This window comes from Telopea speciosissima, chromosome 8 (genome assembly GCF_018873765.1).
Source record: "Telopea speciosissima isolate NSW1024214 ecotype Mountain lineage chromosome 8, Tspe_v1, whole genome shotgun sequence".
NCBI classification, from domain to species: domain Eukaryota; kingdom Viridiplantae; phylum Streptophyta; class Magnoliopsida; order Proteales; family Proteaceae; genus Telopea; species Telopea speciosissima.
In genome coordinates this window covers 7,713,234-7,854,532 of record NC_057923.1, presented here as the reverse complement: position 1 = coordinate 7,854,532, position 141,299 = coordinate 7,713,234, and the positions used below count along the sequence as shown (strand labels likewise).

The 141,299-nt window shown below is 39.2% G+C and overlaps 11 protein-coding genes and 2 long non-coding RNA genes across 17 annotated transcripts; 8 read left to right on the top strand and 5 right to left on the bottom strand.

The window, feature by feature from the left end:
* Positions 1-9,024: 9,024 nt before the first annotated feature.
* Positions 9,025-13,600, top strand: LOC122638286 (hypersensitive-induced response protein 1-like). The gene is made up of 6 exons (XM_043831173.1): positions 9,025-9,048; positions 10,614-10,818; positions 12,204-12,324; positions 12,440-12,531; positions 12,699-12,795; positions 13,190-13,600. The coding sequence occupies exons 2-6, from the start codon at positions 10,630-10,632 to the stop codon at positions 13,549-13,551; spliced, it is 861 nt and encodes a 286-aa protein (XP_043687108.1). The 5' UTR covers positions 9,025-9,048; positions 10,614-10,629; the 3' UTR covers positions 13,552-13,600.
* A 19,248-nt stretch (positions 13,601-32,848) lies between these two features.
* Positions 32,849-35,795, top strand: LOC122670875 (hypersensitive-induced response protein-like protein 1). The gene is made up of 6 exons (XM_043867893.1): positions 32,849-32,955; positions 33,613-33,804; positions 34,202-34,322; positions 34,410-34,501; positions 34,707-34,803; positions 35,167-35,795. Exons 2-6 carry the CDS (start codon positions 33,616-33,618, stop codon positions 35,526-35,528), a joined length of 861 nt encoding a protein of 286 aa, XP_043723828.1. The 5' UTR covers positions 32,849-32,955; positions 33,613-33,615; the 3' UTR covers positions 35,529-35,795.
* LOC122670877 (hypersensitive-induced response protein-like protein 1) lies at positions 32,913-47,083 on the top strand. Of its 3 annotated transcripts, none has more exons than XM_043867895.1 (6): positions 32,913-32,955; positions 45,373-45,564; positions 45,905-46,025; positions 46,112-46,203; positions 46,355-46,451; positions 46,698-47,083. In XM_043867895.1, exons 2-6 carry the CDS (start codon positions 45,376-45,378, stop codon positions 47,057-47,059), a joined length of 861 nt encoding a protein of 286 aa, XP_043723830.1. In that variant the 5' UTR covers positions 32,913-32,955; positions 45,373-45,375; the 3' UTR covers positions 47,060-47,083. The 3 variants fall into 3 exon arrangements, with proteins under 3 accessions (XP_043723830.1, XP_043723832.1, XP_043723831.1); XM_043867897.1 differs by having other exon boundaries at positions 32,945-32,961; positions 45,376-45,564; XM_043867896.1 differs by lacking the exon at positions 32,913-32,955 and adding an exon at positions 33,802-33,808.
* LOC122670876 (hypersensitive-induced response protein-like protein 1) lies at positions 45,562-65,659 on the top strand. Its single transcript, XM_043867894.1, has 7 exons — positions 45,562-45,568; positions 54,446-54,637; positions 54,999-55,119; positions 55,212-55,303; positions 55,457-55,553; positions 55,968-56,355; positions 65,649-65,659. Exons 2-6 carry the CDS (start codon positions 54,449-54,451, stop codon positions 56,327-56,329), a joined length of 861 nt encoding a protein of 286 aa, XP_043723829.1. The 5' UTR covers positions 45,562-45,568; positions 54,446-54,448; the 3' UTR covers positions 56,330-56,355; positions 65,649-65,659.
* Positions 46,921-56,496, bottom strand: LOC122670879. Its single transcript, XR_006334273.1, has 2 exons — positions 56,382-56,496; positions 46,921-47,111 (listed from the first exon to the last, which is right to left on the bottom strand). It is a non-coding gene; the product is annotated as an uncharacterized LOC122670879 (long non-coding RNA).
* LOC122670878 (mitochondrial outer membrane protein porin of 36 kDa-like) lies at positions 59,418-67,904 on the bottom strand. Its single transcript, XM_043867898.1, has 6 exons — positions 67,754-67,904; positions 67,576-67,643; positions 66,490-66,600; positions 62,808-62,894; positions 61,223-61,431; positions 59,418-59,829 (listed from the first exon to the last, which is right to left on the bottom strand). The coding sequence occupies exons 1-6, from the start codon at positions 67,800-67,802 to the stop codon at positions 59,523-59,525; spliced, it is 831 nt and encodes a 276-aa protein (XP_043723833.1). The 5' UTR covers positions 67,803-67,904; the 3' UTR covers positions 59,418-59,522.
* A 6,639-nt stretch (positions 67,905-74,543) lies between these two features.
* On the top strand, positions 74,544-82,611 carry LOC122670489. 2 transcript variants are annotated; one of them, XM_043867384.1, is made up of 3 exons: positions 74,544-74,723; positions 79,772-79,899; positions 82,508-82,611. In XM_043867384.1, exons 1-3 carry the CDS (start codon positions 74,545-74,547, stop codon positions 82,594-82,596), a joined length of 396 nt encoding a protein of 131 aa, XP_043723319.1. In that variant the 5' UTR covers position 74,544; the 3' UTR covers positions 82,597-82,611. The 2 variants fall into 2 exon arrangements, with proteins under 2 accessions (XP_043723319.1, XP_043723320.1); XM_043867385.1 differs by lacking the exon at positions 82,508-82,611 and adding an exon at positions 80,244-80,337.
* LOC122670488 (probable auxin efflux carrier component 8) lies at positions 80,733-83,247 on the bottom strand. The gene is made up of 6 exons (XM_043867383.1): positions 82,549-83,247; positions 81,741-81,915; positions 81,577-81,662; positions 81,313-81,470; positions 81,134-81,210; positions 80,733-81,046 (listed from the first exon to the last, which is right to left on the bottom strand). Exons 1-6 carry the CDS (start codon positions 83,054-83,056, stop codon positions 80,980-80,982), a joined length of 1,071 nt encoding a protein of 356 aa, XP_043723318.1. The 5' UTR covers positions 83,057-83,247; the 3' UTR covers positions 80,733-80,979.
* Positions 83,248-93,221: 9,974 nt separating this feature from the next.
* Positions 93,222-93,929, top strand: LOC122671250. Its single transcript, XM_043868376.1, has 2 exons — positions 93,222-93,749; positions 93,858-93,929. The coding sequence occupies exons 1-2, from the start codon at positions 93,312-93,314 to the stop codon at positions 93,927-93,929; spliced, it is 510 nt and encodes a 169-aa protein (XP_043724311.1). The 5' UTR covers positions 93,222-93,311.
* Positions 93,930-95,854: 1,925 nt separating this feature from the next.
* On the top strand, positions 95,855-125,624 carry LOC122671581 (alpha-amylase 3, chloroplastic-like). 2 transcript variants are annotated; one of them, XM_043868883.1, is made up of 13 exons: positions 95,855-96,159; positions 96,278-96,408; positions 96,645-96,699; positions 96,792-96,914; positions 97,013-97,133; positions 97,961-98,316; positions 101,788-102,479; positions 106,670-106,859; positions 107,418-107,524; positions 115,889-116,138; positions 122,410-122,532; positions 124,418-124,585; positions 125,085-125,624. In XM_043868883.1, exons 1-13 carry the CDS (start codon positions 95,905-95,907, stop codon positions 125,241-125,243), a joined length of 2,730 nt encoding a protein of 909 aa, XP_043724818.1. In that variant the 5' UTR covers positions 95,855-95,904; the 3' UTR covers positions 125,244-125,624. The 2 variants fall into 2 exon arrangements, with proteins under 2 accessions (XP_043724818.1, XP_043724817.1); XM_043868882.1 differs by having other exon boundaries at positions 96,642-96,699.
* Positions 116,727-117,207, bottom strand: LOC122671582. Its single transcript, XR_006334366.1, has 2 exons — positions 117,097-117,207; positions 116,727-116,998 (listed from the first exon to the last, which is right to left on the bottom strand). It is a non-coding gene; the product is annotated as an uncharacterized LOC122671582 (long non-coding RNA).
* A 708-nt stretch (positions 125,625-126,332) lies between the features above and the next one.
* On the bottom strand, positions 126,333-127,268 carry LOC122671249 (inactive protein RESTRICTED TEV MOVEMENT 2-like). The gene is made up of 2 exons (XM_043868375.1): positions 127,139-127,268; positions 126,333-127,048 (listed from the first exon to the last, which is right to left on the bottom strand). The coding sequence occupies exons 1-2, from the start codon at positions 127,266-127,268 to the stop codon at positions 126,333-126,335; spliced, it is 846 nt and encodes a 281-aa protein (XP_043724310.1).
* Positions 127,269-136,063: 8,795 nt separating this feature from the next.
* Positions 136,064-137,465, top strand: LOC122671248 (pectate lyase-like). Its single transcript, XM_043868374.1, has 2 exons — positions 136,064-136,248; positions 136,329-137,465. The coding sequence occupies exons 1-2, from the start codon at positions 136,064-136,066 to the stop codon at positions 137,461-137,463; spliced, it is 1,320 nt and encodes a 439-aa protein (XP_043724309.1). The 3' UTR covers positions 137,464-137,465.
* Positions 137,466-141,299: the final 3,834 nt, after the last annotated feature.

Below are 141,299 nucleotides of genomic sequence, written 5' to 3'. Positions count from 1 at the left end.
TAAGTTACTAAGATCAGCTATCTATCATGTTTAATTGCATTAATAGAGTTAAAACATTTAATAAAAGTATGTATATCTATTTTTTTTTTTTTTTTTGTTGAAAAAAGTATGTATATCTAGCAACAAAGAAAATAGTTCTCAAGGCCAAAGATGGACCTTGCATTACTCAAACCAGTCTACTAAATCCGGACAATTATTCTAAATGTTGACGGTTATATGTCTCAATAACTTTTTTCTTTTAAATCCTTATTGCAATCCCCTTGCTTCTGCCTCCTGTTGACATCCCATAGAAAAACTTCAAAGCATACAATTTGGTATAATCAATTGGATAGAGAAAGACTAAGGAACACAATAAAGAACAAAAGGCAAAAAGAGAAATGAGAAAAGCCCCAAGATCAGCCACCCTTGTAGATGTGTTATCAGGGGTTCTTTTCCTCTTTTTACCCTCAGTGGTCAGTGCCCTTCTCAGAATTAGGAAACAAGCCTTCTTTCTGTAATGTGAGGGAAGTTAATTAAACTGGGGGTGGGGTTGGCCTCGTGGTAAGGGTGTCAATCAATACGGTACCGAAGTCAAACACGTCATACCAATATCGTACCGTACCACACACGGTACCATTTTCTCATATCGATACTATATTGTATGGCATCGGTATGATATACAGTTTTATTCGGTATATATATGAAACGGTATACGGTATTTGTTATATGGTTTGTTATATTATATATACACAAATTAATATGTATAGTATGAAATATATTATATTTAGTATATTATATTCTTATATATATTTAATACATATATATTTATATGTATTATTCATTATATATAAATTAGTATATATTATTATAATACGGTACAATATCAATATTCGATAATTTGGTACGTAATTGATATGTACTGACGGTATCAGCCTCCATACCGATACCGTACCATATGGATACCGATACCATATCGAATATGTTTGGTATGGTGCGGTACTGGTAATACGGTACAGTTCCGATTTCGGTATACGGTATCGGTTTAGAATTGACACCCTTACCGGCTCATGGAGTGGGTCGACTATACCACATGGAGTGTTCATGCCTTGGATTTGGGGACCCATCCATAACCCAGAAGCCATGTTTGGGAGGATGGAGGTCTGGATAGTTGTTTCCCTCAAACCTCCTTTAAATCCAATTACCACTGTAATTTGAACTGAGAAGAAGCCAAACTTTGAGTTTTTTATTTTTTTGAACAAACATTAGCATCATTACTCGTTATAAAACTGGTGTATCAACCAACATGTTTACCTTAGCTAGCTCCAGGATGGACTGAAATTTTGAAACTGTAAGCCATCAACAAACACCATAGCTGAAGAAACTGAAAGGGGCATTTCATCAAACAGTTGCTGATTGATGCCCTAATCAAAACCAATATTTGAAGAAACCTTGGTAAGACATTTGAGAGGATATTAATATTAACCAAACAAGGCAGAAGACCCAAGTGATCCCAATTTAAGAGTACTTGATGGAGGTGGCCAATATAATAGCCACATTAAAAATGGTTGTCATAGTGAAGTAGATTTCTGGGATCTCATGCAATTGATCCATAGAGAGACCTCTTCAAGCTCACTAGAGCCATGATACTGAACCTCAGGCAAGACAAAACTGTTCCACCAATATAAGATCGGTCAGGTATCGGGATCACCTTGTGCCGATACCGATCTGGATCGCCTGATATGGGCAAATCGATACCAATACCTTAAACTATGGGCAAGGAATTTTTATCACCTCCAATTCACTGCCCGCTCCAATTCCCTCCAATTCCTCACATAGGAGTAGAAATGACCACCCTACCCCACCTTGGGCAGTGTGTTCGGGCAGGGTGTAGGGTGGTCATTCCCATTCCCACTCCTATGTGAGGAATTGGAGGGAATTGGAGGTGATAACGATTTCTGGAGCTTGAGTCTCCATCAAGGTTAGAAAGAAGACAAAAAGCATATAAAAAGGATGAATGAGAATCTATCCACCGTGGTCCGTGGAGCTTCAGATGCATGCGGGAGGGTATCTTAGGGAATATACTAAAACCCTTTAGTGGTTTGTGAACCCTAGAATAATGTATTTTAAAAAATATAGCCTGCGCCCAGGAAAATATTTCCAGGCCCACTTCAGTCAAACTATCTTGGGTTGGGCTTCTTAGACATACAGTTTTATGTTAGGCCACGGTGGGGAATAAGATTAGGGGAAGGGATTCATGCACGGGAGATTCCTTTCATCGATAAATGCCCTTCAGATCCCAATCTAACTCATGCAATGATTGATATTACTTGCCCACGTTCTTTTGGATTCACTGATTATTTTTATCTCAACTCAGTCTAAGTGAACATATTATTTGCATCATCATCTAATCATGAGTTAAATCTCACCTTGACTACACTTTCACAACTTCAATTTGAAAAGGACTAACAAACAACATAGAAAAGCCCCAAATGTGGTGAGTAATAGATTAACTATTGACATGGGCCAATGTGATTCCCATCTATCTAATGACTAAGGCTGTGTTTGGTATGCGTTCTTGGAACGCATTATAGGCCGATTTTGTATTCACAGACGATAAAAACAACTATGTTTATCATTCAAGAATGCATTCTAAGAATGCACACCAAAGACAACCTAAATCATCCTTCCGACGTAACAAAATAACTATTCTTTTATATATAACACCCCCCCCCCCATATTGTGACGTTTTTGCCTTGCCTTGCGTATAGACACAGTATCAAGTTAGTGATTAGAACCAATATGAATAAGTGTCATTAATTAAAACTTTGACTAAACATATTGGATAAGGATTTGTATGACATTTGTGTAAGTAAAAGTGATTAAGGATTTAAGCAAGATCTATGTATTTTATTTGGGATGTCAGCATCAATTTTAAGTCACTTGTCATAATATTAAAAAAAAAATTACACTTGCCGTGTTTTTGGTGTTGTGTCACGGAAATTAGTCTCACATCGACTATGCCTAAATCATATAATGTCCATATAAGTGGTGGCCAAACTTCACATAAAATGACGGGTTCTGAATCTAAAAATGAAACTCGTGAACAAAATCAAATGGACTAAAATGTGACTACACCGGATAATATCGTGGTTGCGTATTCTAATATACTTATAACCCATGGAATGTGGCACTTTATTTGGTTTGTAGTGTCTTGATGTAAAAAAATCCTTTGGTGTGGTCCAATTTCTACAACTTGAGGTTCTTTCCCTTACAAGCTGCTACTGGACAGACAAGTTTATTTAGTCTCACTCATTGCAAGTGGTAGTCCCCATGTAGCAATGCGTGCAAGGTAGTATTATCATTAATAGGGGCCCACAATGATGACAAAAATGTGAGAGAAAATAAATTGAAAAAAATGCTTAAGGGAGTATGTTATATGGATACAATGAAGATTTTTTTTCCTTAAAACTCCACTTGGCTGTGAAGGAAGTTGAAGGATAGAGAAGTGAAATTTTCATACTTAATAAGGAAACTTGTGTACCACTTACTCAAATAACCTTTTCCCCTAAATAAAGGAAAATATTTTAGAGATCTTTCATTCTCTAGTTTTGCAGAACTAGAAAACTTTTGCTTTAAAAAACGATCACTTGAATTTAATAAAGGAAAAAAAAATATTGTCTGGTCATATAGCCCCTGCGCCTAGACACATGAATACACAAAATTACCATCCCACCTCTTGTGAAATAAAAAATACTATTCATGTATATACCCTTGAACGCACTCTCATTGGCTCCCGCGCTAGTGCAAGGGCTACACGACTAGGCAACGATTTCTTGCCTTTTAAGAAATTCTCAAAAATCTGTTTTTCGTATAAGTTTTCAACATATATAATGTCATATTCATTGGATTATGACATAATTGAAGGAGAGTTTTGTCTTTACGTTTTTAGAATTTTAGGATGACAGTGATTTAGAAAGAATCAAATTTTTATTGGTCGACCCCGTGATGAAAGTGATTTATAAAGCCATATTCATTGGATTATCACATTTTACATTCTAAGCTTACAACGATATGTTTTCATCATTGGGTAGAGTCAATTTCTTTTTTGTCAAAATTTTCTGTTATACTCAAATTCACCCATTGTTCTATCTATTAAATGCCAAACTAAAATGACATAAAAGCCCCTGCACCCCCTATTTGATGAAGTTGATGGGAGAATCTCCCGTGTACGAAATACCTTCTCCTTATTTATATGGTAGACTTGAACTAATTAATCGTACTTTTATACTAAAAAAAAAGTTTTTGTCTATTATGGTTAAATAGATTAAAGTAGAGTAAGCATTTCATTTCATGAAATTTTTATTATTAGGCATTTCGGGGTATGGGATTTTAGCCTTCCACTTGCAAGATCACCCGAACACGTGTCATGACATACCGCAACCTACCGGTTACGGTCTTCCTTCATTTGGGAAGGTAGATGCCATTCCCCAAGCTCCAAATAAATGGAGGTGAAATCAAATGAAAACTTTTATAGCCATTACCAATCATGATTGTGTAACTTCAAAATATTTTTAATCCTTTTTCTTTAATGACAAAATAAAATATATTAAATAATTACTTAGATAGAATGTATAGTGGATGTAGCTAGGTTAGTAGCTACTGCTATCAAAAAAGGATCCCCCTTAAAAGTATAGTAAATATCATGTCCTATATTGTTTATGTACAATAAGTCTTTTAATAGAGATCAAGGCCAAGGTTTAGAAGTTAGAGATGGAAGAAGATCAACGATCCGATGATTTGAGCACCGCACTTCTTTAATCTTCAACCCTAAATTCCTTGATAGGTCAACCCTTGAAATATTTCTAATCTTGTTATTAAATCATAGGACAGAGGATTGCCACTCTATTTGCGTGGAATGGAATCTCCCATGCCAAGTGAATAAGAGCACCGGAGAGGGCACCACACATTTTGTACATAAAGGGCCCACTCCCGTCCATCGTGGCCATCATTTTTCCTTAAATTTTACTTTATTTTGCAGCCAAATTCCATTAATTAAGGATTCCATTTGAAAAGTATGATGATTTCATATAAGAAGAATTTAAGATAAGGGAAGCAGTTTTCTGTCCGGGAGTGTGGCCTACACCAGCACTCCCATGTGTCTATCTCTCTCTTCTTTAAAATAAGGGGGCAGAGGTGTCTTTTCACATGGGAAGGAGAGAGATAGACTCATGGGAGTGCTGGCGTAGGCCACACTCCCGGACAGAGATCTTTTTCCCTTAAGATAATTACAGAATTATGTTACACAAAATTTCATTTGCTAGAGGGCTGACTCCAAAGAAATGGTCCCAAACTTTCCTTTTCCCATCAAGAAAATGGTCCCAAACTTTCCAAGATCCTTTCACTTTCCAATATCCATATGGGCAGGGAAAAGTCCAAGTTTACAGTGATAAGTCTCCCAAGGGGCTTTGGAGTTGGAATGTTCACCCTGTCCCCACGGGCCAATGTAAACCCACTATCTAGTATCCACATAGGGGCTAAGGACGAATAAGGCATGACAACCCACACAATACAAATATCAATTATTGCTACCGAGGAGGTGAATTAATTCATTGTAATCTTACTTTTTTGCCCTTAATTTCATTCTTAAAAGTTATTTAATGTAAAGTTAATCATGTCATTTCACATGGACAATGATAATGTTTGAAAATGACATAATGATAAGCCACTTTCAATCTATTTTGAAAAACCTTTTCTATCCATTATTAAAATAGCTTTTGAATATAAAACAAGGGGCAAAAACAATAAAATTATAACATGATTTTTCTCTTCTAGTATAACACAATAATTGCAAGATTTTTTTTTTTTTAAAAAAGAATGAAAACTGTAAGTCACTTTCATATTATTTTTGAAAACTCTTTTACCGAAAGGTTTTGTGCATGGCCTTGCATGGTGAATGGTCGCACCTTCAACCATTGGATAAGCATGATCGTGTACAATCCACGGCCCTCATCCCATCTAATGGTTGAAGGCATGATCGACATGTAGGCTGTGCACAACCTCTTCCCAACTTTTTTTTTTTTTTAACATCTAATTTACTTAACTTTTGGAAATAAGGTGAGCTATCGAAAGAAGGTCACATCATTTTTTTAATGAGAAATAAAAATATACTAAGACTAAGCAAAAAGAACTGAATTTAGATCCCCCATCATGCTTTCTCTATGCTACAGAATCTAAATTCCTAATTTCCTGGGCTATCTTCTTTACTCTTACTTTCATTTTTCATTTCTCACTTTTCATATCTCATTGTTTCATTTTTTCTCTTCATTCCTCTTACTTTCGTGTTCCTATGTAGATGTATTATCAGGGGTTCTTTTCCTCTTTGTACCCTCATTGCCCTTCTCAGAATTAGGAAATAAGCCTTCTTTCTCTAATATGAGAGGGGTTAATTAAACTAGGGGTAGGGTTGGCCATGCCTTGGATTTGGGGACCCATCCATAACCCAGAAGCCATGTTTGGGAAGATTGAGGGCAGGATAGTTGTTCCCCTCAAACCTCCTTCAAATCCAATTGCCACTGTAATTTGAGCTGAGAAGAAGCTAAACTTTGAGTTTTTTATTTTTTTGAACAAACATTAGCATCATTTACTTGTTATAAAACTGGTGTATCAACCAACATGTTTGCCTTAGCTAGCTCCAGGTTGGACTGAAAATTTTAAACTATAAGCCATTAACAAACACCATAGCTGAAGAAACTGAAAGGGGCATTTCATCAAACAGTTGCTGATTGATGCCCTAATAAAGACCAATATTTAAAGAAACCTTGGTAAGACATTTAAGAGGATATTAATATTAACCAAATAAGGCAAAAGACCCTAGTGATCCCAATTTAAGAGTACTTGATGGAGGTGGCCAATATAATAGCCACATTAAAAATAGTTGTCAGAGTGAAGTAGATTTCTGGGATCTCATGCAATTGATCCATAGAGAGACCTCTTCAAGCTCACTAGAGCCATGATACTGAAGCTCAGGCAAGACAAAACTGTTCCATCGATATAAGATCGGTCAGGTATCGGGATCACCTTATGCCGATACCGATCTGGATCGCCTGATATGGGCAAATTGATATCGATACCTTAAACCATGGGCAAGTGATGGTTCTGGAGCTTGAGTCTCCATCAAGGTTAGAAAGAAGACAAAAAGCATATAAAAAGGATGAATGAGCATCTCTATCCACCGTGGTCCGTGGAGCTTCAGATGCATGCGGGAGGGTATTTTAAGGAATATATTAAAACCCTTTAGTGGTTTGTGAACCCTGGAATAATGTATTTTCTTTCACCACGTGGTGAAAAAACACCTTTCTCCAAAAAGTTTGGGATTAAAGGGTTAAATGAGAGGAGAAATGCCAAGTGACTAAGGTGGGGATGGGAAGAGGAAAGCGGGAAAAAAGGAAATGTGAAAGAACCTTGTGAGCAAGTGCCTAACTCACTTGATAGTATGTTTGACCTCAAATTAGAAAAACCAAAGGGAGATCAATTGCAGCAAATTAATATTTGCCCATAAAGAAACAAAGCAGATAATGAAAATAAACAATGATAGTGAGAGCCATTTCAAAACCCTCGCACTCCTCGGCTAAAAATAGAGGTAGGAGAGACAGAAAACAAGCTATGATGGTGAGAGCCATAGGAGGGCAGACTTAAAAAATGGACATTCACCACTTTGGTGGTTACAACTCCATTCAACACTCCACTTTGAATTTAACTCGTCTCCAGGGAGCCCAGCATGCCCAGGGTGCTACCAACCGTTGTGATGTGTCGCACACATCCCTAGGCATGCATCGAGATGTATGCGGTACAACTCAACCACTGGATGCCCCTGGCAGTACCCTAGGCGCTGGGCTCCTTGGTTAAGACAATGGGCATTCTTGGCTTTTTTTTTTTTTTTTTTTTTTTTTTTTCCAGTTTTAAACAATTTAAATTGCAAACTAAACTGATTATTCGATTTCACTTTTAAAATATAATTTTTTATTAAAGTGTTAAACAGTTCGATTTAGCAGTAAATTTCGGTTCTAAATTCACATCTAATTTAGCAATAATTCCTTTTTCTTTTTGAAAAATTTCTTAAATCCACTTAAATAAGAATGAAAATTACACAATTGGTTACTACTCATGCCACGCAAGATTAAAATAAAAGCAAACTTTCAAATTGCTCCAGTCTCATTTAATTATTTCGAAAAGGGAGGTAGTTTTCTGTCCGGGAGTGTGGCCTACGCCAGCACTCCTATGTGTCTATCTCTCTCCTCCTCAAAACAAGGGGGCAGCGGTGTCTTTTCACATATGGAGGAGAGAGATAGACTCATGGGAGTGTTGGCGTAAGCCACACTCCCGAACAAAGCACACTCCTAGACAGAGTTCTTTTTTTCTTTCAAATTATGAAATCTGATGAAAGTACATTTTACGTGGTTGATGTTTCATCCAATGGTGCGAATTCAAGTAGAAAGAGAAATAAACTAAAAAAACCAACGGTGTTTCCTCGAACTTGCACAATTGGATAATTTTGAAAGTTTGTTTTTATTTTATTCTTGCATGACAATACTTACCAAACGGTTTTTAGGATGATTTTTCAATTTCTCAAAACAGGAAAACATCAAAAATTGTTTCTCAAAAGGTTATCAGGCGAGCCCTAATTTTCTTGTAATTTCCGTTCTTATCTAAGTAAATCTAAATTGTCACTCTTTTTATTATAGGTTTTTTTTTTTTTTTTTTAATATTCTACTTAAAGGTTGGATTTGATTTCATTAAATAAAAAGTTTGAAATTCACATTCAATGTAGCAGTATTTTTTCCCCTTTTTTTCACTCTGATTTCGGCGAATCAGATCACTCAAAAGTTGGGTTTTCCTTTCGTGTACTTTCTTCCTCTGCGTTGAAAGTCGGCTATGATTATAAAAACCACATCTTTTGCTTCGACTCTAGGTTTTCATTGAGTTTTGTTCTTGTTTCCCACATTTTTTTGGGTTCTATTGGATTGGATCCTTCAGCTTTTCCATAAGTTTCTCGCACTCAGACCTGCTCAAGTTAGTTTTTCTCCTCTACTTCTTGTTTCTGTGGCTTAATTTTCTTCTACTTGTAATTATTTTTGGTACTGCAATCGGAAATTGAAGCTGGATATGCGAGAGAATTCTTTATTTAATTTCATCGGATAATTTCCTTTTAGTTTTTGCTGTTGTTCACTTGTTCTTTTTGTTTTATTTCTGTTTAAAATTTAGAAAATTTTTTTTCCGATCTTTCTGACCTTCTTCTCTCGAATCTCAGAGAGACAACTTGTTCCTGTATTTAATGGGCTGATGGGGATTCGTTTGTGTGTCCACAATTTTTGAGTTTTGTGCTTATAGTTGATTTTTGAACTGAAGCATTTGGCAATGTTATCGTTGAGTTAATTTCGTAATGAAATTTATAATTTTCAGCTTCGATTCTGTTGCTTATGTTCATGTTTTTTAGCTGATTTATCAAAACCTCAGGGTCTATGGTAATGGTCGTTGACCCTGCCGGTTTGGGAAAAAAAAATTCTGCCATTTTCCATGGTTGTATCCCTCTTATCTTATCATAATTCAAAATAAAAAAGAAATCCATGTGGTTGGTGGTAACACCTTTAAATATTCTTCTTTCTTTAGTTACTTATTATATTCCCCCTCCCCCCTCCTCTCTTCTTCCTATTATTATTTCTGACCTTCTTATTGGCTTGTTTTGTTGGTGAACCTCATTTTCAAGTACGTGCAAAGATGCTTATTATGGTTTGATTCTGTGTAGAAATTTCATTCGGTCCTTATTGATTCCATCTCTTTGTTCAATTTTTTTTCTGAATATTTCATTCAATCTTTTAAATGTAGCCGACCCCAGGTAGTCAGGTTGAGGCTTAGTTGGGTTGAATTTAATTGATTGTTGTGCTACTCTGTCCATGTCGTTTAGATTGAAGCAGTTGGTATCCATAACTCTTCCCCCACATAGATCAAGTCCCTAGTCATGATTGATGATATTGATTATTTATACATATGGGTTACTGGTTCAAAAAGAACTCCTCTTTCCTGTCTCATGATCTTCAAGGTTGGTGCTATTGTAGTATTTGACCTGAATTTGTTATGACTTCATCCTAAAGCTCCACTCATTCTGCTGCTAGATGACATTTAGGGTGTTTAATTATAAGTATATAATTTAAAAAAAAAAAATTCTCTTTGAGGTTGGAGTTCAGCAGTGTTTGCCTGGAACTTCACATGGAGATGATCAGAGTTCCCTGTCTTTCTACTTTCTTATAATTTTTTTTGGGAAGGAGGGGGGGGGGGGTTTCAAATGCAATTTGAATTCATTCCCACTTATGTTGCTGATTAAGCATTGGTAATGCATCCTTGGTTCTTTCTCCTCTGTTTTGTTCTCAATTGATCTTTTTGGTCTTTCTCAGCTGGTAAGAGTCAAATATGGGACAAGCACTTTGCTGTACAATTTTTTTTGGGAAGGGGAGGGGGGGGGGGGTTTCGAATGCAATTTGAATTCATTCTCACTTATGTTTCTGATTAAGCACTGGTAATGCATCCTTGGTTCTTTCTCCTCTGTTTTGTTCTCAATTGATCTCTTTGGTCTTTCTCAGCTGGTAAGAGTCAAATATGGGACAAGCACTTTGCTGTATTCAAGTAGATCAGTCAAACGTGGCCATCAAAGAGACTTTTGGAAAGTTTGATGATGTGCTTGAGCCTGGCTGTCATTTCTTGCCTTGGTGTCTGGGGAGTCAGATAGCTGGGCACCTTTCATTGCGGGTGCAGCAACTTGATGTTCGATGTGAAACAAAGACTAAGGTTTCCCTCCACTTTCCTAAAATTTCCAGATTAAACATTGTGGTAGTTATATTATTATATTATACTTTCTTGTTTCCTCTCCCCCCCCCCCCACCTCTCTCATAAGGTTATTTCTTGTTAATATTCCAAACTGGATACATTTTAGTAGATTTAAAAAGGAAAAGTAAATTTTTTGGATAAATTATAAATAAAAGTTACTATTCTCTTCTATTTCATTTTAATGTTGTAACATTTCATGCTAAGTGTAGCACTGCATCGAGAAGGATTTGAAATTAAATCCAGGATTAAAAGCTTACGTACAGTCTGTTCTTTTCCTTAAATTAAACCTAGTATTCTCTTCCAGTCCATCTTTATGTTGTAACATTCTCCTAGTTTGCATGTATGGGGACAAGGTAGTCAGGATTTTAAGGTGTATCACAGGGAGTTTGATTTAGTAGGTTGCAGCTTGAAAATTAGTATTCATCTAATAATTTGGATATGTGTTAAACACTGGGATGTCATGAATTGTATTCATTGAAGTTTTCTATGGGAGAAAATAGAATTCACAGCCTATGGTGTTGACTTATGCCAAACAAACAAAAACAAAGAAGAAAAGGAAATCTAGAAGCATCACCCATGAATACGTAGAGTGAATCTAGAAGCATAACCTATGAATCCATAGAGTCTCACTATATGGACAGGAATATGGCCACATTGTCTGGTTAGAAGATCCATGTTATACTGCATTCAACTTGAAACCACGGAACTGCTGGAATTGACTTTGTAAAAATTGTTTTATTTGTGCATGATTCTACCTGGAAGAATCTTTCATAAAAAATCTATAATGAATTATGAGAAACCTGTTTAACAGAAAGATGAATATTCCTTGCTCATTGTCAGATAATCACTTTTTCACCAACCTTGTGTGGGGCTAACAGATTTCATTTCCCATCTCATGGAAAACCAGTTTTGCTCTGCTTAGCCCTGTCCCCCTCACTAGATCCGGCTTGGTTGTTGATAGAGTGAATAGTTCTGCCATTTCTTGAAATCTATCTTCTGATTCTAAATCATGGTGTAGCATATATCCCCCCCCCCCTTTCCGGTCATGGACTCCGCTCTCCATGTTAACAGGGAAGATTGATTCTCCACTTTCAGATGGGTGTATCGATCCTTGGTCCTCGATTTCATCCTCCAATTGGCATAACAGCTTCTTTCTCCCAGTCCACTGCTATGGATTGAATTCATATTTTGTAATTAATTGGACATATCATATATTTTTCTGTCCTTGGTGCTTATAGAATTGCATGTATTTATTAGTTCTAACTCAATTATTCATTTTCTTTATGTTTCAAGATTTAACACTCTCAAGCTGTAGACTCTGGTCAGCATTATATATGTCTTTTCAGGATAATGTCTTTGTCACTGTGGTTGCATCTGTTCAATACCGCCCTTTGGCAGAGAAAGCATCTGATGCTTTCTATAAGCTCAGCAACACCAGGGCGCAGATCCAAGCATATGTTTTCGATGGTCTGAATGTGAAATTCTTAAATTTTCCTGAACTTTTTGAACAAAAAGTATTGTTGGTGCTTGAGAAACAACTAATACGCCTGAAAGTTAACAGAATTATCCCACTGTTTTTCAGTTATCAGGGCAAGCGTGCCAAAGTTGGAGTTGGATTCTGCCTTCGAGCAAAAGAATGAGATAGCAAAAGCTGTTGAAGATGAGCTTGAAAAGGTTATCTTTTGACTTTTATACTCTTTTTTTTTTTTGGGGGGGGGGGGGAGGTTGGAGGGGAAGGCCAGAGGGGTTTAAATAACCAGTATATTTGTTACGTTCTGTATGTTCTTTTGGAACCTACTAGATTTCTCAAACAAATTGTCATTTTATTTTGGATTGTACAGGCTATGTCAGCATATGGTTATGAGATTGTCCAGACACTTATTGTGGATATTGAACCAGACGAGCGTGTAAAGAGAGCAATGAATGAAATAAATGCAGGTAATTGTTTGAGGATTAAGGGCTGGCATGGTTTTCAAAGTTATATGCACCTATGCAGGATGAAAGACTAGGACCACCCTCATCTCTACTCCTGATTTCCTTCTTTATTCATAAAATCAAATGTGGGAATGGACCCAATAAAATAATCTCGATGTCTGACTGTTCCATCCATCGTATATCTCTGTGGCCAGTGATTATTTTACCAGCTAGCTTACCGATCAAATCAAATGGTGGGAAAAGGTATCCAGGGGTATTTATTTAAATACACTGGATGTCTCAGTGTAATTACACAAAGACACACTGATATTTTTTCTTATTCATACAATTGATCGGGTAAATCATCTGTATGATGCACTGATAGTCCTATATTATTAAATTTTGAATGCCAAAACAGCTGCTAGAATGAGGGTGGCAGCAAATGAGAAGGCTGAAGCAGAGAAGATATTGCAGATCAAGCGAGCTGAGGGAGATGCAGAGTCCAAGTATCTGTCAGGGCTTGGTGTAGCTCGCCAGCGCCAGGCCATTGTGGATGGATTGAGGGACAGTGTACTGGCCTTCTCTGTGAATGTGCCAGGGACAACAGCAAAGGATGTAATGGACATGGTACTTGTGACCCAATACTTTGATACAATGAAGGAGATTGGAGCATCATCAAAGTCTTCTGCTGTTTTCATACCTCATGGGCCCGGAGCTGTGAAGGACGTTGCTTCGCAGATTAGGGAAGGTCTTCTTCAGGGTAATGCCATTTCGGAGTAAAGGACATTACTTGGTGGTCTATGTTTCTGTTATAGTTAGCGGCTAAATCTCTATTAATTTCATCTTTGTTTCTGTTAAAACCTCTGTTAATTACATCCTTGTTGGTGTCAAAATGAATATTATTGGGGAACAATGAATTATCATGTAAATACAGATATACGATGACATATAGATCAGTACATATTGTATTGGGATTTTCTTACATGGTTATTGTTTTGGGTTGAGATGATATAAATATCTAGATTCAAAATTTCCAAATAAAAAGCTAAAAATTGTTGGAGTTTGTCTTCTGATGTTGGACCAGGGGTGACTAGCCAGCCTGGCCCGTATTGCACACTTAGTTGTGCTTTCTAAGCATTGGTGTTTAGTCTTGGATTTTCAATACTTTATTTTGCCGTTTGGTTAACTTCTCTGGGTTGTGAACCTCGACCTATGAATAAGGGATCTTGGGGTCTATCTATTCACAAAATTTCAACCCTTATCCGACATGCTATATGACACAACTAGCTATGTGGTTCATAGATTCCATGGTGAGCTAGCCTACAAAAACCACTCTCAATGAGTTGTATCATGTAAGTATTAGTTGATGAGACTCCTACCACTGCGGAGTCTAGGGAAGGCTACAATGTATGCAGCTTTATCTCTGTTTTGTGGAGAGATTATTTCCTGACTTGAACCTTTGACCACTTGATCACAATGGAGCAATTTTACCGTTGCATGAAGGTCCATCCTCTAGTCGCAGAATATGTAGCATAAGGTATGATCAAATTGGGCCCCAAATTTAACATATTTGATCAATATATGATGTCCTCTTCCCATTCAAAGGTTTGGATTTATACGATTAACATGCCATTTGTCAAAATTAGGGTTCAAGAATTGCTCTCCCCATCTACTTTGTTAGCTTGGACTTTATCACATCATATTGGCTGTATTCAAGTTTCAGACCCAAATCCTCTTGATATCTTGATAGTCTTAGATTTTTCAATGCTTTGTTTCTCCATTTCATCAATTTAGAGTGAGTGAAACTTCAAATGTGGGAAGGGCCTTGGGGGGATCTTTATCATCTCCATTTATCTGCCCCTCCATTTCCTCCATTTCATCTCCTAGGGGGGCAGAAATGACCATCCAACCCCTGTCAGAACACACTGCCCAGGCGGGGTCCACTTCCCTTTATTAGATGTGTTGCGTCAAGAAATCGTCGAGCGGTCCTGCGAGTGCCGTCACCTGCAAGTGGACCAAAGGGGTCAATCAGAGAGAACCGGTGTGGTCCCGGCCTAGGGCTCTCCGATGCCAAAGTTAGATCTCCTGGCGCAAATAGATGAATAGTGATTATTCAGTATGAGTTTAGATGTCCCCTATGGGGTTGTGTACCTTTGCCTTTTATAGTAGCATATGGCGGTGTGGAGAGTCCCCGTTTGATTGACGATTGTGCCGTTGAGTGGATAGAGGCCCTGGGTAACGGGGCTCTATCCTGATTGGCCATCTCCCCGCGGGAGGGAGTGTCCTGGTGGCATCAGGATCCTTGGTGGATAGATATCCGCGTGTGGTGATAACGTCCTTGGTGCTTGAATCCGTCTGGATGACGTGACCTCTAAGGGTCTAGAGTCCTAGTAGTGACATGAGTCTCAACGATACGATCGGGGTCGTAGATGGGTGGCCCCCACCTCAGGTGCCCATGATGCTGCGCCTGGGTGAGGCCGCGCCCTGGTGAGGAGGCCGCGCCTGGGTGAGGCCGCGCCTGGTGAGGCTGTGAGGAGGCCGCGCCTGGGTGAGGCCGCGCCCCTGGTGAGGAGGCCGCGCCTGGGTGAGGCCGCGCCTAGGTGAGGCCGTGAGGAGGCCGCGCCTGGGTGAGGCTGGGTGAGGCTGTGAGGAGGCCGCGCCCTGGTGAGGAGGCCGCGCCTGGGTGAGGCCGCGCCTAGGTGAGGCCGTGAGGAGGCCGCGCCTGGGTGAGGCCGCGCCTGGGTGAGGCTGTGAGGAGGCCGCGCCTGAGTAGTGGCCGCCCCCGAATGGTGCTGGGACTCCGGTTCGTTCCCCTTGGCTATGGGGAGGGTCGTCTATGACACGTGGCGGTCGTTGATTGGGCCTGTGAATATTGGATGTATCATTTGCCCCCCACTCTCTTGGGATAGGATGTCCAAGAGAGTAGGTGTCTTTGCATAGTGAGGGGTCCGCTGCGAATAGACTTTCTTGTGGGGTTTGCCTGTAAATCCACTAATGAGGTAGGAGAGGTTGGGGGTTCAAACCTTACCTCCTACACTTTTTCTTTTTGTTTTTTATAGGTATATGTTCCTTCCTCTCCCTTCTTCTTTCACTTCTCATTTCTCTTTCTTACTTCTTGTCTCCCCTTTTGCTCTCCTTTAATTCCCCCTTTTTGTCTTTGGTCTTCTCTTTGGTGCCCACCATGTGCTTGTTTTTGGGTCACCTCCACTAGTATCCATTTTGCTTGATTTTGGGTCCTTGTGTTGGGGTTGTGTTATCTTGGTGCCTTGGTTTGCTTGGAAAGCTTGAGTGGTGCTTGGCTTGAGTGCCTTCCCTCTTGTGATCTCTGTTACTTGATCGTGCCCCAGTGGTGTGGCCGCGTCGTCGTGTGCCTGCCTCCCAGTGCGATCGCCTTCCCCTTGAGGTAAGTTCGGACCCCTTCTCTTTCTTTTTTCTTTTTTTTTCTTTATGCAGGGCTGCGCCTAGGTGAGGCCGCGCCTGTGGGAGCTAGGCCGCGCCTGTGGGGCGTGAGGCCACGCTTGTGGGGCTTGAGGCCGCGCCTGGGGTGGCCGCACCTGTGGGCGTGAGGCCGCTGGGTCGCCGCGCCTGCGTGAGGCGGCCCTGGTGGCCGCCGCTGCGGGTGTGAGGTGCGCCGGGATGGCTGTGCTGTGGGTGTGAGGCCGCGCCTATGGTGGCCACGGCGTGGGTGTGATGGACCCTCATGCTTGTCCACTCCCCTTCTTCTTGTCTGTGATGGATCTGCTGTTTATACTTTGCGGGTGTTCTTCATTTCATTTTTTCTTGCGGCTTCTTGTGCGGGAGATCGTTGCTCGAGCAAGTAGCTAGTCCGCTTCATTATTTTATCCATGTCATCACCTAATGACTCGATCCGATCATGCGGTCGTGGTTGGATCCCTTGAGGAGTCTTCTTCCCCGCGGATACTTTTTCTTCTTTGCCTTCCCTGTTGGTAGTGAAGGGGAGGAGGAGGTTTCTGGAGATTCCACCCCTAGTAGGGGTCGTAGGGCCTCCAGAGCTTCTATTTATGTTGGTGACCTTAGGAGTAAGTTGGCTTTCATTCCTAGCGTCTTGACTTCTTCGGACTTGGCGGTTCGCATCCTGGAGAAGACCAGTGATTATGACTTCTCAAGGTTCCCTGAGGTCACTACGCTGCTACCTGAGACTGCTATAGTGGCTCGTGTCTCTCCTGAGGATGATGTTGTGGTGACAGAGGAGGGTGCGGTCTTACCAGAGGAGAGTGTTGCTTGTCCTCTGAGGCTGATATGATGTCTCCTTCGGATCGGAGGCGCTCCTCCATTAGATGCCCCCGATTTTATAGATGTTCTTTCTGGATGTTGACTTTTTTGATGATAACTTTTGGATTGTGATGCTTGCTTTTGTATGTACTTGACTCTTTCTTTAGATGTTGATATGGTTTGATCCTTGTCGCTTTGATATTGATTGCATTGTCTCCTGGTGATCGTTTGCGCGTTGATGCTTTCTGACCCTTGATAGTCATAGGATTTTGGTAGTGGCGTCGTGCCTTGGTGATCCTTGGACCTTGGTGGGTTAACGCCTTAGGCGTAGAGCCTCAGTGTTGGTATGACGCCTTAGGCATACAGCCTCAGTGGTGGCACGTCGCCTTAGGCATGAAGCCTTGGTGTTGGCATGTCGCCTTAGGCATGAAGCCTCAGTGTTGGCATGTTGCCTTAGGCATAAAGCCTCAATGTTGGCATGTCGCCTTAGGCATGAAGCCTCAGTGTTGGCATATCGCCTTAGGCACGAAGCCTCAGTGTTGGCATGTCGCCTTAGGCATAAAGCCTCAGTGTTGGCATGTTGCCTTAGGCATAAAGCCTCAGTGTTGGCATATCGCCTTAGGCACGAAGCCTCAGTGTTGGCATATCGCCTTAGGCACGAAGCCTCAGTGTTGGCATGTCGCCTTAGGCATGAAGCCTCAGTGTTGGCATATCGCCTTAGGCACGAAGCCTCCGTGTTGGCATGTCGCCTTAGGCATAAAGCCTCAGTGTTGGCATGTTGCCTTAGGCATAAAGCCTCAGTGTTGGCATGTTGCCTTAGGCATAAAGCCTCAGTGTTGGCATATCGCCTTAGGCACGAAGCCTCAATGTTGGCATATCGCCTTAGGCACGAAGCCTCAGTGGTGGCATGACGCCTCAGGCCTGAAGCCTCAGTTGAGTAGTAGAAGAAGCCGAGTATTCCCGAATTTTTTTTCAATTCATCTTTGAAACTCGTAATGCCATCTACCTCATTGGTGGTGCCAAACTCATTGTTGTTACTTCTGCGATAGTACTTCTTCAAGTATAGTGAGTTCCAGGTACGGTCTACCTTCTTGCCCCCTGGAGTCTTCAAGCGGTAGGTCCCTGGGCGTATCTGCTTGGAGACTATGTAGGGTCCTTCCCAGTTGGGTGACAGCTTCCCTGCCTTTTGTGGCTGTGAAGCACTTGCCCTCCGTAGTACTAACTCTCCCTGGTGGAATAGCCTTTCCTTGACCCTGGCATTATAGTACCTGGCAGTACGTTGCTGGTGGGCGACGTTCCTTAGTAGTGCTCTTTCGCGGACCTCATCTATAAAGTCTAGGTTCGCCCGCAGTCCGTCGACATAGGTGCGTTCATTGAAGTGCAGAACCCTATGGGACATAGCGCAGACCTCTGCCGGCGCCAATGCTTCAGTGCCATATGCTAGGCGGAATGGGCTCTCTCCTGTGGGCGTTCGTACTGTAGTTCGGTATGCCCACAGGGACGCTTGGTAGCTCTTCTACCCACTTGCCTTTGGCTCCTTCTAGCCTTTTCTTGACTCCTTCCAGAGCGTTACATTGGTGACCTCCACCGACCATTGGCACGTGGGTATGCTACCGACACGGCCGATAGTCGATGTTGTAGCCGTGATGAAATGCTTGGAATTTAGGGTTGTTGAATTGTTTTCCATTGTCTGAGACGAGGATCCGTGGCACCCCGAACCTGTAGATGACGTCGTCGCGGACGAACTTCTCCATCTCTGTCTCTGTTATCTTGGCCAAGGGTTTAGCTTCAACCCACTTGGTGAAGTAGTCGATCGCGACGACCAGGTACCTTCTGTTTCCTGGTGCTTTGCGGTGAAGTTGCCTAAGATGTCTAGTCCCCACATGGCAAAAGGTATGGGGTTGAGGATTGATGTCGGCTTGGTGGCGGGTAGATGGGAGTCTTGGGCGAACAAGCGACATTGCTCGCACTTCTTGGCATATTGGATGGCCTCCTCTTGCATTCGTGGCCAGTATAGTCCCTGGCAGAGGATTTTGTAGGCTAGGGCTCGTCCCCCCATGTAGCTTCCATATATCCCCTCATGGACTTCGGCTAGGGCGTACTCTGCCCCCTTGGGTCCTAGGCACCGGAGTAGTGGTGCTGTTGCCCCCCGCTTGTACAGTACCCCGTCTAGGACGGTGTACTTTGCAGCTCTCATCCTGACCTTCCTTGCCTCGGCCTTGTCTTCTGGTAAGACGTCGTCCTGTAGGTAGTTGAGTATAGGGTCCATCTAGCTAGGCCCCTCCTCAATCTCATTAACTTGCTTCTCCCGGCATGTTAGCTCATGTAATATTTCCACGTACACTGCATTGGCCAGGTTTCTGAGTTCATCATTGGCTAGCCTGGACAGTGCATCAACAGTTGCATTCTCGATCCTTAGAACTCGAACCATCTCGAACTTCCTGACCTCGGACCTCGAACCTCGAACCTTGAACTTCTACCATGGTTTGTCGATTGTGGTCCTTGGCCATGGCCAAAGACCCCCTTTTTATTTTTCTTTCTTCTCTCTTTTCTTCTTTGCTTTTGGGCAGCGGCCTTTGACGGATGGCACCCAAAAATTTTTATTTTTTTTTTTTTTTTTTTTTCTTTTCCTCTTGATAGGTGACGACCATAGCCCTTTGGCCGTGGCCTCTTGGTCGTGGTCTTTTGGCCATGGCCTCTTGGCTGTAGCCACTTGGCCTCTCTCTCTTCCCTTTTTTTTTTTTTTTTTTTCCTGGCTCTGTCTCTGGTAAGGTGCATTCAACGACGAAGTCTGCCAAGGCTTGGCCTTTGATGGTAGTCCTGGGTTGGAACCTGATGTCATGCTCACTTAACTCCACCACCCATGCTATCAATCTCCCGGAGCGTCCGGCTTGTGCGATATCTTCTTCGGGGTAGGTGCAGTGAGGACTATGATGGTATGGGCTTGGAAGTATGGTCGTAGCTTCCTGGCTGCCATTACCAATGCATAGGCTACCTTCTCGATCCTAGTGTACCTGGTCTCTGCATCGATCAGGACATGGCTGACGTAGTAGATGGGCCTCTGGACTTTGTCCTCTTCCTTTAGCAGTACTGCGCTGACCGCGACAGGGGTGGCGGCCAGGTAGAGCTGCAACTCTTCGTTAGGTTCCGGTCGCCCAAGCAGGGGTGGGCTCTCTAGGTACTCCTTCAATTCTCCGAACGCCTTTTGGCACTCTTCCGTCCATGTGAAGTCCTTAGGGCTTCGGAGGTTCTTCAATGTTTTGAAGAATGGTAAGCACTTATCACCTGATCGTGACACGAACCTAGAAAGGGCGGCAACCCTTCCATTCAACCTCTGCTACTTCCGACCGTTCGAGGAGGTGCCATCTCTTGGATGGCCTTGATCTTGGATGGGTTGGCTTCTATTCCACGGTGAGACCATGAACCCCGGAATTTTCTGACGTTACACCAAGGCGCACTTTGCGGGGTTTAGCTTCATCCGGTTCCTCCTCGATCGTGAATGCTTCCTCTAGGTCGGTCAGTGTTGGTTGGTGTCGACGCTTTTCACAAGCATGTCATCCACATATACCTCCATGTTGCGCTAGATCTGCTCCTCGAACATCTTGTTGACCATTCTCTGGTAGGTGGCCCCTGCATTCTTTAACCCGAACGGCATGACGTTGTAGCAGTAGTTCTCTTTGTCCGTCTGGAATGCGGTGTAAGACTCATCATCCTCATACATGAGGATCTGGTTGTATCCGGAGTAGGTGTCCATGAAACTCAGCATCTCATGGCCGGTGGTGGCGTCGATCAGTAGGTCGATTCGGGGCAGTGGGTACTCATCTTTTGGGCATGCCTTGTTCAGGTCGGTGTAGTCGACACACATCCTCCACTTCCCACTTGGCTTTGGTACCATGACCACGTTGGCGAGCCAGGTTGGGAACTTCTCCTTTCTGATGAACCCTGATCGGCTTAACTTCTCGACCTCCTCCTTGATTGCTGCCTTGTCGGTCGAGGGCGAGTTACGCCGCTCATTGAACGGGCTTCTGGTTGGGTCGACATGTAGTCGGTGTTCCGCTATGGAACGTGGTATTCCTAGCATGTCGGAGGTCGACCATGCGAAGACATCCATGTTCGCTTGGAGGAGGTGTCCAAGACCTTCTTTCTGTTCCTTGCTTAGCAGAGCCGACCTGAACGACCTTGGAGGGGTCATCTTGGGCTGAGGGCCATGGGATGAGGTCTTCCACTGGCCTTCCCCTTCTCTCTGTCAGTTCATCTCTCTAGTCACTGATCATGCTCTCTAGGTAGAGTGCCATCCCACGGGTGTTGTCATTATTCTTTTTCATGAAGGTGGCGTAGCACTCCCTTACTTTCTTCTGATCTCCTCGGACTTCGCCTACCCCATTCTCGGTGGGGAACTTCATCTTCAGGTGAAGTAGTGATATGACTCCTCTAAGGGCTGTCAGTGATGGTCGCCCTAAGAGGCCGTTGAAGGACACCACGGACTTGACTACCATGAAATTTACCATGATGGTTACTTGTTGAGGGTGTATCCCGAAGGTGACGGGTAGCTCTATGGTACCTCTGATGGAGGCGGTGGCACCTGAGAATCCATGGAGATAAGTGGGCTCTGGTTTGAGCTGGTCGTCCCCGAACCCGAATTGTCGATAGGCGTCCAAGGAGAGTACGTCAACGGACGCCCCTGTGTCTATCAGTACCCTGTGTACAGGTCGATTGGCTACCTCCACCTGTACTACCAGGGCATCTTCATGCGGGAAGTTTAGTCCTTCCAGGTCTTCATCCGAGAAGGAGATCACCGCCTCAGTCTTGGCTATCTTGCTGGGCTTCTCTGCCACTCCCACGAACCTGGCATGGGCTTTAGCTTTTCTGGTGGACTCTTGCCCTGGTCCTCCAAGTATGGTGAGGATAGGAGGTCCCTTGGTGCCACTAGGTTCTGTGGCATCTCTCCGCTCTTCTGGGCGGTCTCTCTCTCGATCTGTTCTTCTTTCTTCTCGTCTCGGCTCCACTCTGTCTCCGTCGCGACCTCTATCTCCTTGGCCTGAGCGGTTGTCACGTCTCCCCTTCACATACTTGTTCAAGCTTCCTGCTTTTACCAGTTGTTCTATCTCTCTCTTCAATTGATAGCACTCCTCTGTGTCGTGCCCATTCTCTTTGTGGAAGAGACAATATTTGTTAGGGTTTCGCTTCTCTGGCGCTGCTAGCATGGGTCGTGGCCAATGGAGTAGGTCACGGTCCTGGATCTGCATGAGTGTCCGGGACCTGGTGGTGTTCGTGGTGTGAACTCAGGGTGCTTGCCCTCTCGCTTCTCTCTGGGCGGTCTGTCCTCCTAGATGGGCGGTCGCTCTTCTCTTGTCGGCGCTCTGTCCTCGACCTCTTACTCTCGTTGCGGTCATCAGGTGCTGACCTCTTGTTGTCCTGTGGCTTGGCCTCGATTATTTTTGTTCTAGCTTGTAGTACCTCGGCCATATTTGCAAACTCGTTGCACCGCTCCAGGAGTTCTTTCATAGTCCTGGTCTCGTGACGTGCCAGGTCCTTGATCAAGTCCAGGTCCCTAATACCTCCTGCTAGGGCTGCATGCTGTGTCTGGTCATCCAAGTCTCGAACCTCCAGGGACTCCTTGGTGAACCTGGTAACGTATTCCCTGAGAGATTCCCCAGGGTTCTGTACCACGTTTAGTAGATTGACGGTGGTCTTCTTCTGCTTGACGCTGCTTTGGAAACGGGTGACGAACTGTTCGCATAGCTCTGCGAACGAGCATATAGATCTCGGTCGTAGCCTGGAGAACCATGATGTGGCTGCTCCCTTGAGGGACGCAGGGAATGCTCGACAGGATACCACGTCCGACCCCCCATACAGCGTCATCATGCCATTAAAGTAGTTGATGTGGTCATTAGGGTCAGTGGTACCACTGTAGAGTTCAAAGGTGGGTAGGCGATACCTGGAAGGTAGTGTGGCTGACATGATCTCTGCCGAGAAGGGGTGTTGTCCAGGTATGGAATGTGTCTCTCCTTTGGTCTGCTTTTCAACCCTTCCAGCTTCTCATCCAGGTCTCGGAGTCTTTGATCGAGCTCCTCGTCCCGTTCGCTGTGACCCCGTTCACGCTCTCTCCTGGATGTCCCCTCCCGCCTTGAGTGTTGGCGGGATGGTGAATGGTCATGCTGTGATGAACCCTGTCGTGAAGGTGAGGGGCTTTCTTCTCTGCAGGTCCGACTTCGTCGTGGTACGTGACCTTCTTCTAGTCGTCCGTCGAACACAGACCTCCGGACTGATCTCTGCGGGCTAGACACCCTCGCCCTGGGTGTTGGCGTCCTCCCACGTTCTGACCGTGGCGAGAGGTCTCTTGTTCTCCTGGGATGCTGGGAAGGCTCCCCCCACTGCGGAGTGGGGGTTGCCTGTCGCGCAAGTCTCTCTGATCTCGCGCCCCTGGGAGATGATCTCCTAGGGTTTGGCTCTTGTTGAGGTATGGACTCCACCCTTGCTGATGGTGAAGTCCTCCGACGGTGAGATGTCGCACGCTGCGTCAGGTATTCTCGAAAGAGTCGTTGTTCATCGAGGATCTGTCGTTGCAGGTCGTTGATCTGACCCACAGTGGCTGGAGCATTCGGGTCAGGTGTCACCTCCACCACCACATCGTCGGCCTCGTCATTATTGGGCTCGGCGATCATGAACTGGTCATAAAGGGGGATCTCCTCCTCCAGAGGGACATGGTCCTGGTTGTTGGCTCTGCGGCGAGAGCACTCTGGGGGTGGTGATCCATTCCTTGATCCGTTGTTGGTGGTGGTAGTCTTCCTTCGTGCCATTGAATGAGTATGGAAGCGAGCTAGTAGCTATAATGGCTAGCGTCGTTCCCACAGACGGCGCCAATCTGTTGCGTCAAGAAATCGTCGAGCGGTCCTGCGAGTGCCGTCACCTGCAAGTGGACCAAAGGGGTCAATCAAAGAGAACCGGTGTGGTCCCGGCCTAGGGCTCTCCGATGCCAAAGTTAGATCTCCTGGCGCAAACAAATGAATAGTGATTATTCAGTATGAGTTTAGATGTCCCCTATGGGGTTGTGTACCTTTGCCTTTTATAGTAGCATATGGCGGTGTGGAGAGTCCCCGTTTGATTGACGATTGTGCCGTTGAGTGGATAGAGGCCCTAGGTAACGGGGCTCTATCCTGATTGGCCATCTCCCCGCGGGAGGGAGTGTCCTGGTGGCATCAGGATCCTTGGTGGATAGATATCCGCGTGTGGTGATAACGTCCTTGGTGCTTGAATCCGTCTGGATGACGTGACCTCTAAGGGTCTAGAGTCCTGGTAGTGACATGAGTCTTAGCGATACGATCGGGGTCGTAGATGGGTGGCCCCCACCTCAGGTGCCCATGATGCTGCGCCTGTGAGGAGGCCGCGCCTGGGTGAGGCTGTGAGGAGGCCGCGCCTGGGTGAGGCTGTGAGGAGGCCGCGCCCTGGTGAGGAAGCCGCGCCTGGGTGAGGCCGCGCCTAGGTGAGGGTGAGGCCGGGAGGCCGCGCTGGTGAGGCTGAGGAGGCCGCGCCTGGGTGAGGAGGCGCGCTGGGTGAGGCCGCGCCTGGTGAGGGTGAGGAGGCCGCGCTGGGTGAGGCGCTGGTGAGGTGTGAGGAGGCCGCGCCCGGTGAGGAGGCCGCGCTGAGTAGTGGCCGCCCCCGAATGGTGCTGGGACTCCGGTTCGTTCCCCTTGGCTATGGGGCGGGTCGTCTATGACACGTGGCGGTCGTTGATTGGCCCTGTGAATATTGGATGTATCAAGATGAAATGGAGGAAATGGAGGGGCAGATAAATGGAGACAATAATTTTCCACCTTGGGGTTTATAAATTTACAAAATTTAGATCTTATTCAACATGCCATGTGATAAATATGCTAGGGCCAACAAAGATAAACTTCACTTGATGACCTAATTAGGAAAGATTTTCTAGTTTCATCATACTGGTCCACAATTGAACTTGGTCAAGAATCATTACCGATACTCTTTGGGTTAGAACTGAGGCATCTACTTGGATGAGTGCAAAGGAGAGTGAAGGGAATTTTGGACTTCCAATATGTAGGGATGGAGAGAGTAATGATAACTTTAGATTCGTCAGATAGCCTTTCATCGTAGGCAACTTTTTCAAATTTTTTTGTCTAATCGCAACTTCATTTCTCTTCTATTAACTCAACCTTGATGAAGGGCATGTGATTAGTCTATAGTTTATGCTTGGTCTTCGTTAGATTGTCACAGGATGACCCTATGGCGTGATCCACAACCAATTCTTACTCTCCATTTAGTAGTCTACATGTTAAATTTTATGGTCTATCTTGCTTAAATTTTGTCATACATTTTAAATTGTCAAATCAATACGTGAGCATACTTATAAATTGCAAGTTAGTGCACCCTGACTTTCGAGCCTCTGCTTGCCCGATAATGGTGTAATGCATGTAGAGAGAATAGATCGAATGTCACGAGGAGTAGTTGAGCTTCATAATTCAAGAATCCCATACAGATGGATGTCTGACTTGAAAATTCTATCCATGGGATAGGCAACATGTTGAATTATTTCCTACGAGTCTAATTCTTGATCAGTGACACGTGGTGTGATATGTTAGGTTGAAATTATCTGCATAGTAGATTTTTAGGGCAATTATTTGATTGTGTGGGAAAAATGCCCACTTTTTATTTGTATAAAATTAGAGTACAAGGCAACTAGGCAACTTGCCCTACAATATCTACATCCATAGCCGTTGCTATTTCATAAGAAAGAACAAGAATTAACAATGACTGAAAGGAACCTGCAAGTAATATCTTTTCAACTGAAAAATGGAGACTGCATCTTATGTGGGTAGAGAGGAGTATTGTGCCAGTGATATAATTGGTATGGAGGTCTTTTGATCTTTGTTTTTAATTTTTGGAGTTCTTTGAGGATCTAAGAGGAGTTGATTCGGTGGGTTTAGGTTATGTCCCTTAGTCTGGGAACCATCGAGTCTAGGGGGTTTAGCCAATTTGGCTCTCCTCCAGTTGTGGCGGGAGCTAGAGGATCCAACCTAGCAAAACAAAGGGTGTTTGGGTAATTTCATAGGGGTTTTACAGGTGGATCCCCCTATTTTTTGTTGGGATGGATCCTCTAGCTCCCGCCACGGTTGGAGGAATCCCGAGTCCGAGTTTAGCCCCAAGGCTAGAAGGGTTGCCCTTGTCTTGTATATTTTTTTTCCTCCTTTACAATAAGATGATCTACTTATAAATTAAAAATGACTAGATTTACCCCTGTTTTCTTCAAAAAAAAAATTGTATTTTCTATATTTTTACCCTTGGTCCATACCTCGATATGGGATTGAGCCAATCCGATAGGGATTCCTCAAACCATGGTTTAGGTTGTGTCGAGAACTCGAGATTACCTCAACCTAACCTAATCTTTTTTTTAATTGTGTGTCTCAATTTATCACTATACTTTGTTTATTAATGGGTCGGGTTCACGTCAAGGTGCAGCAACAAGTTATATGAGATGTTATTCTGTCTAGGAATGTGGCCTAGGCCAGCGTTCCCTGATGTATCTCTCTCCTATCTCTTAATCCGAGCTCCTCACCAGGGAGCCCAGCACATCTAGAGAGCATCCAGCCACTGGGCTATGTTGCACACATCCCTAGACATGCACCGAGATATGTGCGGTACAGCCCAATCCTTGGATGCCCCCTGGGCACTCCCTGTGCATTGAGCTCCCTGGAGAGGAGCCGGATCCCCTAATGGGGTTAGAGATGTCAATTTATATGAGAAGAGAGAGATAGCCACCAGGGTTGTCGACGACTAATGTAGGTCATGCTTTTGGATAGAAAGCATTATCCCTATATATATGAAATATTATTGTAATTTTACGAAAAAATATATATACATATTATTGTAATAAAAGTGGGTAAAATAAAAATTAACTTAGCTCTTGTGCCTAGGAGAATCACGTGAAAGTACCGCGTTACTCCCATGCAAAGGTGGAAATCCTGTCTAGGGCGATGCTTGTGCACGCGCTCCTATTGGCTACGTGTGTATAGGCTCTAGAGGTTCAGGCAACGTTCTCTCGCCATATATAAATAGGGCAAAAGTTGTGTACAAACGTCAGCTCAAATGAAATTGCACATCCCCTCATATATCACTTTCATGTGAGGAAGTGATATGTCATAGATGTCCCTCCCCTAGTGTCAGATTCCAATGGAGGCCCTCTCGTTCGCCTAAAACTGCACTCGGCCGGCAGTGTAGGGATACCTATATATCATTGTAACTAAAGTTGATAAAATAGTTTTCTTAAACATACTAACTAATATATCAGTTGAAGAGAGAATAAATAAATAGATATTTTAAAAGAAAATAACAAAAAACCACGTAGTGTTGGGAAGAGAGAGAGGATAGAGGAAGGTTTTTAATGAATAATTATATTTCCTAAACACTTTCCTAATTTAATCCAATAACTCAATGGGCAAGTGCTAATCTACCAATTATAGCATCTCTCTCTCTCCCGCAAACTCACATTAGTAGAAGATTGATACATTAACATCCTCTCTCTCTCTCTAAAAGGTCAGTGGCCCCTCTTGCTTAAAGCCAATAGTCTAGTGCGATTGAATTTGCAAAAACTGTGTTCCATTATATTCTATTGATGATAGTATCTATAATTCGGGATGTAAATGGATCGGATTCTACTCGGATAGTGCTATATCCGCATCCAATAAGTTTTCGAATGGGTTTGGATAATACTAAAAGGATACAGATCAAATATTTTATCCTTTTACATGTAAATATAGCTTTTCAGATAGCTATAGTCTATCCATATCCGCATCCATTTAACTTTCGGATGGATTCGGATAGTGCTAAATAGATACAGACACAGATTTCAGCTATTCATTTACACCCCTGTCTATAACCCTCTCATATGAGTTTTTTTTATTGTTTTCTCTTTCCTACCTTAACCATGTGGACCTTATATGGATTCGAATTATATCATATTTTCTTTGCCGTTGAGCTTGGGTTTTTTTTTTTGGGAGACAGGAGGGGTATCCGACTTTAGGCCGACTAAATCCCCCGCTGGGCTCGTACATGACCCCTGCACCACGCACGAACCAGGAGCTTCTGGATCCTAATGAGCCTCTGGCGAGTGGCCCTAAGAAATTATGCAACGGCGAAGGTTTGATCACCAGACCTCGCTTCCTGAGCTTGGATATTTTAGTTTGGCAAAAGTAATCATACCCAATTTTGTGCTGACAACCCATTCCTTCTCGGATTATCTGATTCAGTTGACAATATGCAATACGCGTTATAGATTTTACTTTATTTTTATTAAATGGGTTGAAACTCAATATTTTAGTTTTCATTCTCCTTTGGTTCACAAGGAAGAAGGGTCAACTTAATCAATCTTTGTTAATCTATGCGTAATTATGTTGTATTGTGTAGTTGATAACCAATGAGCTAGATCGGCCTCAAGATTGATGGAATTTGTGATTTTTTTTTTTTTAATTTTATTGTTTTAAGTTGAAATATTTATATAATATGTAAATAATGGTCCATTCCTTTTGGGATTAACTCATTCAATTGAAATTATGCAATATCTTATACGATGACATTTAGAATTTAATAGTTATATTTTTAAGAAAAGAATTTTTAGACGGCAAACCTTGATGCAATGGTAAGGTTGCTCCATTACAACCTAATGGTCGTAGGTTCAAGTATAACCCTTCCTAGATCACGCAATGGTAAGATCTTTGTGTTTTGGGTATTTATTTATCGAAAAAGATTTTTTGGTCTAACAAACCACATAACCAAGTCTTCGTAGAATTCCTATTTTTGTTACGTGGTAGATTGGATTGAGCAAAAATTTATGCACACGTATACCTCAAATTCCATGCTCAAATAAATTTTTTTTTTTAAGATTATCTAATTAAGTTGACATCATGCAATACATATATACAATCAAGTTTAAAATTTAATAATTAAATATGAATAGATTTTCTTTTCTTCTTTCTTGAAGTAGGTAGAACCTGGATATTTTTTTCTTTTTAGTTTTTTGGTTATTCTTGAAGTAGTCAAATTAATCAATCTATGTCTATTTTTACCTAATTCCTCATTGTATTCTGAAGATGATGACCATGAACCCCTCTGGATATTTACAAAAAACAACCTCCTTTGGATTGATGGAATTTATGCTATTTTAAATTTTATTATTTTAAGTTTAATACTTATATAATTAGATACAATTGACATTTTTTTATAAGATGCAATTGACATTATTGACTACACCTATACAATCAAATCACCCGCAAATCGAAAGGTCCAAGGGTGTACCAGTCATTTCACGTGCGGCTCATTGTTTCTCCTCTGCCACTCTATGTCTCTCCCTTTATTATTAATGCATACATATAAAACATATAAAGAATCGTAGACGTATTAAGGGGATAAATCGTTTTTGAATATCTGACTGTATAATAAGAGGGTCTATCGGTATTAATGATGAGAAGTGAGAGAAAAGGTCTGACAGGCCATACACATTTTCTTTTCTTTTAATAATGCTACCATTCCAGCCTCCCGGGAAAGACATTATGAACTACATGTCCAACTTGAAAACCCAATTTGTATTTGTAGCAACTAGGGGTGTCAATTGGTCGGGTTCGGTCGGTCTCGGTCGGGGCTAGCCGGGCCTCACCAATTTTACAGGCTGCACCGTGTCCGACCGTTTAGACATTTGGGCTTCCCTTAGGTGGGCATGGTACGGTTTCATTTCGGCCGATCGGTATTCGGTCTTTAATCGGGGCGGCCTTATTCGGGCTAAATGAGTCTAAATCGGGTCCAAAATAGGCTAATGAGCCGTTTAACTCTAAACGGTTTCTAAACGGTGTGGGTTTACTAATTGACATGCAATCAGAATTTTAAGTTCAAACCGTCACACCGTTGGGCGGTCACGATACACCTCAACTCAAAGTCAAATAAAACTTATCCCAACTAAAATAGCAGTACAACACCGAATAGAAACACATCTAACAAAGTAAGTAGAAAAAAAAAAAAATTTGCAGCATAACAACAAATAGAAGCACATCTAACAAAGTAAGATCTAAAAACTATAAATTAAGCCTAATTTCACCTACGTTAGTGTATCTAACCAATAAATGTCAAAGACCAACAAAGAAACAAACAAAAACAGGAAATTTGGAGGAAAGGGTTGGGGAAGTTTATTAGTTAAAGGGTCGGGCTGAGTCAGGTTATAACCGATCGATCTAGGTCGGGCTTGAAATCAATCGGTCCGATCCGATGCCCGACGGGTTAGTACCTCGCACCGGAACCGCCGGACACGTTTAGTAGCAGGGCTGGGCTTTAACCGGGCGGGCTCGATCGGGCCTACCGGGCCGGGCCTGGAATGGAATTGACACCCGTGGTAGCAACTTCTTGAAACTTATTATATTACTTTTGCTCCTATAAATAACTTTAGAGTAAATTACTCCCCCCTCCCCTCGATTATTCTCTAATGACAAACCCCTCCCCTGGGTTTTGAGTAATGACTCTCACCTCCCCTGCATTCCCAAGATTCTATCAACCGTACCCATTTCGTTAAAAAGGGCTGTTAAGTGATAGGAAAAGACTATATTACCCTTTTACAGTTTATCTAAAACCCCTAGAAAAGACTATATTACCCTTTTACAGTTTATCTAAAACCCCTATTCTAACTTCTCTCTCCTTGCTCTATCGTCTCCCACCTATGGAAACGAGAAAGTGAAGATGGAGAGTGCATCTTCCACCTGCTGAAACAGCCATTGCCGCAACAACCTGCAACTGCTTGGACGTGCATCTTCCATCTCCGCTTGGACCTGCAACCAACTCCCATCTCGGTTATTCTCTCACAGCTTGGACCAAAAAAGATGAGTGGAAAGTGGAAATTTATTGGTGAAAATGGCACTCCACAACATCCACCTGCTCAAATACAGATAAAAGATACGTTTATGACTATTTTGAGTGCGTCTCTTTCTCACCATCACTATCAAAAACGTTTCTTTTAGAAGCCCAGACCCAGAAAATCAACAAATTAATGCCAGACGATTAGAGATTCCATTCCATGCATGTACTGGAGGTAAGAAATTTACAGTAAACTCTTCATTTTTTTAGGAGAATGAATTTAAAGCCATGGCCACCATTTCTATTGTTTGAGTACAGTAAATGGATCAAAATCCGATTCAGATAACCTCTTAGATTCGTCGTTTATTGAAGATTCAGAAAAAAACACTTGAGAAGTTAGTTGGGAGCCAAATTGGCGGATTTCCTTTAAATCAGATTTCTGACTTTTTATTTGCATCTTTGATTGGTCTCTATCCAACTTTAGGAGATCTGGTTTGAAGTTCTGAACTGCTCTCATATCTATTTGCCCCATTTGTGATGAATTTTTCAAAAACCTCTTACTTCTCCACACACAGTTTTGATTCTATGAATGATCACAAGTGGGTTTTTTGGGGAAGAAGATTTTATCATTTCTGTCCAAACAGAGTAGCAAACGATAACTATGATGCTCAGGACTCCAGTAGTTCAATTCCTCTGTTCTTTGGAGTTATCCTAATTGGAAATCCATAATCTTTTCACAAACTCAGAATGAAGATTGATATGATCCAGCTTCTCTGATTAATGAATAATAACTCATCGTTCTCTCTCTTTCAAATAAAACAAAACTGTATTAAGAAAGCGATTCGTCATTCTGGCTCATACCCGTTACCCATTAGCCAGCCACTCGTTTCTGTGCACATGGCACATGGCACAGGGCACAGTGTCTCCACAATCTTCTGTGGGACACACTTTAATTGCACCTCTACTGTTGCTGAAATGAAAGACAAGGGAAGCTCATTGTGCTAAATCTCTTCAATCTGAAGAAAGTGCAGACTGTATCCCTGATAGGTTACAAGAAGTTTTGATGAATTAAATTTTCTTAAGGTCGTATGGTTTACCATTAATAGTTTACAGTTCAATTGGGGATTAGAACTTATGGATATAATTGTAGAAAATAATTCACCTTCTTTAAAAAATGAATTTTGTGTTTATTGTCTGAGAACAATTCAATTTTAATGGTGGCAAAGCATCCTCAATTGTTTATTTCACTGGCAACTGTTGTTGTTCTTACCATAGTTAACCTCCCCTTGAATTTCCATTTGTTTGTATTTTTTTTCTTCAGAGAAATTTTCAAACCTTTATCCTTTTACACATGGTCAATTCCAATCGGGTTCAAACTTAACCCACCTATAGCGGGTGATTGCACCAGAGCTGCCAACTTTGTTTGAACTTCTTCTTCTTATGGACTGGATATGATGATGAAACACCTTACCTTCAACAACTTGGTGGTAGAAGAATAGCGCCGGAGTGTTCGACTGAAACGAAGAAGAAGCTCTCCGGTTCTCACGAGTGTTCAACGAGAGGAAAAAGAGGAGAACTGAACTTCTTGAAGTTCTCTGGTTCTCACGAGTGTTTGAACGAAAGAAATAAGATTCGTAATCTCTGATATCGCTGGAGTGGTTGAACGAAATGAAGAATATCTTCGCTGGTTCTGCCGGAGTATTCGAACGAGAGGGAAACTTTCGCTGGAATGTTCGAACGAAATGGAGAAGAAGAAGAGATTTTGTCTATTTTTATTAAGGGGTATTATTGGTATATCAGAATAATAAGGGCATTTTGGGGTTTAAATGAAAATATTTTGGGTGATGTCATCACTTAACAGCCCTTTTTAACGGAATGGGTACGGTTGTTAGAATCTTGGGAATGCAAGGGAGGGGAGAGTCATTACTCAAAACCCAGGGGAGGGGTTTGTCATTCAGGCATAATCGAGGGGAGGGGGGAGTAATTTACTCATAACTTTATTTTGTGTTGGGAAAAATATCCCTCCCATATTCCATTATTCAGTTCCTCTTCTTCTCTGCGTTGGTCTGATACTTCCGGTTGTTTGATAAGACAGAGAGAGCTTAAGTAAGTTCCTCTCCTTCTCCTATCTGTTATGTAAATTGAAATTTCATTGCTGGGTGATTGTTGTTTTAAATTCATTATGGGTTTCTTGTTAAACCTTCAATGTGATAGATATCAAATTCGAAATCATGTGTTTTCAAAAGAATCTGCTCAATGGGATTGGATTCATTTCCAGGGATTGCAAGGTTACAGCTGCTGGAATTTGTGGGGAACCACTGAAATCTTTTTTTTCTTTCTAATCTCTTCCTAAACCCATTTTGCTTTTCGATGTGGTGAAACGATTCTCTTACTATGTTGTTGTTAGAGAGCTTTGGTGATTCTTTTCATGAAAGATGCCAGAATTTTTTCCATCTATTTTCCTGAGTGTGGATGGGAAGTTTTCAAACTATCTTAGCTTGGGGGCATGTCTAAAATCTGTATTAAAATGGGTTTGCTCGTTTGCTCCTTGATTCTCTGAAAAAATTGTATTTCCTATTTGTCTCTGCTTTTTCTTAAATTTGATTTCCTGGGTACAGAAACACAAGTTCTTGTTCTTTGATTGGACTTTTCTCATGTCTCCTCTATGTATTTTGGGACATACTCTTACTTGGAATTAACAGAAAAGTTAAATTGCTAATGTGAACAATTTTTTTTATTTTTTGGAATGGTATGAAAATAGAGAAAATGGGCAACCTTTTTTGCTGTGTTCAAGTCGATCAATCCCAAGTAGCTATCGAGGAGAGATTTGGGAAGTTTGAGAATGTTCTTGAGCCAGGATGCCATTGTGTGCCTTGGATCGTTGGGAACCAGGTAGCTGGGCATCTCTCCCTTAGGTTGCAGCAGCTGGACGTGCGTTGTGAGACCAAGACAAAGGTTTGTCAGTTCTCTAATTCATTCTATTATTTTCCTACAATTTTTTGTTCAACTCCAATTCAAATCCATTTTCACCCTGAAGCTTTATTTGTTAAGTGGGGAGAGAAGCTTGTGACATGTTTCTGTAATCTTTCACTTCTGTTATCTTTTATGACTCTAAAAACATGAAAAAATAGGAAAACCTTTATGTGGTTCCTAAGATAATTCTTGGTCCAAGTGAGCTGTCTCTATATACCTTGACCATCACACCACAAAACATGGCTATGGAGCTGCCTTCTAAAATTATTCACCTAGTGATGACTTCTGTGTTGCCAGACAGAGTATGACTGCACTGAGTTGATTTTTTTATTTTCATTCATCACTGAATTGATATTTGTTCTTGTGAATCATTTTGCAGGATAATGTATTTGTCAATGTTGTTGCATCTATCCAATACCGAGCCTTGGCTGATAGTGCGAGTGATGCTTTCTATAAACTAAGCAATACAAAATCCCAAATCCAGGCCTATGTTTTTTATGGTATGGATTATAAACTAAAAAAATTATTACATGCAAAAGTCTGAAGTTGATCACCATGGACTAATGTTTTCTTTTTCAAATTTTTAGTGATCCGAGCAAGCGTTCCTAAGCTCGATCTAGATGATGTTTTCGTGCAGAAGACTGGAATTGCTAAAGCTGTAGAAGAGGAGCTTGAAAAGGTAAGCTACTAATTAGTGAACGAAGTGAAACTATGAGAATGTGAATGACATTTATTGGGGGAAGTAACCCCCATAAGTCAATTCTGTATTCTAGAAATGAGTTTGAGCTTTTATTGAGTTAACAAACATATAAGCTCATACCCTTTATTAATTAATTACACAATAAATACCATAGAAGCTGAACACGTTCCTCTCTGATCCCCAGGCTATGTCTGCCTATGGTTTCGAGATCGTTCAGACTTTAATTGTTGATATAGAGCCTGATGAGCACGTGAAGCGAGCAATGAATGAAATCAATGCTGGTAAGTACTTTTTTTTCCTAGCTAATCTGATCAGGTATAAAATCTTAGTTCGTCCCTGTTTCATTTGATTCTGCTCTTAGATGTTGAGAGAGAGTGGTGAAACAGCAGTGCTACAACTCTGGGGAAAGGTTTTTCTTGGTTTTCTTTGCTAGGTAACCATTCATAGTGCCAGCCACATTGAGGGATCAAGTAGCCAACCTATGTTATTCCCTGAATAGGGGATCCTCTAGATTAGCCATGTCTCTAGTCTTCTACTGCTTCTATAACTCCTTTCAATGTAGAGGACACTACCTTTTGATATCAACCATCAAATTATTAAAGCTTTTTTCCTCTGTTTTCTGACAATTATCAAAATTTCTTCAGCTTCAAGACTGAGGGCAGCAGCAACTGATAAGGCAGAGGCTGAGAAGATTGTTCAAATTAAACGTGCGGAGGGGGAAGCTGAAGCAAAATATTTGTCGGGGTTGGGTATTGCTCGTCAACGCCAAGCAATTGTAGATGGGTTGAGAGACAGTGTATTAAGCTTCTCAGTGAATGTTCCAGGGACAACTGCAAAAGATGTTATGGACATGGTTCTTGTCACTCAATATTTTGACACCATGAAGGAGATTGGTGCTTCCTCTAAATCATCTGCTGTGTTTATCCCTCATGGACCTGGTGCTGTTCGTGATGTTGCAACCCAAATTCGTGATGGACTTCTTCAAGGATCACAGATCGCCCAGTAATTAGGATCTCATTACAATATTTACTTGGTCTACTTTTTAATAGAGGTGAATACTGTCATGTCCACCATGTTGTGTCTTTTTTTGTGGTGGTTGTTTTTAGTTCAAATGGGGGCAGCAATAGCCAACCCTTACTAGTTTTTGTTCTTCTTATACAAGCATTTGATCAAGTACATATATTAGTAGTGTCAATTGTGACTTTGAACAGCTTTCTGTTTTTGTTCTTGCTCCAAATCAAATGAATAAAATCGACATATAATTTTTAAGATCTCTATATTTTGACATTTGATGAACAAGAAAGCAAACTTAGGGTCATTTTGTCCGATATGTACGCAGCCTTACCCTGTTTCGGTGAGAGGTTGTTTCTTGATTCAAACTCGCAAGCACCAGTTTGCAATGGAGCCACCTTACCGTTGCACCGAGGCCCACCCTCTATGATGTGGTGAATAAAGTTATTAGCTTCAATACTTACCCTTGCATATGGAGGAAGGGAAACAAAATCAATGGGTCGCTTTGACTGAACATCCCAAGAACTATCTCAAAAGAAGTATGACTTATTGTCCACTTCACTATAATGTCTAGGTGAACTCTGCGAATAACAAGTATGAATTGCCAAATATGCTCATGATCACAAATAAAACACCACAACAAATCAGAACCCAAACTGAAGAAGTCCTAGAGCTGATAAGAAAACTCGAATAATTATCCCCTCCAATTCCTCTAATAGGGGGGAGTGGGCCCCATCTTGGGCAGTGTTTTTGGGCAGGGGATAGGGTGGTCATTTCCGCCCCCATGTAAGGAATTGGAGGGGGCAGCAAATTGGAGGGGATAACGATTCAGAAGAAAGACCACTGGACCAGGTTTTCAAGAAATCAAAACTGCCCTTGTTTAGTTATAAATTTTCTCTTGTAGTTCTCTTATACCGTATTTTCTAGTTTTATCCTTAAATATTCAGAGGGTGGACGCACTGTTAGCAAAAACGCGTTTAAAACTCCGTTTTTTACCGTTTTAAATACGTTTTGCCATATGCTTCCCAAACATACGGTAAAAAACGGCAAACGGCAAGCATTCCCATTTTAAACGCGTTTAAAACACGTTCCCTTTTTTTTGGCGTTTTTTAAGACCTTTGACTTAACTGACCATATCTCTCTCTCCCGAACTCTGATCGGCTTGATTCTTTCACCGACGTAAAGATGACTCGAAGGGCTACATTTTTCATGATATCACCTTCAACTCAAAGTCAGTGCATGGATACCGGAAATAGAAGCATGGATTTCAAATAAAAATTCCTCAATTTATATGAGAATAGTGACGTTTTGTTGGTTCCCTTTTTTTGAAATATAAACGTTTAAAATCCGTACCGTCCGTTTTTCGTTTTTTACCATTCTCTATTTTTTTGACCGTTTTATTTGACCGTCCGTTTGCAATTTTTTACCGTTTAAAACCCGTACCGTAAAACTCCGTTTTATTACCGTTCCCCTTTTTGCTAACTATGGGTGGACGTTGGTGCAATAATAACGTTGCTCAATTGAACCCACAACCACTTGGTCTCAATGGAGCAATTTTACCATTGCATCGAGGTCTGTTCTCTAGTCGAAGAATTTATAGCATAAGGTATGATCAAATTAGGCCCAAATTTGATATTTGATCAATGTATGTTGTCCTCTTCCTAGTCAAAGGTTTTGATTTATCAAATTAACAAGCCATTTGTATAAAATTGGGTTCAAGAATTGCACTCTCTCATGCGTGGGGCTCCTCTGTAGCGCACATCCAATGGCCTATAGCGTCCGGGCACGCAGCCCAACACCCCACCTGTGTGTTGGACTGCATGCCCGAGCATTGCGGGCCGTCGGATGTGTGCTACAAGCCCTGTCGCGCTACAAAGGACCCAAATCCCTCTCCCATTTATCTACTTTGTCAGCTTGAACTTTATTTTTTATTGTTTTTTGTTTTTTTTGTTGAAAAGTAATAATATTAAAAAGAAATTAAGCATCAAAGTTACAACCATGCAGGCTGAAAGTTTCGAAGTCCTAGCTGAGTTTATCCATTAAACATTTTATATCATAGAGGCAAACAAAGAGAGTCCAAGGCCACTCTACTGTGTTTTGGGAGGATAACCACAAAGCCAAGTTCAAAAAGTCTGTCCATTTTCTAGATGCTCGAAGCCCTTCGAAATCGCATCCTTGACACCTTGTTCAATAGCTTTTGCTTTGGCTTCAACGGCTGAACCTAATTTTATTGTTATCTTTGTATCCATATCATACAGAAATTTATCCTCTCAAGTGCGGTGCACTGCCCAGTGCACCACACTTAAGAATCCAACCATCCACCGAACCCTTGAAAGGATAAAAGAACGTAACTGCCCATATTTTTACGGTTGGATTCTTATGTATGTTGCACTGGACAGTGCACCGTACTTGAGAGGATGAAAGTTCATTGGGTGCATTCAAGTTTCAGAGGCTTGTTTCCCATATATATCTATGCAGACATGGATCCCGTAAGTAACCCCACGGATCCTCTTGATAGTCTTAGGCTGCATTTGGTATGCATTCTTGGGATGTATTCCAGGTTGATTTTGCATTCTCGGACAATAAAAACAACTATGTTTATCACCCAAGAATGCAAAATTGACCTGAAATGCATTCCAAGAATGCATACCAACCAGAGACTTAGATTATTTCAATGCTTTGTTTTGCCATTTCATCAACTTATAGTGATTGAAACTTATACTGTGGAAAGGGGCCCTGGGGTCTATAAATTTACAAAAATTAGGATAAAACTTTCCGGTTTCATAATACTGGTCCACAATTGAACTTGGTCAAGAACCATTTTCTACATTGTTTGGGTTAGAAGTGAAGCATCTACTTGGATGAGTGTAAAGGAGAATGAAGGGCATTTTGGACCTCCGATGTGTAGGGAAGAAGAGAGTAATGATGACCTTAGATTCCTGGGTTAACCTTTCGTCGTAAGCAACTTTTTCATTTTTTTTTTTTGTTTCTAATCGCAAATTCATGAGCCACAACCAATTCTTACTCCTTATTTAGTAGTTTACACTTTACATGTTAAATGTTATGGTCTATCTTGATTATATTTTCTATCAGAACAATACAAGAGCGTATTTATAAGTTGCACGCTAGTCTACTCCAGCTAAGGGTGTCAATGAGTAACCAGTAACCAAGTACCGAATCTGGATCTGGACCGAATACCCGGTTCCTATCTAGATCGAATTTAATATGGTTAAGTCCTGAAACTGAAAATGTCTTTATAATTCGGTTCGGATTGGATCCGAATCTACCCACCTATCCGGCGGATCTATCCGGATCCGGACTGAATACCCGCCTTAAAATTAACATAAAACCCTAATATTTTATTAGGTTTAAAAGACTCTCACTGACGTTTACGTGGTTAACTTAACCCTTCAATTCTCACTTCTTTCTCTTTAGTCTTTACTGCTTCTTCTTCCCTGGGGTAAATAAGCAAACTGCAAATGAAGGATCTGTCGTAGACTATGGATGTCAATTGAGTGGATAACCGAATTTAAATTGGATATGGTAATCGGATGTAATAACCAGATAAGAACTTAATACAAGAATCAGATTGTAACCAGATTTGAACCGGAACCGTCTAAGAACGGATTTAAATTGGATATAGTAATCAGATGTAATAACCAGATAAGAACTGAATACAAGAACCAGATTGTAACCAGATCTGAACCGGAACCGTCTAAGAACGGAATGAGTATTCAATTCTAGAACCATTCTGGGACTTGGTCCGGATCTGGATCCCACTGACTACTTGGAACCGAACTATCCAGTTCCGTACCCAATTGACACCCTTAACTCTATCTTTCAAGCCTCCACTTGCTAGGTAATGCATGGTAAAGAGCATAGATCGGATGTCACGAGGACCAATTGAGTTTTATAGTCCAAGAATCCCATAGTGACGTGGAAACTCTATCCATTGGATGATAGATATAGAGGATCACATGAAATGGTCATCAATAATAAAATATTAAGGTAAATTAATCATTTGGCCCACAACATGTCAAATTGTTGAATTTTTTCCTACTAATCTAAAATAGAACAGTGACATGTGTGATACATACATTAGGCTGAAACTTTACTATTTGGTAGACAATTCAGATCCTCTACGACACGGCTGCCCCAATGACCTATGCTGCCCAAATACAAGGCGGTGCATAATGACCGTCTTATTCCTACCCTAGCGCCTTACCCGAATGGAGGTAAAGCGATTATTATGCACCGCCTTGTGTCTACACAGCATAGGACGTTGGAGCAACCGCACTGTAGAAGATCTAGATCTGTAGACTTTTAGGGCAATTATTAGATTGTGTGAGAAAAATGCCCACTTTTTATTTGTATAAAATTAGAGTACAAGGCAACTTGCCCTGAAATATCCGCATCCATAGCCGCAGCTATTTCATAAGAAAGGCAAACAACTGCTAGCTCAGTTGGTTGGTGGCATTGCAAGTTGGTGCATGCCCCCCCCAGGAGATCAAGGGATCGATTCTCCTGGATTGCGTATTGTGCCAAAAAAAAAAAAAAAAAGCACCTTTCTCCCCCTCCCTCCTCCCCCCCTAGTTGTAGATTGTGGGCTTGTCTTAGCCTTCCCCTTAGGCCTATGGGCCCTTGAGTAGGATAGTCCCAAGAAAAAGAAAAAAAAAATTCATAAGAAAGAACAACAATTAATAATGATTGAAACGAACCAGATGCACCTACGATCTTAACACAAAAATAAACAAATAAAGACACCTAGAGACATGGATTGAGGCATTCGTATTGGTATTGGTATCGGATCAATTGGATCGTATTGTTATCAGTCGAGGCCAGTATCGATATCTGGCCAATTTTGGATTGGGTACCAGTATCGGATCATAGATAAAATTGTAAAAAAAAAAAACTTTCGATTTTTAATGAAAAATAAGGGTAAAATTGACCAATCCAGATACCAATACCAATATCTCAATCCCTGCCTAAGGGTGGCAATGGATCATGTTTAGGTTAGGGTTTTAGTAATCGGTATCAGACAGACTTACCCGTTTTCTTTAAAAAAAAAAAATTTTGAATTTTCTATAGTTTTAACCTTGATCCATACCGATCCATTGATATGGGATTGGGCCGATTCGATAGCGATTCTTCAAACTATGGTTTAGATTGTGTCAAGATTGCCTCAACCTAACCCCGTCTATTTTTTAATTGTATCAAAATATCTCAATTTATCACTACTTTGTTTATTAATGGATCGTGTTCACGTGAATGTGCAGCAACAAGTTATATGAGAAGATGTTTTCTGTCTAGGAATGTGGCCTAGGCCAGCATTCCCTAGTCAATTATCGTCTCTTGTTCCCTGCCCGGTACAGTGGTCCAGTTCCTCTCATAGGAGGTGTGAAATGATGACCTAACCCCCTGCCCGAACACACTGCTCGAGGGATGTTAAAACGTCATTTCCACCTTCCTATGAGAGGAACTAGACCACTGTACCGGGCATGGAATAGGATAGGAAAAAAATTCATCTCTCTCTTCTCTCCTCTCTCCCAATGGGGATAGAGATGCCAATTCACATTGGCGATTGACGTAGGTCACGCTTTTATCTCTTCTGACATTGTCGAGTGTGGTTTCAGACAAATAAGGGAACCCCCTTTGGAATCTGATAAAAGGGAGAGGGACATTTATGAAATATTACCCCCTTAAAATAACACCAAATATAGCATCTCTCTCTCCCGCAAACTCACAGTAGGAAAAAATCGATATATTAACATCCTCAACATCCTCCATAGACTCTCTATTTATAGGTCTCTATCACCGTCTCTCTCTCTCTCTCTCTCATCTTTGCCAAGCAGTTTAGAGAGCTTTACAAGATCAGTGGCCTCTTGCTTAGCCAACATTCTAGTGGGATTGAATTTGTTAACACTGTGTTCCATTATATTCTATATTGATTATAATGTCTATATTACCCTCTCATCTGAGTTTTTTTTTATTGTTTTCTCTTTCCTACCTTAACCATGTGGACTTTATATGGATTATATCATATTTTCTGTGTTGTAGAGGTTGGATATTTTAGTTTGGCAAAAGTATTCATACACTTCGTCATTAGAAGCATCAAAGTATCTCATTTTGATACCTCAAAGATGAAATTTTGTGCATGAATACACTCCAAAAGTCTCCTACTCACATGTCAAGTTTCAACCCAATTATGTAATGACAACCCATTCCTTCAGAGATTATCTAATTCAGTTGACATTATGTAATACACGTTATAGATTTTCTTGTTCTTTTTGGTTTTTTTTAATGGGTTGAAACTAGGATATTTTAGTTTTCATTCTCTTTTGGTTCATAGGGAAGAATGGATTACCTCATTCAATTGATATAATGCAATATCTTATACAGTGAAGTTCAGAATTTAATAGTTATATTTATGAGAAAAGGTTTTTTAGACGGCAGGCAACGACACAATGGTAAGGTGCTCCATTGTGACCTAATAGTCGTAGGTTAAAGTCGAGAAACAGCATGTCCATCAAGTGGGTTGTGTAAGGCTACATACATTATGACCCTCCCCAGATCAAGCAATGGCGGGATCCTTATGTTTTGGGTATTACTTTTATTTATGGGAAAAGGTTTTTTGGTCTAACAATCCACATAACCAAGTCTTGGTGGAATTCCTACTTTTGTCACATGGTAGATTAGATTGAGCAAAAATTTGTGCACAAGTATACCTAAAATTTCATGTTCAAATAATTTTTATTTAGATTATCTGATTCAATTGACATCATGCAATACGCATATATAATCAAATTTAAAATTTAATGGAAAAAAGATCTCTACTTGGTGGTGTTTCCTACACCCTCCAATGGGTGAGCACCCGTGGGTATTAGGGGGCAGAGGCGTCATCTCACGGTGCCCTGTGAGAGGGCATAGGAAACAGCACCAAGTAGAGATCTCTTGCCCTTAATTTAATATGAATAGGTTTTCTCTTCTTTTTTTTTGTAAGTAGGTAGAACCTGGATATTTTTCTTTTTACTTTTTTTGTTCATCTTGAAGCAGTCAAATTAGTCAATCTATGTCTATCTGTATCATTCCTCATTGTATTTTGAGGATGATGACGATGAACCCTTCTGGTTTGATGGAATTTGCTCTATTTTAAACTGTATTATTTTAAGTTGAATACTCATTTTTTTACAATTGATATTATTGAATACACATTTACAAGCAAATGACCTGCGCACCCCCTGGAAAGGTAGAAAGGACCATGGGTGCGTCGGTCATTTTGCCTGCGACTGTGCCTAGGTGCTACACACTAAGGCACAGCACCGGTTAGCGTTCTTTTTTCCATGTATATATGGGGAAATATTTTTGTTTAGGAATGAAGGGTGTGCTAGCCCATGTGGCCTGCGGTTGTAATGTGGTGATAATAACTATATGGGAGAATGTTCTCTGTGCCACAGCGCAGGCTGTGCCCAAGCACATGAGCCTGCCATTCAGGGGGCAGGGTGGCCATTGTGCCACCCCCATGTGCCTAGACGCAGCCTACACTGCGACACAGAGAATAGCGCCCCTAACTACAAGAGGATCCACACGTATTAATGATGAGAAAAGAGAGAGGTTGATGATGTGACTGGGTTGGAAAGCTAGGGTTTCGAGTTATTTTGCCGCTGTTAAACCAATTCCGCCGCAGTGCGTGCCAATCTCCGCCTCTGTGCATCTACCTATCTCCGCCTAGTGCGTGTTCTCCTCACCAACTCCTCAACAGTTTCTCCACCATGCTCACCGGACTTGCCACCGAAGAAGATTCCGACGATGATGATGATGACACACCGGCCTTGGGATCGCTCGCCCCATCACCTAGCCCCTCGTCCCTCTTGTAGTCTCCTCTGTTTCGCTTCCCACATTTGGTGGTTTTGGTTTGAGGCCGTGGGGTTGCCGCTGCTGTTGCCTGAGCACATGGTGCTTAAGGCACAAACCAGAGGCCTACTTATGGTGAATAGACAAATGACCCACCTTCATTTCATCTCCCTTCAATTTCACTTCATCTCCCTCCATCTTCCCTTGCATCCACATCATTGCCGTCCTCTTCCCACTTTGGCCACCTTCTCCCTCCATCTACACTTAAAGCTCTTCATCTCCGTTTTGAGGTTTATTGGGGTTTCTTGCTGTTGTTGGAAAACAACCTCCTCTTTGCGATGGGGAAGGCTCAATCCTGCAAGGCTAAGTTTAAAGAAGGAAATGGACTGCTCGATCTGGTCTCTTATGGGGTGTTGATGATCTATGAGATCTCAAAGTCTCAAACCCGCAAGCAGAAGGAGAAGGCAATTGAACAACAGGGGCTCATGCCCACTACCGCTGCCAGCAACTATACCCTTACCCCTTTGAAGCCCCCTGTTTCTGTGTGGATTGTTGGGTTTCTTTGCCATTACCGACATTCAACCTCTTTTGTTGTGTTCCAAATACAAGTTTCGATCTTTGTTTTCTATTTTGCAGGTTACGCCAATTCTGGCGTTGGTGTCGCCATGGAAATGGTCGGCTCTGCTACCCCTCTTGCCGTTCAGATCTTGTGGCCCTGTCATCGTTCACCGAAGCTCCTCTTGGCGCGGCAGCGTGCCAGCTCACATGGGCATGATGGCGCTGATCTTTTCGGCACTTATGGGATCTTTTCTATTGGCACGAAAGTGCATGCCCGTATTAGCTGCTGTGTTGATAGCACTTTAACTGGGGCAATGGCTTTCACCCATCCCCTTCTCTGGATGACTCAGTCTATGGCATGCGAGATCGGGTCGCTTTTCGCTCCGTCGATCTGGGTTCTATATACCCAAACCTTCTGTTGGTCATGCTACTTATCTTTTTCCAGTATCATTATATGTATTCTGTTTTTCTGTTGGCGTTGGGCGCACATGAATGAATAGCCTGTTATCTACCAAAAAAAAAAAAAAGATGAGAAAAGAGAGAGAACTTGAGAGGCATTCGAAGAAAGACATATGAATTACATGTATAACTTAAAAACCACTTTATATTCTTCTGCACGACAAGTAATTCTCAATCTCCGTTGACCCATAATTTCTATTCATAGGTAGTAACTTCTTGGAACTTATTATACTTGTGCCTCTATAAATATCTTTATTGTGTGTTGGGGAAAATATCTCAAATCTTCCATTATCCAGTTTCTCTTCGTCTCTACGCTGGTCAAACACTTCTAGTTCTTTCATAAGACAGAGAGAGCTTTCAGTAAGTTCCTCTTCCTCTCATATTTGTTATGTAAATTGAAATTTCATTGCTGGGTGATTCTCGTTTTAAATTCATTATGGGTTTCTTGTTAAACCTTCAATTTGATAGGTATCAGATTTCAAATCATATGTTTTCAAAAGAATCTGCTCAACAGGATTAGATTCATTTAAATTCCAGGGATTGCAAGGTTACAGCTGCTGGAATTTATGGGGAACCACTGAAATTTTCGTTTCTTTCGAATTTTTTCTTAAACCTATTGCTTTTCGATTTGGTGAAAGGAGTCTTTTATGTTCTTGGAGATTTTTGGTGATTCTTTTCATGAAAGATGCCCAGAATTTTCTCCACCAATTTTCCTGAGTGTGGGTGGGAAGTTTTCAAACTATCTTAGCTTGGGGGCATTTCTAAAAACTGTTGTATTTCCTATTTATTTGTGTTTTTTCTTAAATTTGATTTCCTGGGTACAGAAACACAATTTCTTGTTCTTTGATTGGACTTTTCGCATGTCTTCTCTGTGTATTTTGGGACATACTCTTACTTGGAATTAACAGAAAAGTTCAATTGCTAATGTGCACATTTTTATTTTTATTTTTTTGAATGGTATGAAAATAGAGAAAATGGGCAACCTTTTCTGCTGTGTTCAAGTTGATCAATCCCAAGTAGCTATCGAGGAGAGATTTGGGAAGTTTGAGAATGTTCTTGAGCCAGGATGCCATTGTGTGCCTTGGATCTTTGGGAGCCAGGTAGCTGGGCATCTCTCCCTTAGGTTGCAGCAGCTGGACGTGCGCTGTGAGACCAAGACAAAGGTTTGTCGGTTCTCTAATTCATTCTATTATTTTCCTCCAATTCAAATCCATTTTCACCCTGAAACTTTATTTGTTAAGTGGGGAGAGAAGCTTGTGACATGTTTCTGTAATCTTTCACTTCTGTTATTTTTTATGACTCTAAAAAACATGAAAAAATAGGAAAAACTTTATGTGGTTCTTAGGATAATTCTTGGTCCAAGTGAGCTTGCTCTCCACATCTTGACCACAAAACATGGTGTATGTGTCTCTTAGAGAAGACTGCTCGACATTTTGGCGCGATGGAGCTGCCTTCTAAAATCATTCACTGAATTGATATTTGTTCTTGTGACTCATTTTGCAGGATAATGTATTTGTCAATGTTGTTGCATCTATCCAATACCGAGCCTTGGCAGATAGTGCGAGTGATGCTTTCTATAAACTAAGCAATACAAAATCCCAAATCCAGGCCTATGTTTTTGATGGTATGTAGTATAAACTAGAAAAATTATTACATACAAAGTCTGGAGTTGATCACCATGGACTAATGTTTTCCTTTACAAATTTTTAGTGATCAGAGCAAGCGTTCCTAAGCTCGATCTAGATGAAGTTTTCGTGCAGAAAACTGGAATTGCTAAAGCTGTAGAAGAGGAGCTAGAAAAGGTAAGTATGTCAATGACATATGAGCTTTAGGGAAGTAACCCCTATAAGTCAATGGTGTATTGTTTTGAGTTTACATATAAGCTCATACCCTTTATTAAATAATTTCACAATAATACCCTGGAAGTTGAATTTGTTCCTCTATTATCCCCAGGCTATGTCTGCCTATGGTTTCGAGATCGTTCAGACTTTAATTGTTGATATAGAGCCTGATGAGCACGTGAAGCGAGCAATGAATGAAATTAATGCTGGTAAGTACCTTTTTTCATAGCTAATCTGAAGGTGACCATTCATAGTGCAGCCACATTGAGGGATCAAGAACCAACCTATGTTATTCATTGAATAGGGGATCCTCTAGATTAGCCATGTCTCTGGTCTTCTACTGCTTCTATAACTCCCTTCAATGTAGAGGACACAACCTTTTGATATCAACCATCAAATTATTAAAGCTTGTTTTTTTTTCCCCTGTTTTCTGAAAATCATTAAAATTTCTTCAGCTTCAAGATTGAGGGCAGCAGCAACTGATAAGGCAGAGGCTGAGAAGATTGTTCAAATTAAACGAGCAGAGGGAGAAGCTGAAGCAAAATATTTGTCAGGGTTGGGTATTGCTCGTCAGCGCCAGGCAATTGTGGATGGTCTGAGAGACAGTGTACTAGGCTTCTCAGTAAATGTTCCAGGGACAACTGCAAAAGATGTTATGGACATGGTCCTTGTCACTCAATATTTTGACACCATGAAGGAGATTGGTGCTTCCTCTAAATCATCTGCTGTTTTTATCCCTCATGGACCTGGTGCTGTTCGTGATGTTGCAACCCAAATTCGTGATGGACTTCTTCAGGGATCACAGATCACCCAGTAATTAGGATCTCATTACAATATTTACTTGGTCTACTTTTAAATAGTTGTGAATACTGTCATTTCCACCATGTTCTGTCTTCTTTTGTGGTTGTTTTTAGTTCAAATGGGGGCAGCAATAGCCATGTACAAGCATTTGATCAAGTACATCTATTAGTAGTTAAAGTTGTGACTTTGAACAGCTTTCTGTTTTTGTTCCTGCTCCAAATCAAATGAAAAAAATCGACATATAATTTTTAAGATCTTTATATTATGACATTTGATGAACAAGAATGCAAACTTAGGGTCATTTTGTCCGATATGTATGCAGCCTTACCCTGTTTCGGTGAGAGGTTGTTTCTTGATTCAAACTAGCAAGCACCAGTTTGCAATGGAGCCACCTTACTGTTGCGCCGAGGCCCACCCTCTATGATGTGGTGAATAAAGTTGCTAGCTTCAATACTGATCCAAATATGGAGGAAGGGAAACAAAATCAATGGTCGCTTTGACTGAACATCCCAAGAACTATCGCAAAAGAAGTTTGACTTATTGTCCACTTCACTATAAGGTCTAGGTGAACTCTGCGAATAACAAGTATGGATTGCCAAATATGCTCATGATCACAAATAAAACACCATAACAAATCAGAACCCAAACTGAAGAAGACGTAGAGCTGATAAGAAAACTGGAATAATTATCCCCTCCAATTTGCGGGCACTTCCAATTCCTCTAATAGGGGTAAGTGGACCCCACCTTGGGCAGTGTTTTCGAGTGGGGGGGTAGGGTGGTCATTTTTGCCCTCATGTGAGGAATTGGAGGAATTGAAAAGGGCAGCAAATTGGAGGGGATAACGATTCGAAACTCGACCCCCATTTCCTGTTTCTGCCATATTGTACCTGGTAATAGTCCTCATCAGAAAGACCACTGGACCAGGTTTTCAGGAAATCAAAACTGCCCTTGTTTAGCGATAAATTTTCTCTTGTAGTTCTCTTATACCGTATTTTTTAGTTCTATCCTTTAATATCCAAAGGGTGGACCTCGGTGCAATGATGAGGTTGCTCAATTGAACCCACGACCACTTGGTCGTAATGGAGCATTTTTACCATTGCACCGAGGTCCGTCCTCTAGTTGAAGAATTCACAGCATAAGGTATGATCAAATTAGGCCCCAAATTTGATATTTGATTAATACATGTTGTCCTCTTCCCATTCAAAGGTTTTGATTTATCTGATTAACAAGCCATTTGTATAAAATAGGGTTCAAGAATTGCACTCTCCCATGCGTGGGGCTCCTTTGTAGCGCACATCCAACGGCCTACAACGATTGGGCACGCAGCCCAACACCCCACCTATGTGTTGGGCTGCATGCCCGAGCATTGCAGGCCGTCGGATGTGTGTTACAAGCCCTGTCGCGCTACAAAGGACCCAAATCCCTCTCCCATTTATCTACTTTGTTAGCTTGAACTTTATTTTTTGTTGTTTTTTTTATTTTTTGGTTGAAAAGTAATAATATTAAAAAGAAATTAAACATCAAAGTTACAACCATGCAGGCTGAAAGTTTTGAAATCCTAGCTGAGTTTATCCATTAAACATTTTATATCATAGAGGCAAACAAAAAGGAGTCCAAGGCCACTCTGCTGTGTTTTGGGAGGATAACCACAAAGCCAAGTTCAAAAAGTCTGTCCATACTTCTAGATACTCGAAGCCCTTCGAAATCGCATCCTTGACACCTTGTTCAATAGCTTTTGCTTCGGCTTCAACGGCTGAACCTAATTTTATTGTTATCTTTGTATCCATATCATACAGAAATTTATCCTCTTGAGTGTGGCACATTTAAGAATCCAACCAGCCACCCAACCCTTGAAAGGATAAAAGAACGCAACTGCCCATATTTTTACAGTTGGATTCTTAAGTATGGTGCACTAGGCAGTGCACCGCACTTGAGAGGATGAAAGTTCATTGGGTGCATTCAAGTTTCAGAGGCTTGTTTCCCATATATATCTATGCAGACATGGATCCTATAAGTAACCCCACCAACCCTCTTGATAGTCTTAGGCTGCGTTTGATATGCATTTTTGGGATGTATTCCAGGTTGATTTCGCATTCTCGAACAATAAAAACAACTATTTTTATCACCCTAGAATGCAAAATTGACTTGGAATGCATTCCAAGAATGCATACCAACCACAGACTTAGATTTTTTCAATGCTTTGTTTTGCCATATCATCAACTTATAGTGATTGAAACTTATAACGTGGAAAGGGCCCTGGGGTCTATAAATTTACAAAAATTAGGATAAAACTTTCCGGTTTCATAATACTAGTCCACAATTGAACTTGGCCAAGAACCATTATCTACATTGTTTGGGTTAGAAGTGAAGCATCTACTTGGATGACTGTAAAGGAGAGTGAAGGGCATTTTGGACCTCCAATGTGTAGGAAAGGAGAAAGTAATGATGACCTTAGATTCCTGGGTTAACCTTTCGTCGTAAGCAACGTTTTCATTTTTTTTTTCCTTCTCTAATCGCAATTTTGTAAGCCACAACCAATTCTTACTCCCTATTTAATAGTTTACATGTTAAAATTTATGGTCTATCTTGATTATATTTTCTATCAGATCAATACAAGAGTGTATTTATAAGTTGCATGCTAGTCTACTCCAGCTTTCGAGCCTCTGCTTGCTAAGTAATGCATGACAAAGAGCATAAATCGGGTGTCACGAGGAGCAGTTGAGTTTTTTAGTCCAAGAATCCCATACTGACGTGGAAACTCTATCCATATGATAGATACAAAGGATCACATGAAATGGTCATCAATAATAAAATATTAAGGTAAATTAATCATTTGGCCCACAACATGTCAACATGTTTAATTTTTTACTACTAGTCTAAAATAGACCAGTGACACGTGGTGTGATACGTTAGGCTGAAACTTTACAATTGGGAGACTTTTCAATCCAGATCCTCTTCGGCGTGGGTGCCCCAACGGCCTGTGCTGCACAGATACAAGGCGGTCCGTAATGATCGTCTTACCCCTGCCCGAACGTCTTGCCTGAATAAGGGTAAAATAGTTATTGTGCACCGCCTTGTGCCTGCACAGCATAGAACGTTGGGGCAGCCGCACAGTAGAAGATCTAGATCCGTAGACTTTTAGGGCAATTATTAGACTGTATGGAAAAAATGCTCACTTTTTATTTGTATAAAATTAGAGTACAAGGCAACTAGGCAACTTGCACTGAAATATCCACATCCATAGCCGCTGCTATTTCATAAGAAAGAACAACAATTGATAATGACTGAAAGGAACCAGATGCACCTACGATCTTAACACAAAAATAAATAAATACACCTAGGGACATGGATTGAGGTATTCGTATTGGTATTGGTATCGATCGAGGCCAGTATCGATACCTGGCCGATCTTGGATCGGGCACCAGTATTGGATCATAGGTAAAATTGTAAAAAAAAAAAACTTGATTTTTGATGAAAAGTAAGGGTAAAATTGACCGATCCAGATACCAATACCAATATCTCAATCCCTACCTAAGGGTGGCAATGGATCGTGTTTCCTTACTAAAAAAAGGCAATGGATCATGTTTAGGTTAGGGTGTTAGTAATCGGTATCTGGCTCGGCCCGTATCGATCTAGATCAGACAGATTTACCCGTTTTCTTTAAAAGAAAAAAATTTGTATTTTCTATGTTTTTAACCTTGGTCCATACCGATCCATTGATATGGGATTGGGCCGATCCGATAGAGATTCTTCAAACCATGGTTTAGGTTGTATCGAGATTGCCCCAATCTATTTTTTAATTGTGTCAAAATATATCAATTTTATCACTACTTTGTTTATTAATGGGTCGTGTTTACGTCAATGTGCAGCAACAAGTTATATGAGAAGATGTTTTCTGTCTAAGAATGTGGCCTAGGCCAGCGTTCCCTAGTCTATTATCGTCTCTTGTTCCCTGCTCGGTACAATGGTCTGGTTCCTCTCATAGGGGGCGTGAAATGATGACCTAACCCCCTATCCCAACACATTGCCCAAGGGAGATTAAAACGTCATTTCCTCTTTCTTATGAGAAGAACTAAACCATTGTACCGGGCATGGAACAAGATAGGAAAAAAATTCATCTCTCTCCTCTCTCCCAATGAGGATAGAGATGTCAATTCACGTTGGCGATGGACATAGGTCACGCTTTTATCTCTTCTTACACTGTCGAGTGTGGTTTTAGACAAATAAGGGAACCCCCTTGGGAATCTGATAAAAGGGAGAGGGACATTTATGACATATTACCCCCTTAAAATAACACCAAATATAGCATCTCTGTCTCCCGGAAACTCACAATAGGAAAAAATCGATACATTAACATCCTCAACATCCCCCATAGACTCTCTATTTAGAGGTCTCTTTCACCATCTCAATCTCTTTCTCTCTTTGCCAAGTAGTTTGGAGAGCTTTACAAGGTCAGTGGCCTCTTGCTTAGCCACCATTCTAGTGGGATTGAATTTGTTAACACTGTGTTCCATTATATTCTATATTGATTATAGTCTCTATTACCCTCTCATATGAGTTTTTTTTATTGTTTTCTCTTTCCTACCTTAACCATGTGGACCTTATATGGATTATATCATATTTTCTATGTTGTAGAGGTTGGATATTTTAGTTTGGCAAAAGTATTCATACACTTCATCATTTGAAGCATCAAAGTATCGGATTTTGATACCTCGGAGATGAAATTTTGTGCATGAATACACTCCAAAAGGCTCCTACTCACATGCCAAGTTTCAACCCAATTTTTTACTGACAACCCATTCCTTCTAAGATTATCTAATTTAGTTGACATTATGTAATATATGTTATAGATTTTCTGTTTTTTTTTTTTTAAATGAGTTGAAACTAGGATATTTTAGTTTTCTTTCTCTTTTGGTTCATAGGGAAGAAGGGTCAGCTTAATCAGTCTTTGTTAATCTATGCATGATTATATATGTTGTGTTGTGTAGTTGATAACCAATGAGATAATGATCTATTCTTTTTGGATTACCTCTTTCAATTGATATTATACAATATCTTTTACACTGAAGTTTAGAATTTAATAGTTATATTTATGGGAAAAGGACGGCAGACAATGATGCAATGGTAAGGTGCTCCATTGTGACCTAATGGTGGCAGGTTCAAGTTGAAAAACAGCATGTCCACCAAGTGGGGTGTGTAAGGCTACATATATTATGACCCTCCCCAGATCAAACATTGGCGGGATCCTTATGTTTTGGGTACTACTTTTATTTATGGGAAAAGGTTTTTTGGTCTAACAATCTACATAACCAAGTCTTGGTGGAATTCCTACTTTTGTCACATGGTAGAAGATTGAGCAAAATTTTGTGCACAAAGTATACCTAAAATTCCATGCTCAAATAAGTTTTATTTAGATTATCTGATTCAATTGGCATCATACAATACGCATATACAATCAAGTTTAAAATGTAATAGGAAAAGATCTCTACTTGGTGGTGTTTCCTACACCCTCCAATGGGTGAGCACCCTTGGTATCTACCCAGGGGACAAAGGCATCATCTCACGTTGCCCTGTGAGAGGGTATAGGAAACAACACCAAGTAGAGATCTCTTGCCCTTAATTTAATATGAATAGATTTTCTCTTTTGTTTTTGTAGGTAGGTAGAACCTGGATATTTTTCTGTTTACTTTTTTGGTTCATCTTGAAGTAGTCAAATTAGTCAATCTATGTCTATCTGTATCATTCCTCGTTGTATTTTGAGGATGATGACCATGAACCCTTCTGGTTTGATGGAATTTGCTCTATTCTAAACTGTATTATTTTAAGTTGAATACTTATTTTTTACTATTGATATTATTGAATACGCATTTACAATCAAATGACCCACGCACCCCTGGAAAGGCGGAAAGGATCATGGGTGTGTCGGTCATTTTGCCTGCGACTGTGCCTGAGTGCAGGTACATGCTGAAGCACAACACCGGTTAGCATTCTTTTTTCCTTTTATATATGGGGAAATATTTTTGTTTAGGAATGAATGGTGTGCTAGTTGGAAAATTATCACCTCAATTTGCCTGCCCGTCAATTTCCTCAATTCCCTTTAATAGAGGGAGGTGGATCCCACTCGGGCAGTGTGTTCGGGCAGGGGGGTAAGGTGGTCATTTTTGCCCCCTATATTTGATGGAATTGAGGAAATTAAGGGGCAGGCAAATTGAGGGGACAAAGATCCTGTGCTAGCCCATGTCGCCTGGGGTTGTAATGTGGTGATAATAACTATATAGGAGAATGTTCTTTGTGCTGCAGCGCAGGCTGTGCCCAGGCACATGGGCCTGCCATTCAGGGGGCAGGGTGGTCATTGTACCACCCCCATGTACCTAGATGCAGCCTAAACTGTGGCACAAAGCACAGCGTCCTAACTATAAGAGGATCCACACGTATTAATGATGAGAAAAGAGAGTGACACTGAGAGGCATTCGAGGAAAGACATTATGATCTACATGTCCAACTTCAAAACCACTTTATATTCTTCTGCACGACAAGCAATTCTCAATTTCCGCTGACCCATAATTTTTATTCATAGGTAGTAACTCCTTGGAACTTATTTATACTTATTTATACTTGTGCCTCTATAATTATCTTTATTGTGTGTTGGGGAAAATATCTCAAATCTTCCATTATTCAGTTTCTCTTCTTCTATTCGCTGGTCTGACACTTCCAGTTCTTTGATAAGACAGAGAGAGCTTTCAGTAAGTTCCTCTCCCTCTCATATTTGTCATGTAAATTGAAATTTCATTGCTGGGTGATTCTCGTTTTAAATTCATCATGGGTTTCTTGTTAAACCTACAATTTTAGGTATCAGATTTCAAATCATATGTTTTCAAAAGATTCTGCTCAACAGGATTAGATTCATTTAAATTCCTGGGATTGCAAGGTTACAGCTGCTGGAATTTATGGGGAACCACTGAAATTTTTGTTTCTTTCGAATTTTTTCTTAAACCTATTGCTTTTCGATTTGGTGAAAGAAGTCTCTTATGTTCTTGGAGATTTTTGGTGATTCTTTTCATGAAAGATGCCCAGAATTTTCTCCACCTATTTTCCTGAGTGTGGGTGGGAAGTTTTCAAACTATCTTAGGTTGTGGACATGTCTAAAAAGTAAAAACTGTATTAAAATGGGTTTGCTCGTTTGCTCCTGGATTCTCTGAAAAAATTTGTATTTCTTATTTGTCTGTGCTTTTCTTAAATTTGATTTCCTGGGTACAGAAACACAATTTCTTGTTCTTTGATTGGACTTTTCTCATGTCTTCTCTATGTATTTTGGGACATACTCTTACTTGGAATGAACAGAAACGTTCAATTGCTAATGTGCACATTTTTATTTTTTTTTTTGAATGGTATGAAAATAGAGAAAATGGGCAACCTTTGCTGCTGTGTTCAAGTCGATCAATCCCAAGTAGCCATCGAGGAGAGATTTGGGAAGTTTGAGAATGTTCTTGAGCCAGGATGCCATTGTGTGCCTTGGATCTTTGGGAGCCAGGTAGCTGGGCATCTCTCCCTTAGGTTGCAGCAGCTGGACGTGCGTTGTGAGACCAAGACAAAGGTTTGTCAGTTCTCTAATTCATTCTATTATTTTCCTCCAATTTTTTGTTCTTCTTCCAATTCAAATCCATTTTCACCCTGAAGCTTTATTTGTTAAGTGGGGAGAGAAGCTTGTGACATATTTCTGTAATCTTTCACTTCTGTTATTTTTTATGACTCTAAAAAACATGACAAATAGGAAAAACTTTATGTGGTTCTTAGGATAATTCTTGGTCCAAGTGAGCTTGCTCTCCACATCTTGACCACAAAACACGGCGATGGAGCTGCCATCTAAAATCATTCACTTAGTATGACTGCAGTGAATTGATTTTTATTTATTTTCATCACTAAATTGATATTTGTTCTTGTGAATCATTTTGTAGGATAATGTATTTGTCAATGTTGTTGCATCTATCCAATACCGAGCCTTGGCTGATAGTGCGAGCGATGCTTTCTATAAACTAAGCAATACAAAATCCCAAATCCAGGCCTATGTTTTTGATGGTATGAACCATGAAGTATAAACTAGAAAATTATTACATACAAAGTCTGAAGTTGATCACCATGGACTAATGTTTTCCTTTACAAATTTATAGTGATCAGAGCAAGCGTTCCTAAGCTCGATCTAGATGAAGTTTTCGTGCAGAAAACTGGAATTGCTAAAGCTGTAGAAGAGGAGCTTGAAAAGGTAAGTATGTCAATGACATATGAGCTTTTGGGAAGTAACCCCCTATAAGTCAATGCTGTATTGGTTTGAGTTTACATATAAGCTCATACCCTTTGTTAAATAATTACACAATAAATACCATAGAAGCTGAACACGTTCCTCTCTGATCCCCAGGCTATGTCTGCGTATGGTTTCGAGATCGTTCAGACTTTAATTGTTGATATAGAGCCTGATGAGCATGTGAAGCGAGCAATGAATGAAATTAATGCTGGTAAGTACCCTTTTTCATGGCTAATATGATTAGGTATAAAATCATAGTTCGTCCCTGTTCCATTTGATCCTGCACTTGCATGTTGAGAGAGAGTGGTGAAACAGCAATTCTACAACTCTGGGAAAAGGTTTTTGTGGTTTTCTTTGCTAGGTGACCATTCACAGTGCCATCCATATTGAGGGATCAAATTGCCAACCTATGTTATTCACTGAATAGGGGATCCTGTAGATTAGAATGTCTTGTCTTGTACTGCTTCTATAACACCCTTCAATGTAGCGGACACAACCTTTTGATATCAACCATCAAATTATTAATGCTTTTTTATTTGAAATATATCCAATGAAGAGGGTTTTGCTCTACTATGCTCTTGTTTTTTCTTTTCCTGTTTTCTGAAAATCTTTAAAATTTCTTCAGCTTCAAGACTGAGGGCAGCAGCAACTGATAAGGCAGAGGCTGAGAAGATTGTTCAAATAAAACGAGCAGAGGGAGAAGCTGAAGCAAAATATTTGTCAGGCTTGGGTATTGCTCGTCAGCGCCAGGCAATTGTGGATGGTCTGAGAGACAGTGTACTAGGCTTCTCAGTAAATGTTCCAGGGACAACTGCAAAAGATGTTATGGACATGGTCCTTGTCACTCAATATTTTGACACCATGAAGGAGATTGGTGCTTCCTCTAAATCGTCTGCTGTTTTTATCCCTCATGGACCTGGTGCTGTTCGTGATGTTGCAACCCAAATTCGTGATGGACTTCTTCAGGGATCACAGATCACTCAGTAATTAGGATCTCATTACAATATTACTTGGTCTACTTTTAAATCGATGTGAATACTGTCATGTCCACCATGTTCTGTCTTTTTTTTGTGGATGTTGTTTTTAGTTCAAGTGGGGGCAGCAATAGCCAACCCTTACTAGTTTTTGTTCTTCTTATACAAGCATTTGATCAAGTACTTTGTGTCAGTTGTGATTTTGAACAGCTTTCTGTTTTTGTTCTTGCTCCAAAGCAAATGAATAAAGTCCTTGTATAATTTTTAAGATCTCTATATTTTGACATTTGATGAACAAGAAAGATAACTTATAGGGTTATTTTGAAACGAAAAATTCTTCTGGTAATCCATTCTATCTTCTAGTAACCTCTTTGTCTTCGAACAATGGACTAAATAAGGGTTCATTGATTGGAACCATTAGCTAATTGTCTGATATTGTACGCAGCCTTGATCCGCTTCGGGGAGAGGCTGTTTCCTGATTCAAACCTGCAGGCACCATTTCGCAATGGAGCAACCTTAACGTTGTGCCGAGGCCCAAGCTCTATGATGTGGTGAATAAAGTTATTAGCTTCAATACTGACCCCTGCATATGGAGGAAGGGAAGCAAAATTAATGGGTCACTTTGACTGAACATCCTAAAAACTATCTCAAAAGAAGTCTACTTCACTATAATGTCATAGGTGAACTCTGCTAATATCAAGTATAGATTGCCAACATATATGCTCATGATCACAAACAAAACACCATAACAAATCAGAACCCAAACTGAAGAAAGTCCTAGAGCTGATAAGACCTCATCAAAAAGACCACTCGACCCCCCCCCTTCCTGTTTCTCCCATATTTTACCTGCTAATAGTCCTCATCAGAAAGACCACTGGACCAGGATTACAGGAAATCAAAACTGCCCTTGTTTAGTTATTAATTTTCTCTTGTACTTCTCTTATACTTCGAATTTTCTAGTTCTATCCTTCAATATTCTATCCTCTGTTGTTTGGAAATTCATCTTGCAGAACAGACCCCTCAAAACTATAAAGGCAACCTAGGAATCCACCCAAGTCTATTACAAATACTCACAGCACCCAGTTGAAAAAACTGAAAATATTAATTTGAAGAATTGGGTTTAGGCAATGGGCCTTACATCTATCTATAATCTATACCAAATACAACTTGAATAGGATTTTTTTGGGTGGGGAAGGGTGGCATAATTGCCTTTTAATTAATCAAAATGGTACAAAAGTGTACTGAACAACCGTTTTTGGTCCTCTCCAAATCTTTTATTTTCTCTGATTTGGTTTTACATTTCAATCAGGTTCATACGGTAAGTAAAATGGGTTGGGGATTCATGAAAATAGTGCAAATCATTTTCATCCACATGATCAGTTTGTATCTCGCACTGTGAAGGTAGCACTGCACCGCACTGCCAGATTAAGAATTGAAGAGGATTTTTATCCCTAGAGAAGAAGGTAGAATCTTCCAAATCCAAAATTGATTTAAAATCCTTCGAAATAAACATTAGATGTGGTCCAGATGTGAACAATGAACTATCATGAAGTTGGTTCTTCTACCAGTATTTGCGAGTCTATTTGCGTGGTGTCCAGATTATGTATGCAAATCTAATTTTCAAATTTTTATCCGCTGCTGTAACTGCAGCGCTGCTGTGCGCATTGTGCGGAGCAGCAACAAACATGTGCACAACAGGCCCCACTATGCACACATGGTCGCTGCTGCACCGCACGATGAGCACAACAATGCCTCCAGTACTGGAGCGGATAAAGGTCCCTAATTTTCACCCTTAACATGGTTCATAACCTCAATCCAAGATTTCCTTCCAAACCTTAAAGTCGATATCGTACTAAGTGGTGATCATATTTCGCACATTTTGGTAGTTTCAACCAATTTTGACAGACCAATTCATATTCGACCAGTTTCAATACTTTTGACGAGTTTCAAATTCGATCAATTTCAATAGTTTCAACCAGACAAGTGAGAAACAAAAAAAAATGGACAATTTCCAATCGTAAAAATGCAAAATTTCTAACAAACGCAGTTTCGTCCATTTTTTGATAATTTTGAACAGTATTGACTCAAAAATACCATTCAATCAGTTTTAACATGTTTTGACCTACACAGTTTCTACCACCAAAAACATACCAAATTTCAGTCAGCTTTAACATGTTTTGATCTACACAGTTTCTACCACCAAAAAATACCAAATTTCAGACAATTTTGACATATTTAGACCTGCGAAAAATACCAAGTTTCAACCAATTTTGGTTCGACCAGTTTTGATCAAACCATATGTCAAGTTTTGACCCAAAAAATATCAAATTTAACAAGATTTCAGTAGTAACCTGAGAAATTTCAGTTTCTGCCAGCCGGGTCAAATCCGAGATTTAGAACCTTGCCCTCTAATCCTACCTCAGATTAAGCACAAATTAAAACTAATAGTTTAAATCAAAATTAGAATTAGAACAGGCTTATACAGTTACCATATAACAGCATAAATAGAAAGTGCTAGGATTAAACCAATAGGATTATAAAGATAAGGGGGAGAGTTTATTCACCCGAGGTAAAATGCAGCGATCGGAAACGTACACTCCAGGCTAATTTAAATTGTGACATAGAAAGCAAAAGGACTTTTGATACTAGGCCATCGATCTACGAAGGGCTCCTGGACTTACCTTCTCATTATGCCACCATATGTACACAACCCATTTCAAGTTCCACTTTTAGAATATGGTGAATGAGATGTCTTCCCACCTCACTCCTTCCCAAACAAAAAATTATAAAGCCTTCAGCAGTGGATATTAGATACACAACACAAGAAACACAGAAATTTTAAACCTTGCTTCAGGCAAGAGACTCGTGCAAATGCACGACCATTTTACAATTCTATAAATTCCAACAAAATTTTGCAGAAGCACAAACCAGCATTAAAAAATTGAAGCAAAGTTCTGAAGTAAAAACACCGCTCTAGCTAGACCAAGTGTGTCATCAAAACTACAGGGCGATGATGAAAAATGTAATGGGGAAACGAAGCTGATCCCTGACACATCAGCAACAAAATTATTTTTTCCGACCCACATTTCAAAACAAAGACTAACATCAGTAATTGCTTTCACACACCAGAATGAAAGCATTTCTTTCCCACCCCTACACCCTCATCTCTACTTCCCCACCCTTAAGAACAAATGTCCACCCCTCATTTAGGGTTTAAGAGCCAAAGCCAGCCCAACCTTAGCACTCTTCTCAATGGCCCTGGTGTCCACTTCTCCTGAAATGGTAAAGAGAGACTTGGGGCGCCACTCGTGCTGGATAAGAGCACTAGCCTTTCCATAGTTATTGACCCGAGCCTTCAACGTAGTCAATGGATCCAATGCCTTCTGGGTTCCAATTGTCAAGGTGTTTTCATTTGTTGAGAAGCTATGAGTCAGCTCAGCACCAACAGCCGTGTTGGTTAAGGGGCTCACCAAGTGGTAGTATGAACCAGTCAAGGAGTCACCTTTATCATTCCTGTATAACAAAACAACAGAGTGAACCAGCAAAGTCAAAATATGATCATTGACCTAACTCTTCAAATAAATCTTTGGCTTAAGCTTGTTTTATCATTTGTCGAAGACTGAGACATGGAAAACCTTTAACATAAATCCATTGCACACTCCTAGCTGAGCACACAAGGCAATATCTGAGCCCTGGGATTACTGGAATTCAAAGGAGTGTTGACACACCAAGAATAGGGCAAAAAGTACATCGTGCACAACTCTGCTTACACAGAATTGTCAATCAAATCAAGAGCACAGGATGTGTGTCAAAAGAAAACAGAGCGAGATTTCAAGAGAAGCAAGAAAACGGTGAGTAAAGAATGACCTGGTGATACAGATCAATGTAGATGATGGGCCAATCTCCAAGATTCTAATCCAAGGGCCGATATTGCCTAGGTCTACCAAACAGACCTGATTATTACTCAGATTTAATCTCACATCTAACAATCATAATTGATGGAAGGTAGTAACAGAGATTGTTAACAATATTTTCCAGATTTGAAAAAAAAAAAGAAGAAATAAACTAAATAAATAGAGATCGTTGGGCATTGTGGAGAAGACAAAATAGGAAAGTTCGATCCTAAGATTAGGATATGGAACTATCATTTGATGGCAGGAAAGGGTAAGAAAAAGAAAGCTGTCTCTATGGGTATTGATGAGAGAATATTTGGAGAGAGAGAGAGAGAGAGAGAGAGGGATTTTTATCCCCTTCAGTTCCCCAGTGCCTCTAATAAGGGGGGCACAATGACCACCCTACCCCTGCAAGGGTGGGATTCTCCCCCCCCCCTATTAGAGGCACTGGGGGAACTGGAGGTGATAATTTTCAGAGAGAGAGAACAGAAAGAAGGGAGAGGGAATCCTCTTACCAAATCGTGAGAACTGAGAAGAGAGAAAATCTAGCATGGACTATGAACTTTCTTGGCCCTCGATAAGAAACCAAAAGAAACCAAATTTTCTTAAACTTAAACCATCAATCAATTTTTTTAGGCAGCGGGGGATTAAATATGTAAAGAAATAAAGAGAACCAAATTGTTATTCAAGAGGGATTTCAGACATCTAACCAACTCCGAATAACGAAGGACTCTACTTTCCTAATAACAAACAACCCAAAACTAATGAGATTTGATATTTTTAACTTTAAGAACTCCAAATTGATAGCTAAACAAGACACCTGCGACCTGCCTAAAACTCTAATTTAAAAATTACACATTACATAATTGGCCCTAAACTTCAATTAACCCTGCAAAAGACATACAAGATCTGAACCTACACTAATCAAAACTAACACAAGCCAGATGATATGGATTGTAGATTGCTTCTGCAATACCTCTTTATTTAGGAAAGAAGAAAATAAGAACACTCACAAGGACAAGGAAGCAATGAGATCATCATTAGTGAAATTCAAGCCAACATTGTATTTGATGAAGTTTCCAGAAGCAGTGTCAAAAGCAACATCAGTTCCGAGGGCAACAGTATTGCTTCCAACTACACCCGAAAAGTTAACAATGGGGTTTGCAGTCAACCCAATGCTTGTGCTGATCCCTGTATAGTCATGCAAATACTGGAGTTCCACCTGTTATAACCACCACAAATATTCAACAGAATTTAGCATAAACTCAGGATTAATATGCATTAAATGGGCACAATCTAAATAAACACATGTATAAATACCACCATATCATATAAATAAAATAACATTTTAAAGAAAATAGGCAGAGAATTTCCATAAGCTGGTTTCCATAAAACACTTCGACACAAATTCTTGAAGAACATACCATTAAGATTCTGCAGTTTGGGTTGCTCTAGTTCAACCTTGAACCAGCTTTCTGGTTCAGAACCTGACCCATGGTTCAACAGCTGGTTCAGTTCTGGTTCTTATAAACACCACAAACGGCAGGCTACTTTTCAGGAGTTTGTTTCTTTATTCAGCAGTCATGTTGCACCAGGAAACTCCAATCATTTACTTTTCAGGAGATAAGGTTCAGTTTTTTAGTTGGTTTGGGACTCCTCCAAAGCACCTACGAATTGAGGGGATTTTTTGTTTCAGTTAAGAAGTCTTTATCCTTATTATATTATTAAGTTAGAGACTGCCAACTCAGCTAACGGATTTGCAAGTTTACAGTCCTATTTTGTTTAGTTTATAGCAATTTTTATACATGGATGTATAGGCTAATAACCGTCCATAATTTGATGAATAAAGTTTGGCTTTTTCCTTCAAAGCTCTGTAGGCTTCAGAGCAAATGTTGTGAGATGCAGGACACCCTGATGGGATACGAACTACGCTGGTGGTATTCCAGTCCTGGGACCGGGTGGGATGCTTGGATTATATCATTCCTTCCTTCTATAGAAACAGGTCAGATCTCAAACCTGAACCCTGCGCATGTTTTAGTTCCTTAATTGTTAACCCTGGAGTTCTTGTTATGCTATTGTTCTTGTTTTCAAAATCCAATCTTCTCATTGCTTTCTAACAATCCTTCCCAAAGTAGGATTTCCTGAATTTCTGAGTTTTGGATCCAAATTCATCAATCTGGTTTCATAAAGCAGTTCTGAATTTGCTATTAATTATTCTCTAATATTGCTATTCTGATATGTTATTTGTATCAATTCTGGTTGCATACTTTCCTGTGATCCTAGAATTTCCAAGGCTTTGTAAAATCTATCCCCTTAGGTGATTAGAATAACCCCATCATTCCGCAAATATATATATTTTTCTTCTTTATAAATAATAACCAATTCAAAAAATAACTAACATCACAGCGCCACGTGCATAAAAAATATTATCTAAATGAATAATATTTTCTAATGAGAATGCAGTTAATGTAAGAAATGAACCATTTTAATTACTTACAACTAAATCACAATTTGTCCCCAGCTATGGAAAAAGTTTGAAAGTGATCTTAGCAACACAAGTACAACTTAGTGGTAATGGAAATACGATTAACTACTCACCTTCCCAGACCTCTGATCGGGAACAATGAAGCTAAAGATTGTCTTCAGCCCAGGTGCAGGTTCATCCACAGTAATAGTTGTTACGAGCTGGGAAAAACATACATTAAAAAAAACAATCAATTGAATATTAAAACAAGAAAAGAAGAAAAAAGCAAACAATTAAATTAGATTTATAGAAGATCTTCTGTACAACCAAAAACTAATAGCTAAACAAGGATACAGATAATTCAACTTGTATCAATAGATAAAGCTTGCCATGCATTACCTCATCACTACAAAGCCACATGATACAGAATTAGGTATGATTACTCCAGGAGAATAAAAGTCATCTCCGCCAATTTGCAAAAGAAACTTATATGGAAAAACTTAATATATTCATGTTGCTACCTGGTTCCATGTTAGGATTACAGCATATTACCTTACAACAACAACTCAGTCTTATCCCAACAAAATTGCTACAGAATGCAACCTTTGCTAAGGATTACAGCATATTACCATGCTTCCAGAAAAGGAAATCGCTACAGAGAATGCATCCTAAATGCAGAATCTAAATTAAATTTACTAACTTGTACATAGACACATGACAAAAACATCAGTGTAATCTGAAACCTCCTCATTAACCACCCATCAACCCCCCCTAATAAATAAGCCTCTAACCAAACCGTCTAAAGGAACAGTGCAGACAGAATATATGATTCAGACACACGAGTCTCATTCACAAAACAAGCCTACTACCGGCATTCCATCCTAACCCTATCCCCATCCACTATTTAATAGAAGAGAATTGAATTTGCATTGCCAGATAGTAAGCAGGTGCTATTGAGTGCCAAATCAGTCAGATAGGCACTTATAAGGAGGGTTTTTAAGCACTGGTAAGTATCAATAGTCATCAGTAAGTATCAGTCGTATCGTATCTTCAGGGTACCAATACAATACTTAATAATTTAAAACAAAAAATCGCTCCATACAACCTGATACTGGTCGATACTAATCAATACTTACCTTAAAACCTGAAGAAAAAAAGGACCACTGCAGAGAAGAAAGCCAAAACTCAATGAAAACTATCCCCCTTTTTGCTTAGATTTGAGTTGGGAATTACATTCCTACATACAATACTTTCTAACCCAACAAATTACATCTTGTTTCGACCATTAAACCTCTACAGTCTGAACTCTATTTTTTTCTCTATGAATCAATAAATTAAGGGAAAATGACATGATTCATTGCATCAACTTTGTTTATTTGCATAAATCAAGGTTCAATTTGTGCTCTTTTCCCCATAACTGACTATAGATCTAAAAGGATTTTTTTTCCCTGTAAAAATGGGTGATACTGAGTTGGAAAAAAATCTATAAATCACATAGATGAGATCATATATCATTACAGTAATTTTTATTTTTTTTCTGTATTTTTTTTTTTTTTGCCTACTTTCAGGAAATTAAAAATTATGGACAAAAATGATAAACTTATACATTGATGCAAATGAATCGTATGTTGTTTGAAGCCATGTAATGGACTTTGATTGCTGTATTTTTTAATTTTTCTGCATTTTAACTTTTTTCAATTTACTAAAAATTAAAAAATTATGCAAAATTAAAAACTTAGGGATAGATTGAAGCAAATGCCTTCAATGTTGTTTGAAAATTATATGTACTGTATGAAATTCATTATAAATACATTGCTTTATTTTTCTTATTTTTTTGTATTGGGCATATCACGTATGTTCAGTCTGTGCACATCATCACCTTAGTTGCGCCTTTATTTGAGACCACTTCCAACTCTAAGTTTGAACCAGCCCGCAGCTCGCTATGATATTAGACTATTAGTACATATAAGAAACCTCATCCTTCATACATCATCAATTGAATAGAATTGTCTCATCGTACTTTGCTCTTTTTATACATGATGTAGTTTACAAATTGCTTATTTATAGTGCTTCACGATTTGAAACTGTATTTTGCATGTATCCTTTCCAGTTTCATGCATTTCTCAACTAATTCTATGTGTATCTTGCATCTCCTAATACGATACAATACATCTCTTAAAATCACCATTCCAATACAATACCCAAGACTGATACTTATATCCTTTCTTATAGGGCCTTTAGTTATGGGTCTGACCTGAGTTCCATTCTATCCAGTTAAGATCTCAACAGCACCATGCCTATGATTTTTCCAAAACATTACCCTACAAAATTAGTGATTAAAATAAAAACATGCATAGCATAGTCCCATCAATGTAATAACCTCTTTTTTACAAGTAACGGTAAATATACATTCTTTTTACGGTTACAAAATTATGTAAGGATGCAAAACAAGGCATACACTGCATAAGCTTTTTACCAAAAGCACTACTAGGGATACCTCTATGATACAAGATTTCGTAATCTTATCAACCCAATGGGTCTTCCTTGTTGCCTCTAGACAAGTGTTCATAATACAAACTTCATCATACTAGGTGACACCTAATATAATTATTTAGATTCTATTTAGATGACCAAAAGAAGAAAAGCAATAGCCAGCAGAAATGTTATAGTTATTAGATAAATCAAATCAAGTGGATTGATGATGTGAAGTTCTTACAAATGGAAATTACTAAAAGATCTTTATTTCCAAAGAAACAAATCTTACTGGGATAAAGAGAGAGAGAGAGAGAGAGAGAGAGAGAGAATACAAAAACAAGGGCATAGCCCTGAACCCTTTGTCCCTCTCCTCTACAACGAGAAGAAAAGCATAAGATACAACAACAAAGGAAACAGCCACCAAACTAAATAAAACGTCAGAATAATAAAGCAAAACGAAAAAAGAAAATAGAAAGCAAATTCTTCAATGGGTTTGGTAGGAAGTAAATATGATGTAGTTGTACTGATAAAATGCCTACAAGAAAGAGAAACTATGGTTGGAAAATATCTCTGGTGAATTTCTGCAGAAAAAGAAAATGGTGATTTTAGGTAATATCACCCAACAAGAATAAACTTGTAGGACCCAAAAACTTGCATTTCATCCACATACATGGAAAGTACTTTTGACATTTTTCACTCAATTCACTTCATCTAACCTAACGAAGTCTAAATGTTAAGTTTCAAGGAAGAGCATGCACCAATTACCCAATACAGACTGGCTACAACCATAAATGATATCATGGGGCAAAGTTGTCATGGCGTTTGGTAATCCTAGGTGTTGGGAGGGGGAAAAAATCAAGGCCACACCAACAAGGAGCATAGGGAGTACATGGATGCTTAGACAACTATGCCACAGGGACTAACATTACCCTTTAACACATCATAAAAGAATAACAGGGAGGGTATCTGGTGTATATGATAGGAGGCTTCCATAACAAAAAGTTTTAGGTATAAATTAATCCCAAGAATAATTATAATGAAGTTCTTAAGAAACCTGGAGAATCCAACACCTCTACATCAAAGGAGCAAATTTGATATAGTCAAAAATCACATGCCAAATAGTTTGTACATAGTATATATAATCCATAGATCAGTTAAGACATAAGATTCATAACCAAACCAATTAGGTATCATATCCAATATATAAAAATTAAAAATAAAAAATAAATACATATCCAAGTTCAGCCAGGATAGTTCACAGTAAATGCATATACACATGAAATAGTGAATTCAACAAATTGAAACATTAAAAGTATTGAACAAGATATGTCAATGAATTACATTAGAGTTTGTGTCCACTTTGATGTCAGTTGTGACGTTCTTGTTCTTAAGCTGTGTAGTGATATCAGCCAAAAACCGGTCGCCCTTCTTGACTCCTGTTGAAGTAAGAGCCTGCAATGATGTCAAATTAGAACCAACATAAATAAATTCAAAAAGGTCAACTGCCTGAAAGAACAAATTTAGCAGATCAATGATGATCAATTTACCACAATGCAAATTGAACTTCGAAGAGAGGTGCATGCAGATAGGGCACTCATTGATGACTATAAATTGGATCTCTCTATTAGCATCACTTAGAATTACTTATTATGACAGCCCAATCTAAAACTACATCATATCACAACCACATCACTGGTTGCATTCTAAAAAGTGCAGAAACTATTTCAGTTTTTCAAACTCAAAAATACAAATTAGCATCATATTCATTTTGTGTCACTAATTCCCATAGTTAATTCATAGTCATCAAGGCGTCACCTAGGTGTCCAGGCACCCCTTGCTGGACGCCTTCTTGGGTAACCTAGGCATCCAGACCCCCTCCAACACATTGGGTCGCCTAGTCACCTTGAAAACTTTGATTTGATTTATTTATGACCCAAATGCATTCTTAAAGAATATTACAGTTCAAGAAACAAAAAAACAAGCAGTACAGACAAATAAAAACAAGTGATTAAACTGTTGCAGAAAGTGTATACATCGTAACAGCCAATTATCGAAAGAGCATCTCCTGATAGTCAAAATCAGAGAAGCTTTACCTAGAGAACATAGATTCTGCTAGACAGTGACACATTACAGAAAAAACAAGGGGGGAAAAAATAAATAAATAAAATCAGAATCAGCGTGAGTTAATAAAAAAGCAATTTATACAGCAACATCTGCAAACCAAAACAAAGGTAGACGGAAATGCTTCTCATTATAAGATACAAAATCTCCAAAGCGATTTTTGAAGGAAAAAATCGCTTACGTTAAGAAAATACCAGTCAACCATTCATGGCATAGTAATATTAACAAATAAAATAGTGAAACCCTATCTGACCGGTGGTTAATTTAGAACTTCACTAAATGAATAGTAACAGCGGAGAAACTCACGACGCCATTCGATGTGTACGTTGTAATGGTGAACTTGTGGTCGCTCTGGTAATCTTTGTAGAGAAGATCTAAAAGAGAACAGACGGAGACAATAAAAGCAGATAAATTAAGACAAATTTCAAGAAAAACGAGACGGAAAGACAAACTCAGATGAGAGCAGCGAAAAACAGATTATCACCTCTGGTCTTCTTGCCAATATCAGTGTAAAGTCCTGGACCCTTTCCCATCTTGTCTCCAACGAAAATGGAGATCGATGATTGAGCGGTGGAAGAGCAGTGAGAGCGAAACCAGAGAAAGCTGAACAGAAATGTGTGTGGGGGAAATTAAATAAAACCCTAATGTTGATCGGTCTTCGGCTGAAGAGGAAGTGGGTATGCCAGTATCTGTTTCTCAGGAAAATCTGGACTGTCCAGATGAAGAAAGTGAAAGAGGTGCCCTATTTCAGCCGTCGATTTATATTCTAGAGCGTACGGACCTGGGCAGATAAATAGGAGAGAGAAATAAAGAAACACGTTCAGCAATGGTGTCCGCTACTTCATAGTTTCGGGAGAAATTCAATTTATCGAAACACTTTTCTCGGAATACCGTTGGGAGCCGGAAAAAAAAAAGATACTTTACTAAGGGGTCGTTTCCACCATTAAATTGGTATCTGTTAACTTAGGGTCCACGTGTAAAGCATCAACTTTTTGGCAAATTCCACGTCTGGTCGTATGAGAACGATATGAGAAAATGAGGTATCGTGGTTTAAAACCGTGGGAAAAATATCTCGTGGATCTTCTCGTCTTACTGGCGTGGTGGCACCTGGCACCTAGAAAGGGTTTATTCGCTCCAAGTGTAGCTTCTCGGACACCTCACGTTCTTTTTCTCATCAATAAAATATAGGTAAAATTACATGATTAGCAACTTTTGGGTTTTCATTTACAAAACTATCTACCCTATCTTTGAGTTAAAAAAATTAAATAAAACAAGTTTAGTTTTACAAAACAGTGACTCTCCTTCCTTCCTCGGCAGTCCCCTCTTAAAAAATCTCTTTTTTTTCTCTCTGTTACTTGGGATAGCAAAGAATGGCGATAGTTGGGACAAGGGTTGGATTGCAAGAAACGGAGGATGCTTGGGCGAGAAGGCAATGATAGGGGTAAAAATGTCTAAAAAAGTAAGTGTGGGAGGGAGAGACACTATTTTGTCCAATTTTGTAAACCTTAACTTGTTTTTGTTTATTTTTGTTAATTCAAACATAGAGTGGACAGTGTTGTAAAAGAAAACCCAAAAGTAGCTAATCATGTAATTTTCCCTAAAATATATCAATTGGTTTGAACTTTGAAGAGGGTAGATGAGCCATACGATTTACGAGAGGCCAAGGGTGTCAATCGGTTGGTTTGGTTCGGGTTCGGTCCGATTTTGTTCGATCTCGGTGTGGCTTTTAGGGAAACCAAAATCATATCAATAAGGGCTTTTCAGTGTCGATTTGGTTTGATTTTGTGTCGGTTTCAATCCATGATAACGGGTTGGTAGCGATTTGGATTCGATTCGATACCGGGTTTTTTTAAACAAGTTGAATTCTGTTTGTACCTATTTTCTTCCCTTTCTCTTTTCAACTACCTAAAATATTTCATTAGCCCCACACTTAAAAAGGAGATCAATGGAACAAGCATTGTTACAAATCAATTTCCCCTTCCCTATTTTCATAATCTCATACTCATTGATTTATAACAATTTCCCTTATATCCATAAATTTGCTCACTAATATTGAAATCGATTCAATTATTCATAACCTTATACTCATTATTTTTTTATCCGTTTCATTCGGTTTGATTTTTGGTTTGTTATCAATTGGTCTGATGCGGTCTAGTTTTCAGCCGGTCCCGTCATATTCCAGTCCAAAACCAATCCAATGATGATCAGTTTAATTTGGTCTCGGGTTTTTTTATCGGTCTTAACGGTTAGGGCTAGGATTTGACACCCTTAAGAGGGAGTCAGGGAGAGAAAGGGCGAACCAGGTTAGACCACCTACTTCGAGCCTTTAAATTCACCCGGACTCTGGTTGCTTATAGGCATGAACCATCTTTAAACCACATTAGACTCTAACGACTGATACAGTTTTTGGATTAAAGTTTTCCCTTACCTATGCTGAAAAATTTTCTTTCTTCCCCATTTGATCCTTTGATTAGACTCTATAAAAGATGTATGTCGTAATTACTTTTCACCCTTATTGTATGAACCATCTTGATTATACTCTATGAGGTCAATAATATTCCTCTCCAGTCAGATGGTTGAACTTAGATCCCAAGGTTGAAGGGATTCTCTCTTCATCATTAGTAAAAAGAAATTGGGCCCTACCTTTTTTTTTTCCCTATGAGAGTGATGACTGAAATTTGGCCTGTTCAATAGTACTCTGTATGGATAGCACTCTTTATAGATGAATCACTTGAATTATAATATGACCAAGTTTTTTTTCACCCATGATGAAAAAAAATCTTTGCAAGTAATGGCCATCAAAGCTTCAAATAGGACTCTGGGATAATTGAAAGGTCATTTTAGACTTTCATCATATAGGGAGACAAGTAATTACGATAGTAGATTCGTGGGATGAAGAGTGTTTTTTTACCCTAGATACGAAGAAAACTTTCTCCAATTTCAAATAAAAAAAGTGCCACAATTCCAGTAAAATGTAGTTTTTTTATTCTTGCTGGCAATTATTGGATTTGCTTTTTTTCTTCTTTTGTTTTTTTTTTGGGGGGGGGGGGGGAAAGGTATAGAGTATTTCTAATTGCGCCATCCATCCAATGTTATGCCATATGTGGGTGGTACACCTAATTATACCACAAATTATGATGTGCTAATTTTGACTGTTGAATGTATAAACTCTATAATTAGTTGTCTTGTGGCAAAAAACAAGTGTATTCTTCTTTAAGTGACCAACAAGGGACGTGATCTCATGATATGAATGAAATCTATCACTATAGTGGAAAGAGAACATTATGACCTTCCTCAGACCCTGTAGTGGCAGGAGCGTCGTGCACTAGGTACACCGTACATCTCTTTTTCATAGTAGAAAGAGAATACAAATCAATACATGATGATCGTAAGACTCAATCCTCAATCTTATGCTACAATACGACTAAGACTTCACTAGTCGAGACTCGAGACTTGTTCAATCAAATTTCTAGTCAATGAATCACTCAAATTTGGAGAAGTAATCCCTACTTACTAGAACAATGTTCAAGTTCTGGGACCTCAATAACATGCAATATGTCACATGTATAAATGATAATGACAAAATCTCATCATAAAGAATTGTACGTAGAAGAACCATTACATCGTCATATGATTTTTTATTTTTTTAGGAATAAAGAATATATATATATATTTTAGGGAAAAATGACGTACACACTAGTGCAAATCTTTCTCCCTATATTTTATCCAAAAAAGATAATTCCAAGGTCACAAAAGCATCAATTAGCTAGCCTGGATGAACAAAGTTCCTTCACATTAAATCCCATCAAAACCTCCAAACATAAGATGCAACCCTAATCAAATGGTTTTTTTTTTTTAACTAATTAATATGAGTATGTACTATTGTTTAGAAGATTTTGAAGTTGTATTTGAATATTTCTTAACTATCTAGTACATGTTGGGATCATCCATTCAATTAATTGCAATCCAACTTTTATATATGTTGATCACTTTATGATGGTTTCAGTTAAAATCAAATTTATACACCATAAAAATATTTTTCATTCCCATCAAACAATGGGAACAACAATTAGCAAACAATCATAAATTTAAAAATAAAATAGAATTTTCTTTTAAAAATTATATCATAAACAACTAAGTAAAATGTTGAAGTATCCAATCCAAGAACTTAAACTATTAGATGGAGAGAAACAACACATATAAAGGCTTCTAAGATTTCAGAACTTTTTTTATAAACAACTAAATAAATGTTGAAGTATCCAATCCAAAAGCTTAAATTATTAGATGGAGAGATATGAGTTCTATTCCGATGTAGGATTATTCCTAACGATACAGTATGGATCAATTGACTCGCAATAAATTGACAGATACATCATAAACTACTACCCTTATGACCAATCTATTCTCTAATGAAAAGAAGTTAAGAACTGAGCACAGAAGCGGCAGCAGCCCCGGTGGCCGCCGTTGAATTGCCGGAATTTTGTTCTGCTTCTTTGATAAGTTTCAAGATCTCTTCTTTCTTTGCAACCAATTCTTGCATCTTGACATCTATCTTTTCCAGGTTTTGCTTTAGCTTTGTTAGATCCTTCTTATCTTCAGGGTTCTTCTTTTTCTTCTCCTTGTCTTTGCCATCACCACCTTCTTTGTTTTCCTCATCACCATTCTTGTCCTTCTTCTTCTTATCTTTCTTGTCTTTTGTTTTCTCTTCTCCTAACTCCTCTTTGGTCTTTTCATTCTCATGTTTCTTTTTCTTTTCCACCTTGCTTGAAGCTTCATTTTCTGTCTTTGTTTCTCCCATTTGAGTAATAAGAGGGGTTCTCTCCCTGGCTGAATAACTCCTATAAAGAAAATAACAAACCTGGTGTCCTGAATTGACGTTTTTGGTGCTCTATATAGAAAATTGAATTCTTGTGAAGCTGTAATTGAATAGAGAGGTATAAGCCTTTTTATATATCTATCTTTATTCTAACCTAACAATCCACTTGACCTAACTAATGACGATAAAGAGAAGATTTCGATCGAGAAATCTGATGAACCCATGACGCCAATAAGCTTATCGAAAGAGAACAACCGCAACGTGTTTCTTACTCTCTCTTTTTCGCATGTTTTGACTGAAAGATAAAGGGGTGAGGAAATATCACATTTCGGGCTAATCTATATTTTTGTAAGAAGAAAGTTTTCTTACACCGGTGGTTGAAGGGGTCAGCTACCATATAGGGTCATTAAACATCTCATTTTTTTCACCCTAAAAAAATAATTAAACATCTCTTTCCTATAGGACGAAGACTATAACAAGTTGTGCGAGATATCCTCTTCCACCCATCTAAAGGGTCCGCCACTATCTTAGGGTCATTAAACATCTCCCTTGATCATGGCTAAAAGAAAACTTGGTCTTTTTTAATTTTAATTTTATTTTTATTTTATGGGCTATGCACCTTTTTTTTAAGATGAGAAAGGGATCTGCATGTTGTCTATTTATATTGACCTCTTACATGGTTACGAAACAATATCTTTAATAAAGAGAGTGAAGGGATTAGGGAGCCCACATATATAACGAGGATATAAGGGAGAGGAGAAAGGGAAAAAATTTTGTGGTCAGCGTGTATTTCCTTTTCCCTTATGATATTTACGGACTGAAAATGGTAAAGCCTAATGTAAGCTTTTCAATTCAAAAAAATTTCGATAAAGTTTGTTGGGCAATCCATCATGATGAGGTTCTCAAGGTGTTTCATCTTTTGAAGGCATGTCGCAAGTTGGTTTTGATCAATTGACCATTGGATTAGTCGTACATCTTATGAGTTAATCACATGTAAAACTCAACTCATTCAATCAAATATCTTTATCTACATGCCCTTTTGATTCAATAATATTTCCCTTTATCAAAAAATTAAAAAAAAAATTCAAATATCTACCCATTTTGTGTCCCCCCATCCTTATATTGCCATCCATGTATGTCCATGCAATACCTAGTAGTCTTGTAGAGGACCTTGGGCTTTCTATCTATCTTATATGTTTAGATGTTATGAATCTCTTGCATCTTTATCGTCTCCATTTATCTGCCCCACCATTTCTTTCATTTCATCTCATAGAGGTGGTAGAAATGACCACCCTACCCCCTGCCCGAACACACTGCCTGAGTGGGGTCCACTCCCCCCCTATTAGATGAAATGGAAGAAATGGAAGGGCAGATAAATGGAGACGATAATTGCTTACCAAAAAAAATAAAATAAATAAATAGAGACGATAATTTACCATTTGTTTGAATAGAGCAATGAGTCACCATGAAAATTGTTTTTGCGAGGTTAACAAAACCCTTTTACTTAAAACTACATGTGACACTCACATTTATGCAAATTACATTTGTACCACTCACATACAAAGTGCAATAAGTTATAAATATTGGTCAATAAACTCTCATACATACCCATTTAGGTCAAATAAGTCATATCATAATTTTTTAAATGAGTGATGCTAAATCTTTGTTTTATAAATTGGAATCGTATTGAAACCGGCCGAGGCCAATCCTCATTACTGTTTTGGATCAGCTGATCCATATATGAAAACTAAGGTTAGGGCTTATTGGGATCGATTCCGATATGTCGAGGCCTACCTAATTGATCTAGATCAACTAATCTGTATACGAAAACTAGGGTTTATTGGGACAAATTTTGATTGATTCTTCATAGAACCTGATCGATTCCAATGGGTCAAGACCGATCCAATCTGGATCCTGATACTGGGATTTTTAACCTTGTGTCCAACTCGAGGTTCATAATCTAAGTATCGCATTTGGGATCAATCAAAATCAGCGTGGATCGGTAAAAAATTATCAAAATCCAAATTTTATTGGATCGGGCTTGGATCAAAATCCCCAAAATGTCGATCAGAATACTGAAAAAAAAGAAGACTAGTTTTGGATCGAATCGAATTGATCAATCCAACCGAGTTGACCGATCCAGAGAACGATCCAGTATCATCAACACCCAATAGGCTATTTGTTCTTTCATAGGTAAGTGGATGCCTCATGCCTATGGAGAAGGTAACAGGTAATGTGTATGTATGTACTTAATTTACCAAAACACCCTTGTCCATTTCAGAAACCTTTCACTAATTTTCTTTTCTTAAAAAGGCTTTTACGGTAACATGTTATTTTCATTGGAAAAAAAGAAAAGAAAAAAGTAATAAGTAGTAACGTAGGTAAAAGAGAACAAGAAGAAAGCAAATTAGCGAGAGAAGGGAGAGAGACTCGGGAGTTGGGAGCGAGTGGGAATCGAAATGGGTGCCGGAGGAGGAGGAGAGTGGTTAGTAACTGAAAACGAAAGTAAAGTTCAAAAGGTAGAAGAAGTTGAAGTGAGACCACAGTCACCCGCTTTCACCGCTCCCACTGATCTCATCACTCGCATCTTTTCTCAGCTTGACTGCGTCGATCTTCTCCAATGCTCTCTCGTCTGCAAGTACGTCTCGCTTTCTTATTACTCCATAATAGAACAGTTTCCAAGTTTGTATTGAACTCTGATGGTCGATACTATAGTTCTTTTTATGTTAATCCTAATCTTAATTCTCTAGGAAACCATCTTCGACACATCGTTTGGTTGTTTGCTCAAACTGAACAGAATTCTATGTTTTTTTTAATGTTACGCATCTTCTGAGCTTGAGAATGATATGTAAAACTTGGGTTCGAAGAAGATATAAAGTTTGTTTCAATTATAAATCTGAAAGATCTGGAAGCTGTAACAGTAAAGCTCACGTTTTTTCTTCTTCGTCTTCTTTTTTTCCCCCTTCCGACCCCTCTTCTTACCATGGTTGACTTGTATTCTTGCATGATTAGCAACACAAATATCTATTACTTGATTGGTTTCTTGTTCTCTCTCTCTCGTAAAGTGAGGAAAAGGCTGTATGGTTGAAGACAGAGGAAGGGGTAAGCAGAGAATGCGCCTTACTTCTATCCGGCCCAGAAAGACTACCAACGGACCTGGTGGGCGAAAAAAACATAGTCGATTGGTTTAGAAACAAGCTTACATGTATTCGATGAAAGTAAACTGGGTTTGGGTTCTCTTCCCCTATGGGTATTTAGAAACTGAACTACTCTGGTCCAGTTAAATTAGTACTTGGGGGGAGGGGGAACTCACCTGGGTGAGTTGGAAAGGGATTTGAAACTTTGTTGACAGCTTTTGCTTAGTGTATTGAGAACAAGGATGAACAATCATAAAATGAAAAGTACGAGAGTATGAGAAAGGGACTAAAATACTAAGATTTTGCTTCGCATTGGAATTTAAGAGTTTTGGTATAAATTATAAGAAGTTCATCTATTCTAGCGCCTTTCAAAGAAGTGAAGGCATTTACTAGCCTTTATGAGAAATGAAACATTTATCATCTGGGGTATATTTTCTTTGCTTTTGGTAAATGAAGTTCTTATGATTACTTTACCTTGATGATGACATATTCAACTATAATATGATTTTCCTCCCAAGATGCAGTTAGATGCTAATATGGAAGGAGATATTTTCTCAAAATTACAGGGTAGAGATGTTAGGGATTAGGTGAGAAAGTTGTGGAGCTCTGGCCATCAAGTTGGTTCTTTAGAGGAAAATTTTCAGTGCAAGTAAGGAAATCAAGGAATGAGATTCAAGAAAATAGGAGAACCATCTGAATTCTATGGATTCTACGAGTGGGAAGATTCGATGTGTTAGTGAGGTTCTCATAGAAGTTTCAGGGTATGGATCATACAATATTGAGTTAAGACACTTGTGGTTCATTGGATTCCCTTTGCACACACTGGAGATTTACTCCTAATAGATCATATGCTTAATTTTCTGTCTGTAAATAGTGAAATGCCTAATGCAGCCTCATTTAAGGGACAACACTACCTCTGAACTCTCTACACAATAAAAGGATTCTAGAAGATAAGACTATAAGCATACTATTGATATCATCCATTCATGCTTTATCATGTTTTCTCAAATCCTGTCCTTTGAAGTGTCCTGAAAAGTTAAAGATTCTTACCAGAAACATAAACTGACAAGTAATAATGTGGTGATGCAAGATCATCTATTATCAGATTCATAAAGTGTTTCTCCCCCCCCCCCCTCCCCCTAAAATTTACAAATTTTCTGTTTATGTTGTTACTAATTGGATTTTAAATCTGATCAGGCTCAGGATCAAACTAAAAAATGGCATACCTCCAGGAGCTTGGAACAAAACTATTTTATCACATGTTATGGAGTGATTCTTCCTGGATATTTGACTTTCAAAATGTTTTTTTTTTATTACTATAAAACAATTCGATGGGGCCAAAGAGAGTCATTAGCAAGCTCATATTTGCTAAATACTAACTAAATACTCCTCAAATCATTCAAGAGAAGATAGATAATTTTGAACCATGTACCCCAAGTCTACATCTTAATATTATCTTGCAAGTGATTACCATGAAAGCTTCTAAGTTCATCAATTGTCACTCTGGACCCACTTAGGAGCAAGTAAGGGAGGGTAACAAGATAAAACTCTTTGTTTCATTGGATGATTGTGCAGCATCTGGCTGTCACCCATCTAAGGCCAACCTGAGCACCACTTTAGTCTTTTTCTACCTGTGGTGCTTGTCATTGACAAAACTGTAACTTTGTGGGTTTGAGTCTGAGGTTTCTACCTTGTTCTAGCCTTTTGACCAGGTAAATACCTAATACCCATCATATATCTGACTACTTAATGGTCTGATTTTTCAATGGAAGTAGTTATAAGATCTATAGGATAGAGGGTATGGGGCAGCCGTGATTTGCCATATATCTCATGTTCATTGGATTAGAACCTATCGTTGAATTTGGGCCACATGAAGGTTGCCATCCCTGAAGATGAGCTTGATCGGTTTACAGGTAGGTTCTTGGTTTATATAGACTGGGTCCCAACTCCCAAGACATGATAGAAGAAGATTAGTCTCAAGTCATTGGGTTGAAAGGTTAATGGTTGAAAAACGAAGTGGGGAAATATATTTTAAGGTTAAAACATTTCAGCTACTGAATCTATTATGCTTAGTTTCTTCATAACAGTGCAAACTCTTACTTTATGTAGTAGTGAATATGCATCCATAGCTGATGGGTTACTAGAATAACATAATTGGACCTGAACAGTAAACAGCACAGAAAAAATGGTTATGGGGCCACACTGATAATTCACTTTCTAAAATAGGGCATTTGGTAAACCATTCAGAAACATCACTCCAAGTGGCTTGGAGAGGATGTATTTTATTGCCCTGTGGTTTCTTTATGCACTTGTTCTTTGTCAAGTACATAAAGGTCTCCTTGCTTTTGGGTTTTGTTTCTTGCTTTCCTGATAACATCTTTTACCTTTCAAGAAGAAGATTGTAAGAATTGTTTGTGCATCTGTGTTTGCTGTTCTTCCTTTTGTTGATCCCCCTAGGGTTGACTTTTTTACATTCTTCATCTTTTTTCTTTTTAAAATATTTGTTGTGTATATATGTAGTGTGTGTGTGTAGTGAAACAGATGTCCCCCAAAATTGTGTAGTATAAAAAAATTTAAAAAATAAATAAAAAATGTGAACAAATTTTATTCTTCAATATCATTGAGTAATTTCTTGCCAAGGGAGAGGCCAACATTGCTGGAATGGCTGAATGCTTTTGACTACAACTGACCCTCTAATAAGTAACAATTGTGGTGGAATTAAAATATTAGTTATCAAAGCTATTTGATTTCTCTATAATTTTTTTTTTGGAATTTCTGAACAAAAGGTCTGTATTGCACCTTGTCCGGACAATATTAATTTTTAAATTCTTTCTTTTCTTTACCAAAAGAATTTCCTTGAATTTATATTCTACTATCTAGTCATGGGAACAATTGGACTTTGATCCAACTGATTCTAAACTCACCTTGAACCTGACCCAAGCCTTGAAGTGGGCCTGGGAATGGCAAGAGACAGACTGGGTTTGGGTGGTGTAGTAGATAGTGAAAGTAACCTAAAAAGAATGTGAGAAAATAAAATCAAAAGGAGTATAAAATAACCAAGGCCATTGTTCCATGGATAATGAGAACTAGTACAGATTGGAGATGAGAAACTGATAAATTAAGAAGACCAATTGCAGCTGATTTTCTTAAGCTTTTTGCAGAAAAATGTCAGAATTCTTCTAGGGAGCCATCTTGTTTTCTTGGAGACCAGGGGCTGCGAATTCCTTAGCTGATGCGTTGGCTAAAGTAAGGGTGGATAGAGAAGTTGAATTATATAGGGCCATAGCTCTTTCTTTGAAGTGAGGTCATTTTTGTGTTATTGTAGATGGCCTGCCTGTGTTGCAGGTTTTATATGTTGATTTACATGTACAGCTTGTATATCCTTATTATATAGCTTCTTTTTGCTACTTCATATAAAAAGTGAGAATTCTTGAAACCCAGGTCCATTTTCTTTGTGCTGGGCGTGATGGAACAAATATACTAGAGTTTTTTGAGGATAAGTATTATTATTGCCAGAATGGCTGCATCTTTTGTTTCTTGTTGGCATGGATGTTAGTGTTGGAAACAGTTTAAGGTGGCAAATTCTCTACCCTCAACATTGAAATGGGAGGAGATAATGTATAATGTCTTATTTTCTACTTTGTTTTCCTATTTGGAATTTGCCTTGCTATCCTTTTCATTCGCACTAAAACAATCCTACTTTTTTTTTTTTTTTTGTTGTTTTTTGGGGTGGGGGTGGGGAGGGAATAAAGCTTCCATTTGTGAAACCAGATATGTGTTTTGTGAAGGCCCTTGATAAACCCAAATCTGAGCCAAACGCTCTACTGGTGTAACTATATTAAATCAATCTAAAACCCAATTGAGAAGAGGGTCACCCGTGTAACCTGCCCTGTTGCCATTCCTCAATATAACTGTTGCTTAGTGCTTAGTAGAGGTTATCATTATGTCTGATGGAACTATATTAGTTAATTTTGAAATATACGTAGAAGAAAAAAGAAAGGGGGTGGCGAAGGATTCTTCAAAAAACTAATCTTTAGAGACTATTACCTGTTGAAGATAAGCTATTAGAATAAAGTGTACACCAAAATACATTTTAAGATGGAGGTTATTTTCCTTTTATTCAGTGTCAACAGACATATCTAGTGGAGTATTCACTGTATATGAAGTCAATTCTGACTATTTAGTGTATGAATATGCGTTTTCCACTTTAACTGTTGTGGGTATGCTTTGAAATGTGTGATAGGAATTGGGTGATTATGTAGCAAGCATGATTTTCATGCTTGTTTACTATTTTTGTATCCATCCCATAAAATGAAGGAAAAATAAAGAAGTGGTCTACCCAGTATATTCAATGACTTAACCACGTCATTCTTTGGTTTCATAGATTGATGGTTTGTCTGTTCGCTTGAAGTCATAAACTGAATACCTTAAAATGTAAAACTTTGGAGGATTCTCAATTTTGAGTCATCTCCATGCAAATTTCACTTATTAGTTTGTCCACTCACTTCTGTCGATGCATTCATGCCACAATTTGTTGAACATTTTTCAGGCAGTGGTACACAGATTCTGCAGAGCTGAGGGAGGGCTGGAAGAATGAATATTTGGAGTCATGCAACATGTTTGGGCTAGGCCTGAAAAGGGAAACTCACCCACCATCTACCACGTGTTCAATAAGAGGTCTGCATAGTTGGTGCCCTTGAATTTCTAATTTATTTTTGGTCTCAAACAAAAGAAATGGAATATGACTTAGGATTTCAAGGTTGAAAGGTTTCTGTAATTACCATTCGATCTTCGATAGTCAGAAGTTGATACAAATTTCTTTGTTCTTTTTATGATACATTGCTTCTTGCTTGTAAATATTTGGCAAGACTGAAATGTCATTGATTTATTTGTGTGAATATAAAATGTTATGTCCATAAAAATATATATCTTTTTTTTCATTTCATTCATATGCACTTTTTATTGTCTTTTGGACATCCCCTTTGTGTTGACACTGTGACATTCGTGGTTTATCCTCTCAAGTAGGCAGTTTAGTTTTTCTCAGGACCAGGATGGCATGCAACACTAATTTGTAAAGCTCTGTGTTTCCTCATGAATCACAAAATTTTGACTGTTGCTGCTGAGACTTTAAGAGTATCAATTTATGTCTATTAATGTTGTCACTAACCTTTGAACCCTATTTGAGAGCCAAGGTGTAGTAGCTTGCAAGATTGGTAGGTACTAGGTAGGTGGTAATATCTTAAATGCCCGACTGCACTATGGTGTCCTTAAAAATGGGTCATTGAGGTGAGAAGTTATGCATGGTGGAACTCCATGTGCCAAAGTAATAATATGAACCTTAATATAGCACAATATTGTTCATGTTATGAACAATTTTGATCCCACAAGGGTTCTGACCATGGTTAGCAATAGGAATATAGCTCCCAAGCAGGAGCAGGATTTTAAATTGACTTGCACCCTGGGATTATGATCCTACTGCCTAGATGTTGATGCAAGTAAAATCAACAATCAGTATATCTTAGTTCTTTTACTCGTGACTTTGTGCCAAGTGCAGAGAAAGGTTTTATTTTATTATTCACAGAGAAATTATGATGACAATTGTAATGATACTTCTTTGCCTTTATTTATCTTATCCTTTTTTTTTTCTTGTAAAAATACAAAGAAGGTTGTATAAAATAAATATGGCCCCCATATTTCATGTTGAGCCTTTATTATGCTTTTCCTGGTTTTGGAATCTTTTGCCATTGCTTGGGAGAACTACAATGCTAGCAGCGAATAGTAGGCCAGTGCTATTGGAATTGCAATAAGCAAGCCAAAGATTACCCTGCAACCAGAACAAATGCAAATATCATGACCTGTGGTAGCCTGATGCTAAGAAGTAGATGTTCTTATGCATAAGGACATTGATTACCCGGTGCTCAGGATGCTTGGATGCACATTGTACTCTTTTGCAAACACAAATGGAACGATCCCTTGAGGAAGAGCTGCCTGCAATTGCATCAGACTTATTTAGCCTCCCATCCTGAAACTAGACAGATACATAAATAGATAAAATTAGACCTTAACACCTGTTTAATAGTGTTTATGCACCTGCAAGACTGCCACCTTGAACAATGTACTCCTCAGTCCAACAGCAAGGGAGGAGATTGCCATTAGAGCAGGTCCAACCAAAAATTTTGTTCCCATGGCTAAGGCTGCCATCCAAGTCCCACAAGCTATTATTCTAGTTTGTGATGCCATGAAAAGACCTATCAAGTGCCACAAATTGAAGGGTTAGAAGGTAGGATCTGTGACTTAAAAAGATTTCGTCCCATAATATAGGTGGCTAGGTGGCTAATAATGCCCAACTCGCACCTATGCTGAACATGGCCATGCCAAGTCCTCCATCTGACAATATTGATATTGATTTATTAACGATCACTGGCAGATCTGGTCTCCATCTGTAACAAGTGACTCTATACTTAGTGGGTTCCAATATACATGTCTAGGTGCTCAAAGTGTTCTTCCTTGAAATTTACCTAAAGTCGATGAATGCCCAAATGAGACCAACCAAACTTGCATAAGTATTTGGATTGCTTATGAGCTTTCTCCCTACTGTCGTGAGAATCTGTTTGGTTTTGAGTTTTCTTGTGGTTGTGGCTCTTGTTTCCTCCCCCTCTTTCAGTTGTGCTCCCTGTGGGGCCACTGATTGCCCTTAAAGCATAAAAAAAAACCAATAATTTAGCTCAAATTTAATTACTCTAAAGCAAACAAGAAATCCAATTGGTGTAGTTTTCATAATATCATAATTCTCATATATTGAAGTTTATAACTAAATGCAAGCAAATGTTATAAGCTCATCTGTTCATGAATATGCTAACAGTTTAGCCCCAAGAAGTTGAACATTCTAATATAGTAATGTGATGATAATGTCTTAGAGCAAATATATGGTTGTTGGATTAAGCTAAAAATACAATTCAAATTTGAGCAGACTTGTTGGATTAAGATGTAACATACAATTCAAATTTTGAACACCCTTGTAACTCTTAAGATCCAACAAATATATTGATACATGTGGTAATATACTCACGTGAATTTGGGTTGGGACCCACCATATGCAGGGTCCCACCACGGAGATTTCTTATTACAAAATTCATCCAAGTCAGATTACCATCATACTGTCAAATAATGATAGAGAGAGCTCCAGCTAGGAAATGCTCAGAAGATAGTTTGGAGGTGGGGCTGGAAGGCTGGGGCTTTTTGGTTCTTCAAAATGTAGCTATCTAATTGACTATTTAATATTCAGAACAGATATGCTTCAGTGAAATGTCAACCATGAGCACCTACCAGTGGCTTCTAGTGAGGGAGTCACAGAGACTGCTCCAGCAGCCCTGAACTCATAGAGAAACAGCAGTAAATTATACCAAATTAAGCTTTGTAAGACAACTATCTGTGAGAGAAGTGCAGTTGCTTCATGACCATACATAGCTTTCAGTAGTGGAATTCCCAGGATCAAAGTGTTTGGAAGTGTTGACAAAGAGAGACCAGTTATAACCCAATCTAAGTTTCCTCTAGAGCTAAGTTTGGTGAAGAGTGCTAAAAGAAGAAGAGCAAGTAGTTTTTGGAGGGAGTCTGAGAGCATGAGTTTCAGGTTCATCTGGTAAGGATTTGTGGTTGAGATCACATGGAAAGACAAAAGTGGGATGGAAAATTTTGCCACAAACTTGTTAATGCCTGAACACTGTTCCAAGGTGAAGAGTTTCCACCATTTTACAGACATGTAGGCTAAGATCATGGCAACATACAAGGGGATTGTTGCTTCCAAGACATGGTAAACATCAGCCAGGGAAATCATATCCACCTGCTGTTAAGGAGGAGAGCTAATACAGGCTGGGGATTTTCTGTGTTGTTTCTTATATATGAATTGTTGGTTTTCTAAACTCTTATACGTTCCCTAGATGGGATTGTTGGCTTGTTGAAGGAAAAGACATGACTGTCAGAGAATCTTTCTTAACAAAGTAAATGCCTTCAGAACAGTTCTCTAGTACCTAGTACCTATAATGACCTTGGTTGTTGTGACCTTTTTTTAAGGTATCTCAAGGGAAAAATGCCCCCCCACGCCAGAGAGTTCAGATCTGCTACCCACATGGGGACGGGTGGGGATAGATCTGAACCCTCCATGGGGGTGTGGGACCCGCCTCTAGAGTGTGGGACCCACGCCCCATGGAGGGGTCAGATTTGTCCCCACCCGTCCCCATGTGGATAGCTGATCTGGATTCCACCCCACATCCCCCCCCCCCCCCCAGGGAAAAAAAAATTTCTAGGGAGGTGTTGAAATTAGTAGAGTTGATGCTGTATCTTATTTTATTTATTTTTGGTAGAAGTTGATGCTATATCTGGTTTGCCATCCATACTGACCTCATATGTGAAGCAATGTTCTCTTCATGCTTGGTTGAAAAATATGCCTAAGCATTTATGGGTTCATTATCTGCATGACATGCTTTTTTATTTTGACAGTCACATTTACTGCTGCACAAAATCATGTGAAGCGGCGGAGGGTATGCTAAGTACCCTCTCTCAATCTCTCTCTTCTGACATAAAATGACCTCTCTACCCTTTATTTATGAAACCATTCGTCGAACCATTTGCTCACAGAAACCCTCTCCCTACTAATGTAATGAAAGTTAAAGTTATATTTTTCCACCTTAGGTCAAGTAGCTCTTTTCAATTTTGTTCTTTGGTGTCCTTTTATTTTGATACCCATCTACTTCTTTTCTATTTTGAGGAAATTAAAATTCTTAAAAAAAAAAAAAAAAAAAAAAGAGAGACAGAGATCTAGGATTCTATATGACCGGCCTATCAATGTTTGGACTTTACCAGTAGACTCCAGAATAGAATTTGGGATTATATAAGTCTTTTGTTGCTAATTTTTAAGAAGGGCAAGTAATAGGGGTACTTAAGTCTTTTAGTCTGAGAAAAATTTACATTTGGGGGTATATGGAGGTCTGGCAGACTTTAGCCATCAGGCCCCACCACCTCCTGTATGAAGGTCAATTGTCGAAATTGTCCTTAACCCTTTACTCGACTAAAAGGCTAGTAAGTGAAAACTTGTTCTCCTTCAATTTTCTTTTATCAGAGTAAGGAAGAAAGGAAGAACCGAATAAAGATGTGAATTGCAGGGGAAGTAAATGAAATCAAGAGTTAGTAACAGTGGGCAAAGAATGGAATTTTTGCTAGAATTGGTCAAAAGTGGAAGGATAAGTGTGGTGTGGAATTTGCTTTTACAATCTGACATTTTTGCCAAATCAAAGCAGGACCGTTACTCTTTCCTCACGTTCACTTTTTTGTCTTGGATGAGAAGAGATCTCAGCCATCTATATCTCCTGTGATCTGCTTTGGATCATCCATAACTAACTAATGGAATTAGAATGTTTGTTGGGTGAATCTTTGAGAAATTTCGAAAGCAAGGGAGTTGGTAAAGCTTCACCTTTAGCATTAAACTATTCTGGTCTCCTCAAACAAACCCCCCATTTCTCTCTTCATAAAAAAAATTTTACTGGTCTAAGTAGGTTGTGAGCATCTTCAAGAGTCCAAACAGCAAGACTTGGGCCCAAAATGATATGAGCATATAGGCTCACCTTATTGTCTTAGATGCAAGGTTATAAAATGCAGTATCGGGATCCGAATTGGGTCCGGTCGATTATCGGTTGGATCGGTCTGGTTCAACCGATACCCCCCAAAAATGAGTGTCTCTCTCTCCAATCAATGTCGTTGCAAGAATGCAACTTAACTCCTGCATCGCCATTGTAACCTGCGATTTTCCTCATTCTTCTTGCTTTCCACCATGTAGAGGTCCTGAATTAGGATCATCCACAACAGCACAATTCACAATGTGAGGTTGAAAGGGCCTAGCAATCTCGGAATATCCAATGAAAATAATATATTTTTGAGATTCAAATAAAAACTTCCAAGAGTTCTGGACAAATCTCTTACCAAAAGGGTGAGAGATCATAGCATGCTGATAAAAAGCAACTGGTGGTCGAGAGGGCTCTTCACATACTTGGAGTACGAAAGCAAGATGTGCATTGCAGCTTATTTGTAGGCCAAAAGCTAACTGAAATCTCCTAACCCTAAGGAAACCCCGTATGCGATTTCTCAATCTTCCGCTGCCCCCGGCAGGTCCTGGGTTCCCCCTTGTTGAGCCATCATAGCAACATCTAGCTGGGGACTACTGGACGTTTATTTCTGGTCTTCAAGACTTGCTTTCATCAACAATGTTGGTCTTTTTGCGCTACATTAGGACGCAACTATCTGTTACTTGCATGCTTCCTCCTCTATTTGATTTGCTTCCTTTGGAATTCGAGCTTAGCCATTTTCACTCTATGGCAACAAAGGATGCGCCTATTGAAGGACGTTCAAAACAGCGTGATAGATCGACACGGTTATTTAATTGGGATTCGTCAATTCTCGTCAATCAGTATAATAGCATTTTTCTTGCATCATCCTAGGGTTCACAAATCCCTAACTAGTTTATGAATCGACAAATTGTTGGAAATAATGATATTTGTACTAATTAACCCTTTTATGTGGTACATTACATCACAATGATAGATGAGAAGAGTACTGTCCAATCTCCACAGCCTTTTGCAAGGCAAGCCGAGAGAGGGCTCAAACAAAAGAATGAAATAAAAAACTAGGTATATTGGTATTACATTTTGTAGTGTAAGGCTGTGTTTGGTATGCATTCTAGGTCGATTTTGCATTCTCAAATGATAAAAATAATTGTTTTTATTATTTGAGAAAGCGAAATTGACCTAGAATACATTCCAAGAATGCTTATCAAACGCAGTCTAAATTTGATCTTCTAAACCAATGGAGACCAAATTGTGGCTCCCGGCTTGGGCTTGAAAAGCATCTCAGATGAGGCCAGTCTTGAGCTTTTGACATGACATTGTAGACTTGTAGTGTCGGATTGGGCTTTTTTTTTAAGCCACCCAAACCCAAGTCTTATGACTCTTATTCTTCAAAGATGAAAATGGTGGCCCAAAGCCCAACATTGTTCTGTAGGCCCATTATATTGGGTAACAACACAACTCCCTGATCAATGGGTTGCCTCAGAAAAGAGGAACAGTCCAAAGGGTATCCAAAACCTGTCTTCACCCTCTGCTACCTGCTCCCAAAAGAAAAAAAAACATAGTTAAAGGCTTAAAGCCTTAAAGGTTCTTGATGGCTTTAGTAGGATAAGAAGGCCCATTTAAGCCACATTTAAGGCCCATCTACATCGTGTCTTCTTCCCATCTAGTAATTGGGGTTTACCCACTTGATATTATGTTTTGTGCTTTGCTCCATTTAAGTGGATAAATAAATACATAGATGACCATATGGGTTTTTTTTGAATGGTCTCAAAAAATAACCATGGTTCTAGGTATTGGTATTGTCGTATCGGTCAATACATATCGATATCACCAGAGCTTGATACCGATACAATTGCGATATGGTTCAGGTGTATCAGCCAAAAAATAAATCATGAACCCAATCAAAATGGTACATATCAACCCGATACCCGACGATCACCCTAAGATGGAACTCCATGAAGTGTTGATTTTGGAAGGGATACCCTTATTAGGGTTTCTGATTACAATTTGTAGGAGTATATATATTTTTTCCACTTTGGATTGGTATTTTGCCTCATCCCATACAATGACATGAACTCAAAGCGACATATAAATTACACCATATGTTCACACAAAGGGATTTGAGATTTCATGGTAGGACTATGGTTTAAGGTATCGAAAATCGGATTGGGATCGGTCAATACCGATTTGATACCAATCCGGATCAGATGGAATTGCCCTTTTTTTTTTTTTTTAATAAAAATTATTTTTTTATTACTTTTTATCTTTGAGTGATACCATTGGATCGATATGTGGCCTCAGCCGATACCAATCCAATCTGAGCAAATTGATCGATCTGATCCCGAGATTATGACCCAAGGTAGGACCGCACTTCAAACTTCTTTCTGGTGTGCTTGACTTGTCAGTTAAATCTGTCATGTGCATGGCAAAGGTCAACCAGTCCAGCCCCTCCGAGACTACTTTAACCTAGATCCAAGCATGGCGAATTTTGGAGCAGACTAAAATGGATCTAAAGTGAGTTGGGCCAATCTCCAGTCCTAAACCGGATTCGGCTCCTCTCTTGCGAGCCCAAAGCCCAGGGAGTGCCTAGTGAGACAGCCAATGGTGTTGTGCTTCTGGACACGCCAGGCCCCACATAGATTCACATCCCCGCACGTCTAGCAGCCCAACGTTGTTGAATCCCTCACTGGGCACTCCTTCGGGGCTGGCCTCGCAGGAGAGGAGCTCCGATTCTCCTAAACCTCATTCACACATTCCCTTGCCTTGAGGACCCAAATCACCCCAAAAGAAAATAAAGCAAAAACACAAGGCAGTGTTTGGTTAAACATGGAAAATTACACATAGTTATGGTAAAGTACTAAAATTATTTGATCTTGTTTCACTCACTAACTCTTAAGAATTTAGGGTAGAATACGAAAAAGTTGCATCAATGAGAATGTAGTACCAATCCAAGATCGAATCCGGGTGAAAAGCAGGAACTAATAAAGATTGAAGATTAGAGAATAAAGATGAAACATTCTCTAATCTTCAATCGTTTGAGAATATTGGTATTCATCCTTTCTTCTGATGATCTTGGAAGAAAGGGAACCCAAAATAATAATGAAGATCAAAGTAGGAACTAATAAAGATTGAAGATTAGAGAATGTAGTACCAATCCAAGATCGAATTCAGGTGTGAGAATCCTGCAGAAACGGATTTGAGTGGATTCAAGATGGTTCCAATACCAATATTCTTGCCATTGCTTGCATTCCATGCATTTATGTTCCATCTCCATTTTTTGCAGCCAAGAAACCAGTAAGTAGTAATAAGAAACTCAAAAGCAACAGGAGAATGAATGCTCTTCTTTTTGTTTTCTGTTCAGTGTGATCTAGACAGTGTAGTGAGAAAGAGAAATAGAGAAAAGTAAAGTGAAGTTAATCTGAGAGAGAGTATTGGTTTTCACTTTTCAGGTTTTTGGAGGATAACTCATTGTGAATCTGTCAGGTAGTCTAAGAGTAGAAGAAAAAGAGTATTGGATAGGATTTCCTGTAGAGACAGAAGATACAGAGAGACAATTTTTGAGATTATGGAAAGGAAACTAGAGAGGCAAACATGTCGTTGCATTTTTTGAATGAATAGGATATGTATAAATCTTTAACATTGATTAGATTAGAGAGATAAATTTTCACGAAATCTCATTAATGAAAGTTATAAATATCTCAATGTGGTATAGAAATAGAAGCCTCAACTCATTGTAGATTCCGAGAACGAGAAAGGAGGAGAGATATAATGAGTGATATGACGTTTGATATGATGGATGTCTCTAACACCATAAATGAACCAGATTCTCTCTTTTCTATAGCTAGATCGGATCAGTATCGGGATCGATCTCGGCCAATACCGATCCAATCCGGCCAAAATTGGCTGATCCGTTACCTCAAACCATGATATTCATACCTGCTCAGAAACACTTTAAAGATTGAAGATTAGAGAATATTGGTATTCATCCTTTCTTTAAAGTGTTTTTGAGCAGATATGAATATCATGCTTTGAGGTATCGGATTGGATCGACCGATTTTGGCCGGATTGGATCGGTATCGGCCGAGACCTATCCCGATACTGATCCAATCCAGCTATAGAAAGAGAGAGAATCTGGTTCATTTATGGTATGAGAGACATCTGTCATATCAAACGTCATATCACTCATTATATCTCTTCCTTTCTCTTTCTCAGAATCTGCGATGAGTTGAGGCTTTTATTTCTATACCACATTGAGATATTTATAACTTTCTTTAATGAGATTTCGTGAAAATTTATCTCTCTAATCTAATCAATGTTAAAGATTTATATATATCCTATTCATTCAAAAAATGCAAAGACATGTCTGCCTCTCTAGTTTTCCTTCCATAATCCCAAAAATAGTCTCTCTGTATCTTCTGTCTCTGCAAGCAATCCTAACCAATACTCTTTTTCTTCTACTCTTAGATTACCTGACAAATTCACAATGAGTTGTCCTCCAAAAACCTGAAAAGTGAAAACCAATACTCTCTCTCAGATTAACTTCACTTTACTTTTCTCTATTTCTCTTTCTCACTACACTGTCTAGATCACACAGAACAGAAGATAAAACAAGGAGCATTCATTCTCCTGTTGCTTTTGAGTTTCTTATTACTACTTACTAGTTTCTTGGCTGAAAAAAATGGAGATGGAACATAAATGCATGGAATGCAAGCAATGGCAAGAATATTGGTATTGGAACCACCTTGAATCCACTCAAATCCGTTTCTACAGGATTCTCACACCCGGGTTCGATCTTGGATTGGTACTACATTCTCTAATCTTCAATATTTATTAGTTCCCTTTCATCTTCAATATTATTTTGGGCTCCCTTTCTTCTAAAACCTGAAAAAGTGAAAGCCAATACTTTCTCTCAGATTAATTTCACTTTATCTGTCCCTATTTCTCTTTCTCACTACACTGTCTAGATCACACAGAACAGAAGACAAAACGAAGAGCATTCACTCTGCTGTTGCTTTTGAGTTTCTTATTACTACTTACTGGTTTTATGGCTGCAAAAAATGGAGATAAAACATAAATGCATGAAATGCAAGCAATGGCAGAAATATTTGTATTGGAACCACCTTGAATCCACTCAAATTTGTTTCTGCAGGATTCTCACACCCGGATTCGATCTTAGATTGGTACTACATTCTCTAATCTTCAATCTTTATTAGTTTCTGCTTGCATCTTCATTATTATTTTGGGTTCCCTTTCTTCCGAAACCTGAAAAGTGAAAACCAATTCTCTCTCTCAGATTAACTTCACGTTGCTTTTCCCTATTTCTCTTTCTCACTACACTGTCTAGATCACATAGAATAGAGGACAAAACGAAGGGCATTCATTCTCCTGTTGCTTCTGAGTTCTTATTACTACTTATTGGTTTCTTGGCTGCAAAAAATGGAGATGGAACATAAATGCATGGAATACAAGCAATGACAAGAATATTGGTATTGGAACCACCTTGAATCCACTCAAATCCGTTTCTGCAGGATTCTCACATCCGGATTCGCTATTGGATTGGTACTACATTCTCTAATCTTCAATCTTTATTAGTTCCCTTTCATCTTCATTATTATTTTGGGTTCCTTTTCTTCCAAAACCTGAAAAGTGAAAAACCAATACTCTCTCTCAGATTAACTTCACTTTACTTTTCTCTATTTCTCTTTTTCACTACACTGTCTAGGTCACATAGACAGAGGACAAAACGAAGAGCATTCATTCTCCTGTAGCTTTTGAGTTTCTTATTACTACTTACTGGTTTCTTGGATGCAAAAAATGGCGATGGAACATAAATGCATGGAATACAAGCAATGACAAGAATATTGGTATTGGAACCACCTTGAATCCACTCAAATCCGTTTCTGCAGGATTCTCACATCCGGATTCGCTATTGGATTGGTACTACATTCTCTAATCTTCAATCTTTATTAGTTCCCTTTCATCTTCATTATTATTTTGGGTTCCTTTTCTTCCAAAACCTGAAAAGTGAAAAACCAATACTCTCTCTCAGATTAACTTCACTTTACTTTTCTCTATTTCTCTTTTTCACTACACTGTCTAGGTCACATAGACAGAGGACAAAACGAAGAGCATTCATTCTCCTGTAGCTTTTGAGTTTCTTATTACTACTTACTGGTTTCTTGGATGCAAAAAATGGCGATGGAACATAAATGCATGGAATGCATGCAATGATAAGAATATTGGTATTGGAACCACCTTGAATCCACTCAAATCCGTTTCTGCAAGATTCTCACACCCGGATTCAATCTTGGATTGGTACTACATTCTCTAATCTTCAATCTTTATTAGTTCCTGCTTTCATCTTCATTATTATTTTGGGTTCCCTTTCTTCCAAAACCTGAAAAGTGAAAACCAATACTCTCTCTCAGGTTAACTTCACTTTACTTTTCCCTATTTTTTTTTCTTACTACACTGTCTAAATCACACAGAATAGAGGACAAAACAAAGAGCATTCATTCTCCTGCATGTTGCTTTTGAGTTCTTATTACTACTTATTGTTTTCTTGGTTGCAAAAAATGGAGATGAAACATAAATGCATGGAATGCAAGCAATGACAGGAATATTGGTATTGGAACCACCTTGAATCCACTCAAATCTGTTTCTGCAGGATTCTCATACCCGGATTCGATCTTGGATTGGTACTACATTCTCTAATCTTCAATCTTTATTAACTCCCTTTCATCTTCATTATTATTTATGGTTCCCTTTCTTCCAAAACCTGAAAAGTGAAAACCAATACTCTCTCTTAGATTAACTTCACTTTACTTTTCTCTATTTCTCTTTTTCACTACACTGGCTAGATCGCTCAAAAGAGAAAACAAAACAAAGAGCATTCATTCTCCTGTTGCCTTTGAGTTTCTTATTGCTAATTACTGGTTTCTTAACTTCAAAAAATGGAGATGGAACATAAATACATGGAATGACAAGAATATTGGTATTGGAACCACCTTGAATCCACTCAAATCTATTTCTGCAGGATTCTCACACCCAGATTCGATCTTGGATTGGTACTACATTCTCTAATCTGCAATCTTTATTTGTTCCATTTCATCTTCATTATTATTTTGGGTTCCTTTTCTTCCAAAACATGAAAACTGAAAACCAATACTCTCTTTCAGATTAACTTCACTTTAGTTTTCTCTATTTCTTTTTCTCATTACACTGTGTAGATCACATAGAACAGAAGACAAAACGACGAGCATTCATTCTCCTGTTGCTTTTGAGTTTCTTATTACTACTTACTGGTTTTTTGGATGCAAAAAATGGCGATGGAACATAAATGCGTAGAATGCATGCAATGATAAGAATATTGGTATTGTTGGAACCACCTTGAATCCACTCAAATCCGTTTCTACAGGATTCTCACACTCTGATTCGATCTTGGATTGGTACTACATTCTCTAAGCTTCAATCTTTGTTTGTTCTACTTTCATCTTCATTATTATTTTGGGTTCCTTCCCATTCATCTTCAGTCTTTCTTAAGAGTTTAATAACCATTGGTCTTTAGATTGATTTTGGTTATTTTTTTTGAATTTATTATTTTTGTTTTTCTGTTTTGTTGTTTTTCAAATTGGTCCCAATCATACGGCAAATAAACACTAAAAAAAAAAAACATTTTAAACGCGTTTTTTGTTGTTTTTTTTTTGGAGTGAAAAACATCCTTTTGAAAATAATTTAAAACTATATAAACTTATAATTAGTACATCAAATATTAATAATAATTAATAAGATGGGAGTTGGTCTCACAATTTATGCCATTTTTTTTAGGGTAAAGTACACGTATCTCCCTAGAATGCACCCAATATTCCTCGTACCCCCCTAAGTGGTTCAATATTCCGCGTACCACCCCTCAATATTCCACGTATCACCTTTGTTTTACATCCCAAATGCCAGATAGGTCTAATCCGTTAAGTACCACCGTTAGATGCCAGAATTTTGACCATTTTACCCTTTGCTTCATTTTCTTAAATCTGAAAAGAATTAATTACCCTCACTTATTTGTTGCCCTAAACTAATTGAAAATGACCATTTTATCTTTTGTTTTATTTTTATAAATGAAAAGACCTAATTGCCCTCATTTAATGTATTATCCTAACCTAATTTGAAAAGATTATTTTACCCCTAAATATTTATTCCTAAAAACCCCAAAATGCCCTCATCTTCTCCAAATCATCATCTTCTTCTTTTGCATACCCACCACCACCACCACCGCCACCCATCATTAACACCATCACCAAACACCACCACAATCTACTTTTGAGTTTATCCTTTTTTCAGTGTCTCTCTTCCCCACTCTCTCTTTCTAAAGTCTGTCCGTTCGGTATAATGATCTTCCTTTTAAAACCCTACTAAGGCAGATTCACAGTCTCCTAGGATTTGGGCAGATTTCAAATCTCCTAATGGAACAGACAATGGATGTCAAGTAAATCTCTTCCTTCATTTGTTGGAACTTGGAAGGATAAACCTTCTTCTGTTATTCCTAACAAAGCGAATAGATCATATATAGCCATCCTTTGTTTTATGGGAAAATCACTCCCTTCTGCAGCGAGGTTACAAGAATTTGCGAAGCTTACATCAGATAAGCTTAAAAATCCTAAAAAGGCAAAACCCATATCGAAAAATATTAACTTTTCACCGGAAACAGCTAAATCTGTCGAATCAAAGCAATTGAAATTGAAAATGGAGAATAGTGAGGGACAGATTCGTGTGCCGCTGAAGGAAGTGGTCTCTGATTGCGTGAAGAGATGGTTTCAAGACGCGTTCAAGGAAGCCAAGGCAGGGGATACTGGTATGCAGGTCTTGGTTGGTCAGATGTATTACAGTGGCTATGGAGTTGCTAGAGATGTCCAGAAGGTAACTTTTTCTTCTTTGGGATTTTGTTGGGGCTTTCCTCTTTACATCTAATTTTCTGATTTTGATTATTTTTCTTTCTGAAACTTTTTTTTTCTGGATGGATTATAGGGAAGAACTTGGATTTCAAGAGCTTCAAGAAGTCGATCTTCAGTTTGGAAGGTCAGCGATAAAAGAAGATGATTTGGGGAAGATGAGGGCATTTTGGGGTTTTTATGAATAAATATTTAGGGGTAAAATAATCTTTTCAAATTAGGTTTGGATAATATATAAATGAGGGCAATTAGGTCTTTTCATTTATAAAAATAAAACAAAGGGTAAAATGGTCATTTTCAATTAGTTTAGGACAATAAATAAATGAGGGTAATTAAGTCTTTTTAGATTTAAGAAAATGGAGTAAAGGGTAAAATGGTCAAAATTTTGACATCTAACGATGATATTTAACGGATTGGACCTATCTGGCATTTGGGATGTAAAATAGGAGTTGTACATAGAATATTGAGGGATGGTACACAGAATATTAAATCGCTTAAGGGATACGAGGAATATTGGGTGCATTCTAAGGGGTACGTGTACTTTACCATTTTTTTTATTCAATATTATTTTCAAAACTAAACATTTAAGACCCTACCATCCATTTCATTTTCGAAATGTTGGATCTTTTTTTTTTTACCACATCATTGGATTTTATGCTTTTTAAACCTGCCATACCAAACAGTGTTTTTTTTTTTTTTTTTTTCTCTGGTGGCTTTTTTGGCCTTTCCCACTTTATTTCTGACTATGGTCTAGATATCACTTCTTCACTTTATTTGCAATCAAATACCTACATATAATGATGAAAGTTGCTTTTTTGTTTTTGTTTTTTGGTTGTCTTTTCTAATTTCCTTATTTTTATTCACTTCAATTCATTTTAGAATTCTAAAATTTCACTTTCACTTCAAATAAAAGTAGCCTGAGGTTTGTTTGTCGGATCCTCAAATCTTTATTTAAGGAATTGTCTGAATAATTATTGACCGTGCACTGACAGAAGATTAGATTGTTGGACATTTTGAATTTCATATTCCACCTTTACTTTATGACCCACCATGAATTAGATTTGTCACACATTTTCAGTCGTCCAAATTAAATTTATTTTAGAGGAATTGTTTTTTTTAATTATTATTATTTTTATTTTAATGGGGGTCATTTCGTATGACCCTGTATCTAGACGGAGGAACTACGCACCTCATACAACCATGTAACGTACTATTAAAAAACACAAATGGCGATTCATCGCCCATTGGCTAATAGAACAATTGGATTGGATTGCTTTAACTCAGAACTTTGAAGTTCAAGGCCCATTGAAGAAGCCATAGGTGTCGAATGGTCTTGTCCTCTCCATGAGAGTCCTAGATTGAGCTCCTCTTCAGGGAGCCCAGCACGTCCAGGGAGCATCTAGCCATTGGATTGTACCACACACATCCTTAGGCGTACGTCAAAATGTGTGCAGCATAGCCCAACTGAATAATTATTACCTCCAATTCACGGGTACCTCCAATTCTTCTAATTCGTCTAATAGGGGGGAGTGACCCCCATCTTGGGCAGTGTTTTTGGGCAAGGGGTAGGGTGGTCATTTCCACCCCATGTGAGGAAGTGGAGGAATTGAAAGAGAACGAATTGGAGGGGATAACAAATCCGGCCCAACCCTTGAATGCTCCCTGGGCGCTGACTTGTAGAGGTGTGTAGCCTAGGCCAGCACACTTCTCTCTCTTCCTCAAAACAAGGGCAAAACAAAGGGGTAAAGTTATCTTTTCATGTGAGAGGGGAGAGACAGACTCTAAGCCAGCACTCCCAGACTTCTTTCTTCCAAAAGTTTAAGGGGAAAGTCTAATTCTAAAGTTTTCGTTTTCCCATCTAACGTTGAACCTTTGAATCCACGTAAAGGTATGAAAAAAACAGAAAAAGAAAAGAGAATCTCTCTCTCTCTCTCTCAGTCGCACTCGATCGAGCGTTATTAGAGTCAATAAAAGCAAATTAAAAAAGGGAAAAAAAACACAAAAATTTCTGCCGTAGGTAGAGTTATGAGTTATTTGCAGCGATTCTCACTATTTCTGTCTCCGTCCTCTGTGTGTGTGTGTCTCTCTCTCTGCTGAATCCTGATCAGTTTACTTGATCGAAGATGTCTACCGTAAGGTTAGATCCTCTTCTTCTTCAATGTCTCAGGATTCGTTCCAGATCAAAGCAAACCAAGCTATCCTATTTGAATTACTCTCCTCCAAAGCTAGCATTCAATGGCGGAAGCTTCTACAACTTCAAGCCACGCACTGTTCCTGTGCTCAGGGCTAGTTCTACTACTGATACTGCTACCTTGGAAATTTCTGAAGCGTCCGAGGTCACGTTTCAGAAGAGTTTCACGTTGAGACGAACTCAAACGGTATTTTCTTCCTTCTTTTTAGAAAAGAAAAATAAAATCGTCTTTTTAAAAAAAAAAAAATTGCTTTTGGTTGTTCTGGAAGACAAGGGCCTGCAATTTGGTTAATTGTCATTGTTAGGTGGAAGGGAAAGTTTCTGTGAAGTTGGAACAAGGGAAAGATGAAGAGAATTGGCGGCTTACGGTAGGATGCAATCTTCCAGGGAAATGGGTTTTGCATTGGGGTGTAAATTATATTGATGAAGTCGGCAGGTTTGATTTGTTCCATTGTCAATGTTCTTCGAATCTGTACTTTTGGTCCTTTTATTTAAGTTCCTTCGATTTATGTTTAACGATGAACATCTTGTATTCATAAGACCATTTGAAGTAACTTGTTGTGGGACTACCTTTTTTTTTTTTTATGTTTATTATTATTATTTTCTGGGTTCTTGTTTTATTTGTTCCTTATTGATATTCCTCTTGACGTATTTATTTTGTTTAATTGGCAGTGAGTGGGATCAACCGCCACCTGAAATGAGGCCCCCTGGTTCTGTTCCCATGAAGGTATTCATCTATGGTACTGTTGGATTGAGATGTAGGTTGGTTGAGTCTCCTTATGTTGCATCTGAAAATGAACATTCATTTGGTGTTTTTAGGATTACGCAATAGAGACACCTTTGAAGAACTTGTTATCAACTTCTGAGGGAAAGACATTCCACGAATTGCAGATCAATTTTAACACCCGCAGTTCAATTGCGACTATAAATTTTGTCCTAAAGGTTCCAACTTTTCGCTATATGCAGTTTAAAACACATTTTGTAACCCTTTATGGCTATATTTTATTTTCATGTTTCGCATTTGGATTTTGGTGGTGTAGGACAAGGAAACTGGAGCTTGGTGTCAGCACAAAGGGAGAGATTTCAAAGTGCCCCTCATGGACTACCTTCATAAAGATAGCAATCTTATAGGGAACAAAAAAGGCTTTAGCATATGGTCAGGTTGTGCGTATTATGATATGCAGTGATTTTGTCGATTCTAATTTGCCCATGCCATTCTCAATCAATTTGTTAATCAATCATTTTGTCCTTGCTTGGTTTTCCAAACTTGAGGAAGGATCTTTAAATCCCAATCTTAACCTATCCAGTATTTACATTTGAGAAAAATCTTACAATAAAACTTTCATCACTATGTGTCATCTGCCGAAAGGAATAGTGTGGTAAGTGGTGATGTGTTTTGCTTGAGTGGGGAAACCATGATGTGAGCCTTGGTGCCAAGTCATGCCTATTGGAGCATCCATACCCAAAATCAGTAGTACTTGGTTGCAAAAGTGAATAAACAGAGTCCAAAAAGGAAAAAAATTATAGTCATAGTTTTATTAGCATCATCAAATAGCACTACATTCAGTTATGGCTTATCAAAGACAGGGGCTGGCAATTCAATTTTATGTATTTCTAGGCCAAAGGACCGGGAGAAGATCCCATGCTGCCACACTCCCTCCCGCCTCTTTGCTGTCTCTTGAACTGATCATGAAAAAGCATACCCAGGGTACTTTGGGTAGGTTTAAAGTTCCCTTCATCTTTAGCAAATACCCATCAGATGCCTTTCCCTGCCCATGTATGGGGGGCCACATGGAGATGGCAGAGAAAGTGATATTAGGGGATTTGGCAACTACTGGGCCATGTTTAGGACTGAGATGGATAGAGTTTGTGCTGGTCATGGACACTTCAGTTTTTCGTATGTTTTGTCTTAAATAAACCGATTTCCCTCGTTTATGTTCTATGAACAAGTGAACAGACCAATCACACAAGTTTTTCATGAATCCCAGGAGCTCTTGGCCAATTGTCGGCAATGCTTCTCAAACCAGAAAAATCTCAACCTAAAGATCAAGATGACAACAGTGAACCAATGGATACGAAGCAGAAAAATAGGAATCTTGAAGGATTCTGTGAAGAACATTCTATTTTAAAAGAAGTTCGTGTTGAAAATTATATGACTGTTTCTGTTGCAAAAAGCCCAGAGAAGGATAAGAATGTTGTTCGTTTAGAAACTGATCTACCTGGAGATGTAGTTGTTCACTGGGGAGTGTGCACAGATAATGATAGAAGGTGGGAAATTCCAGCGGGCCCTCATCCACCAGGAACCAAAATCTATAAGAAAATGGCTTTGCAGACTTTGTTACAGGTATTGAAGTAATCTTTTCCTGCATGTGAAACTAAATTATGTCACTAGTTTATGATCCCTGATTTTTTTGTTTTGGGTGAATGGGAAAATATATTAAAAGAAGAAGAAAAGAACAATATAACAGCCAAGCAGTCTAGCCAAGGGGGGAGGACCCCAATTAAAACAAACTAAACAACCAACAAAAGGAACAAAGCTAACAATATAAACCAAAAACGAATCTCTGGTAAGCAAAACATCAAGTTTTCCAATTTGGTGATTTCAGATAGTACGGGGAGAACCTAATGTGATGACTCGTTCTCGCTGTAAAAACATTTTTAGCCCTCTGAGACATCAAGTTTTCCCTGAATTTGTTATAGTAATGTTATACTTGTTAGTGGAGTATATTTACATAATCTTTTTACAGTTACAATGAACCAAAAAAATTTAGATTCAAGGAAGTTTAGATGTGCTTTTCCGTTTGCTTACGTTGATCGGCACTAGCGTTAGTACACAACTCTAAAAGGTTATTTTGTAATTTGCTTAGACTAATATATGTCTAGTAGCTACGGAATAAAGCATACAAAGGAAATAGGGAGGGAGTGTGCATCATATGTTCAGCAATAAAGATTTGCAATTTTAGCCAACCATTTGGTTTGGGCTTAGCCCAAGCTCATGCTATTTGGAAAATTTGAGTGTTCTACTAATTGCTTATAAATGTTGGATCTGCCCGCTCTCTTTGCAATTCAATTGAGCTATTTGTTGTATGTCAAGACAATTCCACCTATAAGAACTTAGGCTTAGGATAACATTCACAAATAATAATTAATTCCTAGCTCTCCATAGTTGATTTGCTATCGCCTCAATTAATATCTTTCTTTTCACCATCGGGAGCCATTAAAACCTTCCAGGAATTGAGTTACCACGTCTTTTACCTATACACTACAGAGTACTAGCTGTCAGATGTTGGGAGAGAAAGGTGTCTCCATGATTATTAGTTTTTTTTATTTGTAAATGCTGAACCATGATCGTAAGTGGACTTTTATACAGAATTGCTTGAAGAATCAAGTTAATTGATGTATATTAAGCTGAAACTATCCCTAAACAAAGTATGTGAAGAAAGTATAAATAAATTGTGCATGCTTGCACATGAAACACTTTATATCTGTGATAACACTTAAAAACTATTTGTCATGTATAGAGTATTTTGAAATATCCATATTTGTCAGATCCTGACATATGTGCCAGTATCCATGTACCATATGTTCAGGAAATACAGCTTTGGAATCCCTTGTTTTGACGTCTGATACGGCGAAAAAAACTTCTGGTTGGCAGAAAGTAGAAACTGGCCATAGTTTATTCCAAATCTTTTGTAATGCACTGAAATTACCATGTCATGAAGATTCAGCGTGAATGACAAGAGATCAAGCTGCCTGATATGCTTTGCAAGTTTATATGGACAGGTTTTGGTTTATAAGACTATGGGTTGGAGCAATATTCAATGCACATTTCCACAGGAGAATAATGGTACTTGGTGCTACTGTTATTTTCCATTTGAAGGGCATATTATTGGATTGAAGTTGGGTCATGGGGGTTTCTTTTGGATTGGGGATCTATGTTAAAGGCATAGGAGGCTTTATATGTAAGTAAACCATTTGTAGTGGAAAGTCACAGTAGTTCCTCTCTACTCGCATGCAGGGGCATATAGATCATTATTTCCATATAATATCATCCAGAAACCAACTCTATGTTTCAAGTCCTATGCTTAATCAGGGAAGTCACTGGAGGCCATACTGGAACTCAAGGAGCAGAGTCAGTTACTCTGAAAGCAGGAATTGAAGGAACCAAAATGCCAATCTGTACGTTAATATCCATTCCCGAATCCACACTCTAGAAAAAGAGCATCCTAGTGCACGAGGCTCCCACTACTGCAGGGGCCTGGGAGGGGCAAATGTACGCAGCCTTACCCCCGCTTCGCGGAGGGGCTGTTTCCATGTTTCGAACCTGCAACCTAATGGTTGCAATAGCACAACTTAACCGTTTCGCCAAGGCTCGCCCACTAGAATCCATACTCTAGCTCTAGTATATACATATTTTGAAAATACTCCTGCACATAGTTCTAAATCTCTGTCGATATGAATCAAGTTAGAGAAAACTTATCTTTTAAATCTTGGACTCAAAGACTCAGGTTATTTGAAAACCTCCAACAAAGCATTGCTAAATTCTTTTGAGATATTTTCCTATTACCTAAGCTCCATCTGTCTTTGTTAGTTCAAAGGCACTTCAGGCTTTTAAATGGATCTTTTCTAGATTAAGAAACTCTTCCCTAATCTGTTTTTTGGACTGTCCGAATTCTTCTAGTTGTATGTAAATATTAAAAAGCTAGACATCAAATAAGTTGTTTGTAGCCATCACAACTTTTAGTGAGGTGGCTTTACCTGCTCATGTGTGAGCATTTTCTTTCTGCCCATTAAGGCTGTGGTTGGGTCAGAGGGTTGTCCTCTGCTTTCGCTTTTCTCGCTGCACCTTGGATCTTCAGTCAGGTCAGCATGTTTGGACAAGCAGCTTTCTGCTGGCCACTTCCTTACAATAGGCAGGGCAACCTTGTAATGCAAATCTGAGGGGCACTTGTCATCTGCCAGCGGTTTTTTGCATTTTGCTGGCTGCAAAAGTGACTGAAGCATCATCACTCATGCAAACATGACCTAAGTTTATATGAACCCTAATAATCAAGTAAATATAGGTCAAGGATTAGGATATCCAACTAACAAAGCTGCCCATAGGTATATATCATGATGACTTCTTTTACAAAACCTAGAAAATCAGAGGTGTTCCTATGCAAATTGTTATCCACATTTTCAGTTGAATATTCCTCCACTTCCAGTAAAATTAAGAAGTTAATCAGGAGCTTTTCTATGCAGAAAGAGAATCTTTTTTATTTCTCAATTTCTTTTCACAATTGCTCTGCAAAATATGAGATGACCAAAGTTAATTTTATGAGTTCTATGCTGAGTTGATTCCCAAGCTTCCTTAGTTGAGCCAAAGGATTAGGATATCCAACTGACATGTCAGGATATCGTTGAAAAATTTCTACTTTTAGGAAGATTAGCAATTTTTTAGGTGAATAAAGATTAACTTCTGTGAGGTAACAAGGGTTTTTATCCAAATTTATCTTTGTGAATGATGAGGCAGTGTATGGATATAACTGAATCTGTAGGATGAAATAAAGCCACTTTTATCGGGCTCATGAAATATATCTGGTAGTACATCATAAATAAGGTTCTGACTTTTCTACATTTCTGTTATTCCTTTATTATTTTCTCATTCTTAGTTTTAGCTCCGAAATCTTTTATCATCTTCTTGTACAATATGTTTGGATCACCCATTGGATTTGTCTTTATTCTTTGATTTGTAGTTCTTAAGTTTAGTTGCAACTATTGGAATGTTTCATTTCCTTATCATTACCCGTTATTTACCGATATACTGTTTTTGCAGCCTAAAGAAGATGGTTATGGAAGTTGGGGACTATTCTATTTAGATAAGAAGCTTATGGGTTTTCTTTTTGTGCTTAATCTAAATGACAAGACATGGCTGAACTATACGGGTAGTGATTTCTATATTCCACTTTCAAATGCTAGTAGCTTTGCCAAGAATGATTCCTCCATTCATGAAGGAGCTGGATCAAGTTCTGTTGGTGTATCTGGGAAAACTAAAGAGGCAAGTACCACGGCTTCTGATGCTGCCGACCCTGATGGAATTATCAACGAAATAAGGAATTTGGTGAGTGACATCTCATCTGAAAAGAGTCGTAAAACAAAATCCAAAGAATGGCATGAATACATCCTTCAAGAAATTGAAAAGTTGGCGGCAGAAGCCTATAGCATCTTTAGAGGCTCCAGTCCGGCATTTGTGGAGGAGTCTACTGCAGAAACTGAGACACTTAAATCCCCAGCAGAAGCACTTAAACCCCCAGCAAAAGTGTGCTCAGGGACAGGTTCAGGATATGAAATACTTTGCCAGGGATTTAACTGGGAATCTCATAAATCTAGAAGATGGTACGTGGAACTTAAAGAAAAAGTAAATGAATTAGCTTCACTTGGTTTCACTGTAATATGGTTACCACCGCCTACAGAATCTGTATCACCTGAGGGTTACATGCCAAAGGATCTTTATAATTTAAATTCCAGGTACTCCTGTCAACTGATTTTTTTGCTTTCATGTTTTTCATATTCTGTCTTCTGGGTTGGATCCTTTTTTGATGAAACTCAACTGCACTTTATGAATTTCGATACTATGTTAGAAAGGATTAGGGGCACCTTGGGGGACTTGATCTCCTGAATGGTCCCACATTAGAACCCGATTACCTTATGTAATTTCACCTAGCTTCATTTCTAAAACCTAGCCTTTGCTGAATTTATCAGCAAACTACTAATTTTCAAGTCTACTCTTTTTGCAATCTGACCCTCACCTTTTACCTTCATACTTCACCCACTTCATTCTCATCCGTTTCCTATCCACTCAAACACTAATTTTGTGAAATTCCCAATTTCCTTGCTTCTTTAGCCTTCCTCCCTGCCTTAACTACTGTCTAATATACCTTTGAAACATCTATCAAGTATATGATCAAGTTTATCTACAAGCTTGTTAGGTTTGTCTTCTATCTCTATGAGGAGTTGTGGACCTCTTTTCTAAATGACATTTGTTTGTGCACCTCTGCAGTGTTTTTGCTCACATTGGCTTCCATTTTGCTTCTGTATCGTGGCCATCTTCACTCTATGTTCTACTGCAGAGGTTGTTTAGAGTATGAATATAATTGTACATTGATGGTGATGTAGATAACTACTACAGCAAGCAGTACTACTGCAAGCCCAAGAAGAACCGGGCCTCTTTTGGGCCAGGCCAGACCATAGTTAGTAGAAACGGGAACATCAAAAAACTTTGTTTGGTACAGTGTGATTAAAACGGCTCAGAATTCCAATGGAACAGTAAAAATACAGTCAAACATTTCGAAAATGGCCAAAAAATAAAGAGAGAAAACATTTAAATGTTTTTAGATTTGAAAAATACTGAACCCAAAAAAAATGGCATAAATTTTGGGACCGACTCATGTCATGTTAATTAAATATTAATATATGATGTACTAATTATAAATGTATATAATATTAAATTAATTAGAGGGCGAGCTTTAGTGCAATGGTCAGGTTGCTCCATTGTGACCAAAGTGGTTGTGTGTTTGAGTCTGGATCAGCCTCTCTGTGAAAGCAGGCGTAAGGCTGCATACATTATTACCCTCTCCAGACCCCACAGTGGCAGGAGCCTCGTGCACTGGGTATGCCCTTTTTTTATAATATTAAATTAATTTTAAAAAAAAAATTAAGTTTTTTAAAAAGTGCCATAAAATTTTTCATTCAAAAAAAGGGCAAATGCGTTTAAAACGTTTCCTATTATTATTTGTGTTTTTTTTATTGTATTAATTGATATCAATTCGGAAAATGAAAAAAAGAGGCAAAAAAGTGGGACGCAAAAAAACAGTGTTTAAAACGAGTTTTAAGTTTAACTATAGGCTAGATCAAGCCCATTGGTTTGGGTGTTAGCTGGTTCACTCAAAACCAGAATATTGGGTTATATTATCAGAGCTCAACCCGTGATTTATGAGATGAATATAAGTTTGGTTTATTAGCCATTGAAGCTGTGAGAAGCAGTGAGAGGTGAGAAGCCTTAGGGTTATAAGAGACTGACCAAGGCCATAGGTGAGAGAGGCTTTGGTCATATCCTCCTTCTGTATCTTTCTCTCTTTAATTTCTATTTTATTATGCCTGCAACCAGTGATTCTGTGGAGGGATACTAATGTAAGACTAGATTAGGGTTATCCTAGCCCCAAATAAACCCTTCAAATAAAAATAGTACCAAAGGACAGAATTAGAAGGTATCAAATCTCAGCAGACCAGCAATGGGAATGGGCTCCAAATCTGATCGAAGGCTAGCCTTGGTGGGGTGAATATGTGCTCCAAGTTTGGTCAAATTCTGATGGTCAGAAGTGCAGATCTGAGTTGGTCTTAAAAATAGAAGGTCAAACTCAGAATTAGAAGGTAAGTTCTGTAGAACAATCCAGCCAGCAATAGAGGCTGAATCTTGGATCAAGTGGAGGTCCTTGTGCAGATACTTTGTTCTCCAAAACCCAGCAGGTTCTGATGGTTGGTTGAGGAGTTATGAAGGCCTGAAGATGCTGGGGAATCCAAGCAGGAACAGCAGGCCGCAAGGTACTTTAAGCCTTCTCTAGGTGTGTTACAGAAGCAACTGATAAGGGTTTGACAGAGGCTAGGTTCTGGTCTTCAAAGTGTACCCTCACAGTGGTTAATTGCAGTCATAGGAACAACGCAGCAGTGTAGATCGAATAGGGAAGGGAGGAGGAGAAAGATAAAAGAAGAAGGGGGTAGGGGGATGGGCTTTCTCAGCCCTGGGTCTCTCACCCACAGCTATCCCAGCTGTTGAAACAAGGATTTACTCCCATAGCTGAGTGCAAAGATGCCTCAAAACTTCATTCAATTATTCATTAAATCGTGGGGAGCCTCTATGGGCTATTACATATAATTAGACTCAAGGGGATGAGTCAAAAATAGAAGGAAATAAAACAGCAGTCTCTTTTATCGCTGAGACTTGCTTTACAAGTATTAAACTGAATTAGAAACTAACTGAAATAGAAAGCCTACTTGACTAAGTTACTAAAACAGGAAATAGAAACAAAATAACTATTAAAATAGAAACTAAACTAACTCCTAAATCCCCACACATAGACAATATTGATCCTTCTAAAAAAGTCTTCACATGATCTGGTCTTGGGCCCCACAGGATCTTCTAGGAGCATTCACACCAAGGCAATATACAGGCTGTGACACTATTTACGTGAACAGTCATTCACCAAAAAAATATGTGAACAGTGTTTTGGCCTCTTTTTCTTCATGTTTGTCCCACATCAGTTAGTTTATTCCAAGAGTATTGTCATTGAGGAGTAAAACCTTGTAAGGTTGTGGGTGCTTCACTTGTTGTAAGTTGCCCTCGATTATAAAGTCTTGTGACACAATGTTTGCACAGCTCCTGCTGTCAATAATAACATGAGCTTTGGGTGGTCCACTTGAAGACAAGGCTTAAGATCTAAAATAGGATGGATGTCAAGTTTCAGGACTTATCTTGGCCATATGGCCACCGAAACCCACCACTGAGTCAAGACAGGGAAAAATACACCAACTTGTCGAGATCTTGGCAGAACTCGGTTTTGTGGCCTGGCAAAACCAGGGGCGAAACCGAGGCCTAAAACCGTGCTCCCGCCTCTCCCACCTTGCTGACAGGACTGGAACCAAGAAGCCTAGCGGAAGAGAGACTCTCCTCCCCATCCACTACAGACTGAATACTGTCACTTGCTCCAGCGAAGCTCACCCCCTTTGCAGTGTCCCTGGGAAGCTCCACCCACAGTTCAGAAACCTCAATAATCCTCTGGTTTTCAACCACCGGCCCAGTCAGATGAGCACCTGACCCACAAGGAAGTGGTGGGAAGTCCACCAGAGATAGCAGCTCCTCGGAGATAGGGATACCAGCACCCGTAGCTCCAGGAATTCCGATCATCACTCCATCAAAACACTGTTACTTCTCCATCTCAGAAGAGCCTCTCTGTCCTAGTCCTTGGTTGGGAGAGATATTTTAAGGGATTGATAATGTAACTAAGACCTACTGTTGCTATTAAATTGGGGGCATTCTACCCTAGGTCTTGGTGTGTTACATATAGTTTCTAAAACTTACAGCAAGCTGCCATACACAGTGAGCCTACTGCGGCTGCCAATCCAGCCGTTGGATTGTCTTCAAACTTTAGGGGTAAAGTACTGATATCGTACCCTTACTGTTTTATGTCTCCAACCACTGTTGTTATTGTTATTCAAGGGTTTATACAGCTGTGCTTCAGTATGGATTGTTCCTACTTGTGGGTTGGGTGTGTGTGTTTGCTATCTAGTGAACCTTGCTCTACAGACTACAGGTGGAGATCAAAATTACTTGATTTGTACTCTATCGGATTTCTAAGTTCTGACTCCTTTTGTCACACTACTAGTGTGTTGAGATGTCTGCTTTCTTGCTGTGTCGGAGCTTTATCTCCATCAAGACTCCTCGATATGGTGCATCCTCGGCACCAAATTTAAACTTCTTACTATCTGTGATGCTTGAGTAGACAATCTTGTTTGGAAACTCAAAAGTATTGAGATGACCATGGGTTCTTGTAATTCCCTTATTTCCCTTTGTTTCTATGGAACTGAAAAATTTTCATGCCATGCTAAGATGTGGATATTAATGCATTGTTTGCACCCTCATTTTGACTTCTGTTTGTCATTAGATATGGAAATATGGAAGAACTAAAGATTCTTGTGAAGAGTTTCCATGAAGTTGGCATTAAAGTTCTGGGAGATGTTGTCTTGAATCATCGCTGTGCTCAATATCAGAATAAAAATGGTGTTTGGAATATTTTTGGTGGAAAATTAAATTGGGATGACCGTGCAGTCGTTGCAGATGATCCACATTTCCAGGTATGAAATTTTTATGACATATCCGTGTTTCATTGTAAAAAGTCAGATGATATTAGCTAATGCATTCAATGCTCAGCATTTCGAAATTGGAGACCAGTTTTAATAAACCACTTCAATGGCTAATTGTTTGTTTTGAATATTCTTGCCATGTCCGTCTGCTTAGATGTGTCTTGAAGAAAGTTCTGTCCTAGGTATATTTTGAGTTTCTTGTGTTCATTTGCTATTGTAGAATCCTTTTCATGCAGTTTAGTAATGTGGTATCCTAGTCTTTTTCATGATACCACAGATGTTCATGATACCTAATGTCCATTTCTTCCTTAAGAATGGAACACTGTATTGGATCCTTCTTATGCGAATGAGTCCCTATATCTTTTGCTACTTACTATTTATAGTAGGATGCATGGATCAGTTTTGACCAGAAATGAAAATACTTTTACTTAATTGGAAATTTTGTTTTTGCTTCCCCCCCCCCCATTTAGGATATTACTATATCTCTATATTCTCTAATTTACATATGCATTCTGGGATCAATAAATTACCTTTATTTTTGTCTGACAGGGCAGGGGCAATAAAAGTAGTGGGGATAACTTCCATGCTGCTCCAAATATTGATCATTCACAAGATTTTGTGAGGGAAGATCTGAAAGGGTGGCTCTGTTGGCTAAGGTTTGTCCAAGTCTCTTATGTCATTTCTGTGGAATTCACTGTGATATTCCATATATTTATTTTCTACTTTTCTTTCTCAATCTACGGTGTTAAAACAACAGGGACTGTTTCCAGTCCTGGATTGTGTGTTGACTGGTTGAGGGCCAGTTCATGGGTCAGCAGTTGGCCGTCTGGTCAAGCCATCAACCTTTTGCAGTAGCACGACATCATGGAAAAATTAATTAAAATGCAGAAAAGGTAAAATATTGAAAAAAAAAAAAAAGAAGAGATAAAAGGGACATGGGCTCCAGCACAGCCAGAAGCTTTCCTGGCTTTGTCATCAATTTTTGCCATGTTGACCTATAACGGTTATTCTGAACATCTGATTGCTGGGGAATTACCTAAATATGACACATAATGACACATGTCAAATATGGTTGACTCAACCTTAGAGCTGTCGTGCTCACTTTTCGTTGTCTTTTCTGATATCCCTGTTCTTCAAACAGGCTTGACTGAAACAATTCTCAAAGCATTAAATTGATACATAGGAAAGCTAGATAGAGCAGAAAATTAATCCATGACTAGAAGATGATGTGGATAACATCATCTTAGTTTGAGGCTTTGAGCATAAACAGATATTGCTGCATGACAGATAAGCCAACAGAGCAGGAAATACTAGACAACCTATCAAGCATCATAACATCTCAAAGCATCTCCAAAGTTTCCTTATCAGAAACTTCATATATATAATATTATGTGTAAAAATTAACAGGAACCTACTTTCATGCATTTGTAATGAAGAAATGATGATGCTCCCTTTATGTGCTGTGGATCTTGATGTGCCAGAATGGGGTCAAAGTGATCACGGTTCCCTTCTCTATGTTTGATTACCATTCTTTGGATTTCTCCTCATTAATTCAATTCTGGACCCGCCTTTTCACCCAAAAAAAAAAAAAAAACTTTTTTCACAACAAAAGGTAGAATCTAATATTATTATAGTGAGACGAATAGTACAAAATTTGTAAAGGAAATGATTTAAGTTTTTAAAACTTTATAGAAGGAGAGGTTTATGTCAAATTTGGCATCTGATCAAATGATTCAAATCCCTCCTTTGCCCATTAAGCTACTGCTCCTTCGTAGATTTCTTGCTTATATCCCACAACTCATGTCAGCCTGTACGGCTGTCAATGAATCAAATTTGAGGCGGATCACACCTGATACATTCCAAATCCAATTAGCAAATGAGCCAATCCAATCCCATCCGATTGATTGTTTACATATGGTCTGAATTTGAAAATGATAAGGATTTGGATATCTGATTAGAACGCAATCTTATCATGCAATATCTTAGAATATGATAAGGATTTGGATCTGTAATCTGAATGTCAGAACAGAGAAAAGAAAGAAAGAGAAGCGATCGATTAGCAGGGAAAAAGTTACCCTACCAATCTGGTCACTTAGGCCCTGTTTGTTTGACGGAAAATAGTGTTGTGGGGATAATTGTAGGGTTTTCCATAAATCCAATAAGATATATAATAAATAAGAAATGGGATAAAGTTTTCAAATTGGGAACCTATTTAAGTAGGGGACTGATCCAGTACTTCTCACTTTATAATCCAACACATCTAACACAACATGATATTACTACATCCCACTTGTAGTCCCACCCACCTGTTTGGTAGTCCTAATTTTTCAGTGCTTCATTTCGCCACTTGGAAACTCTTTTTAGTTCAAAACTTGACGTGTCTTCAGGGGACCTTAGGGTCATCTGTCAACAAAATTTGGGCCCCATCCGATCATGCCACATGGCAGAAAAGGGTGGGCCGAGGAGAGAAGGCTCTCTCCACCGCTATGGCGCTCCTAAGGAAACTCTAACTTTTTTATATCAATATTATTGTTTGGATTTGTAAAAACTGAAGTTAGATAGGTTGGACCAGGACTGTTTAGGAGTTGGGACACATCTATCCATCACCTAGCCACCTGAAACATGGTGATCTTCGACTTGACTCTACCTTGTTTCTCAAACCATGGCTGGAATCTACAATCAAATCTTTCCCCCTTCATTTAATAACCCCCCTTTGGTGGCTGTGTATGTGAACTTTTTGGAATTGTATAGAACAACTCTTTTGTTGTTTTGATCTATTTGTGATCTCCAGGAAACTACACAATACTGCTACACCTTAATAAACCATATAGAAGAAATAAAATTCTACTGTCCAAAATATTGTTAGTGGTGACATTTATAATTTGTGGTAGTGTTTAGTTGTATGCTTATGAGTCATGGTGTTGTTTAGAAAGTGTGGTGGTGTTTAAGTTAAGTGATTGTATTCATCCAAAAAAATATATATATATTTAAGTGATTGAGTATGGGTATTAATGTTGTTGTAATAGATTAGGGTTATTATTAATGCATGTTAATGCCCACAGTTGGTCAGATACGCTTAACCCGTGAGCTCTTTTCCCTTCTCTCTCCGCTTTTCTTCCTCCTTTTCGTTGTCTTCTTCTTCATGGATTCTGGTTGTATTATCTGATTTCGTAACAAGCTCAATAGAGAAAAATGCAACTTCACCATTTGTTAACAGAATAGGATTAGAGAATGAATGCTTAGATGATTTAGTCATCCCAAGCACATCTTTATTTATAATCATAATGAAGAATGAAACAACTGTACATTAGCAATGTGGGACTAAACCACACGTACGAAATAAATAAAATAACAAAAAAAAGAGGACCAGAATACCCCCACGGTATTCTGGCCATATAGCTAACACTCCCCCTCAAGTTGGTGCATATATATCATGCATGCCCAACTTGACTAAGATAGGATGAAACAGCTTGCTACTTAGCCCCTTAGTGAACACATAAGCCAGTTGATCAGTAGACTTCACAAAGGGAACACAAATGAGGCCGGCTTCAACCTTCTCCTTGATGAAATGACGGTCAACCTCCACGTGTTTAGTACGATCATGTTGGACAGGGTTATGAGCAATGCTAATGGCGGCTTTATTGTAACAATAAAGCATCATAGGAAGATGGACAACAACACCAATATCCTGCAATAATCCTTTGAGCCACAGAAGTTCACAAATTCCTTTTGCCATTGCGCGGAACTCGGCTTCAGCACTAGACCTTGCCACAACATTCTGCTTTTTGCTACGCCATGTGACAAGGTTCCCACCCACAAAGGAACAATAGCCAGAGATAGATTTCCTGTCAGGAGAACCAGCCCAATCGACATCAATATAGGCTTCAATCTTCAAGTGACCATTGGGAGATAGAAGGATTCCTTTTCCTGGAGCAGACTTCAAATACCTCAAAATACGATGGACTGCATCCAAATGAGAGGAATAGGGATCATGCATGAACTGACTCACCAAACTTACAGCAACTGCAATGTCAGGGCGTGTGTGAGAAAGGTAGATTAGTTTGCCTACTAACCGCTGATAAGCACCCTTGTCAACAGGCTTACCCTCTTTCTCCCTAAGTTTTGTAGTAGCTTCCATAGGAGTATCTGAAGGATGACAGCCAAGTAGCCCGGTCTCAGTCAATAGATCAAGGACATATTTTCTTTGAGAAAGAAAGATGCCCTTTGAAGATCGAGCAACTTCTATCCCTAGAAAATATTTTAGGGGACCAAGATCTTTGACCTCAAACTCACGGCCAAGAAGAATTTTCAAATCCCTGATTACAGCATCATCATTACCCGTGACCACAATATCATCCACATAGACTATGAGAAGAGTAACCTTGTTACCAAGCCGTCTGATAAACAAAGTGTGATCAGCATTGCTTTGCTTGTAACCTGCTAAAATCATAGCCTTATGTAATCTGCCAAACCAGGCCCTAAGTGACTGCTTCAAACCATAAAGGGCAAGCTTCAATTTACAAACCCTGCCCTTAGTCCTGTCATCAGAAAAACTTGGTAAAATGTCCATATATACCTCCTCCTCAAGCTCTCCATGGAGGAAGGCATTTTTGACATCTAACTGCTGAAGATCCCACCCACGATTCGCAGCACAAGATAATAACACCCTGACGGTGTTGAGCTTTGCCACTGGTGCAAAGGTCTCCTGATAGTCAACTCCATAAGTTTGAGTGAACCCCTTTGCAACCAAACGTGCCTTATACCTATCCACCGAGCCATCAGCTTTTTGTTTAACCATGAAGACCCATCTACATCCCACTGGTTTTTTCCCTGGAGGAAGAGCCACAAGATCCCACATATTATTTTTGTGTAGTACCCTCATTTCTTCCAACATTGCTGCCTTCCACTTTCCATTTGGCAATTTCTAGGAATCGAGATAGAGGAAAGAGAAGATACAAATGCACGAAAAGAGGGAGAAAGAGAGTTATAAGAAACAAAATGAGATATGGGATGTAAAGTGCAAGTCCTAGTAGCTTTGCGAAGTGCAATAGGTAGGTCGGAAGGAGATGGATTACCAGGAGATGTAGGATCTGTGTCTGGAGCCGGCAATTGGATGGGTACTGGTGCTACAGTGGGATGCAACTGCCCTCTGGTGGATCTGCCCCTTGTATAGGTGATCATGTTGGAGTTGTCAATTCTCTTCTGAAATTCACCAATAGTTCTCTGGACTGGAGTCAGCTCCCCCTGAATAGGAATATTAACAACACTATTTTCTATGGTCTCCCCTTGTAAAGGATTCCCAGGTGAGGGAGGAACAGCCAGAGGTTGTTGGGCAGTCTCCAAAGTAGGATAGGCAGCATCCAAAAAGGGATGGGTAGTAGCCGTGGGTGGTAAAAGGGGCTGGACAGCAGCCGAGGGTGGTAAAGATGGCTGGGCAGCAGCCAAAGGCACCTCAGGTAAAGGAATTTCGAAAGCCACATCTTCACCAACACTCTCCCCCTGAAGAGGTGGCAAAGAATAATAAGAAAGGGACTCATGGATAATAACATCCATACTAATCACGGTACGGTGGGAAGGGGGATGGTAGCATTTATAGCCTTTCTGGGTTGGAGAATAACCCAAGAAAATACAACGGAGCCCTCGAGGTTCAAGTTTGCCTGGAGATTTGGTATCTCTAGCATAACACATACAACCAAACACCTTGGGAGACACAATAAAGGAGGAATTACCAATCAAAATATCAGAGGGGCTACGGGAGTTAAGTACCCTAGAGGGCAGCCTATTGATGAGATAGGCCGTCGTAAGAACCGCATCCCCCCAATATTGAGATGGGACATTTTTCGCAAACATCAAAGCTCTGGCCATTTCTAGCAAGTGGCGGTTTTTCCTTTTTGCCACACCATTCTGGGCAGGGGTATCAACACAACTAGTTTGATGAATGATTCCATGGTCAGCCAAATATTTTTTAAATTGTGATTCTTTATACTCTGTCCCATTATCACTTCTCAATATTTTGAGAGTAGCCTGAAATTGAGTTTGGACCATTTTATGAAAGTGCTGAAAACATGAAAAAACCTGATTTTTTGTGTGCAAAAGATACACCCATGTGTGCCTAGAATGACAATCAATGAAAGAGACAAACCACCGATGACCAGAAATAGAGGGTTTACGATTAGGGCCCCAAACATCAGAGTGCACTAATTGAAAGCAAGAAGAACTCCTTTTATTTAAAATAGGATAATTTGAACGTGTCTGTTTGGCCAGAACACATGCCTCACAAAAAAAGTCATCCTTAGTACGAAGGATGACCAAACTAGGAAATAAATGTGCTAAAATTCCTAAAGGGGGGTGACCTAACCTAGAGTGCCATTGGTAGAGTTCAGAAGAGACCATGGAGTTCTGGTGTAGTGGAGAAGGCAATGGTGGTGGAGAGAAGCGACCATCATCAAGCAGGTACAGCCCACCGTGCACTTTACCCAATCCAATCGTCCTCCCAGAGTCCAGATCCTGAAACACACAATGAGAAGGAAAGAAAGTGACTTTGCAGTTAAGATCACGAGTAATACTACTAATGGAAAGAAGGTTAGTAGTAAAATTAGGAATATGCAAAACAGAAGTTAATGGAAAAGAGGAAGTGTAGTTGATGATTCCTTTTCCAGATATAGAAGAAAGGGAACCATCAGCTACCTTGACCTTGTCTTTCCCAGAAGTGGGAGAATATCTATGAAACAAGCCAGAGGAACCGGTCATATGATCTGTAGCGCCCCAGAATCTATGATCCAAGGATGTGAAGTTACAGAAGCACAATGACCCCCAAATGGAATACCTAACCGGGCAAAGTGGGAACCTGAAGTAGCAGAAGAATTGGCAGTAGCTGATGTAGTAGAGGCAGCAGCAGTGGAAGACCTCAGCATACGAAGGAGTGCCTGTAGATCATCCTGGGATAGACCAGAGTCAGTAGTAGGGGCCGCAATAACAGTCTCATTCTAATGGGCCTTGGTCTTAGTCTTTGTCTTAGTCTTGGCAGCCCTTTTAGCTTCAAAGTCAGCCGGTTTCCCATGAAGTTTCCAGCACTTCTCCTTGGTGTGGTAAGGTTTGTGACAGTACTCACAAACAACAGACCTAGTAGTAGAATCACCAAGAGAAGCAGTGCTACTAGGTGCAGGAGTGGCAGGGGCAGCAGCCTGGAGTGCCGATCTGTCAGTAATAAGAGGGTGTAACATGGCGGCCCTACGGTTTTCTTCAGAGGAGACCAGGGCATAGGACTGTTCAAGTGTGGGAAATGGCTTATGACCCAACACCTGAACCCGAATCTAATCATACTCGACATTCAAACCTGCCAAAAAATCATAGACACTGATCTTGTCCATATGTTGTTTGTAAGAAGTAATATCAGTAGCTGTACTTGGGTGAAAGTCAGAAAAGTGGTCCAGTTGCTGCCAAAGGCTGCGTAAAGTAGCATAGTACTTGGAGACTGTCAACTCCCCTGAGTAGTGTGAAGGACCTTCTTCTTGAGTTCATAAACCTGGGCATCATTGCCAAGCTGTCCGTAAGTTTCCTTGCAAGCAGCCCAAATTTCCGAGGCTGTGTCAAGGAGAAGAAAATTGTGCTGCAGATCTGTAATCATAGAACCAATTAGGTAGGACATAAGAAGTCCATTGTTGGCAAGCCACTTGTCTTGAGCAGCTCCAACCTCAGTGGGCATAACAGTAGTGCCCCTAATATGACCAGTAAGGCCACGGCCAGCAATGGCAAAGGATGCAAACCTAGACCAAAGCAATTAATTACTGCCATCCAACTTGATTGGATTTGGAGAAAAAGTGTGATAATCTGGCTTGCTGGTTCCATCACCAACAGAAATAGCAGTGGAATCCACAGAGTCACCCATGAAGACAGTAGAGAAGCCCAAATCGCAGAAGGGGGCTGTGGTGAAGAAAAATCCAAGAAATCCTCCAAGTTAAGGGCTGAAAATTGGAGGAGAGCCTGCTGGTAGTGGTAGAACAATGGTCTCCAAAAATCAGCAACAGTAGCCAAGTAAATCCCTTAGATCGATGTTTACAGGGTTTTGGAAAAAACCTTGAAATTGATGAGGTCGATGTAGGGAAGAAGAAGAGCAAAATCTGAGCAGATGGAGCTGAAACTAGGATCGAGTGGTGCTCTGGTAATGCTGAATCTCTCTGCCAAATATCAGCCGCAACAAGAACCTGCAAACCCTAGATCGATAATGCTCAGGGTTTTGAAAAAACCCTGATTTGGTGGAAGAATAATCGATCTAGGATGTCTTCAAACTAGGTGGAGATAGGAACTAATCCAGAATAGTAAATACTGCTGCAGTTCTTGAGTCTTCAATGATGTAGATTGCTTCCTTGGAAGGGAGTGAGAGCAGTCCATAAAAACAGAATCTTCAAATATCGCAGGCAGCAACTGGAGCTGAAATTGTCCCTATCGATCAATAACTTGATCATAGAATAAGGTAATGGAGGGCAGCCACTGGATCTATTGATCACCTCATCAGTGCTGCCCTAATAGGGGTGAATGAAGAACAAGGGGAAAGGAGAAGAAAAAAAACTTGCGAATGAGAGGGGAGGAGGCTGAAATCGAGAAAGGAAGAGAAGGGGGGGTCCCTAATTCGAATATGCTCTGATACCATGTTAACAGAATAGGATTAGAGAATGAATGCTTAGATGATTTAGTCATCCCAAGCACATATTTATTTATAATCATAATGAACAATGAAACAATTGTACATTAGCAATGTGGGACTAAACCACATGTACGAAATAAATAAAATAACAAAAGAAAGAGGACCAGAATACCCCCACGGTATTCTGGCCATATAGCTAACACCATTTTTATCCTGTTGTAATCTTATATGCAATTCTTAGATTCAAGAGGGAAACTCCTCTTCATCCTATTAATCTGCTTGTACTTTATGTTCCATGGTTTTCTTTATGTTTCCTTTCCTAGGTGCTTGTACTAAAAATGATTGCAGTATGCTTGCTACTAACATTTGAATGCAGGAAAGAGATTGGGTATGACGGGTGGAGGCTTGATTTTGTTCGAGGATTCTGGGGTGGTTACGTAAAGGATTACTTGGAAGCGAGTGGACCCTACTTTGCAGTCGGTGAATACTGGGATTCTCTCAGTTATAAGTATGGTGAATTGGCTCACAATCAAGATGCACACCGGCAGAGGATTATTGATTGGATTAATGCTACCAATGGGACAGCTGGGGCATTTGACGTCACTACAAAAGGCATCCTTCATGATGTAAGATTCTAGCTATATGGCTTTCTTAAGTTTCATTTTCCTTCCATCAGGTGGATGAATTTCATATTTCTAACTCAATCAGTCAGGCAATTAGTCATTGTTTTATTCTTTAATGAGTTTTTTTCCCATTATATATTATATCTTTTGGATCTGCGACAACAATAGATCTTTACTCGAAGAAAGGAAAAAAAGCAGAATTCGGCCACTTCCACACTCACACCCTACTAATAAAAAAAACGGAGATCTCTGACTTCCACACCCACACCCCATAATAGTCTTTAATAAAGTTATACCAAACAGTGCATGGAAAATTAAAAACACAAGTCCCTCAACAACATTTAATAAAACCATACCAAATAGTTACATGAAAAATAAAAAACACAATAGACTCATATGTTCATCATCAATCCTGATCGGCTTCCTTAATCTGATCTGCAATTTGTGTTCGATATTCTTCCCATTGTTGTTGCTGTGTACCACCTACTGCATTTGCAATGTTCACTACCTCATCATCGTCACTGTCTTGCCGTTCATTATCAAACTCTCCCCTCTGCTTTTTTAAAAGCCAATCTGATGCCACTTGATTTCTAATAAAGTGGTGTATAGTTACACAAGCAATCGCAATCAAAACTAGTGTCTTGAAACTATATGGGGGCATCATCTTTAAAATAGGGAAATGCATCTTCAAGACACCAAATGATCTCTCAATAGCAGTTCTTAATGACGAATGTGTAAAGTTAAATAGTTCCTCTGCTCCTTGTGGTCGTCTACGCCTAAAATCTTGTTGATGATATTGAACATTTCTTGAAAGGAGCCATATAACCAGGCGTATGTGTATATCCAGAATCAACAAGATAGTACTTTCCTACAAAATTAAGATTAACAAGTAGAATTTCAACAGGGTAATCAAAATCTAAAAAAAAAATTAATAACGACTACAAAAATTAAAATATGAAACATTACCTGGTGGCGGATGGGGAAAATTCAGACAAGGAGCGTTGATGGCTTCCCATAATATTTGATTGTCATGTGCTGTTCCCTCCCAACCAGTCCAAAGGAAGGTGAAGCACATACATTTTGGGTAACTTGACAAACTTCATTTTTTCTACCAGATCTATATGGTACTTGTTTTGCAACTGGAATTGATGTACTCATGTGTGTTCCATCTACTGCTCCAATGCAATGTGTGTTCAACCACATTCACCTGTGCAATCACCATTAAGTAACAGTATCACCAAATCAGCAGTCACCCAAGTTCAATATACAGAAATTAACAAACAATTTCACTCAAAATCCAGAAAAAGATGGAAGAACCACAATAGCTCTGTTCTTTCGAAACACACATCTTGTCCTTCAAATTTGTCCCAACTATTGGACTGTAATAGGGTGGGGATATTAAGGAGATCTAACTGCGCTTGAAACAAGAAACAAAGGGAGGCACATGAACGGATGTTGATTCCATCAATCCTAATCACAAACACCTTCTTTCGAAATTTATCCACATAAAGTACCACTAGGAGTTGGAAACATCCTCACTCAAACGCCCAAAAGTATTTGCGGAGCAGATAATAGAACCCCAAATGGCAATGCTGTGTCTAGAACCCAAGGCTCAAACTTTTTTATGTCCAGCATGGGTGCAATGAGACCAGAATCTGCGAGTAATGACTCCCCTCAAACTATTCAAAGTCCCACTTGCATGATCAGAATTCCTTCATAAACAAAACCGTCAGTTTAATGAATATTCATTTTAGAATATACTAATGCTAGGCCTCAAAACTCACATAAGCACTGAGTAAGCATTACCACCATCAATAGTAATCACTGATGAATTACCTTGGTGGATAGCTCCCTCATCCAACCTAGCAATAAATCAGAGACATTTTAGCTGCACCAACTACATCAGGATTTAAGCGAAACCACATTACTGGACCACCCCATGCATGCGTCATTAATAGATCCACATTTCCCATGTAGAGGCTAACTTTCTTTAAGACCATAGTCATGTAAGAAGCATAAACAACAATCTACAACTTGAGGTGAACAACATTTCATTTCAGTCCAGACTTGGAGGGATACATTTTCCTTCACTAATCACAAACAATGAACTTCTCCAACATAAAAGTCCAAGCCCAATTTCCTCCTATTTTTTTGAAATACTTCACTAACTCAACAGACAACTCACTGGTCGTGGTGGAGGTCCTTGTAGGAAACATAATCGGAAGAGAAATGTGGCCAATTGGGCACACAAAAACACACAATGAAAGAGGTTGTATTCCATCACTGATATCAGAGGTTGCAACTGTTGAAACTCCAACGCTGAACACACAGCATATCAGTTTGCAATATTTAAAAAAAAAAGGAACAAAACTTTTGCTCCATCGATCAGCTATCTCAAATCTCTGAGATTTCATATAGTTAGAATACATTCATCATACATTACAAAAAAAAAAGAAAAAGAAAGACCAACGGAAATGGAATCGATTGAGAACAATTCAGTGAAAGGGAGAGAGATTGTACCAGGTTTCAGGTCGCACACAGAGAGAGACCAACAGATGACTTCCGTTTCCTTCAGGAAGAAATTAGGGTTAGAACGAATAGGGAAGAGAAGTGAGAGACAGTATAACGAGGGACATAAGTGAGGAAGGGTCTAATGAAGGAGATAAGAATTTTATAAAAATGTTGTAATTTTACCAATTTGACCTTATGTTGGAGTGGGTATAACACATGCTCATTAATGTTGAGCACATAAATGGAGAAAAATGATTTTTGGCCAAAATGCATAAATGGCTCCTGAGCCTTTTATGGTTTTTGTGTTATTCTAATTTATTTTAAATCAAAACACGGTCCATAAATGATACCAAACACCCGCAAAATGAAAATGTGTCAGAAAAATAAAAACATAAATGATACCAAAGACAGCGTAAGGAAATCGACTTTAAAAAGGGAACCAAATAAAGAAGGAAATCTCCCTGTTACGTGCGCTGAGATGGAGTTTCCTACACGGAAAAGTAAATTAACATAAAATAGAAAACTAAATCTTATCAGGTTTCCCTACCTGTCCAAACAACTATGCAATTATAAAATAAAGAAATAAAATCCAGAAGCTGATCCACGATTTGTGTATGCTGTAAGGTTCCTAAAATTTAAGAACTCTAGAGCCGCAGGCTGTAAACCCTTCCAAACTGGGCCCCATGATATGGATAAACTTTATCTGAATAACAGAACCAGATCTGAACCAAAGAACTGGTTCTAATCATGAACCACAGCTTGATCTGGTTCAGAAAATTGACTCAAACTGAACCAGATTGAATCGCAGAGCATAGTTGTCAAGGCGGCCCTTAGGTGACCACCTTGGCATCGAAGAGCCTTGACAACTGGCGTCACCTTGTTTGCCTAGGCGGGCCTTTTGGTTGCCTTGTTGGTGTCGTCTTGCATCCAGGCACCCTCCAACCTAGACGAGTGACAACTATGTTGCAGAGATCTTTTCTTTTTTCGTTCCAACTGAAATCAGCATCACAATGGCATCATCTACCCCCTCTTAAACTCCCAACAAACAATATTAGAATTAAACTTGAAACCTATGATATCTTAATTAGAAAGAGAGAAAGGTATTAAAGGCACATTCATCACCGCTAGACCAGTGGCCACAGCATACAAAAAGCTTTATTCACTGTGCCGGTATTCTTTCTGACAGTTGATGCAAAAGATCAAGGGTAATGGCCCCAAAACTTGGACAATTTTGAGAGGCTATTCAAACCAATATGGATTGACCTGAAACTTTAAATGAATGCATAATGGGGATGAACAACCATGCAACACAATCAAGAGATTTCTGAACCAATCTGATGGGTGCAATTTGACGGGCAATGTCTGCTCGTTTTATAACCTGATGGCCACCGAGCAGATTGAATGGGACAAAAAAACCAATTAAACTGATAAATGCTCAAAAGATCAACCAGAATTTGCCTATCACTATGTAATTGAAGGGAATTGAATCAATATAGGAAATTGAAGCAGGAACCAAGATCTAGCCTGTCATTTTGAACCAATATGATGAGTGCAGTTTGACTAGCAAGGTCTGCTGTTCTTGTTACAGCTACTTACCCCACAAGCTCGAGCTGTCAAGTGAGGGCAACAACAATGTATGTCAACACACAACACCAACCTCCGTATGTGCAGGCCCACACACACACGGTTCTGCACGTGACACCATCACGTGGTGGTGCCATCCGTGGCACCAAAGGAGCACAACAACACGTAACACAAACCCCTGACACTTACTAGGGATCGAACATCCAACCTCTTGGCTCTGATACCATGTTACAGCCGCTTATCCCAAAAACTCGAGCTGTTAAGTAAGGGAAACAGCAATGTATATCAACACACAACAACAATTCTGTATGCTAGAACCAAAGCCAATGATCAGATTGAATGTACAAAAGTTCACCTGAATTTGCAGATTGCTGTGCAAAAGACAATTAGATTGATTAAATACTCAAAAGATCACCTGAATTTTCAGATCACTGTGCAAAATGCAGAGAATTAAAATGGAAGCAGGAATCAAGATTGACTCTGTTGATTTATCAGATTGAGCTCATCAGAGGGATGAGAAGGCAGGATCAAGGGAATAAAAGAACGGAAGCAAGCATTTATAGCAAGTAAACAAGCAGCACGCTATGGCTTGACCGTCAAACCTTAGAAACCCATTATTCCAAATGACTGAAATAAATTCATTGCCAAAAGCCACCAAAATAAGGTGTCTAATACTCTTTATAAAGACCATGAGTTGACCGACTCCTGCTCTATTCCGTTCCTAACTTGACCATTAAATAGACATCTAAGCTCAGTGGACAATTGGCTCAAGTAACCAACTAGTGATTGAAAAGTGGCTCCTGACTCCTGAAACCTTTATAAAGAAATCTAGTTATGTACTCCAGACAGACTTCTTTAAAGTCTCTCCATTATCTTAACATCTAGTTATAATTAGCTATTAAACTGGTCTGATGATTTGGATAATTTAATTTAAGAAATGTGTTGGAACTACTTCCTCTAAAAGGCCGACCTTTTAGGAAAGGGAGGAAACAATATGTATATCATACAAAAGCTCTAACACGGTGGACTATCCAAAGGAGGGCACGGGTGGATAAATAATTTCAACACCTGCCCGCTCCCAGGGGGACTCGATACCATGATCCTTGCCTGCTCTGATACCATGTGGGAACCGCTTCCTCTAAAAGGCCGACCTTTTAGCAAAGGGAGGAAACAATATGGATATCTTATAGGAGCTCTAACATGGCGGACTATCCAAAGGGGGACACGGGTGGATAAATAATTTCAACACGTGCCCGCTCCCAGGGGGACTCGATACCGTGACCCCTGCCTGCTCTAATACCAGGTTGGAACCGTTTCCTCTAAAAGAGGTCGACCTTTTAGGAAAGGGAGGAAACAATATGTATATCATACAAGAGCTCTAACACGTCGGACTATCCAAAGGGGGACACGGGTGGATAAATAATTTCAACAAAATGGAATTTACTATTAGTCTCTATTTTACTTTTTAACTGTCCTATGTGACATCTGAAATCCAACCATTAAAATGATCTGAATATCTGATGTACAAAAAACACGATTTGCATTGATCTGTAGAAATATCAAACACAGAGTTTCTGTTATGAATGCCCTGGATAATGGCTAATCTTTTTTCTCTTTAATTTAATGAAGCCCTGTACTGATATCCCTGATATGATCAGGTTTGTTAGCTACTCTCAATGATCTTTTTTTTTTTTTTTTTTTTTCTGTATCCAAATAATGAGATAGTGTGAATTGCCAACCACAACTAAAGGATTCCACAGAAAGACTGCATAACTTTTAAGCACTAAATCATCTCTGTCTCATTTTATTGCTTGTGGGCCTTTTTGTTATATAGATCTACTTGTCCTAAAAGGTGATTGAAGTGTGTACCCTTACTTTTGGTGCACACATGGCTTCTCTTTTGGGGTCTGTGGCATAGAGGCTTATGACCTCAGTTTTCCCTCTCTCTAATTTTAGTTTGTGGGACAATTTCATCATAGTTTTATTGAAATATCCTGGCTTACACCTACTTATGCATCATACGACTATAATTGATAAAACAAGTTTTCGTGATTTGCATGCATTATTTTTGGGCATTCTACGTTCAGAAGATCTATACGATGGGGATTGATAGTCTGATATTTAAGATTTTCCATCTAGTACCAAGTTGCACTTACAAAATATTCCTTCTTTCAAATAGGCCATAGGGAGATGTCAATATTGGCGATTATCAGATCAGAAGGGAAAACCTCCTGGTGTTGTCGGGTGGTGGCCATCACGTGCTGTTACCTTTATAGAGAACCATGATACAGGCTCAACTCAGGTTTGGACTTCTTTACACTTTGTATGCCACAAAATTCATGCTTCCTGCTTCCTCTATATCTTGTTAAATATCTGAATAGCTATAAGGGGCAGAAGAATTAATACCTTCTCAAAATATAGGTGCTCCACCATGGATCTTTCCCTTTATCCAGTTTTTCCCATTCCCAGAGGAAATGACCAGCACAGTGACAAAGCAATTAAGCTCAATTTTATTTGGGGTGGGGTGTGTTATTGAAAAATTGGCATGTTCTTATGATTTAGGGGCATATATATAGTTGAAAATTTGTGCATACTATGATTTTCTATCCTCCCCAAGTGAAAGTCAATTATTCTCCTTCCATAGTAAATGTTGTGAGGTCTTAAATTTTACTGTGAGTGGTAGCTGGCGAGCGCACTATTGATGAATGTGTACACCAAGAGGCATTTTATGTGGTTTTCTATTGACAGGATAAGATGATTTTTTTTTTAAAAAATAAAATGTTTGCATTTACTAGATAATACGACATATTTTCGCATCATATGAAGTTGGCGTAATTGCTTAAGGAATGGATGTTTTCTGTCTCCATGGACGCAGGTTTGTCCACCATGTGATCTGGGAAAATGGCCCATCTACAAGATCCTGAATGCACTTGGCCACCTGGTACTTGGGTGATAGTAAAACAGTCATAAATCTAGGTCACTTGAGATCTCAAACAAGCCAAGCTTGGTTAATGAGCGCACTTACTCTTTGGTAGATGGTCAAGATATCTATCTTTTCTATGCTCAAGAATAAGCCTTGTTTTTGCTAAAGAATATGGTTTATTTGTTGAAACAAAAGAGGGGGCAAATATCAAATTAGAATCATTGAGGAATATGCTGGAATCAAAATGTTTTAAAAGAAGGACTAGAACAGGATATATGGATTGTAAATATGATAAAAATGTACGTGGCAATGAAATGGCTAGGGTCGATGGTCTGGAGATACCTTAGAGTGATAGTTTTCATTAATAGGATCAACCGTTACTTAAAAAGGTGGAATTGAATAAGATGTTGCTCGTAGTAGTAAAGTAGGATGGGTGAAGTTGAAAGGTGCTTCTTGATTGTGATAGATGTATCCCACTAGAACTGGAAGGAAAATTTATAGGACAGCTATATGACAAGCAATATTATATGGAGCTGAATGTTGGCAAAAATAAAAACTCTTTAACAAAGTGAGTGTAGCTCGGATGAGAATGTTGTGATGAATGGATTGAAAAACTAGAAAAGATAAAACAAAAAAAAAAGAAATCAAGGTGATTTAGGACTGGCCCTAATGGGAGACAAGTTTACTGAGTGTTGTTTGTGGGAATTTGCAACAGAGGCCATTGAGTACACCACACCAGTAAGGAGAAATGATTGATACAGATTGCAGGAGTTAAAAGAGCAAGGGGTAGACTAAAATCGACTTGAGAAGAAGTGGTGAGAAAGGATAAGAATGGCTTTTGCTTGACAACTAACATAGTCTTAGAATTGAATTGTGAAATAGGATCCATGAAGCCAACCACATTTAGTTGGCGAAAGGCTTAGTTGTGTTCAGTTGAGTCGTGAAAGATGAGCCTTACTGAGTGAACAGTTTAGGTCAATCCATCAGCAAGCAATGTAGATCAATAGAAACCTGCACAAAGCATTTTATGCTGTTCAGAATATAGAACTCATGCGATGGTTGAACACAACTATTTTATGACAGATTCATCTTTAAGTGGTTGTGCCTTGGCATGGCATGACCTGGTCTAGTTACTGATCATAATACCCCATTTTTAACTCGTCAATTATAGTAATAGAAAAGTCTGTTGAGATTTTCAATACTAATATCCCTGGCTAGTACTATAAAACGACATGCTAACTGGGGCATTTTGTTTTCTCTGAAGGGTCATTGGAGATTCCCTGGTGGGAAGGAAATGCAGGGATATGCCTACATCCTGACACACCCCGGAACACCAGCTGTCTTTTACGATCACATTTTCTCTCATTACTGGTCTGAAATTTCTGCGCTTTTATCTCTCCGACATCGAATGAACGTTCATTGTCGCAGTACGGTATGTATTCTGCAACTTTCATTTCACTTTCCAATTATGTTGTAAACTATTGGTAGTGATATGAATATTTTAGTATGAATTTAGGAGTCATTTCACCAAAAACTTTCAATTATGTCATAAATTATTGTTGAATAACATCCATTCATAACAAATTCTGAAATCTCTTCCTCCCATTTTTTGATGCATTGAAATGCTTTCTTGCATTTACATGATATGCATATGCACATGACTCAACCTGTTGGTTGCGGGTTTGAAACTTGGGAACAGCCTCTCCTGCGAAGCAGGGGGTAAGGCTGCGTACATTTGCCCCTCCCAGACCCTGCAGTAGTAGCAGCCTTGTGCACTGGGGCACTCTTTTTATATGCACATGATTCTTTCGTTTACTGTCCACATGAGTTCGCTTTTTGAAACTGCAAATCTATGATACACGCACACACAAGGGCCTTGTCTTTTGATCTGCAAATTGTTCAACTTTTGTTTGTGGTGATGCATGATCCAGGTTCAGATAGCCAAGGCAGAAAATGATGTGTATGCTGCCATCATTGATGAGAAATTAGCGATGAAGATTGGACCTGGGCATTATGAGCCTCCTAGTGGTCCCCAGAGATGGTCTTTGGCTCTTCAGGGGAATGATTATAAGGTTTGGGAGTCATTATGAAGGTAAAATGGCACTGTTTGTTTGCCTAGTTTCATAATCTCAATTGGTCTATATTTTTGCTTCGAAGATCCACTGATACTTTCAAGACAATAAGCATAACTTGCACCTGGAGGATAATACAACAGTTATGCTTCAACGTGCCACAGCTTTTACTAAGCTTTGGCTGAAGTGAGGGCTTGAGTGGATCACGGCAACTTGACAAGAAGGGTTGCGTGTATAGAAGTTGAAGGGGCTAATAAGTTTCCTAGAAGTACATAGTGATGTGGAAACTCTCATTCTTGTTAAACAAAAAAAAAAGACGCATTCTTGAAATAAAGGATGCATACGTGTATTATTATTTTATAATTACTGGAATAAATATATAAATTCTTAGTTCTATAATTTCAAGTGAATGTGTTTCTTGTTATGATAACAAGAAATTGCCAAGTAGCACTTTTTTTCCCCCCCTTAGTATTCTGAGGTAATTGGTATTGAACATTTTGCAACTTAAAAAATTTAACTGGTTCATTTGATGGGTTGTTAGTCGAGGTGGGGCAGTCCAATGTAGGAGCTCAGCGTATAAAAATGATGTGGACTCACCTCATCTGGCAGAACTCGGAAAAATACTATTTTCTGTTGGTTATATTGTATCTGAATGATAGTGGTGGTTTGCGATTATCGCCATCAAATTACTGGGTAATGTACTATGGCAACCATCCTTATTTGTTCCTTGACTTGCCTATCTTTTTTATCTTTTTTGGATTGATAACCTGCCTATCTTTGGTCAGGGCAATGAGGAACACCCTCAACTTTTGGGCTTTGGCCTCCTTTTATGGAGTTCTTCAGTTTAATGTTAGTAGAACTTGAAGAAGCACCATTCTATGAGGAGCTGAGAAGGGGGAAAAGAAAGAAAATAGAATTCTTCCAAAGAATCAGTTATTTTTATGCGTACAAGGATATACTGTTTTATATAATCACATGTTTACATGTTACAGATAGATGGACAAGTCAGTCGCAACTTACAAGAGCAAGGATATCATCTTCCCTCCTCGCCTTACACTTTCTTTTTGGTACACAATAAGATTAAGTAGTAGGGATAAAAGGTCTCTGTCACATATCAGTTGATCTGAGTTTATTAGATAAATACATCCCAACTGCAAGTCCTAAGATGGCAGCAAAAACCATTCCCTTGTTCCTAGTGATCATCTCAATTGCACTTTGTGCATAACCAAACTTAAATCCTTTCCCTTCCTTCTCTCTTCTACCTTCATTTGATCCACCATTCCCTTCATTTTTTGTATTTTTTACTCTCTTCCTTTCCTCGTGAATCCCTTTTCCATGTTCATGTTTAACATCAGTGTCTTTGCCATCTTTCTTTGGTTTCTCTTCAACAGTGGTTGTTTCCTGTTTGGGTTCCCCTTTCTTTGGCTTTTCTTCAGTTTTGAATGTTTCCTGTTTATGCTCTTCAGCTTCTTTGCCATTTTTCTTTGATTTCTCTTCAGCAGTGGTTGCTTCCTGTTTGGCCTCCCCTTTCTTTGGCTTTTCTTCAGCTTTGGATGTTTCCTGTTTTTGCTGTTCAGCAATTCCGTCTGCAACGGGATGTTTCTCCTTTGGTGCTTCCTCTATTACAGTTTCTTTCTTTGGGATGATTACAAAGAGAACGCCACCATCAAATTTACCGGTGATCTTGTCGATATCTGAATCTATGGGCAAGTTATAGACCTGCTTGAATCGCTTATATTTGTTGTCACTAAACTGCCTCTCTCCACGAACTGCTAATCTGCCATTGTTGTCCACTTCTACCTTCAGCTCTTCCTTCTTGAAGCCTACATTAAAACCACAAAAAGAAAGATCAGCTTTCCAAAAATAAAAACCTGTGACTGAAACAGATGGGAGAAGTTAATGAAATTAGATACCAGGAAGATCAACAAGGAGGCCATGACTATTTGAATCATTGGTCCAATCTGCCATTGGTTGGAAATCTTCATAAACAGGACGTGCGTTGGCTCTTTCTCCAGTTCCTCTTCTTCCTGTCATGTTCTCCATGATAGTTGTTTGATGAACTAAAAAAAAAAAGCTTGAGACTTTGAACTAGCTACGCTTTTTGAGCTGGTAAGGATACCTGGTAATGTGAACCTGTGAATGGCCTCAGTTTAATCCTCTTTAGATATATATATAGAGAGAGAAGACATCTTGCAGAAACATGAAAACGTGATATCTCTGATTTCAGTAGCTTTTCTTGTGGAATCATTGATGCTTATTCCAAACTTTTTCCTGTAGGCAAAGGGTTGGTGGTCTCTCTTCCCTGTAGTGTCTACTGGAGGGAAAGGTACTATTCTTTGCTCTTCCCATGTCTAAAACTAAAATTTAAAGGTTCTTTGGTGGGATCCAGATCCTCTACTGCCGAGCGGGGCAGGGGTAAGGTGGACATTGCGCGCAGCCCCGTGTCAGGGCAACACGGTCCTGCCGGGCAGCTCGGCAGTAGAGGATCCAAATTCTCTTTCGTGTGTATACTTACGTATAGTACACCAATCCAACCTTACATGCATGACAAGGCACGTGCGTATATTGGAAAGTTTAGCGTTTTTTTTTCTAAAAAATCACAATACAAGTAGGGGAGGCCAAGTCAGCACAACTGTTGTTTACAGGTCAAGTTCCAGCCATTGGGCTCAATCAGGAAAAAGCCCATCTCTAAGGGGATGCTGTACATGATCCTTCGATCAAGATTCCTTCCGTTCCCATTCTTGGTTTGGCGGCTTTTGGGCCCCTCTCGATCTTATTCGTACAAGGGAAGGGGGAAGGAGTATATTTGATATTATGACTCTTGTCCTTGAATGTATACAAAAACTTAAGGGAGAGCATTCTAGTTGGGGGAGTGAAAGGGTCATGTGCGCACGGCAGCCAATGAGAGTACACAGATTGGCATCTCGGGGGCAGAATTTCCACTTTTCATGGACAGTGGGACAGTCATTTTGCCCCCACTGTGTCGCCCCAAACAGAAAACATTTTCCCAAAACTTAAAGACCGAGTTTTCCTTTAACCAGGGTCAATCGAATATCCTTTGATTGAGGCCTTCGATTGGTGTCCACAAAAGATCATGCACAATAGAGGGGTACGTTTGATCATTCATAAATTGTGGGCGCAGATTTTTATGGCCATTGATGGGGGCGGTGATCCTTCATCGTGTGGTGAAGGAAAACTTCTTCCAAAACATAAGATCGAAAGAAAGATGCCCAACCTTTGATCAATCAGTTCAAATTGTGAAGTTATTGTTCGCATATACACCGGGCCTGACCCACCTTATGTAGTTCAGGTTTAGCCCAAACTAGACCATTCCCTAACTTAAATCGGGCTAGCCTACTATATTTAGTTCAGGCTTGTCTGCCCCACACGACCACACTGGATAATTCTCTAACTTATTTCGGGCTGAGGTCAGCCTTGGCCCAAAATTTTCAAACCTGTGTGGGACCAAGCTATTTGGACTAAATATAGAGTTGACCTGATCAGGCCATGGGCTATCTTGGCTCAAATTTCATTTCTAGTAGGGTCTTAATGAATTAGCCACGGTTTGTAGGCCCCATCCAAAAAAAAAAATAAAAAAAAATAGCCATGGTCCAATTCAACCATGCATCTACTCACTTTTTATATTTTTCAGTGTATTTTCAACAAGGGAGAGGGTTCATGTGCCACTAGTGTGGGGGAGAAAACCCCATGCCACACTAATGACAGCATTGAAAACGGTATCATTCACATGAACCTATTAGCTATATGGTTATGAGTTGAAGAGAGAAAACAGTAAAAAGAGCAAGTGAGGCTGCATAAGAAACATTTCCCTTTTCAACAATTACTAATATGTTTAGCTTTTTGTTGTGAACTTTTCCCCCAAAGCTCTTTCATCGTGTGTGAGACATAGACAAGGTTAAAATTTTATTTTACCACTTGATTTACTTTATTTAGATTAAAACTCTGGCATGTAGGTGAGGAATCTTGAAGTCTATCTATGCAGAGAATTTCAGCTTTATATAACATGTCATATGACACAACAAATAATTGAAAAGGTGGGTGTGTTATTCCACTTCCTATTCGCAAGTGGAAAAGATTTTTTTTTTAATTAAGGGCAAGAGATTGTTGCTTGGTCACATAACCCTTGTACTGCATGTGCAAGGGCATCAACATGGATGTGATTTTTTATTTTACGAAGACTGTTTGTAATTTTGTATGCCCTATATCTGGGTGGAGGGGTCATGCAACAATGCTATGTTATTTCCCCTTAAATTAATTCTATTTTCCTTCATTTCATTTCTAGTGAGAGAAGGATTGATCTTGACACTCGGTAAAAGGCGAGTTATGAATTTTATTCATTGTCATTGATTCCAATCTAGATTGGCTGAAATCAACTACTTCACTCTAAATTTTAATTTGGAGTTGTTGGCTCAAGAATCTTATAGATCTTGCCAAAATTTTAGTATTATTTAAATTTTTAAATTTTTGGTGTATAAAATGAACAGATATGCCAATTCGGATTTTTTCTAGGATCCTGTTTGTTTGATGAGAAAAAATGAGGTAGGAATAAAAGGAAGGATTATTTTGAAAGTTTACCATAAAATTACAAAAACAAAATCGTTTGTTGCATAATGTGGTAAATCAACAGACAACATGCATTATATACATTGCTTACTTATATGGCATGAGAATTCTCCCATCCACCCCACCATTCCCTTCTTCAAAGTCCTATCATATTCAGTAAGATGTTGTGGAAAAGGTCGGAATATTGATTATATTTTATTTATTATTTCACCCCATTCTTTACTACCTTTTCCTTCCATTGCTTTTACTGCTCTTTGACTCCATTACATATGAACCCCACGATTTTTCCTTTCCCACCCCTTTTTGCTCGCCATACAAATAGGGCCTCGGTAAACTTAATAGAAATCGGGATTGGCCTCCTTGAATTCTAAATCGAATTGGCCAATTCAGCATATTTGATTCCAAAACTTTGTTGTCAATTGCCATCCCTACTCGAGCATTTGAGAACAACTGGATTGGTCCTTTGGTTTTCAACTAAACAATGTTATAAACACAAGAATGTGGTCCTTTGCCAGGATCGTGCCCTTGTGCCAGACATAAGGATATGCGAAATGGCCACCGTGCCTCCTACTCAATAGTTGGGCGTTGGTGCAGGATTCATGCTCCCAGATAGAGTTCATTTCACTATGAAGATTGCATCATGAGGAAGTGAATAAGTTTTCAATGGGACCATAAAGAAGTGAACTTCAAACCTCAAGTTGTGAAACATCAATTGCTACACCAATCCGACCTCTTGGTGCAAGAAAGCAATTTATATGTTGCTTTTTAAAAAAAAAAAACTTTTTCCACATTTTTCCTGTTAAACCACCATTTGAGCGGTCGAAACCACCCCAAACTAAAATGGCCCATATTTTGTTCACTACTGAGTCCGGTTTTAAAAAACTATGACAAAGAAATGATTTAATTTCAAATTATAGTATCAAGGATCAGGCTCTTCTCTCTCTCTATAAATATATATATTATCTTATTTACTTTTGTTTAATAAACCAAGAAAAAAGATTTAGAAAGTCAAAAAAGTGAAGTAACTTGCTTAGCAAAATTTTTTTTTTTGCACTTAAAACCCCGCAAGCGAGGTACATATATTAGAAAACGGCTCCAGAGGGCAAAAGGGAAATTACAATTCCGAGGTGATCCTCCAGAAAAGAAGACTTTCACATACCCCACTTAGATATAGCATGGACACAAGCATTCTCATCTTTACCAACAAAGGAGAAAGCGATAGACCCAAAGAAGTGAAGGAGAAGCCTTATATCCATCATAATGGTGGAGGCTTCAATAGAGGAGAGGCGGGAGCAAAGGATTCAAGAGGCAGTTAACAAGAACCTGACAGTCAGAGTGGAGAGTAACTCAATGGAGCCCATCATCAATTGCTGCTTTCAACTCAAGGCAAATGACCATAGCTTCTCCTATAATAGCTGAGCTACGGAAGGCATGCTCAAAGGCCGTCAAGAAGAGGCAGCCACAATTGTCAGTAATTACCATTCCCATGCCCATGACCCTAGGCCTATGTGACAGAGATGCATCCGAGTATATGTGATAAACTCCTACCATTGGACACAAGAAGAGCGAGCAATGAAGGAAGGTCCAACAAGTCGAATAAGGGTAAGAGTCGATAGGGTACCTGACACCCACCGGTTGACGGAGTCAATCCATGGTATGAAAGCAGGGAGGCTTTGTTGAAAGATCATAGGATTATGAAATTTCTGGATTTCTCATAGGATCACTGCATGAGCTAAGAAGCATTCTCTTTGCTCCCTCTTTGTGAAGCTAGGAGACAGCCGCAGTGGAGAACTCAATCTGATACAGACCAATTTGGATGAGCCAATGACGCCTGGAGACACATGAAGCAAACCATGCCTACGTAGCCTATGACATGGCAACAGAGAATGCACAATGGACTCTAACCCCCCCCTCCCCCACCAACCTAGACAAAGAAGAAGATTTCTAAACAAATGTCTGAACCTTTAAGGGGATATTAGAGGACCATTTATTTTTCCAAACAACCTTTGGAGTAGCAACAATCCTAGTACTAGATGAAGAGGATGCATGTAAAGGAGAGGATCCTAGGTCATAAGCAGACTTCACTGAGAAAATCCCCTTAGTGTGGGGAGCCTAACAGAGACTATCTTGGCACCCTCTAAAGCTAAGAGGAATCTTCAGCACTGCCTCTACCTCAAGCAAAGAGAACAAAGACCATAGCCTAGCTACATCCCAAGAATAATCATGACTGATCAGGTCAGCAATGTAGACCAATGTATAGTAAGGAAGTGACTTGAATGAGTCATGTATTTCGATAGAGATGGAATCTTGGGGTCATTTCAGATGTCACTGCTCCTCCCATCACCCACAATCCATAGTAGACTTTTAACAAGAAGCCCTCTGGCTTTTAGGATACTCTCTCATGCCCAAGATGAGTGGGAACCTAGCTATGCTTGAAAAAAAGTTCCATCAGGAAAGTGAACATTGCACAAGAGGTAATCCCAAAGAGCGTTCTGATTATGGAGAAGTTGTCACCCCAGCTTTCCTAATGAGGCTAGGTTCTAAATGCAAAGGTTCTTAATCCCGAGGCCTCCTCCAACTTTGCCCAAGCCACCCAACGGATCTTTTGACCTTATAGAAATATTCCCTCATTGTTAAAATCATCAAGCATCTCAGTAGAGAGCTTAAAGTGAGGCATGGAGTAGGAGAGGGTGGCAATAGCTACAACTTTCATAAGAAATTCTCTTCCAACAAGAGATAGCATTTTTCCTTTCCAACCTGCAATCTTGCCAATGGTTTCGTCTTTGATGTCTTGAAAGGTGGTCATCTTTCCCTTACCCACAATAAAAGGGAGCCTCAAAATACTTCCCTAGAGAGGATATGCAACCGCCCCAATAATTTTGACAAAGATTCTTCGTAGTCTAATAGGAGTATTTGGGCTAAAGGATGTGGAGGACTTTTGTAGATTTACAGCTTGGCTTGATGCATCAAATATAGACTCAACATGATCTTGAGACATCGAAGGAAGCTATCATCTACAAGCAGGGAATGAGTAATCTGTGATTGCCTCTTTTAAGACCAACAACTTGAATGTGACTTTGGGTCTCTGTTGCTGAGAAGAGGGAAGTAAGACACTCATAACACAAAATAAACAAGCTAGGGGAAAGTGAGTCATCTTGCCTTAAGCCTTTAGATGGAGATTAGGAGCCCTTATGCATGCTACTAATAGGAAAAGAATAAGAAACAATGCTAATACATTGCTCAATAAATCGAACTCAATTATCACATTGGCCAAGTTTGGATATTAGCAACTTAATACATTCGACCTCAACAATAATACTGATCTGAAAAAGCAAATTTATCATTGCCCATCTCAGAGCATTCAATCGATTAAGTAACGAATGATCATTATCGACACCTTTGTGGATACTTCAAAGAAGCGAATCAGGATTAGTCATTGGCAAACACTTTAAAGGTGTCCTCCTTGGAGACGATGGAGCAGATAAAGGATTACTTTGCTTCCTCATGACCTGATCACGAGGAGAGGTTGATCTATTAATGAATAAACCAATGGATCGTGAAGAGAAACTCGAACTTGCATGCATGAAATTTGTCTACTATGATGCAAAGTAAAACCTTTTCAAACGGAAAGATTGATCTCTAAATCCTATACAAGACTGGTCCACTAGATCTGGTTGGGCCGGATATTCACACACACACACACACACAGAGAGAGAGGATGTCGTCGGCAGCCGTAGTTGAAGCCATAGGGGGAAATTTAAGGGTGTTAATCGGTTGGATTTCGATTCGGTTCAACATGCAAAAAGTAGAAACCAAAACCGAACAGAGAATAGAAACACATTTTAAAACCAAAACCAAATCGAGCAATTTTAGTTTCAAATTTGGTTTTTTATTCAGTTTAGGTCTTAATCTAGGTTTTTGGGCTAACTTTTTACCTCTTCAAACCAACTTAAAAAAACTCTTATTTGTTAGGGTTGGAATCCACCAAATTTCCAAACATTAAAAAGGAATAGAAAATAAGTAATTCGGCTTGATTCAACGGTTTTAGTCATGAAACCGAATTTAATCGGGAATTTTTTTTTTTCTTCCAACTTTTGAAATAAAAACCAAACCGATTTACTTTTGCTCGATTTTGAACGGTTTAAATTTCGGTTTCCAGTTCTAAATTAACACCCATAGAGAGAATGAGGTTGAGAGAGAGGAATCCGCCGGTTGATTTGCAACGTCGATGAGTACTTGGAAAAAAGAAATCGGAGAGAGGTATGTGTTTTTCCATCCCTGACCTTAGTAGTAGTAGTGGACTGATCGTGGAGGTATTTTACAGAATCAAATGGATTGAACTAAAGTTAACATTTTGACCTTATCAAATAGGTATTCGGTGTAGAATGTTTTTTATTCCTCTCTCTTCCAGTCGTGGTGGGAGCTGAAGGATCTAGCCTAGTAAAAAACGAGAATGGATCATCTGCACGTATCAATAGGTGAACGTCCATGTGAGAGCCAACCACTACCTATCCTATTTTTACCATTTACAAGGGGAGAAGGGGTTTTTATGGAAACAAAATTAAAATTTGATTGGCTCTCACATGTACATTCACCTGTTGGTACGTGCAGAGGAACCGAAGTCAGCAAAAACAGGGGTGTTTGGATCATTTCATAGGCAGAACCCCCTATGACCAAAACCCCCCAATTTTTGCTGGACTGAATCCTTCAGCTCCCACCACGGTTAGGTCAACCCCTCTTTTAACGGCTAAAATGAATGAATCAATTTTATGATCATAGAAAAAAAAAAAATTACATTATCACCCCCTGAGATTTGTATTAAATACAGAATGATCCCATGTGTTTTTAAATTATACAACCACACCCCTTAAGGTTTGGTTAATTGTTACTAACAACCCCACTCTGTTATATCATTCTCGTTAGGTGGTATTGTGTTGGTAATTCATGATTTAAAATGATTAATATACCCCTAATTCTCAATTTTTTTCTTCTTACTAAATTTAGTATTGAAACAAACTTAATGGGTCCCGCCATCCCCCCTCCTCCTTCTTCTTCTTCTTCTTCTTCTCTGCAACGTCTTTAAGGACTCCAATCGGCGCCGGAGACCTTGGGTCTTGAGCATAAGGATTGGGTCTTTGTTCTCTGCGTCCCTTCTTCCTTCGCTTCTTCTTCTTTGATGTGTTCTGGTTTTCTGCGTTCACTACTCCCAAGCAAGCATAACAGTTCCCCATATTAAGTAAGAGCTCAAATGAATGAAAAAGATCCCTTTGTGCGGTTTTTAAGGACTGGGTTTTATTCTCTTCTTCTTCGGTTTTTGTCGGCCGTGACGTGAGACGGCAACTCTCCGTCGGCGAGCAGTGAACAACGAGGGGTTGAGTAAGTGAAAGAGACGACTTTTTTGAAAAGTCTCTAATTAAAGACGGAGCAGGTTTTAGTATATTCTACTATCTACTCTCATTAGACGATGGAATCAATGATTTCTTTAGCTTTGCTTTGCTTATTAGGTTTGATTTGATAACCTAATAAGTGGAAGGGATCGAAGGAAAAAGAGAATCTGGTGGAGTGGGACGAAGGTTGCAGCGGTGGTGGGCTGGTGGTTGAAGAAGAACAAAGTGGTGGGTCTCATTTTTTTTTGTTAGAAAAATAAAAAATTAGAATAAGATTATTCTAATTGAAGGGTAAAATTGATATTTAATATATATTATTTAACACCGTTCGCCCACCGTCCACTTAGAAGGTCTGGTTGTATATTTTAGAAACACAGGGGTTCGTTCTGTATTTTATATAAACCTTAAGAAATGGCAATGTAATTTTCCCTATAAAAAAAACAACAGAAAACACAAAACAATGGACGAGACCAATTACTACCATCTCAAAATTAGTGGAAAACCTCACATATCGCCTTAAACATCTCACCCCTACCGTTTTCTCTACCTGGTTTTAGCTTTCTCCTTCAGTATATAAAGAGATGGATCATAGTTAAATTTCATGCCCATTCAAACGGAGCCAAATAAGCAGAATGAGTTCTGCATTATAAGGTGTTTTTGTGGGTAACATTGGTTGGTTTTTGGCTATTTGGTCTATTCTTTCTCGGTGAATTTATCAATCTCACTGATCTAAAGCGTTTAAGACCTTAGCCATCTTCCTTCCAATACCACCACTACCACCACCACCACCACCACCACCTCTGTCTCCTTTTATCCTAGAAATAAAAACCCTTCATTTAGAAGGAAAAAGAGACAGAGAGAGAAGAAATGGAATCAGTGAAGGCCATCATCTTATTTGCCTTCTTTTTCTTCACATATGTTGTGAAAGCCCACATTGCTGAAATGGATGCCGTGTGGCAACATCGTGCCAAAGTAGCCGAGATGCGCACCATTGCCAACTATGAACCTCATCCCGAGACAGTCACCAAAAATTTCATGGCCAAAGTAGACAAGTGAGTATTTTTCTTTTGGTGAACATCATAAATTTCATGTTTCGTAGCTATTTTTTCATTAACAAATAATATAAATGCAGGGTATTAAAGGCGGACGATCAAGTCCATCTCAACACCACTAGAAGGTCACTGCGGAAATACGTAGGACCATGCTTGGCAACCAACCCAATCGATAGGTGTTGGAGGTGCAAACCTGACTGGCACAAGAAGCGTAAGAGCTATGCCAAGTGTGTGTTAGGGTTCGGCAGGAAGACCAGAGGTGGAAAGAAAGGTAAATACTACGTTGTCACCGATGCATCCGACAACGATATGGTGAATCCCAAACCTGGAACCCTTCGTTACGGTGTCATCCAAAAAGAACCCCTTTGGATCTACTTCGCTAAGGACATGATCATCCGTCTCAACCAAGAACTCATGGTTTCTTGCAACAAAACCATCGATGGTCGTGGTGCTAATGTCCATATCGCTTATGGTGCCGGCATTACAATCCAGTATGTCGATAATGTCATCATTACAAATCTCCATGTCCACGATATTGTTTCCGGCAATGGTGGTATGATTCGTGATTCCGTCGACCATTACGGGCTTCGCACCGCCAGTGATGGCGATGGTGTTTCAATTTTCGGTTCTACCAATATCTGGGTAGATCACATGTCGATGTCTCGTTGCAAAGATGGATTAATTGATGCAATTATGGGTTCTACTGCAATTACCCTTTCTAACAATCACTTCACTCATCACAACGAGGTTATGCTTTTCGGAGCAAGCGATGGTTACTCTGCTGATGAGAAGATGCAAATTACTGTAGCATTCAACCATTTTGGAAGAGGATTGGTACAGAGGATGCCAAGATGCAGATGGGGATTCTTTCATGTTGTGAACAATGATTATACACATTGGTTAATGTATGCTATTGGTGGTAGTATGCACCCAACAATTGTTAGTCAAGGTAACCGTTTCGTTGCACCACCAACATTGGCGGCGAAAGAAGTTACAAAGAGGGATTACTCACCTGAGGAAGTATGGAAGGAATGGGTATGGAGATCTGAAGGAGATTTGTTGGAGAACGGTGCTTTTTTCAGGCAATCAGGTAGTCCATTTAAGAATAGGCCATTCTCAAAGAAGGATATGATCTCATATAAGCCTGGTACCTTTGTTAGTAGACTTACTCGTTTCGCTGGTGCACTCAACTGCGAGATCGGCAAGCCTTGCTAAACGGCTTCAGAGGCTGTATTAAGTTAAATCTTAATTTTCTTGTTCTTATTGTGTTTGTTGTTCCTCTTTGGCTTTCGTTTCATGCTCAAAAAAGCAATTAAAAGGAAAAATTGAAAGCAATTGTTCATTCGCATTTACTGATTCAATTTATTGATTTATATTACTATTACTTTCTTCTCTATTCTACTCTCTCTCTCTCTCTCTCTCTCTCTCTCAGCCCAGTTTCACACACAAAAACAGAGCAACAAGAAGTCTCTCTCTCTCTATCAGCCCAGTTTCACACACAAAACAGAGCAACAAGAACTCTCTCTCTCTCAACCCAGTTTCTCACACAAAAACAGAGCAACAAGAAGTCTTACATGATTTTCTGTATTATTTTGTATTGGGTTTTTCTTCTACTTAAGCTTAATAAGCTCAATAAGAAATTAGTAAAAAGGAAATGTTATTCTTCAGTGTATGATTATGCAAAAACAAGTTGAGACCCGAAAGCTAGCCAGAAAGGAGAAGCAGAAATGATTGTCAAATTTGTGTGTAATTGGGATTCCAAATCCCAATCTTACCTTGTGTCCATCTCGTAAGGCAATTTTTTATTCCAAGGTTGTTACTAGGAAGAGAAGAGGTAGAACAAAAAAGAAATTTGATCAATTCAATCCATTCTACTCTGAACAACACAGGTTGTATTATATCATAATTTATATTTTATATTTCAATATAATATATTCATATGAATTCAATAAAAATTTAATCACACTAATTAATATTTAATATATAGATAAGATACCTGATTTCTATTCTAGGGTTTTTATGTTTCATTTTTGGAATCAGGAGCGCATATAACTTTTTAGGGGGGAATAGGGAGGGGTTAAGGTACAAGCCATGAGACTCGAACTTGAGACCTCCTGGTGAGCATGGGCATGAAGTGCACCACGGTTCACCAACTGCACTAGGCAGCTGTTGGTAATTTTCTTATGTTTTTAAAGAAATATAATTTGCTTATTTTTTTAAGGAAATACAATTTGCTTATGTTATTAAGGAAACACAAATGGAGATCAAAATCTAAGAATCCTTTATAAATTCGTAGTACAATATAAATACAATAGTTACTGATTCCAACTTGCCGAGAATCTTAGATTCTGTGATTGAATAAAAATCCATAATTTTTTTTTCCATTTCAATAGAAAAGAGAAGGGGAGTTTATTTATTTATTTATTTTTGGTAGGACGAAATTCTATTGCATAGATCAGAAAACACTCCTGAATTCTGAAACATAGCCTTCAGATAAATAGGGATCGGAATTGGGCCAAAAAATCCTTTCTGAAATGTATAGGACCCTCCTGGCAAGGCAATCTGCTACTGAGTTTGCAGTCCTTGAAACATAAGAAAAAGTACAAACATCCAAATAAGACGAGAGGTGTCTAATATCAACAATAATTGAGTACACAGCTAATGTTGGTTCCTTTGATGGATCTAGTAAATATGAGATAACCTCAAGGTTATCACTCTCCACAATGAGTGAACAGGCTCCCTCTGAGATGGCCTCCAACAAACCTTCACGGATCGCCAAAGCTTCACCTACAAGAACATCGTCGAAATGCAATGGATTTGAAATCGCTAAGCAAACAATATCACATAGTGAACTAGGGTATGTAATTCAATTACTATCAAAACCTAGTTCATTGTACATATTCATATCGAAATTCTATGATTGTGATCAGACTCAAAATTATTTTGAAAAAAAATTTTAAATAATAATATTAATAAAATAATATAAGACAATAAATTTGTAAACATTTAACAAAATATTGCACTGGATCCAGATTTATGCTCAATCATACACAGACACTCTCTCTCCTCGATATTCCCCAATTAAGGACAATGGATTCTGTGTTGAATATCACTTTCATTCATGATACGACACCACGAATCCAATACACCGATATGTAGTTCGAGGGACATCAACCATTGGTGCGCCAAAACCCATGAGGTGTTATTAACAAAAAGGGCCTCTCTGATTAAAGGGGCCAACCGAATTCTATAATATAGAATCTTGTTCCTCAACTGCTAATAGTAATACATGCGAGACTCTCATGTGATTCAATTCAATGCATTTACCATATGTTGACCCACATTTGTACCCTAGAATCACCATTCCTAGAAGCACATGATGTCACGACAGTATGAATAAGATGTTCAACCCTATCTCTAATTGAAAACGGTGTAGGAAGAAAAATAAGGACAACCATAGCCTATTAATAATATATCATGCTTGAAATAATGAATTTAATTTAATTAATTAAACTTCGAGTTTGACGGACACATAATTCCATTTCATAGCTCATGAAATTTTTCATTTTTTTAAACACACGCGTGGCAAGACCGGTTATGTGGCCCTAAAAATTGATATGTCCAAAGCTTATGATAGACTCGAATGGGGCCTTATTCTGTCTCTTTTTCAGTTCTTGGGCTTTGGGGATCAATGGCATCGTTTTATCCACTCCCTCATTTCTTCTACTTTTTCTATTAAATTGGATGGCAGCTCTTTTGGTCTCTTTCATGCTTCTAGGGGCATTCGACAAGGGTGCCCACTCAGCCCTTACCTCTTTATTGTGGCTATGGAGGTCTTATCAAGGTTTTTCACAGTTTACAGGGATTTAAATTTGTTTAAAGGCATTAAGATCTCCAGAACGGCCCCTGAGATTTCACATTTATTATTTGCTGATGACATTCTCATATTTTGTCGAGCCACACAGGAAGATCTTTTGGCTGTCAAGGCCATCCTTGAACTTTTCTCTGACCCATCAGGCCAAGAGATCAATTTCTCCAAAAGTGGAGTACATTTTAGCTGAAAGGTGCCTTTGGATGAGCGAAGAGCTCTATCCAATATTCTGGGTATTCGCAAAATGCCCAATAATGTTGCATATCTGGGTACTAACCTATTTCCTTGCAGATCGAGGGTCAAGGAGTTTAGTGGAATCATTTCCCGCATGCAAAAGAAACTGGCGACCTGGAAAACCAATTTTCTTTCTTTTGCAGGGCGTGGTGTACTGGTTCAATTGGTTTTGGCTTCCACCTAGGCTTTTTGATGAGTTTTTGGTTATCACGCCAGATTTGCAACAAAATCGATTCAATCTGTCTTAAGTTTTGGTTAGGAAAGTCGGAGGCCTCCAACACCCGTTCTTTGATTGCTTGGAATAAACTGTGTCATCCTAAATCTCAAGGTGGTTTGGGGTTTCGTAAAGCGGAACATCATAATACGGCCCTTCTAATGAAACTTGGGTGGCGCATGATTTCTGAACCCAGTTCCCTATGGGCCCGGGTTCTTCGTGCCAAATATTTTCCTAAACTTTCTTTTTTTGATCCTTGCACCAGGTTAAAAAGGAGTTCTAGGATTTGGAATAGTATTGCCCGAATTATTCCCTCCTTGGAAAAGTTAGTATTCAGAAGAGTGGGAAACGGTACCTCCACATTTTTTTGGACTGAACTTTGGTTAACTTCTCAGCCTTTAAGTTTACTCAATTATGCTTTTGCCTCCCCTACTATCCATGAAAAAGAGATACCTATTGCTGAGTTAACTTTTGCAAATTCGGGGTTTCATACTCATGTTTTATCTAAACTCCCTGCCTCTATCTCTGCCCAATTACTTAATTTTACTGTTAATAGTTCTGATGATTTTTGGGTTTTCACTCCATCCAAAGATGGGAAGTTTAAAACCAAAATCGCAGCCAGATCTGTGTTAACTAGGTCTCAATCTTCTTTGAATTTATTGCCCGCTTGGTGGAATTTTTTTTGGAAGCTTAAGATTCTTCCCAAGTTTAAATCCTTTTTCTGGCATTTGC

What these genes read in the sequence shown, in the direction of transcription:
- LOC122670876 (XM_043867894.1), top strand. Translation starts at nt 54,449, where the DNA reads ATGGGCAACCTTTGCTGCTGTGTTCAAGTCGATCAATCCCAAGTAGCC. An exon ending in TAGAAGAGGAGCTTGAAAAG is followed by an intron (nt 55,304 to 55,456) that starts GTAAGTATGTCA and finishes TCTGATCCCCAG; the next exon opens with GCTATGTCTGCGTATGGTTT. An exon ending in AATGAATGAAATTAATGCTG is followed by an intron (nt 55,554 to 55,967) that starts GTAAGTACCCTT and finishes AAATTTCTTCAG; the next exon opens with CTTCAAGACTGAGGGCAGCA.
- LOC122670488 (XM_043867383.1), bottom strand. Translation starts at nt 83,056, where the DNA reads ATGATTTCCCTGGCTGATGTTTACCATGTCTTGGAAGCAACAATCCCC. An exon ending in TGGGCATTCATCGACTTTAG is followed by an intron (nt 81,663 to 81,740) that starts GTAAATTTCAAG and finishes CACTTGTTACAG; the next exon opens with ATGGAGACCAGATCTGCCAG. An exon ending in CCAAGCATCCTGAGCACCGG is followed by an intron (nt 81,047 to 81,133) that starts GTAATCAATGTC and finishes TTCTGGTTGCAG; the next exon opens with GGTAATCTTTGGCTTGCTTA.
- LOC122670878 (XM_043867898.1), bottom strand. Translation starts at nt 67,802, where the DNA reads ATGGGAAAGGGTCCAGGACTTTACACTGATATTGGCAAGAAGACCAGA. An exon ending in CGTACACATCGAATGGCGTC is followed by an intron (nt 66,601 to 67,575) that starts GTGAGTTTCTCC and finishes ACATCATTGCAG; the next exon opens with GCTCTTACTTCAACAGGAGT. An exon ending in CTCATTGCTTCCTTGTCCTT is followed by an intron (nt 59,830 to 61,222) that starts GTGAGTGTTCTT and finishes TTTGTTATACAG; the next exon opens with GAATGATAAAGGTGACTCCT.
- LOC122670877 (XM_043867895.1), top strand. Translation starts at nt 45,376, where the DNA reads ATGGGCAACCTTTTCTGCTGTGTTCAAGTTGATCAATCCCAAGTAGCT. An exon ending in TAGAAGAGGAGCTAGAAAAG is followed by an intron (nt 46,204 to 46,354) that starts GTAAGTATGTCA and finishes TATTATCCCCAG; the next exon opens with GCTATGTCTGCCTATGGTTT. An exon ending in AATGAATGAAATTAATGCTG is followed by an intron (nt 46,452 to 46,697) that starts GTAAGTACCTTT and finishes AAATTTCTTCAG; the next exon opens with CTTCAAGATTGAGGGCAGCA.
- LOC122671581 (XM_043868882.1), top strand. Translation starts at nt 95,905, where the DNA reads ATGTCTACCGTAAGGTTAGATCCTCTTCTTCTTCAATGTCTCAGGATT. An exon ending in CAGATGATCCACATTTCCAG is followed by an intron (nt 106,860 to 107,417) that starts GTATGAAATTTT and finishes TTTGTCTGACAG; the next exon opens with GGCAGGGGCAATAAAAGTAG. An exon ending in ATGATACAGGCTCAACTCAG is followed by an intron (nt 122,533 to 124,417) that starts GTTTGGACTTCT and finishes TTTTCTCTGAAG; the next exon opens with GGTCATTGGAGATTCCCTGG.
- LOC122671250 (XM_043868376.1), top strand. Translation starts at nt 93,312, where the DNA reads ATGTCAAGTAAATCTCTTCCTTCATTTGTTGGAACTTGGAAGGATAAA. An exon ending in TTGCTAGAGATGTCCAGAAG is followed by an intron (nt 93,750 to 93,857) that starts GTAACTTTTTCT and finishes GATGGATTATAG; the next exon opens with GGAAGAACTTGGATTTCAAG.
- LOC122671248 (XM_043868374.1), top strand. Translation starts at nt 136,064, where the DNA reads ATGGAATCAGTGAAGGCCATCATCTTATTTGCCTTCTTTTTCTTCACA. An exon ending in TTCATGGCCAAAGTAGACAA is followed by an intron (nt 136,249 to 136,328) that starts GTGAGTATTTTT and finishes ATATAAATGCAG; the next exon opens with GGTATTAAAGGCGGACGATC.
- LOC122638286 (XM_043831173.1), top strand. Translation starts at nt 10,630, where the DNA reads ATGGGACAAGCACTTTGCTGTATTCAAGTAGATCAGTCAAACGTGGCC. An exon ending in GATGTGAAACAAAGACTAAG is followed by an intron (nt 10,819 to 12,203) that starts GTTTCCCTCCAC and finishes ATGTCTTTTCAG; the next exon opens with GATAATGTCTTTGTCACTGT. An exon ending in TTGAAGATGAGCTTGAAAAG is followed by an intron (nt 12,532 to 12,698) that starts GTTATCTTTTGA and finishes TGGATTGTACAG; the next exon opens with GCTATGTCAGCATATGGTTA.
- LOC122670489 (XM_043867384.1), top strand. Translation starts at nt 74,545, where the DNA reads ATGGGTGCCGGAGGAGGAGGAGAGTGGTTAGTAACTGAAAACGAAAGT. An exon ending in CAATGCTCTCTCGTCTGCAA is followed by an intron (nt 74,724 to 79,771) that starts GTACGTCTCGCT and finishes AACATTTTTCAG; the next exon opens with GCAGTGGTACACAGATTCTG. An exon ending in TACCACGTGTTCAATAAGAG is followed by an intron (nt 79,900 to 82,507) that starts GTCTGCATAGTT and finishes TTTAATATTCAG; the next exon opens with AACAGATATGCTTCAGTGAA.
- LOC122670875 (XM_043867893.1), top strand. Translation starts at nt 33,616, where the DNA reads ATGGGCAACCTTTTTTGCTGTGTTCAAGTCGATCAATCCCAAGTAGCT. An exon ending in GTTGTGAGACCAAGACAAAG is followed by an intron (nt 33,805 to 34,201) that starts GTTTGTCAGTTC and finishes ATCATTTTGCAG; the next exon opens with GATAATGTATTTGTCAATGT. An exon ending in CCAGGCCTATGTTTTTTATG is followed by an intron (nt 34,323 to 34,409) that starts GTATGGATTATA and finishes TCAAATTTTTAG; the next exon opens with TGATCCGAGCAAGCGTTCCT.
- LOC122671249 (XM_043868375.1), bottom strand. Translation starts at nt 127,268, where the DNA reads ATGGAGAACATGACAGGAAGAAGAGGAACTGGAGAAAGAGCCAACGCA. An exon ending in CCTCCTTGTTGATCTTCCTG is followed by an intron (nt 127,049 to 127,138) that starts GTATCTAATTTC and finishes GTTTTAATGTAG; the next exon opens with GCTTCAAGAAGGAAGAGCTG.